General features: G+C 42.9%; 10 protein-coding genes and 3 pseudogenes across 16 annotated transcripts in view; 7 read left to right on the top strand and 6 right to left on the bottom strand.

Moving 5' to 3' along the window:
* Window positions 1-15,314: 15,314 nt before the first annotated feature.
* On the bottom strand, window positions 15,315-15,441 carry LOC133925667 (small nucleolar RNA Z247; annotated as a pseudogene).
* A 7,265-nt stretch (window positions 15,442-22,706) lies between these two features.
* Window positions 22,707-24,301, bottom strand: LOC133924326 (RING-H2 finger protein ATL5-like). Its single transcript, XM_062369806.1, has one exon. It carries the CDS (start codon window positions 24,103-24,105, stop codon window positions 22,897-22,899), a length of 1,209 nt encoding a protein of 402 aa, XP_062225790.1. The 5' UTR covers window positions 24,106-24,301; the 3' UTR covers window positions 22,707-22,896.
* Window positions 24,302-36,197: 11,896 nt separating this feature from the next.
* Window positions 36,198-38,459, top strand: LOC133923523 (uncharacterized). Its single transcript, XM_062368808.1, has 5 exons — window positions 36,198-36,496; window positions 36,865-36,936; window positions 37,042-37,109; window positions 37,190-37,383; window positions 38,088-38,459. The coding sequence occupies exons 1-5, from the start codon at window positions 36,315-36,317 to the stop codon at window positions 38,160-38,162; spliced, it is 591 nt and encodes a 196-aa protein (XP_062224792.1). The 5' UTR covers window positions 36,198-36,314; the 3' UTR covers window positions 38,163-38,459.
* A 10,465-nt stretch (window positions 38,460-48,924) lies between these two features.
* On the bottom strand, window positions 48,925-49,311 carry LOC133925506 (classical arabinogalactan protein 4-like). The gene has a single exon (XM_062371411.1). It carries the CDS (start codon window positions 49,309-49,311, stop codon window positions 48,925-48,927), a length of 387 nt encoding a protein of 128 aa, XP_062227395.1.
* Window positions 49,312-55,236: 5,925 nt separating this feature from the next.
* Window positions 55,237-57,721, top strand: LOC133924327 (histone H3.3). Of its 2 annotated transcripts, XM_062369809.1 has the most exons (5): window positions 55,237-55,388; window positions 56,715-56,815; window positions 56,971-57,047; window positions 57,137-57,227; window positions 57,306-57,721. In XM_062369809.1, the coding sequence occupies exons 2-5, from the start codon at window positions 56,744-56,746 to the stop codon at window positions 57,474-57,476; spliced, it is 411 nt and encodes a 136-aa protein (XP_062225793.1). In that variant the 5' UTR covers window positions 55,237-55,388; window positions 56,715-56,743; the 3' UTR covers window positions 57,477-57,721. The 2 variants fall into 2 exon arrangements, with proteins under 2 accessions (XP_062225793.1, XP_062225792.1); XM_062369808.1 differs by having other exon boundaries at window positions 57,137-57,721.
* A 13,951-nt stretch (window positions 57,722-71,672) lies between these two features.
* Window positions 71,673-74,004, bottom strand: LOC133924328 (uncharacterized). Of its 3 annotated transcripts, XM_062369811.1 has the most exons (3): window positions 73,613-74,004; window positions 73,320-73,452; window positions 71,673-73,214 (listed from the first exon to the last, which is right to left on the bottom strand). In XM_062369811.1, exons 1-3 carry the CDS (start codon window positions 73,630-73,632, stop codon window positions 71,745-71,747), a joined length of 1,623 nt encoding a protein of 540 aa, XP_062225795.1. In that variant the 5' UTR covers window positions 73,633-74,004; the 3' UTR covers window positions 71,673-71,744. The 3 variants fall into 3 exon arrangements, with proteins under 3 accessions (XP_062225795.1, XP_062225796.1, XP_062225794.1); XM_062369812.1 differs by having other exon boundaries at window positions 71,673-73,211; window positions 73,320-74,004; XM_062369810.1 differs by having other exon boundaries at window positions 73,320-74,004.
* Window positions 74,005-77,724: 3,720 nt separating this feature from the next.
* Window positions 77,725-82,461, top strand: LOC133924329 (uncharacterized). The gene is made up of 10 exons (XM_062369813.1): window positions 77,725-79,335; window positions 79,988-80,053; window positions 80,149-80,196; window positions 80,287-80,448; window positions 80,740-80,841; window positions 80,922-80,981; window positions 81,115-81,215; window positions 81,308-81,389; window positions 81,759-81,851; window positions 81,940-82,461. Exons 1-10 carry the CDS (start codon window positions 79,213-79,215, stop codon window positions 82,021-82,023), a joined length of 921 nt encoding a protein of 306 aa, XP_062225797.1. The 5' UTR covers window positions 77,725-79,212; the 3' UTR covers window positions 82,024-82,461.
* Window positions 82,462-83,113: 652 nt separating this feature from the next.
* LOC133923524 (7-deoxyloganetin glucosyltransferase-like) lies at window positions 83,114-84,839 on the top strand (annotated as a pseudogene).
* Window positions 84,840-92,515: 7,676 nt separating this feature from the next.
* Window positions 92,516-99,130, bottom strand: LOC133924330 (probable protein phosphatase 2C 41). The gene is made up of 6 exons (XM_062369814.1): window positions 98,967-99,130; window positions 98,621-98,839; window positions 97,854-98,096; window positions 97,499-97,775; window positions 93,075-93,229; window positions 92,516-92,974 (listed from the first exon to the last, which is right to left on the bottom strand). The coding sequence occupies exons 2-6, from the start codon at window positions 98,657-98,659 to the stop codon at window positions 92,834-92,836; spliced, it is 855 nt and encodes a 284-aa protein (XP_062225798.1). The 5' UTR covers window positions 98,660-98,839; window positions 98,967-99,130; the 3' UTR covers window positions 92,516-92,833.
* Window positions 99,131-103,342: 4,212 nt separating this feature from the next.
* Window positions 103,343-107,559, top strand: LOC133924331 (cryptochrome-1-like). 3 transcript variants are annotated; one of them, XM_062369815.1, is made up of 5 exons: window positions 103,343-104,024; window positions 104,685-104,903; window positions 105,233-105,939; window positions 106,041-106,855; window positions 107,205-107,559. In XM_062369815.1, exons 1-5 carry the CDS (start codon window positions 103,676-103,678, stop codon window positions 107,254-107,256), a joined length of 2,142 nt encoding a protein of 713 aa, XP_062225799.1. In that variant the 5' UTR covers window positions 103,343-103,675; the 3' UTR covers window positions 107,257-107,559. The 3 variants fall into 3 exon arrangements, with proteins under 3 accessions (XP_062225799.1, XP_062225801.1, XP_062225800.1); XM_062369817.1 differs by having other exon boundaries at window positions 103,344-104,024; window positions 106,041-106,889; XM_062369816.1 differs by having other exon boundaries at window positions 103,344-104,024; window positions 106,041-106,872.
* A 7,416-nt stretch (window positions 107,560-114,975) lies between these two features.
* Window positions 114,976-120,808, bottom strand: LOC133924333 (ubiquitin carboxyl-terminal hydrolase 4-like). Of its 2 annotated transcripts, XM_062369818.1 has the most exons (6): window positions 120,299-120,808; window positions 118,219-118,335; window positions 116,915-117,013; window positions 116,387-116,572; window positions 116,109-116,290; window positions 114,976-115,811 (listed from the first exon to the last, which is right to left on the bottom strand). In XM_062369818.1, exons 1-6 carry the CDS (start codon window positions 120,791-120,793, stop codon window positions 115,412-115,414), a joined length of 1,479 nt encoding a protein of 492 aa, XP_062225802.1. In that variant the 5' UTR covers window positions 120,794-120,808; the 3' UTR covers window positions 114,976-115,411. The 2 variants fall into 2 exon arrangements, with proteins under 2 accessions (XP_062225802.1, XP_062225803.1); XM_062369819.1 differs by lacking the exon at window positions 116,915-117,013.
* A 9,785-nt stretch (window positions 120,809-130,593) lies between these two features.
* LOC133925507 (sugar transport protein MST1-like) lies at window positions 130,594-131,979 on the top strand (annotated as a pseudogene).
* An 8,735-nt stretch (window positions 131,980-140,714) lies between these two features.
* Window positions 140,715-143,197, top strand: part of LOC133923525 (sugar transport protein MST1-like) — a 4,375-nt gene continuing 1,892 nt past the window's right edge. The window contains exon 1 of the mRNA XM_062368809.1: window positions 140,715-140,959. Within this exon, the coding sequence (XP_062224793.1) occupies window positions 140,821-140,959 (139 nt within the window). The 5' untranslated portion in view covers window positions 140,715-140,820. The remainder of the gene's footprint in view (window positions 140,960-143,197) is intronic.

Below are 143,197 nucleotides of genomic sequence, written 5' to 3' on the forward strand. Positions count from 1 at the left end.
GCACCAAACAAACGCGAAGTTCGTTGCAAGTACACCGCGACAGCGTGATCCTGTTAAGATCGTTGCAGCCAAACGCCTCCACTGATCTACAAGCAATGATTAATTGCCAGTGGAGCCAAACACCTCCGCCGAAGTACGTAAAGACACGTCACTGTGAAAAGGAACGGAGAAGTCCACGTCCACCATGTGGAGAACTCGGAACCAAGCGGCCTCCGCGATGCTGGACCAGCGATCAAGACAGCTGAGAGCAAGCGCCGTAGCTGTAATCCGACTGAGAACGTGCAATGACCGGCTACTTATTATATCTGCTTCCCTAAACGTCATTTTAAAAGAGTGTGTAGGTAGGAATAAGATCGGTGATTAGAGGGCTAAATAGGTGTTTTAACAAATTTCTCGTGGAATCAATGGTATTCTTCTATTTGGATTACTCAACGTACTTCAAAACTCAGGCGGAAGTAAAAATAGAGAGAAGTTTTAACAAGAGAAAAATCGAGACAACATGATTCCACGGATAGTATATGAATCATAGGTTATATTTAAGATCAATCCATATGTCTTAGCACTCGAAAGATCACAACTTGCAAATAAACAAGAAGAGATGAACACCGAGCAACGAAACTCTTCAAGTTAATTCTCTAGAGGCAAGGGAATTCAAGACTCCATCATATAAGCGTGTGTATGCAAATTTTATGCCTCTAGCAACAAGAAGAATGACCTCACAAGGTGCTGAAATTTCAGCCTAAAAACCAAAACGAAAATCAAAACTAGAAATCGAAAAACTTACAAACTTGCAAGAGAATCAATAAAGGAAAACTAGAAGAACGGGAATTCAAGCATATGCAAAAACACAAACTTCATTACTCAAAGAGGTTAGCCATATTTTAGACGGATTACAAAGATTTATCTCTCAAAACTCTTACCTATTATATAGGCTAAGCACTCATTCTTATCTCCTCTAAAATCTTAGCTCTAAGCTCTCAAATGGGTGGCACAAGGGGATCAAGTGGCTAGTTCAAACTCTCTCGTAGCTCTACCCCTCTATTTATAGGTCTAGTAAATTTGACTCCTAAGTTTACTAATTTTTTCCCAAAATACCTCTCTCTTTTAGTACACTCCTATCTACCACCAAGGGTATTTAGTCAATTTTCTTCTCCATTCATCGGACGACTGCGATGCCTTCATGACTTAGCTTCGTCTCAACGTAAGCTTTGCGATGGTACCATATACTCCTCCAATCCTCCTACGGTTTTGATGCCAAACCGCGAAACCGCCTGCACGCTTCTCAAAGCGTGACTCGTCGCCTTGCTTACACCTTAAACCAGCGTTTCATGTTGACACGTGTACTCCGTCATACAATCCTTACCGCTGACAAGTCTCTCCCGCTCCCGATCCCTCGAGCCGTCTTGTCACTTTCACAGGCATCCCCTTCGCTTGACTTTGTTAACATGCCGTCTCCATTCGCCTTCCATGCTTTGCTTGACATCCACGTGTTCAACTAAATTCACTCTTGACTCCGCCTAGCCTCCTTGATCGTCCGGCACCAAGCACTCCGCTTGGCCCCGATCGTCCTGTCATCAACCGCCAAGTTGCATCCATCACTTGCACACCATGATGCAAGCAAACACATTATCTACAACTCCAATTACAGTTAGTCCATAATCAGTATGCTCAAATAAAATCCCAAATCAATTCAAATCACATCAAAGCTCATGCAAAATCGAAGATCATCAAACCAAATAAATAACAATGTTAATCACTCATCACAAGTAAAACAAGATATATATTAACTTGGTTTCTCAGAGTGTTATGTTATCGGAGCATATTGTAAATTCACGGGAGAAGCTATAACATACCCGAGTGTTTCTTGCCTTCCCCAAACTTGTTATTTTCGTCCACCCGATATGAGCTGAGATCCACACGAAGGAAGGTTTTCTTCACCTTCAGTGAGGCTCCGTCGTGTAATACCCCGTAGTGCCTGTTGCCACCGGCGACTGTCGAGACGTGAGCTAGATACAATAGCTGCTTGTAGACAAGGTTGTCCCGAAATAGGGCCTTATGCCAAACTCTAAATTAGGTGTCGAAGCATTAAGTAAGGGGGATGTCGAAGTATTGAGTAGGTGGTGTCCTAGCTAACAAGCCTCACGAGGGATATGCGGACTAACGGGAGATATTTTTTGAACACTGACCCATCGTGTGATAAGGTCCAAGCTCGCACAACCAACGCAAGGCTTATGTGACCAGTTTCCTTGCGATATTATGAGATCCCGCGATATTATGAGCTATTATGAGCTTTGCTGGTCGCGGTGCCAGTCGTTACCTAACTCATCTAATCGCATTTATTGCTATCTACTGAAATATATTTCTTCTCCAGACACCCCCATCCAGTGAACAAATTCATGGCTGGCGCGGTTGGGCACCGCCCATCCCGTAGCATTAAATGCTACAAATGGGGCCTTGCAAGCCGACGCAACACTGCATGGCTGATGAGACAGGGTCTGCAAAACGACTAGTCAAGTTGTTGGTTTTGCAGGTAGACTCACGGGGCGCATGGACAGGACGGCTTCGCAGAAAATCTTACGGCACACAGTGATAGGATAGGTTGGGCGGCCAGGGGAGGTAGGTGTGGAGGCGTTTCACGGTTGGGACAGACACTTAAAGCTCTCAAAGCAAGTTAGGCTCACTCGGTTCTCTAGGATATGATCCAAGAGTAGAATATCTAGCTAGGCATGAGTTTGCTAATTAGGGTTCACTTGTAAGTTCTCCCTCTCTCTGGTATATAAAGAGAGGAGGACCCGGTTTGTAAAGGGATGATGGGTAACCAATTCACAAGCACTCATAACAAAATACACATGACGTAGGTTTGTTATCCTTCTGGAGACCTGAACCTAGATAACTCCAGTGTTCTTGAATTCAATACACACACCGATGAACACACACCTTAAGTGTTGTTCACGAGACCTTCGACCGGTACACCCCGGAATCATTGTCAGGGATTAACCCTCGACACTAGGGCCTAAACTTAAGTACCAAAATAAAATACTAACAATATATACTATAATGTATTACACATGTCTTCAAACTCTTAGTTGTTGCATAATTTTCACTTGAAAAACATCATTCTTTTAGTATTCTTTGAAATGAAATCTTCAATGATATATTTGTAATCAATCTTCTCCAGCATGTCACTCTCAAGTGCTATTATAGCCAATACATTAAGTCTTTCTTATGTCATTGTAGAATACAAGTAGGACTTTAGTAGCTTCAATTTAGAAAAGCTCTATTCTGCCGATGCAACGGTCATAGGAATGATTAATAGAACTCTATATGCAATAGTTGCATTGGGAAAACAATCATGTCGCTTGAAAAACTTTAGAATTTCAACACAACCCATATTTTCTTTTGGAATGAAATCTTGGAGAAAAATCAACTCGACATATAGTTCATTAGCATCAATACCAGATTGTCCATCTCTTCTAAGTGTAGCTTCAAGACGATCACAAGGAGATTTCCAGCTCTTATTATCCAATAGCTGCAATGTGTCAGAAGTAAATAAGAAATCAAAAGTATCTTGATAACCTTGATACTGTTCAAATCTCCTTATAAGCGAGAAAATAGCTTGATCAACAATAGGTATAAAATAGTTGATTCTAAATGATTCCTCTGCTAATTGTGTGTCAACATTTGTGTCATTTGGATTCTTATCAAAATGTCTCTTTCTTTTAATTTCCCGCTTTTTACAAAATGTAGTACCAATATCCTTCTCAAGTAAAATTTCTTTGGCTATCTCCAATGCATTTAAGAAACCAGTTTCCCTATACCTTTTGAAGAAACAAATCAGCCCCTGCACTTTCTCAATAACATCAATAAACATATCATTTGCTTGCAAGTGTTTGCTTACTAAATTAATAGTATATAATATTTCATACCAAATGACTATTGCCACTAAAAATTCATACTCTCCAAGTTCATTAGTTGCTAGAGATTTAGCTCACTCCTTGTTTTTGGATCATTATCACTATCGGATACTTGAAGTAGAGCCTCCTGAATCTCTGCACATTGAAATCTGATAGCTTTAGCACTTTCAACACGACTCTCCCAACTAGTAGATGATACTGACTTGAGAGTCAATCCTATTATGTTATCTTTCAGAATCTGCCATTTCTTGGTAGAATTAGCAAAACTTGTGTAGATACATTGGATGGTTCCAAAAAAAAGTCTTTAGCTTTACCACAATCTTAGCCATAAAACTATGGCAACCATAAGCAGAATAGAAAGCTCTAGGATTTACAACCAAAAATTTCTTTTGTACCCCTTGATGTTTTCCTTTCATATTTGACCCATTATCATAGCCTTGTCCTCTCACATCATCGATATCAAGATCAAGATGTTTTAGTTCATTCTCTAGCACGTCAAAAAGTCCTTACCCAGTTATATCATTTACGTCCAAAAATCCTAAGAAGAATTCTTCAATGCAAATATGACTTGAAGATGAATCCATATATCTTATAATTAAAGACATTTGTTCTTGGTAGCTTGCATCAGGGGTACAATCAAGTATGAAAGAGAAATACTTTGCTAGCTTTATTTTCTTGATAATTTCAGACTTAATAGTAGAAGCAAGCAATTGTATCAACTCATTTTAAATCCTAAGACCAAGATAAAAAACCTGAGTTTCATCATTTGTAATACGGCGAACATGCACTTGAATAACCGAGTCAAATTTAGCCAACATTTGTATCACGCCCAAGAAATTTCCATTGCTATCTTCATACAGTTTGCTATTAGTACCATGGAATGCTAGATTATGTTGGGCAAGAAATTTTACAATGGCAACAATTCTGAATAAAAGTTTTCTCCAGTGTTTTTCTTTCTTTCTCAAGTTGTCACTGAGCAAATTTATCACTAATTCGATCCTTTTGCAATCTATTATGCAAATCACACCAAGTGGCCATCTTCAAAACATGATTTGTATTTTTTCGTGCTCTCTAAGTCTGTTACCAAGATGTGCCTAATCATTAAGCCCCTTATTTGCCAACTGACCTTTTCGATATCCTTTTGTAAATAATTTGCAACCTAAGAAAAATACTCTATCGAGTTCTTTGGAATACACAAGCCAATCTCTATTGCACTCCTCTCCATTTGATAAAATTCTAGTATAGAATAGTGCAGAAAACCTTCTAGAAAATCTATCTTAGGGACCTTTCTAAATTGATAAGTCTCTTTTAGGACCATTTTTTGCTAAAATGTTAACTTGTTTAGGATCAAGGGCATCCCAATATCTTGGATCAAATATATCAGCTTGAAAAGTATCAACATTTATAGCAGGTGAACTAGTGTCGTTGATGTTATCACCATTATTAGTCACTTGAACATTTGTGATGTCAACAAGAACTTCTTCAACAATGTTTTCTGTCTCTATCTCACCATCATTAGGATCATTGGCAATATTAATATCAAGTGCAGGGCCCTGATCAAGTGCCCGATTATCGGATTGAACTTGTAATTCTTTTATAATAAACATATCCATGATTCTTTTCTGAGATTGAGTTAGATCCTCTATTCTTTGTTTCTTTTTACGCTTTTGATGACCGAAATCATATTTTCTAACCTGATTTGTAGAAGAAATGGCTTGCAAGTTGGAACAATAGATCAGCTGATGCACATGTATCTGATGCCACTGCTTTTCTTTTAAAATATCTTTCCCTAACCTTACCTATAAAATAATTGAGAATCTGACTAAGCGTTCATGCATGAAACGTCCTAGCAATCACCATTATCACTTGTAAGTATGCTTACTTGAGAATGAAGATTTGTGGTGGCTTACGTCATTCACAGGACACCAAAATTGAGAATTGGGATTGCAAGGATAAGTCCCAAAATTTTGAATTGAATGTCACACATAATAAGCTTGTGGCAAAATTTATGCTTGATATGAGATTCAGAGATAGATTGATATGATTTTAACATAGCAAATGCCAGGACTTTTGGATAGAAAGACAAGTAGATGAAATAGGAATTTAGAACTGATATATACAATATACAAAACCCTAAAACTATGCGTCTAAAATATGCTTACCTTGTAAAAGCTTGGCATCAATTTGGGGATGGGCTGCTGCGTGGTGATGCTTGCTGGCTGCTACGACGGAATCGACCAACCGACAAGGCTGCAAGGTGAGCGGTGGCCTGTGATCACCGAGCAGACGAACAACCAAACCTCCCGACCACAGCAATGCTTATCTTTTTTTGTTGGACTACAATACTGCTTTGTTTTCTTTATTAGGCCTTAGCTAACAATGCGTGCATGGTTGGACTAATTGGCCAGCAATATGCTATTTAGACCCAAGGAACAAGGAGAGGAGTGGACAAGCTGTTGATGCCTGGACCTTCAAGAGAATAAGCCCAATGGATAATATACCCAGGGTACTCGACCCAGCTTGGGGCCCCTAGGATTTGGGGGTCCTGTGCGGTCACACAGACCGCACATGCCCAGGGATGGCCCTGCTTGTGGATAGCAACCAGATCATGGTTGTTTGTGGAGAACAACCAAAACTGGAGATGGAACCACCAAGGAATCATGGGAGAGGAAGGAGAACTGGAAGGGATAAGCTGCAGTCCATTTCGTCCATGTCCACCTCGCTGCTCCCGGCCTCTCCTTTGTAGAGCTACTGATGCTCTCGCTTGGGCCATGGGCTCGGTCTTGGTGGCACAACGACCCATTGCACAACCCAACTGACATGGGTCATGCGTTACACTTTCTCCCTCATGAAATGTTGCTTGTCCCCAAGCAACAATATTGCTTCAGAGTCTACTCCTCTCTGCTCAATCTCTGCTTGCCATCTCTCTTGAAGAATTTGTGCATGTAGGTAGTCATCACCGGCCTCGTGTAATTTGAACTTAGGAATACCAGGATCCCATGGCTAGCTGATCGACAAGATAACCAAGAGAAACTCATTAGCGTTAGAAAGGTGTGATATCTTGCTGCATAAAATGCCTTTGTTCCACACACTGGCATTGAAATTATCAAGGATCAATTCTCCAAATGCCTTATTTGCCAAACAAAGTGAGCTCATCTCTTGGTTAATTGAATCCATAGCTACCAGAAACAGCACCAGCACTGCAGCACCCTCAAACAAGTGATTTCAACAAACCTCATCAGCATTCAGCTCAATCAGTAGCTTTGTCTTCTCGTCATTCATGTACTCTTCGTCGGAAGCTAACTATTGCAGTAAGTTGTACTGCATGTCAAGTTCAGATGGCATGTCCTAATCCCATTCAATCTCGTGAGGCAAATTATCGAACACCTCCTGTGCAGCGCCCTCTAATGCTACTGGAGACTTGAAAGCGAACTGCTCAGCCTTAGCTTGAATTAGCTTCTTGTTGCTCGGCAACTGGCTTCCTCTCATCCTCATATAAGTTCTCTCCACCCTAAGCTACTTGCTACAATAAACTACTGAGCGAGTCATGGCTACACAAAAATTGCTCATCCCACACCACATCCATCTGAGGCATTTCATCAAACACATTGTGGACAGCTCCTTGAGACACCACCAAAGCCATGGGCACCACCTGCTCACAAGCAACAACATCATTGATGTTAGATGGGACGCCCTCATCCCACACAACATCCTTGGAATGCCTTCCATTGCACAGCTCATCCAAACTGATTTATTTTCCTCAAATGACTTATCATACTTCTCCTCTGTTCCCTTTTGCCTCAATGCCAATAGTTCAATCCTTACCTGGCAATGGTCATGGGCGCCAAATTTCTCCTCCACAGCATCCATGAACTGGTTCTAGGAACCCAGCTCGTGTTGCATCTTGTACACCTGCAACCATTGGACTGCCTCGCCCTCCATGTGCATAGTTGCCGCAATCACCCATATGCACTAACTATTATTCAAATTGCGGAAATAATCAAGGCATTTAGCCTTCCAGATCTGTGGGAACTCACCTTGGAATCTAGGACATGAAAGTTTAGGAAGGCCACTGCAATCTGCACCTCCATTATCCTCATGACTGCGGCCCCCGTCGAACAATTAGTGGGCACCACCCATGTTGGTGGAAACAACTAGCCTGACCTACTCGGCTATAGCTTGCCTGGGGAACTCGGGGGCACTAGCTCCATTCCTCATTGTGGAACCAATGGAAGGCTCTCCTGTAGTCATACCCTTGCCGTCGACACCTACCCCAGCGTGATTCACGGCACTACCTACGCCGTTGTCCCACCCCTCTCGCCTCCAAGCAGAACACGACCAGCCCAACGCTGAGAACGCAAGCCATTAGCTCTAATTGCATCGCCTTTTCTTCCACCACCTCCAAGACGAATAGACCAGATGCACAGAGAAGAAGGCAAGGATCACGATCTCTGATAACCAATTGTAATACCCCCATAGTGCTTGTTGCCACTGACAACCACTGAGACGTGAGCTGGATGCAATAGCTACTTGTGGATAGCAACCAGACCGTGGTTGTTTGTGGAGAACAACCGGAACTAGAGATGGAATCACAAAGGAATCGTGGGAGAGGAAGGAGAACAGGAAGGGATAAGATTAAGTCCATTTTGTCCATGTTCGCCTCACTGCTCCTGGCCTCTCCTTTATAGAACTGTTGATGCTCTCGTTTTGGCCATGGGCTCAGTTTTGGTGGCACAATGGCCCATTGCATGACCCAGCTGACATGGGCCATGTGTTACACGTTGTAGCTAGTGTTATAGGTTGGAGGTTTAGGGTTAAGATTTAGAGGTTAGAGTTTGGGTGGTGGGTGCTAACGGCTAAAGAGTACTAGGCGGCGGTGTGGCAAGCCGATGGATTCTCCGTCGAAGCTACGGGCAACAAGAGAGCAGTGGGCAGGGTTGGTGATAGAGGCAACTCAACACGGTGAGTTAGTGTGGCGGTGGCGGGAGCCGCCAGAGATAGAGGAGGATGGCAAGAGCACGACAGAGGAGCTTGCCGGTGTTGAAAGTTTGAAGGATGATGGTGAGGAAGTGTAACACCCTGGTTTTTAGAATTTTCAACACTTTTTAAAATTTTCCAACATTAGTAAGTAGCTTCACCAGTAGAATAGGTTTGAAACCTATTTTCATAAATAATTAATCAATATAGGTTATTATTTTGTGTGCATTGCATGCTGAGTTTTGCTAGAAGCCAGGTAAATGCATTAGACTTCTTTTTCTTTCTCTTTGGTTTGAGTGAATAAGATTTTGAAAAGGTTTTTACAAAACTCAGTAGTAAATTAGTTAAGTATCTTAATAGTTGGAATTTAAAATCCTTGAATTCATCATTTCTTCAATCCTTGATCATACCTGATTCTTCTCTAGTTCAATTCAAATATTATCTAAATCCTTGTTTAAAGCCAATCTCTCCTCTTTGTCAAATTCTACCCAAATCTAAATTCAAATTCCTTATCTACTCTCATTCTTGTGTCAACCTCATTTTTCGTTTCTATCAAATTCACTCTAAGCTCAATTCAATTACAAACCCTATTCCAATTTCTCTGGAAAAGTTTTCTTTCTAAAACCCTATATATGCCTAAAGTACCTTTGGACCCGATCCTACCCAATACCAAGCCCTTGGCCGGCACACAAGTCGTCTAGAAGGCTCAACACAAAGAATGCACAAAATCTGTGGATATTTGCGGAGTAGTGAATAGACTCATCCTCCCATGCAGTTTCGGAGTTCACGATGGCCCCAACTGCAAATCTTAACAATACCAAAGTTGTAGGTCTCGTCAAGAGCTTCGATTTTAACCTATGGATGTCCCCTTTTGGATAATGCAGCTAGGAGTTATGGCTCCCGAAATCAGTGCTGCGTGGATAAGTCTCAATTTAAATAGTTTATCTTGTGACGAATTTTTGAAAATAAAAATAGAGTTTTCAGAAATTCCAATAAATACCAAAGTTGTAGGTATTTTCTAGTACTATAATTTAGAGTCCAAAAATGTCCAATTTGAAGTCCTAACAGTGGATATATCATCCTCGAAATATATAGCTACAAAAGAGGAAATCCTAACCAAGTCGAATTTGAATCTAAATAGTGTCGGGCTTGGACTTCACCTCAACCAGCTGCCGCTAGCCCTATAAATAGGTGTTGAACGTCCTCCCCTACCCCCTTTACATGCCTCCATACACTAGCCACCACAGCAGCCCTGCTCGTGCGTTGTCGTTCGCCGGTGTCGCTGCCTGTGATGCGCTACATCGTCGTCTCCGCGAATCCTCCTTCCTCGATCAACAAAGCAAGCTGAGGACCCCTCCTTATCCTTACTTACCCTTGTTTTACCATCATACTAGGTCCCTAGCCAAGCCCTAACCCTGGTCAAAGCCCGATCTACGTCGCCACGGTCATCACCGTCGCGGACAGCCACGCCATCACCGATTGGCATCGAAGTTCCCGGCTGACCAAAGGTCAAATCACCATGCCATTTCACTAGTGCATGACCCATGATTTTGACCATGTTCTGTGCACGCACCGAGATTGTTGTCGTGTTCCCATGAAGTCTTATACATGACCCTAGGAGCCTTTCACCGGTTGTGCAGCGACTTGATCATTACATGATTGCTAACCGTAGCATATTACAACTGCCATCCATCTCATCTCCACTGATCGTTCTTCCTCTCAGGGGATGATCTACTCAAACCCATGCTATAGCAGTGTGTTCCCAGGATATATGAACGTCTCTGTTCAAACGGTTTCTCAAATTTCATAGTCAATCTCTAGGAACGCGTGCATCTTTGACGCTGCATTTGGACGTAGCCATGATCGAAGCTGTGAGCATTTATCGTTGTTTTGCCGCTACCTCGGATGACCCCTTCCAAAACCAACCATACCTTTGAGTTAGTATTTCCATGTTCTACGCTATGTTTCCCTCGTTTCGCTGAAATACCATTGAAGCCCAACATTGATGTCAGTGGCCACATACCCGATCGCCATCTCTGACGAAACCTGAGCCGTCGTCGATATACAGGGTCATCGGCAATATCCTTAGCCCAGAAGTGCAACCTCCGACCTTTTTGAACCATCATAGGTGGTCAGGAATCTTAGCGTACCCCTTCTTAAACCCAAGATGGTGCTTGCATAGCATGCCAAATCAGCGCCACATCATCCTCCTTAGCCAGTCAGCGAAGTCTAGTCAGCCTTATACTTCTTGAATCTTGTGCAATGATGTTGTCAAGCCTGACACAATGATTGCGTGATAATGCCTATTCGCATAGGAAGATAACTCCAGTAAACTAGCCTTTCCTTTTTCAACCTAATCCATCTCCCAAAAGTTCGTTCTCTTTCATTCTAACTCTGATTTAGGTGATTCTTGCGTCTAAATTCTTCTAAAATTATGCTTATCCAACCATAGTATTTTTTAAGTGTTTTAATGATATTTGGTGTACTATTCTTAGCTAGTTTTGTTGTGTACTTTTTTGATGTGTTTCAAGAGCAGTTCGAAAACCTCTAGGACCAAGTCTTTTAAGAGTCTGAGCAGCAAGTTGGAAAAGGCAAGTGTACTTGAACATTCAGATCCTAGTTTTTCAAATACGTTCTTTATTTCAAACTTGCATACTATTAATTCTGAATCCTATTTATGTATAGTATCATGTTCCATATATTCCTTGTCGCCTAGTTGTCGGTAGTGGTTATATTAGGTAGCTTATACTTAGCTTTGCATAAGGGTATGGATGGGTAGTCAGTTAAACATGACTAATGAACTATGCAACTATAAGCTGAAAAATTTTAGTAATGGTATAGCAACTTGGAACCTTAGACCTTGAGCAAAGAGGTATTGATGATGATCATAGTTATGTTGTTGGCTTAGTGTTTGCTTAAGTAATCTAAGTAAGGACCGGTTCGTGAGGCGACAACCCAGGAAATATCGTACCAACCACGAGACCTGGTATGGGATAGGCTTGGCCTAGTAATTAGTGGATTCCAGTTTTTGTGCATGACAAACGGAAGAGTGGATGTGTGGAGACGGCTAAGGCCAGAACCATTTGGTTAGTGGTATAAGATGTGTAGTGGAAGGGAAGGGTGGAAACTTGCTGGAAACTACAAGGCGTAAAAGGGGGCTTCTAGATGACGTGAAAACCACTTTGACTACGGTGAAACCTAGTGAGCGTGCACATACTGGATGAAACTTTGTAATGGCTTTGTAGTGATCTCCGGGTGACACACTATAGACGTGTGTTAAGTGCTTGGTCAGCACGACAACAAGGAAATCACAACTCGTGGGGAAAGGTGAACAACCTCTGCAGAGTATAAAATCTTATATATCAGTCGTGCTCACGGTTATGAGAGATTTAGATCCTCATATGATTAGTTGGTTTGGTTGGATGGTTCTTGGTTACCTGTGGAGGGTATCAAGTTGGATGGTTTGAGAATCTGAAGTGGTTTTTGGGAAGTTGAGAAACATACGGAGATGTTTGTGGGAGTTGGAAGTCTAATGATGAATCATATAATTGAATAGGATGCTTTTATAACTCTTTGTTAGTATAGTTGGTATTTATGCAAATTTAACCTGTTATAGCTTGTTCTTTTATTTAAGGTTACATATCATGTATTTCTCACGCTTGTGAAGTACAATATGTACTCATACTTGCTATTTTCATCTAAATGTACATCAAACACTACTCAGACAATGAAGAAGAACTAGACTGCTTCGATGAAGATTGCTAGGCTGGTGGACCCCCGATCGATTGTCTGTGGAAGATGTGAGCTTCGCTGTATTTTGCTAGTGTGCTTTAGTTAAAGACTTTGAGGTCTTTCTATTTTTATTTAAGATAAACGTTATAATAATAACACTACGTGTGATGCACTGATGAAGTCGTTGTATGTATAAAATTTGATCCAAGCATACTTGTGGTTTATATCTAATTTTATTTCTTTATAAAATCGGTGTAACAGGAAGGGAGTAGGAGAAGGGAAGGAGAAGGCGGGGGAAAAGAAGGTTGGCCCTGGATGGTTGCATTTTTAATCAACGATCTAGAATTCAGGTGATTTTTAATCAACGAGCCCAAATTCATTCTCATCGTATGTGTGGTGTGCGACGTGCACTATCTCACCTACCAAAGCCATGTGTGGTGTGCAACGTGCACTATCTCACCTACCAAAGCCACAAATCAAATTCAGTTTGTTATTTGTGGTGCGAAGAAAATTATCTACGACACTTTGTGATGCGCTTATGCTTTTGCCAAAACTTGGCACAGTTGTCATAGATGGTTTGCCCCTGCAGCCGCACTTTTTCCATAGCCGCATCACATATCCAGCAACCACTAATTTTCACTTCTGAAACTAGCGTTTCAAAAACAAGGTATAATGACACTAGCATTTTCAAAACCAACCACATAAATATTGGTCTCGTGGACTATCAATGTTCTAAGCCTAACACTTGAGAGAGAGAGACAAAGAACTACAGGGGCAATTCAAGAAATAGAGTAGCCTATTCCTGAATGCCCATTTTCCCTATAAGGCCATCTCTAGCAGCACTTTTTTTTTTTTGGTGCTACAGTAATTTGCCAATAGTTCTCAACCGGCAATTGGCTTTTCAGTAGATGTGACATCAGCTTCTACAGGGATGCGACAAGGACTTAGATATGGGTGAGGGATGGCAAATTTGCGAACTGAATAGAGATCCCGTAATACTGTTCATAGATAATGACTACGGGTTCGAAGGAAGAAGAGTAATAGAAAGTAGAAAATATATTAGTTGCTGAAAAAAATATAATAGTTGCTGAAAAAAATATAAAGTACTATAATAGTGTTAGAGAAAATAATTTTTAAAACATCTATTAAAAATGGTCTAATATCCTACACCCGCTTTGAAGAAAGAAAATGCAATTACTTTAAAGTACACTTCTAAGTTGAGAAAAAGCTATGGGTGCCATCTTTTGATGGGATGGTAGAGTTGCGTGAGTTACATTTCACCCATCAGTATTTAAATCCAGATTCAATTCTTGTACCATATAATAGTAGGCAGTGAGAGCCGGCGACCTCGTAAACCGGTCAAGATCATTGCAGGTAAGGTAAAACACATCCACTGATTCACATGCCAAAAGTTGACAGGAATTCTGTTCCAAAGCCCAAACGATACATAGAGCCGCAGGCACATGCTGTTCAGGCATCTCAACTGACAGTAGTTGGCATCGCTAAGTCAATTAGGCCATTGACTTGGAAGACCTTGGCGAAGGCGGCGAAACTGCTGACGGGGAGCCCGATGCGGGCGCTGCTCCACTGCGCCGCCGCGGTGGCTTCTGCGTGCATCACGCCGTAAGCTCTCCGGCGAACCTGGGAACAAGCTGTAAATTTTGGGTATAAGATTAAGTAGATATTTTAAAGATTCGTCTTTATAATATTATTATATTATTATAGTATCATCTAATATTATTATAGTACTTTTTTATTTTTTTATCTTCAGAAACTATCTTATTTTCTACTTTCTATTACTTTTTATTTCTCTTTAACATCATAATCACCTTCTGTAAATAGTGATACGGACGCTCCATCCCTACAAATTTGCCATTCCTTGCTGCTACAGTGATTCACTCACGCATCACTATAACACCAAAAACGGCGTCGGCTGAAGCACGACACGGGCCAACAAAGTGGCATCCGCGATGCTACAGTGATACGACAGCAAACTTGCTGTCTCAGCTGGAGATGGCCAAACTCGAGCTGGCTAACATGAGCGAATCGTAGTGGAAGCCGAAGCTGAAGCGCCCGGAGTGCAAGGGAACACGTCAGCACGAAGGGCCCGAAGGACGAATCAACAAGACACTAACCAGCCTCCCTTATGTTGACTAGAGATGAGATTAGGCAGCGGAGAACACACATGGCTTGTGTGTTAGAGATAAAAATTACAATTAGAGATGCGAACAATAGCATGTCCAGTATAATTAATATTCATATATGTATCACTTGCCATTCTGATTTGATCCTTGCCGATATACTTGTCATGAACAGTAAACTTGTTAAGCTCACTGATGATATGGTGAGTAGCTTCGAAGTCAGTGTACCAGTTCGTATCCACACCATAGGAACTAGTAGCAGCTACTGCACTTCTTTCATCTGGAACAAAGTCTGGATCAAAGCGATTCCAACAATTCATCATTGTATGTCCTCTTTTATTGCACAGTTGACATCTAGGCCGTTGTTGATTGTTTTCATCATTGTTATTACTGCTGCTATATCTGTTTGAGTAGTTGTCGCGGGCATAACGATCCTGGCCACGGCCACGTCTACCCCTACCATGGGCAGAAGAACCACTTCGACCTCCACGTGATGATGTATTGGCCGAAGATTGTGATTGAGGGCCCCCTTGGAGCAAATACATCCTCGTCTCAAAACTCAATAATTGAGCATACAGTTCGTTGACTGTGATAGGTTCAACCCGTGCAACGATGGCCGACACAATAGGATTGAACTCGATGTCGATATACGAGACCATCTCTTCATCATCCAGAGATTTACCGACAAACACCATCTCATCTCCTAGCACCTTCATCTTCCCGACATATTCAGCAACAGACATGTTGCCCTTCTGTGTCATGGCTAGCGCAATGCGGGTATTGACTGATCACACACGCATTTGTGAGACGAACATGTCTTCAATCGCCTTTCATACCTGTGTTGAGGTCTTCATGGCCACAACTAGCGTCAGAACCTCGCACGAAAGAGTAGACATCAAGTAGCTGAGGACCTGGTGATCCCAGGCAATCCACCATGCATATTCCGGATTTGGCCTTTTGATGAAGTTTTCGCCCTTCTTGATCTCTATCTCCTTTGGGGAGCCTCTTTGGTACCATCCAGGAACCCCTCTAGCTGTGCTCCATGAACAGCTGGGAGAACATGGGCCTTCCATAGCGAGCAGTTGTTCTTTGCAAGCTTTTCTGTGATTGGATGTCTAAGGAGCGCCAGCAAAGCAACACCAGTGAAGGTAGATGAGCCAGCGAGAGTAGATGAAGAAGTTTCGACCGCCATTAGATGCATTTCAGAGGGGTGGCTCTAATACCATGAAAAAGTGCCTAACTTGTATAAGCGTATCTACCTGATCCGTAGAGGCTGTGGTCCGTGTGTTTATATTGGCCAAACAATACGGGCAAGATTACATCTGATGAGACTCGGTTAGTGATAGAGATGGAGTCCTAATACAACACATGTTTGATTCAATCTCTAATCTATCTCTAAGCTATCACACTGAGTCTCTAGTACAATCTTTATCTCTAACATGTGAAGAGAGTTCCTCAAACTACCAAAAAATGTTGTTTCTGTTCATCGTCTTGCCACTGATAGTAGAGCTTTCTTAGAATTTTATCCTACTTTTTTCCTCATCAAGGATCAGACAGCAAAGAGAGTTCTCCTTTGGGAACATGTGAAGGTGGCCTCTATCTCCTCTCCTCCACTCCAGTCAAGGAAGCAAGTTTTAGGTGTCGTCAAGCCTTCTTCATCAAGATGGCATAATCGTCTAGGACATCCATCATCTGTCATTGTCAAACATGTTATCAGTAAGAATAGTCTCACATGCTCTAGTGGGTTCAATAATGAGTCAGTCTGTGACGCTTACCAATAAGCTAAGAGTCATCAGTTGCCTTATCCAAGGTCGTCTAGTATTTCTGTGTACGCCATCTCATTCTTTCTTTCAGAAAGTTGGCATAACACATCTTGTTTCATGTCCCTATTCCCATCAACAAAACGAGTCTGCTAAACGTAAACATCGTCATATAGTTAAAGTTCATCTTTCCTTGCTCACTCATGCTTTCATGCCTTTAAAATTTTAGAATGAAGTGTTCCTTACTGCTACATATCTCATTAATCGCAAATCTAGTAAGGTCATTTATCAACTTACTCCCTTAGAAAAGTTGTTTTATCACAAACCTGATAATTCATCCATTCGTATTTCTAGATGTGTGTTGGCCTAATTTTCGTCCCTATAGTTTTAGAAAGCTCTAATTTCTATGTAAGCAGTGTGCTTTTCTTGGCTGTAGTAATATGCATGAAGGGCTCAACTACCTTGATATTGCCACAGGACGTTTCTATATTTCCCGTAATGTTGTTTTTTTATGAGAACATTTCCCGTTCTCTTAATTAAACTTTAATGCCGGCGCTCGTCTTCGCTCTGAAATTCTTCTGTTGCCACAAGATTCTGACCCCAGGGGTGCATCAATAGGTAGTCATCGATTAATACTCCTGTACATGTGCATACTAACCGTGACAATTTTGGAGACCGATCTGAGCAGATGGAGCAAGATTCTCATCTTTCTATGCAGCAGCCTCCTCACAGCACAAATCCTGATGGCGTTGGGCGGGATACAGGATACTGAAAGCACAGGCGCAGGAGGTGCAGGAGCGTCTGCTCCGGGTTCAGCGAGCCCGGTCTCTGGCCCAGGCGCGTCTCCCTTGGTTTCAGCGTCGTCGTCTCATCCAGGTGCTGCGCGTGGAGCTGTGCAGGACGGTGGGCAGACCTGCTGCTGGCGCCACACGGCAGGACGATGTGCAGGGCGCAGGCTGGCGCATTTACTGATCCTGAAATTGATGCTTTAACAGGTCACGGAGCTGTCGGCTCAGGTACAGGAGTTCATAATTCTGATGATCATTGGGGTGATTTTAGCTATGCTGCTCCTGTTTCTCAACTTCAACCTCTTACACGAGCAATAGAGGCATTCGTAAACCCAAAGTTTATACTGATGACACAATTAAATATGATCTATTGACTATAAGTGGCGAACCTCAAAACTTACCAGAAGCCTTTGAGTAATAACTCGTGGAAAAAAGCAATGGACATCAAATATATGGCTCTTCTTACAAATAAAACTTGGTATTTAGTATCACAGAAAAAGAGAGAAATATTATTAATTGTAAATAGATTTATAAAATAAAGCATAAGCATATGGCACTATAGATAGGTATAAGACCAGATTAGTAGTCAAAGGTTTTAAACAAATGTATAGTATTGATTATGAGGATAACTTCAATCATGTGGTGAAGTCAGCTACTATTAGACTTGTACTATCTATTACAGTATCTAGAGGATAGAGTTTTCGGTAATTAGATGTGTAGAACATGTTTCTTCATAGTATTCTAGAGGAGGATGTATTCATGTGGCAACCACAAGGTTATGAAGACAAATATGTGCCAAATTATATATGTAAGTTGGATAAAGTTTTATATGGAGTGAAGCAGGCTCCTAGGATGTGGTATTCCCGTTTAAGTGTGAAATTACAAGGACTATGATTTCATCCTTCTAAAGCTGACACTTCTTTGTTCTTCTACAATAAAAGTAATGTTACAATATTCTTACTTATATATGTGGATGATATAATTGTTGCTAGCTCTTCACATGTAGCAATTGAAGCTCTTCTTCGAGACCTCAAAGCAGTGTTTGCACTCAAGGATCTGGGTGATCTATACTATTTTTGGGGTATTGAAGTTAAAAAGGTATGTGACGACATTTTGTTAACTCAAGAGAAGTATGCAACAAACTTGTTGAAACGTGCCAGAATGGTAAACAGTAAACCAGTTGTTACACCACTTTCCACCACGAAAAAAAATTGATTGCTCATGAAGGAGAGATTTTAGGACCTGATGATGCAACACAGTATAGGAGCATTGTTGGTGCTCTATAATATTTAACACTGACTCGACCAGATATTGCATTTTCTGTTAATAAAGTATGTCAATATTTACATGCTCCGACTACTCTTCATTGGGCAGAAATTAAGAGAATTTTGAGTTATTTGTGACATACGTTGAATACAGGACTACAAATTAGTCGATCACCTTCTATGGTGGTCAATGCATTCTCTAATGCAGATTGGGCTAGTTGCTCTGATGATAGACGACCTACTGGTGGTTTTGCTGTATTTCTTGGGACTAATCTTATATCTTGGAGTGCTAGAAAACAAGCAACGGTGTCAAGGTCAAGTACAGAAGCAGAGTACAAAGCCTTGGATAATACAATAGCAGATATTATGTGGATACAAACTCTACTTGATGAATTAGAAGTTCAATGTCCTAAGGCTGCTAGACTTTGGTGTGATAATATTGGTACTATTTATATCTCAGCAAATCCGGTGTTTGATACAAGAACTAAGCATATTAAAGTGGATTATCATTTTATAAGGGAGCATGTAGCTCAGAAATTGTTAGGCATTCGGTTTGTACCAACAGAAGATCATGTAACAGACGGTTTTATTAAGTCTTTATCAGCTAGAGGTCTAGCAGAATTTAAACGCAATCTTAATTTAAAAAAGTTATGAATGAGAGGGAATATTAGAGATATAGATTATACAAGAGACTCAGTGTGATAGCTTAGAGATAGATTAGAGATTGAATCAAACATGTGTTGTATTAGCACTCTATCTCTACCACGAACCGAGTCTCATTAGATATAATCTTGTCTGTATTGTTCGGCCAATATAAACACGCAGACCGTGGCCTCTACGGAGGTAGATACGCTTATACAAGTTAGACACTTTTTCACTGTGCACACTGCAGATTCCTAATGCATGCGGTTATTGTTCTGTACTGGTCTGGCCGTGTGGGAGTGAATACTATAGGAGCAGTTCACGAATCCATTGTGCAATCTGATATGCTCGATACCAGTCAGGAAACTGGACAGGTTAGTTCTGGACTTCTGGTACCTGCCACATCGTTCATTATTCGCTCTGCAGTTCAGACGTTGTTGCCAGTTGCTTGCAGTACATTACTCCGCGCATAACATCTGACGTTGGGGCTCGGGCCAGAAACAAAAGAATGGAATTAAACCTGTGTCTGAATGCGACATTTGAACTGTTGATATAAAAAATACAGAGATCTTTTATCAGGATGTATCTTAATGGTCAGTTTTAGTAGTATCAGTTTTTTTCTCTGGTTCGGGCTGATTGTGTGATTAGTCGATGTCAGCACGACTACAACTCTTACGTTCGGGGGATTTTTCACGATGCATGTACTCGTCTGGCCAGTCAAATCTCATTTAATACTACTACTTATGCTATTTTTTCCCCAAGCGGTTCACTCCAGTGGAGGCGGCTTGTTTGACACATGGTTACCGTGTCCCGTCCCACAATTATTGTTGTGGGACGGGTCACAGACGCAACAGGGGGCGTGATAGGCACGCGTGGAAAACCGGCGGTGGGACAGGATAGGCTGAATGACCCAGACGCAACAAGCAGGAAGGCGGCCAATGGATGGGACAGGCATCACAGTGTTCTAGGGCAGACACAACACATGTGTATCCTATAATGATAGCCTATATTGATCATCTAGGAAGGCATGAGTCTATTTGTTAGGCCCATATGTAAGACTCCTACCTCTCTGGAATATAAAGGGAGATATCTTTTGAAAAGAGGACCTTTGAAGCAGAAGACATATGATGTAGGGCTATTACCCCATGAGGGGCCTGAACCTGGATATCTCAGGTATTCTTGAGCAACACACACATTCTGCAGGCCCACCCAGAACGCAGATCACGCACCCGCCGTCCGATACACCCCGAAATCATTGTCAGGGATTAACACTCGATATTTGAAGTGTCAGGTAGGGGGCACATTTTCGAGTTTTGGTAGGTGCTGTTAATTTATTTTGGGCTATCCATGTTCGAATCCCCGATGACCGATGAGTCCCGCTCCAAGGTTCCGAATCATAGCAAGGTGTTCTTCATTGGATACGACCCAAACGAACCCGATATGTTCCAGATTCAGGACATTAGATCAGGATCCGAAGGCTTCGGGATTCGACGAAGAGCAACAGAGGCATCTATGTTCCCGGCGCCGATGGGAGCTCACGTACCATAAGCCCTTGGGGAACCAGCCTCATCAACGGCAGCCACACTCGGAAGAGCGCTCACCGCGTCGGGACAGCCAACACCTAGCCTCGTAGCCCAAACCGAAACCATCGGCCAGATATGATCCGATCAGGAAAAAGAGTACCCAGAAACTAATGGGTGTGTTGTTTCTTCAAGTAGGTTCAACCCGAGGATGAACAGAAGGGTCTACACTTTGGACATCTGACATGAGTAACGACCACTTCCTGTTGGATACTAGTAAGAGAGGTAACCTACCAGGATCTCAGAAAGGTAGCTCTCTCCTCCCCCGGTGTTGACCACCTATCGATCAGAAGGGGAAATCCTTGTCCTACCTTGCAGCATTTCAAGGGGTCACGGCGTGGTACTGGTCGCTAAAAGAGGCACGCTTCCCCCGACCAAGAACGAACGAGCACAAGATCCTGCATTGTTATGTACACGGTTCAGTTTTTTTTTCAATTAATAATAGCATTGCGAAGTATGAGGGGCTCTTATCTGGAACGGGAGCAACACCCGCGCGGAGGGAGAAACGACTACTAACGATGAGGGACTCGTTACTGGGTGTGACCCTAGTGCAAAAGGGTTTTTTAGTGCTCGGACCAAATGATGGCGACATACCACTCCAAAATGAGAAAGCTAGAGCAACATGCCATTGACCAGGAAGTCACGCACGTCCCTCGCAAGGACTATTTCCTTAGCCGATGGGTTGGTCCGTCTGGCCTCTTCTTGCAAACTCGCCCCGGTCGGAGTCTTTGAAAAAAGATTCACATAATCACCCACTGCGGTCTTGGGCCAGCGTGGAAGGGCCGATGGATAGGACGGGCATCGCTGTGCTCCAAGGCAGGCACAACATATGCATATCCTGTAATGATATCCTATATTGATCATCTAGGCATGCATGGGTCTATTTGTTGAGCCCACATATAAGACTCTTACCTCTCTGGAATATAAAGGAGAGGATATCTTTTAAAAAGAGGACCTTTAAAGAAGAAGATATAGGATGTAGGGCTATTACCTCATAGGGGGTCTGAACCTGGATATCTCAAATGTTCTTGAGCAACACATATTCTGCAGGCACACTCAGAATGCAGATCACGCACCCGTCATCCGATATATCTCAGAATCATTGTTAGGGATTAACTCTCAATATAAACCATAAATTGATGCCTCTACTGTACTTTCAAGACAGGAATGCAAGTACTTTCAAGTACGTTTTCGATATACTACATCCGTTTTTTTTACATGTCACTAATTTTTACTGTAGCAATTTTAACTTTATGTTTTTCCTATAAAAAGTTTATAGATGCTTAAAACTTTCGTATCATTAGCTTTGTCGTGAAATGTACGTTATTAATATTGTATTCTTTTAAGTACTGATAAAATTTTTATAGAAAAAATAAAAGTCAAAATTGCTATAGTAAAAATTGATGACAAATAAACGAAACCGAGATAGTAAGAAAAGTGATGAAAATAAAAATTGGCCTACCGGCACCATCTGCACCGCAATGGCTTCTCGAATGATTGATCAGACCTGCCCGATCCACACTGGTTTAAGCCATCGGCTGAATGGTTTTCCCACATGTACATCCTCGTATATGTACTACCATTACTGTCAAATGTGTTTCGATGCGAACTTTCAAGATTCAAACCAATAACACGCTTTCTATTCATTGTGCTATCTTTGCACAAATTTCAAAGAACTATGCATATGGATGTGGAGAACTGGAGATGATCGCCTCGTGCCAATGCGTATCTGACAAAGATAGCCTAAAAAATAAGACGGAACCGATAGAATGCAGTTGCCGCTACCTATACAAGAAAAGCTCACATCTTTATACTTGTTTCTGGTTGATCTCCATACTTAATTTCGCTCTGAGCAGAACAAGACAGAATCAGACTATCATCAAGACGACTCCTGAATCCAAAATGCAGAGAAGAACAAGGCTGTACAGTTTATACACCTCGATTGCAAACTTTCATTTACTGGATTGGAGTTCCAGCTTCTAACCTCGGTTTTTGAGATCACAAGTTTAGAAAGTATAACATAGATCGCGACGTTGATCAACAACAGGAGTAACATTATTAGCAAAGAGCAAAATTCAGCTCGGGGTCTCAGCGCCATCACAATGGCAGCACCGAGCTCCGAGCACGGCAATGCCGCGAGAAGAATGACCTCGGGACACCGCCGGAAGCCGGCCTGTCGCTGCTGAGGTTGCTCCGATGGCCGGAACCGGATGCCTTTGCACAGGACGGACCAGTCCCCCGCTTTCGCCTGCCACTGATCTGCTCCTCTCCAGGAGCTGCCTCCGGCAACCGCTCCAAGGCGGCGACGTCTGCCGCGGTTGACACTATCGCTGCGTCCATGGAAGCTGCGCGCCGCACGTTACGCGGCAGCGGGCAGGGGAGCTGCGGTAGTTGTTCTGGCGGGCTGTTTTGCTCCTGTCGGCCCTCTTCTGCGGGTGAAGCTTCTTGGTCACTCTCCTCTTCTTCGTGCTCCGGGATTGCGTCGGTTGCGGCAGCCGATTGCTCGGCTACGGCGTCGGCGTTCGCAACTGGATCAGCTGGAGGGTTGGGGCTGGACTCGCCGCCTCCGGGGGCGGTTGTGACGGCTGGGTCGAGCACGTCGGAGCGGCAGAGCGGGCAGTTGACGTGGGCGCGGAGCCAGGTGTCGATGCAGGGGACGTGGAACGCGTGGCCGCACTTGGGCAACAAGCGCACGAGGTCGTCGTCCTGGAACTCGCCGAGGCAAACGGAGCAGTCGGTCGCGCCCAGGAGCCCCGCCCTGGCGCGGTACCGCGTCACGGCGATGGAATCGATCGCCGCCTCGTCGAGACCGACGGTCCGGATGTACCAGATGTGGTGCACCACTCCGCCTCCGCCGTTGCCGCCCTCGGGGTCGTTCCCGCCGTCATCCACGTTCGTCGCCGCGGCCGGGGCGAGGAGCGCCTGCCGCCTCCGCCGCACCTGCCGGCGCCGCACGGCGATCGAAACGCCGAGGAGGATCAGCGAGACAAAGGCGATCGCGGCGGCGGCGATGAGGACGTAGGTGACGAAGCGCCCGCGATGATCGTCGCCGCCGCCAGCGGCGGCTGGGGGCCCGTACCCGTGTGTCCCTCCCTGGTCCCTCCTGCCCGCGGTGGCGCCATGGACGGGAGAAGGCGACGGAGCGAAAACAGGAGGGCACGGTTGAAACGGCGAAGGAAGCAGCTGGGGGGCGGGGGCGGGGGGAGGCGACGGCGGCGACTGGCAGTCGTACGGGTACGAATCGTCGCAGTCCCCGGCGCCGCCCAGGCCGGGTTCCGGGTGGAGGATCCGTCGGTGGAGCCGCATCCCGGACCGGGGATCGCGTCAGATCGGCGGGCCGGGGCGCAACGGCGGCATCGGCCGCGGGCGCTGCTGCTGCTGGAGGCGGAGACGCGGGAGGGGGGAAAGTGGGAGGATGGTCGCGGAGACGCGTGCGGGTCTCGATTTCTTTACGTGAGTGCGTGCGTGGACCGGGACGGCACGGCGGTGCTGGTGCGTGCACTGGGGGAGGCGGGCACTTGGCTCGGGGCCTTGGTTGGTGGCCAAGTTGACTAAGCGCGTAGAAAAACTTTGCCCGCCCGGTGGCCAGTGGCCTGTCACTTCTGTGATGCAGTAACTTTTCTCGCGGGGAGAGGCGGGCAAAAGATTTTTAAGAAAATGCTGTTATTATGTGTAGGGTAGTGATTTCTTAAAAAAATAATTATAAAAAATATAATATAGGAGAAAAATTATCTATTCTTTATCCATCGATGTTTATATCGAGGGATGTTGCCTCGTATATATTGTATCAAAAACTCTAAGAGGTATAATAAATCTTCGAGAGACCGAGATATATTCTAAGATAGCCAAATCTTTATAGATCAAAACAGGTCATATTCTATTGTAAAACTACAGGTTTCGTAACACTCCTTATTTGGTACTTCTCGTGAAATGCATATGTCTTATCAAAATTTTCTAAAAATCTAGTAAAAAAATTAGGAGAAAGAGTACATAGCTCATAACATGGTGTCGGTGACACAGGAACCAGGGGTCCCCGAATCCCGAGGCTAGAACAGCAGAGTGCCACGTGGCGTCCTCCCGCAGGGGTTATCTCCCCGAGGGACGAGAAGACCAAGTCCCGGGAGAGGGTGTTCGGGGCCATGAACAGTGGTCCTCGAGTACCCGAGTTTCCCGATGAACCGAGAAGACCAAGTACCTAGAAGAGAGTGTTCGGAGCTGCGAACGGTGGCCTCCGAGCACTCAAGTCCCCCGACGACATGAAAAGCCAAGTACCGGGAAGAGGGTGCTCGGGGCTGCGAACAGTGGCCCCCAAGCACCCGAGTCCCCCGAGGATCCAAGGAAAGTCAGTTCCGGGAGAGAGTGCTCGGGACCGTGAACAGTGGCCCCCGAGCACTCGGTTCCCCGAGGATCTGAACAGTCAGTTCCGGGAGAGAGCACTCAGGGCCGTGAACAGTGGCCCCTGAGCACTCGGTTCCCCGAGGACCAAGAAAGGGCATATCCGGGAGAGAGTGCTAGGGCAGCGAACAGTGGCCCCCAAGCACTCGGTTCCCTGAGGGCCTGAGAAGTCCTTCGCCGGTGGCCCCCACAAAGGCCCAGCGGTGATGTGTCAGCTGGTGAGAGGCCCGACGCTACATTTAAGAGGGCGCGTGGCCTGTCACTTCCAACTGCAACCCCCACGCTCTCTGCCAGTCCTTGCCACGGCCTGGCAGGGAGGCGTGGGGACATTTAATGCACAGGTCCCATCGTGCGACATTAGGCACACCTCGGGATAACATCGCGAAGCCCAAGGCACCCCGCTTGCCGCCCTGCTGTGTCAGGCTTGCTCTGACCGGGCGGGCACGCCGGGCTGCTCGGTAGCTGCCCGGTGGGCCCTCCCCGCGGCGCCCGTTGAAGAACGGCATGATGACGAACAAGACCGGACGGGGCACGTTTTCAACCCTCCCCGTCACCTCGCGCAGCAGCCTATGATAGTTGCTTTCCATTTATGGCGCCTTGGAACTCACGCCATCCTTTCTAGGCACGCTACCGCTCCGGCAGGCACCCCGGAAAAAGACAAGTTGGACAACAACGAAGCCAGAAGCGTAGATCACCGAAGAACAAGGAGCACGAATCTCTAAACTAGAAAAATATTCTTGTAACTTAGCAGATCCTCAGGGAAACATTCTCACAGCATTTATAACATACACACAGGAATAGGGTGTTACGCTCAGTGCGACCCGAACCTGTCTAAAAATCCCCTAAGCATTTACTACTTCCTGCATCCGATCCTTCCATTCCGCATGTATCTCATTTACGCCCATTTATTTCACCCGCAAAACGGATTCAGAATCATCCCCCTGGCCGAATCTCAAAGGGGTCCCTCCGGATCTCCGCTTGAGGAGTTCACCCTCCGACACATGGTCACACGAATTACCTCATTAAAAATCTTAACATGAGAAACTTTAGAAAAACTCATCTAAGGAAAAAAGAGTACAATTCATCCAAATGTTTTATATAATCTTCATGATTAATTTTAAGTACTTAATCTTCTTGACTAAGATTTAATTCTTCATAATGGTATTATGTGAAAATTCTTCCCCTGAAATATACAACTCTCTAAGCCTCATCATTCCAATACCACGTACACATCTTTCAAAAGTAGATGCAGGGAGAGACTTGATGAATAAATCTATAAGATTTCCACATGACTTGATATGCATTACCTTTATTTCGTTCATCTTATGCAATTCATGAGTATAAATGTCGGAGGGTGAACTCCTGTCGCAGGGATCCTGGGGGACCCCTTTTTAGAGATTCGGCCGGGGGGATGATTCTGAATATGTTCGTCGGAGAAATAAATGGGTATGAATGCGATGGCCGGTGGTGTGGAGTGATCTAATGCGGAAAGGAGTAAATGCGCTGGTGTTTAGACAGATTCGGACCGCACGGGGGCGTAACACCCTACTCTTGTATGGATACTATATATGCCCTGAGAAAGTCCCTCAAAGATGTTGCTGGTTACAAGAATGTTTATCTATCTTAGAGCCTGGGGCTCTTTGTTCTTCGGCCTGTGATCTTCTCTTCTCTGCTTATGAGCAATTGCTTTCTCTTTCGAAGCTTGTCTTTTTTCCTCTCACACTTTCTCCTCTTGCTGCCGGCTGCTTTAAATACCCACCGGCAGCAGCGTGCTCTGAACGGGAGGGACAGCACGAGTTCCGAGACACCATAAATGGAAAAAGCGTCATCATTTCCTCTGGGCGAAGTGACCGGGGGTGAAAACTGCGTCCCACGCCCGGTCGTCCGTCACCATAAATGCACTGGCAACGGGCGCCGTGGAGAGGGCCCACCGGGCAGCCACAGAGCGGTTCGGCGTGCCCGCCCTGTCTTGTTCCCCTGCCACAGCAGCGCGGCAGACGGAACGCCTCGGCCCTTATGACGTTATCCCGAGACGGGCCGGATGGCACGGGATGGACCCGTACATTCAATGACCCCACGCCCTCCTGCCAGAATATGGCAGCAACTGACACCGAGCGTGGCGGGAGCAGTTGGAGGTGACAAGCCACGCACGCTCTTTAAATGCGGCCTTGGGCCTTTGACTGGCTGACACCTCATCAGTGGCCCCTCGGGGGCCACTGTCAGGGGGCTCTCTCGGTCGTCGGGGAACCAAGTGCTCGGGGGTCACTGTACACCTCCCCAAGCACTCTCTCCCGAGAATGCCCTTTCTTGTCCTCGGGAAACCGAGTGCTCGGGGGTACTGTTCACCTCCCCGAGCGCTCTCTCCCGGGCACACTTGTACGGTTCCTCGGGGGACCGAGTGCTCGGGGGCTGCTGCACGCAACCCCGAGCACTCTTTCCCGAAACTTCCTTCGGTGGGTCCTCGGGATACTCGGGTGCCCAGGGGGCCACCGCTAGCGGCCCCGGGCACGTTTCTCCCGGTACTTAGCTTTCCTGACCGTTGGGGGACTTGGGTGCTCGGGGGCCACCGTATACCTTCCCGAGCACTTTCTTCTCGACACTTAGACTTCTTAGATCATCGGGGAACTTGGGTGTTCGGGGACCACCGACCGTGGCCCTGACCGCCCTCTCCCGGGACTTAATCTTTTCTATCTTGCGGAGGAGACTCCGTGGGATGGTGCCACGTGGTGGACTGCTGGCCTGGCCTCGGGATTCGGGGACCCCCGGTTCCTGATACACCGACAATAAAAGAACTTAGTGTTGATATGCTTCGTTAAGTTATTTTTCACATATCCTGATTGCACTTGTGCAACATATGCAGTATTATCTTCATAGATAATAGTAAGGGTGTTAGTAGTGTTCAAACCACATGACTGCTGGATATGATTGATCACTCTTTTAAGTCATGTGCATTCTCGTATGGCTTCATATAGAGCTATTATTTCTGAGTGGTTCATCAAAATAGATATAAGACTTTACTTTGATGATTTTTAGGAAATTGCAGTTCCACCACATAAGAAAGTATGCGGATTCCCATGAATTTACATAGTTTATTGCTATTTGCTATTTCATCATAAGCTTCACTTTCAAGTGCTTCTTCATCTTGTTCTTCATAATTTCTTACTGTTGGAGCAATACCCTTTAGTTTACCAGCGTCAATTTTAGCGTGCGCATTTTCACTGGATTTTTCATGTGTAGGAAGGTTCAAATCTGATATGCCTACTTCCTGAGGTTCCATACCATCATCAGGTCTCGACTGGCTCTCCTTCTGCTACCTTTAGGGTACTTTTGTGATCGGCTATAGCAAACTCTCATTTCTCACCTTCGCCAAACGTCTCTGGATATTTGGAACTTGAGAAACCGAATTTCTTGTAATTTTATTATTTTACTTAGCTCCTAGGATAAGATGAGGGGTGCCTTCTTTTGGTACTTCCAGACTCTCCAGTGTATTACATGTAGGCACATGCAACTTAGTCATGCTCTTCAAATCACAAAATGATAAGGTTGATTGTTTGCTAATTTTTGCAAATCGATAATTTTTTGTACTTCACCATTTGCTTCACTAGTGCGAAGATCATGTGCCACAATTCTTTCAGTCTGCCATATAATTTCCCGATATTTTTCATCCAAGGGTATATTTCCTCCCCTTAATAACGAAAAATTATTTTCATAAAAAATGCAGTTAGCGAAGTGGGTCATATGCAGATTTTCAGTTGTTGGTTCTAAATATCAGATTATGCATATAGTCTTATAGCCGACATATATTCCAACTTTCCGCAAAGATCCCATAGCGGTTCGCTGTGGTGACGGTATCGGCACATAAATCATACATCCAAATTTACATAAATAGAAAATCTTCATAATTACCCTTTTCATTAGTTGCATAGGTGAATGAATGTTATAGGAGGATGGTCTATAATTAATGATGGATGCCGCATGTAAGACTCCATGTTTGCAACATGTAGAAGGCAAATTACAGTGCTGCAACAAAGGTCTAGCAATGAATTTTATTCTTTTTATCGGTACTTCAGCCAGTCCATTCTGAGTGTGAACGTGCGGTACAGAATATTTAACTTTAATTCCTATACCAGTGCAATAATCATCAAACGCTTTAGAAGTAAATTATCCAGCATTGTCCATTCTGATGAATTTCACATGATGTTCTAGAAAATTATTCCTGATTTGTATGATCTGTGATATCAACTTTACAAAGACGTGGTTGCGGATAAATAATAGACATATATACGACCACTTAGAGGATGCGTCTGTTAATACCATAAAGTACCGAAACGGGTCAGAAAGTAGCTAAATAGGACTACAAATATCCCCCTAGATTCTGTCCAGGAATGCAAAGATTTCATCTTGTACATTCAAGGTAGTCGGTCTTATTATTAATTTTCCGGTAGCACATGTGGGGCATACAAAATCTTTATGATTTGAGAAATTCTTCACATTTATGCCATGATCTTGTGAGTTAGTAATTATGTTCCTCATCATTTTAAGACTAGGATGACATAATCTATCATGTTATAAGGAGAATAATTATGCACTACGAAACACAGTATTCTCACTTTGCTATCACGCTCAGTGATATGTAGGTACTCCCTACCATCTTCTTTATCAGTTTCTATATGAAAACCATTAGTACGAATATCTTTAAAACTTAAGAGATTTCTTGTAGATTCAGGGTACAACAATACTTCTTAAATGTGCAAAGTAGTTCCTATAGGTAGTATGATTGTGGCTCTTCCATAACCTACTATGCATTTATTACTACCGGTAACAGTCATCACTTTTCTGAAGCTATTTCTAATAGACTAAAAATACATCTTTTCTCTTAAGATGGTTTTTATGGTTCCACTATCCACAATACAAATTTCCTTCATACGGGCGCCTCATATATTCTATAAATAAAACATTCAATCATTCATATGCAAGGAAGTAGAAACAAGACTACATGCTTCATTAACTATCAAAAAAAAAAATTTGTAGCTAGGTTTGCTTTTCTAGAGCTTACATTTATTCATTCAATCCTCCTAAATTCAGCAACTAAGTAAATAGCTAATTACTTTAGTTCTAGATAGAGTCTTAAAATATCCGGCCACTATCTTCAATTGCTTTCTTTTCCGTTTCATCCTTCATGGCATTTTCTATAGCAATGGAGGAGGGCAAAGTAGAGACCTCCGCATATTTCATTGGGAGGTCTTTCACTGCCAGTGTGGGAATATCATCAACTTTCATGTGAGATGCTTCCCTTTGAACTACTACTACTTTGTCCACTTCCATCCCCACTGCAATGGTGAGGTGTGCTTCTAGCTGCTCCTTTTTCTTTTTCCTGTATGTTTTCACAACATACTTTTGTGCTTTGTAGATTCAAGACTAATAGCCCCAAACACCGCACTTATAGCATATCTGGTTCTGCTCATCATATGGCTTGACTTCTTTCTTTGTCTTGCCATTATCATCACCAGGTTTGACTTTGTCTGCCACCACTTTTTTCCCCTCCCTTCCCCGGCTTCTTATTACGGTTCTTGCGCGCTTTGAAAGAGCTATAATTGACTTCTAAGCCACTGCTCTTCCCTTACGGTTGGGATAAGAAATTCTTGTTTATGACTTCGTTATGAATTTTATGGAGTTGCAACACGTCAATCAGTTTCAGTTTAGAATAGTTCTTATAATTCAATTGACGATGATTACGTACGGATTCTGTCGTATTCGGGTGAAAAATGGAGAGAGTCTTCTCAATTTTCTCCTCCTCTGTGATCTCTTTTCCACAAAGACATAGTAATGTACAAATACGGTGCAACACGAAGTTGTACTCTCTGACATGCTTGAGGTCACAGAAACAGAGCCGGAACCATTCTTGCTCTGCGAGAGGCTTGATGGTGTACTTAAGACGCTCAAAATGCTCTTACAGTGCGTCCCATAGTGCCTTAGCGCTGGTCATTGCTATGTACTCATCCTTCAAAATGGGAGAGAGATGGTGGCGAAGAAAATGAAGTATTTGATCATTATCATCCTTTGTGAGACCTATTGCACTACTTATTCCCAAACCAATTGCAGTGCGGAGCCTTTTCGCTCCCATTATAATTCTGACATCCGATGCCCAAGTAAGATAGTTGCGCCATCAACACTTAGCTTAGCGAATTTGTTCATGATGCCAGCCATCTATATATTTAATAGCGCAAATATTACTACCAGTAAGACGTCGCGCAACCTGATTTTTTAATTTTCTATTAAAACGAATATGTAAAAGTATCTTATCATTATATGCAGATATATGTCTGTGACCAATCTGGACAAGTTCCTTTGCTCCTAAGAAATAAAGCTGCAGAGATCTTATTTTGCCAATATCATTGCTGATGATGTATCTAAATGCTACAAGAGCCACCAATGCATGCTATTAGGAACCTATGATTCTTGTAATATAGTGAATGTTTATGCAGAAACCTGTATTGGGAAAACACTTTTGCAATTGATTATCCGAACAATCCAAAGTATCTACATGTTTTGGTCAGATATACAAGCCATTTATAGTAAGACATCGTGCAACCTGATTTTTTAATTTTCTATTAAAAAATATGTAAAACTATCTTATCATTAATGCAGATATATGTCTGTGACCAATCTGAACAAGTTCATTTGCTCATACGAAATAAAGCTGAAGAGGTCTTATTTTGCCAATATCATCGCTGATGATGTATCCGAATGCTACAAGAGCCACCAATGCATGCTATTAGAAACCTATGATTCTGGTAACTCGAGCACTTCTGGGATGATAGATGGCGCTGGCAACAAAGGGATGATAAAAAGGAGAAGAACCGAACAAAAGCCTAATTTCCATCTTATTTGGCTCATTATGATCAAATGTCTGCTGAACCAAGGCCACAACAGTCCGTTCTGCTGAATGTATGGATGTGTTTATGTGCTTGGCCGACTGTTAGCAAACTTGAGCCCTAGTGCCGCCCTTCTGTTGTTGACCTTAGGAGTAATGTCTGTCCATAGGCATTGATAAAAGGGGTTGAGATGTTCACCTACGGGCTATGATGCTTGCAGGATTGATGTTGCTTGAGGGTTTCTCTTGTTGATGCCCTACTGCTTTTCTGGTACTTGAGCTTGTGAGATGTTCGTAATTGCCTCTCAAATGTACAGATTTCTGAGACCCTTGCTGGATGATCTCTAGTGCTTGTGGGCTCTGTGGTTGCCCCTCTGATGTCTGTTACTCTGATGGTTTGAGTATTGGCCAATGATATGTTTGAGGCTCGCTGTTTGTTACTATTCTAGGATTGAGGCCAGTCGCTTGCTGGCATCGCACTTGTCGTGGTGCCGCTTGCCGGTCGGCCAGGGATGTTGCTGCGTTTTTGTTAGCGTTGAGAGTACCTTTCTATTGTGATGTGGTTTCGGCTAGTCTGCTGTTATTAGTTTTTGGCCCGATTCTGGTTGAGCTGAGACCCTCCTTCCTGGTCTAGTGTTGGGTTGCCCTCCCTCTTATCTTTGGGAGTTGATGGATTGTTGTATGTCCTGTTGCCCTGAAGTCCTGATACTTGTACAGTCGGTGATCAATGTTGGGATATACTGTTGTTTAGGCCACTTCTGGTTGGCTCTGTGGCTTGATAATTGATGAGCATTTGGCTATGGCATATTTCCTTTGTCGGGTGGTTGGCTGGTGACTGGTTGATGGCCAGCTTGATGAGCATCTGCTATCCTGTGGCTGGTTGTATGATGGGTGTGGGCATGATGTGTATGCGTCCTCTGTTTGGTGATGGCTATCTTATGCTAAGTTGTGATATTTGCCTTTGTGGCTATCTTATGCTGAGTTATGCTGGTGCCTTTGTGGCTTGTTGTTGCCTGCCCTCTGATGCATTGGTGATCACCTTGCCTGTGTGGCTAATTTGCCTTCGTGGCTGAGTTGCCTGTTGTCTGTGGGATAGTGCTGAGGTTAGAGGTCGTAGATAGGAGTTTAGAACATTGCGCAATTTCATCGGGCTCTCGCTAGGTTGTAGCTGGTGAACTGTCGTGTAGCTAGACTCTCTCTCCCTCTACTTTCTTATGTCACCTGAGGCCGAGGCCGATGATGAGGGATGTACATATTTTGAGGCCTAAGTGGCTGATGATGACCCAGGATATATAAACAGTCTATAAAGCTCATGCTAGACTGTTTGTCCCGTCTTTTCTTTTTAATGATTTTTCTAGCGCTTACTTTGATCTATTTTGATGTGTGTGACTATAGCCTTGCAGATTTAGAGACGACATCCATATGACAACTATCAGCACAGCTTAATCAGAGGTAACCCGGGAGACGAGCGTAATTAACCGGAGGCTTCGCGAAGCCACGGGAACCAGGATAGACGATCGTCAGAAGCAATCAGATAGCGTATGTATGTGTGTGTGAGCAAATTGTAATCTATGAAACTATACTTTATGATTTCGATAATGAATGAATAAAGTTATGTGTTTCAATTGTATTTGTCTCCTGTTCTTTCGTATACAGCAGTATACTGGTACGCCCGCAATTTATACATTGCAGTTATACAATACAGCAATTCGAATACACAACGATGTGTTTCGAACCCACGAAACAGAATCCGCGAAACAGTAAGAAATAAAGCTGCATAGATATTATTGGCCAATATCATTGCTGATGATGTATCTGAATGCTAGAAGAACCACCAATGCATGTTGTTAGAAACCTATGATTCTAATAATATAGTTAATGTTTATGCAGAAACCTGCATGGGGAAAACACTTCTGCAATTGATTGTCCGAACAATCCGAAGTATCTACATGTTCTTGGCCAGATATACAAGCCATTTATAGTAAGACGTCGTGCAACCTGATTTTTTAATTTTCTATTAAAACAAATATGTAAAACTATCTTATCATTATATGCAGATATATGTCTTTGACCAATCTGGACAAGTTCCTTTGCTCGTAAGAAATAAAGCTGCAGAGATCTTATTTGCCAATATCATTGCTGATGATGTATCTGAATGCTACAAGAGCCACCAATGCATGCTGTTAGAAACCTATGATTCTTGTAATATAGTGAATGTTTATGCAGAAACCTGTATTGGGAAAACACTTTTGCAATTGATTGTCCGAACAATCCGAAGTATCTACATGTTCTTGGCCAGATATACAAGCCATTTATAGTAAGACGTCGTGCAACCTGATTTTTTAATTTTCTATTAAAACAAATATGTAAAACTATCCTATCATTATATGCAGATACATGTCTGTGACCAATCTGGACAAGTTCCTTTGCTCGTAAGAAATAAAGCTGCAAAGATCTTATTTGCCAATATCATTACTGATGATCTATCTGAATGCTACAAGAGCCACCAATGCATGCTGTTAGAAACCTATGATTCTGGTAACACGAGCACTTCTGGGATGATAGATGGCGCTGGCAACAAAGGGATGACAAAAAGGAGAAGAACCGAACAAAAGCCTAATTTCCATCTTATTTGGCTCATTATGATCAAATGTCTGCTGAACCAAGGCAACAGTCCGTTCTGCTTTCAGGTTGAGGATGGACGTTTTGAGTTGGTTTCCTTGACAATGCCAATACCATGAGATGGCAGTTTTTTGCGCAATACATGGTTCGATTTGAACTGAATCGACTTCTTCTAGAAAAACACCGAAGGCCTTTTTTCAAGAAAAAGTAGTTGTAGACTTGTAGTTGCTTATTGTATCAATTGAATTCTTGTTGGTGTGCACAGTAACACCGTTAGGTTGACAGAGCCATCAGACTTGGAATATTCAGCGTGAACATGGAACATGCAGTCTGAAACCCATTTTCACAAATACAAAATGTGACATGCAGTGAGGAGCAACATAGAAGCAAGGGGTGATGCAGTACGATGATGGTAAAGACATGAACCTGGATCAATATTCAGAAACAGCAAGCAGTTTCTTTCAATGCTATACTGTCTACACAGAAAGCTTTTCTTTTCTTTCTTTTTTATCACCCCTCTGCAAAGAAAGGCTGTGCTGGTGATGTCATTGTTACTTCAATGACATCCTGCCCTATAGTTACCATGGTTAGCTGCAGCCTGCAGCTCTATCCTAAAAACTGAAAAGGCTTGTCCAGCACTGAGCAGGAGGTAGATTGTAGTGGTTGAAAAATTTGTTGACAACTTGACATTAAGGTTTTTACTCGATCGATGAGATGGTGATGACGTGTTGTATGTGCTAAATTAACTTGGTGATCCGATCCTCGTGCTAATAAGACGACAGAACTTACAAGCATTTTATTTATCTGCCTTGGGGTCTCTCACTGCTTTTCATTTGTTGGTAGGTATACAGTATACTTCGTCTTTCAACAACTTCCTAGCTTAGATTTCAGGCTTCTTACAGAAGCATGCTTTCTAAATAGTCATTTCCCTGCATCTGATATACTCCAGATATGCCTTTTCATTCACGTTGTTCCATTTCTTGCCGTTAACTTGCTTCAATCACTCGAATTCTATTTTCAGATTGTAGATTCTAAAAGCAGCATGAAGAAAAACAGAACGCGGTCATTCGGCTAATTGAAAACTTAACGCACTATCAGTCTAACCGAAGTATTATCTAGCTGAACAGTTTTTAGCTGCCAAAAGTTTTGTTCAACTACCCATTCCACGCGCCTATTTTTGTCATTTCGTGTTTTTTTTTTCACTCCTGACTTGCTCATATATTGTTCAGAATTGTTATCTTGCAACTTAGCATTTTCCTCTGAAAAATCCAGGTTTTCATGTGTTGTAATTTTGAATAAAAGAAAAGTTACTTTAAGGTATCTTATATGAAAAAGAGACACGGCGAGTTTCAAGCATAGTTAATGTAACGTTTTGTTCAACCTCCTTTCAAGGTCAACCTCTTGTTTACAACGTAACGTACCAGTCGAGGTTGCTATCTTCGTGCTGCGTAACCAATCGTCACGTTCTCCTTTTATACGCTAGTTTGTGCAGAGTGATATATTTTTACGCTAAGCACTAGGCAGAAGAAAGCAACACAAGCATATTGCGCCAAGCAACAAACTTGTCAGACGATCAGCAAAGAGTGGCTTCAACGCAGAAGAAACCTACAATCCTTTACATCCCATGGCCGCGCTCAAATCTTCTGTTACTTCCACAGGCTTGGCACTTCACACCTCTGAGGTTTCTCCTCGCCGCCGCGGGAACGCAGTGATATCCGCATCGGCTCATCACCGGCGAAGTCTTGTTGGCTTAACGATGAACTCTTCAGGCATGAACAAAGCCTTCCCGGTCAGAGGAACCACACAGTAAGTGCATATCTCTCTTCAAGCTTCTCGTTGATCCTAGGGTGCACTATCTAGCTTCTAGCACATATTTTTTTCCATCTTTACGTTTTAGTTGCTTGTATATTGATATTGGCATGTACAACAAGTTTTATGTCGTCGGTTGGAGATTATAACAATAGAAATCTTTGCGTAAAATTGATGGAAGTTTAGCAATTAAATTGCTTCAAACCTTGTAATAAGTATTGGTTATGTACATCTACAGGTGTAGAGATTGTGATATTTTAATTACTTGGATGAAATAGAACACCCTTTGTCTAAAAAAAGCAGCAAGTTTCATGCAGCTACTGTAAAACGGCTTTGTGTATAAAGTTTCACCTGTTTTGGTTCAGAATTCCTGCAGTTGGTCCTGGTCCTGCAAATCCGTCAGGAGGAAATCTCCCAATACCCAACATGCCTTCATGGTGAGTGAAGAACAGTTGCATGCGTTGCTTGTTCAGTGTTCGGATGTTTCTAAATTTGTTTGATCAGTTGCCTTTCTCGCGCTCGAAACCTGTCTGCTTTCTCAGGGCCAAATGGGTGGTTGGTGCCGTCATAGTTGCAATACCTATTTACAGGAGGATGAGGACATTGGAAGGTAAACTGGGCGTAAATTCAGAACACTCTTGTAATGATCTTTGCATGCATTGATTCTGATCGCAACTTTTGCGGTAATAGATAAGATAGAGAAGACGGCAGAGGTGGCCGTCGAGGTGGTCGACACGGTGGCAGAGGCGACCGAGAAGGTCGCCGGGGAGGTCGCCGACGCGTTCCCCGGGAATGAAAATATCAAGGAGATAGCCTCGAAGATTAAGACCGTCACAGATGCGATCGAGGAGGATGCTGACAAAGCCGAGGCCCTAATAGACAAGGTTAGAATAATTACGTAATCTATTGCTACCGAGTATTGGTCTTTAGTTAATCAAAAGTACGTTAGTCGTTCGATCACGTCAGCTGCTAATGTTGCTATTGCTCAATTTACTCATCGTACAGTCGTGCAAGGTATCACTGCCGTTCCTTTGCTATATTCGCTAGTTGTAGATACGTGCTGATCAGTAGAATCGTAGTCTTCCTCGCAATGTGGTAGGTGACGTGCTGATCAGTAGAATTGTAGTTCTCTAGCTTGCCACATGTTAGTAGTCCTCTTAGACTAAATACTACTATTTTGTAGGGTTTTAATTCGCAGCTTTATCATAGATCTGATATTTATATGTTAATATAAAATTATTTAAATATCTATTTTTAGTTTAAAATTAAATAAGATGATTCACTTAAACACATTAATATATCCCTAGCTTTAGCTCAACAAATTTTCAGAATTTGAGATATCATGCTCTAAGAATTGTTATAGCTGTACCTATATCAAACAAGTCTTTATAATATAAATATTTTTTGTCAACATTTACTTAAGTTGTGGTGAGATGAACAATTTCCTTGCTATAAAAAGAATGACTTACCACCAATATAAGGTGTAGCAAAGTGCGGCAGTCGACAAAGCAAGCCTTAGCACGCGTCGTTCTGAGATTATCATATATAAATAAAACGCTTAACTATTTCCCTCGATTACATTGAGCAGGTCGATGAGATAAAGAAAGAGATAGATTCAATAGTCGGTCCTATAATTGACAAAGCCGTGGAGGAGGAATCTTAGAGAAGCAGCCCAAGAAGAGGAGATATATAAAACAACAGGCAAAAGAAAAGAAGCAAACGCTAGTTGGAAACTGCAGAGGCAATAATGACGCGTTTCATGTCATTTGCCTTTTATCTCCTTGATATTTTCCCAGCCACGAGCTTGTACAGTTACTAACTTTCTGTGAACCACAAGAAAAGGTAAATTTGGTTGCTACTCGTGAGCTCGGCCAACAAGTAGTATTTTTCTGTACTACTTCTGTGCTGCCACAAAAAATGATACAGTAAGTTGGTAAAATGCTGTTCTTTGTCCAGCAAATGCACATTACTCTTGCATGCATGCCCCGAAGTTTGCATATAAACCATGGAGTAATAGTTACTATCTCTATTTTTATTTACTTATCATCAAAGCAATTTTTATCTTGTGTGTTTTCTATGAAAAAATTATAGATATTTAAAACTTTTATACCATTAGATTCGTTATGAAATGTATTTCATTACTATTTTATACTTTTAAGTATTCGTAAATTTATCATAGAAAAAATCGTAAAGTTAAAATTGCTACAGTAAAAAATTGGAGACAAGTAAAAAATAGATGTAGTACCACTTATTAGTACCAATTTACGTTGCACCAGAGGCCAAAGCTGCAGCTGGTGGCTCAGATATTGCATTTGCAACTAACGTGCAACACCCGATCATAAAACTATAGGACCGATAATGACGATTAAAAAGGAGTGAATATGTGTCTTATCAATTTTTTACAAAACGGGTGGTATTCTCCTTTTACTACCAAACGCACATCAAAAACCAATAGCGGAAGCAAAAACGGAGAGAATCAAGTTGCTAAGCAAATATCTAGAAAAATATCTGGCTCTTATAGATATATATGTTTCATTGGAACTCATCTCACGGATCATTACCATAAAAGATAACAACTTGAGAAAAGAAACCTTCGAAGCAAAAAAAAAAAGATCACCGGTAAAAGAAATTTTTTAAATTGATGATCTAAAGGCAAGAGAATTCAACATCAACTTATATATATATATATATATATATATATATATATATATATATATATATATATATATATATATATATATACACATATATATATACATGTGTGTGCGTGTGTGTGAATTTTATATCTTTAATAACAAGAAGAACAATTTTTTAAGATGAAAAAATTTCAGTTCAACAACTAAAACGGAAAAAAAAATTACAAACTTACGAGGAAACTGCAGAGGCAATAATGACGCGTTTCATGTCATTTGCCTTTTATCTCCCTTGATATTTTCCTAGCCATGAGCTTGTACAGTTACTAACTTTCTGTGAACCACAAGAAAAGGTAAATTTGATTGCAACTCGTGAGCTCGGCCAACAAATAGTATTTTTCTGTACTACTTCTGTGCTGCCAAAAAAAATGATACGGTAAGTTGGTAAAATGCTGTTCTTTGTCCAGCAAATGCACATTGCTCTTGCATGCATGCCCCGAACTTTGCATATAAACCATGGAGTAATACTTACTACCTCTATTTTTATTTACTTATTATTAATTTTTTACTATAGCAATTTTTGATCTTATATTTTTTCTATGAAAAATTTATAGATATTTAAAACTTTCATACCATTAGATTCATTATGAAATGTATTTCATTAGTATTTTATCTTTTAAGTATTCATAAACTTGTCGAAGAAAAAACGTAAGGTTAAAATTGCTTCAGTAAAAAACTGGTGACAAATAAAAAAATAGATATAGTACTACTTATTAGTACCAATTTATATTGCACTAGAGGCCAAAGCAGCAGCAGGTGGCTCAGATCCTGCATCTGCAGCTGGCGTGCGACATCTGACCATAAAACTATAGGATCAAGAATGACGACTAGAAGAGAGTGAATACGTGTCTTATCAATTTCTTACAAAACGGGTGGTCTTCTCCTTTTACCACCAAACGCACCTAAAAAACAATAGCGGAAGCAAAACCGGAGAGAATCAAGTTGCTAAGAAAATATCTAGAAAAACATATGACTCTTATAGATGTATATGAACCCTATGTTTCATTGAAACTCATCTCACGGGTTATTGTCACAAAAGATAGCAACTTGAGAAAAGAAACCTTCGAAGAAAAAAAGATCACCGGTAGAAGAAATTCTTCAAGTTGATGATCTAAAGGCAAAAGAATTCAAGATCAACTTGTATAGATATATATGTGAATTTTATACCTCTAGTAACAAGAAGAATAACTTTTCAAGGTAGAAAATTTTCAGCTCAATAACCGGAACAAAAACATAACTAAAAAAGAAAATTTGCAAACTTGCAAGGAAACCAATAGAGAAAAAGTAGAATGAGGTGAATATAAGCACAAGAGTAAACACAAATTTCATTGTTTGCAGAGATCAACCCTATTTTAGATGGATTACAAAGATTTGTTCATATCACTCTCACATAATATATAGGCTAAATATTCATCTTCCTCTCCTCTAAAACTCTAACACAACGCTCTCATATGAATAGCTCAAGGGGCTCAAATGACTAGTTCAAATGGCTCAACTAGTCCTCCACTCTATTTATATACCCCTCTCTTGTAGTATACTCCCACCGACCACCAACATTTTGGTCTATTTTCTCATCCATCCATCGGACGACCGAGCTGCCTTCATGACTTAGCTTCGCCTCGACGCAAACTTCATAATGACATCACGTGCACTTCCATCCTTCCCACGGTTTTGTGACCAAACCGCAAAATCCCTTGCACGCTTCTCAAAGCGTGACTCACTGCCACTTGCTTGACTTCAAGCAAGCCACCTGAGGTCGACACGTGCACTCTGTCTTGCAATCTTGACCGTCGGGCAAGTCTCTCCCACTCCCGATCCCTCGGGCCACCTTGTCACTTGCACCGGCATCCCATTCGCTTAACTTTGTCAACACACCATCTCTATCTATCTTTCATGCTTTGCTCGATCTCCACGTGTACAGCTAGGATCATTCTTGACTCCGCTCGACCTCCTCAATCGTCTGGCACCAAGCACCCTGTTTTGCCCTGATCGTCCCTTCGTCGGCTGCCAAGTTGTATCCATCACCTGCATGACATAAGACAAGCAAACACATATCTCCAACTCCATTACAGGTTAGTCAAAAGCAAAATCCTAAGTTGATCAGCACATCACAAACAAATCATGAATACCGGATGATCTGACGTACACATCTCCTAAGCACCGGACCATCCGGCGCGCTCAACCTCTCCAGACTTGTTCTACAACCTCTTTGCAAGAAATACTTTGGTGAAGCATTCGGCGTGTACTGCTCGAGCGTTGGACGATCTAGCGAATATAAGTCACCAAGAGTCGATTTTTAGTCTCTCTGCAAGAAATGCTCTAGCGTGTATACTGCCCAAGCGTCAGATCATCCGGCGGGTACACCAACTTTTGCTCCTAAGTTGGAAATGCTACGGTGTGAATCACATCTGAACGTCGGACCTTCCGGCGTGTTCAATTTCTAGAGCGCTAGACCATTCAGCGTGTATAATTTTCCTAAACTCAGAGACAAACACGCCAACTTTATTTTTCTGTGTAACTTTAATTAGTAATAATCATATTTTTAGTACATAGACAAGTTATGCAATCTCACAAATCGACAAACCAAAACAACAACCTTATCAATCACTCATCACATATAAACCAAGGCATATATTCACTTGGTTTCTCAATCTCCCCCTTGATGAATGAATTGATAACCCTCGAAGCAAAAAGATTTTGGATTGATGAATAACAGCAAGAAAAGCTCATCTAAGTGGAAAAAAAAATTCAAGAAAGACCAAACCATGTTACTTGGCATAAAAAAATATTACAAAAGCACTAAGAGAGGCAGAGGCAAGCTAAAAACCTCAAAAGTCCAACAAAAGCACAAATGCTCTCTCTTGATGAATGCACATTTTTCATTAAAATTTTCTCCCACTTTCATCATGCAAAATTCTTCTTTGTGAATTAGTGCATATTTTCTCCTATTTTGGCAATGCAAATATCAAGGACAAAAGCATCATGCAATGTATAAATATGCAATTCTAATAAGCTTTCACAAGTATACCACAAAGCATTTGCAAATGCTAGAAACATCAAAGGGCTATGAAAAGTAGCATGTGGAGCTCACAAGTGCACACAAGCTCAAAAAGATACAGTGTCACAACAATATGAAGCTATACAAGCTAAACTGAAAAATTATTGGCACATTTAAGTTCACATAGTCGAATCATATTAAAAGTGGCACCATATAAGCATCCACTCATACCGAGGCAATACAAGCATTAAGGGCTAGCTAATTTCAATCTCAAACTAGACAAACAAGCATTCATAATAGTAGGCTTTGTAAACACTCATATATGAAATCAAGACTTTGTTAGATCAAATGATTAAAAGGTTTGAACAATTAGGCATATTTCTTTGCAATTCATTTTATCCTAAAGTTGACTTTAGTAATCATGTGTTCACTTCTTTGGAAAATCACATGAAGCATCAAGATAACCGTATTGGATCAGATTTTAACATTAGAAACTTGATTTTTAAATATTATTCAAATTTGCACAAATTATCAAGTTTTCACATGATCAAGTCAAGAAGTGCCTTTGCGACATAAGGAACACATGTTCCTCCAAGGTTATATCATGAGTTAAACATTTATTAAAGACAGAAAATATAGTACAATATTCTACAATCCACTATCTTGAACCAAGAGATCTAGAACAAGATATTCATCAAATTAGCCTTAACATAAGCAACCAACTTGCTTGAAATGTTTCGTGTCAAATCATCAAGAGAAGCTTAAGAATAAAAATTTACTCCGCACAACTACTCAACTTAGTCTAAATTCAAGTATAGCAATAGATAAGATCGAAAACATACAAATCAAAGCTCGACTACTATAATTATCTTACAAGATAAAAATACAATGTAAAAATAATAAAAATAAAATAGAGTATGTACAAATATAACTTTCCCTTACACAATGCCATAGGGATGGCACACTCCAACCTCTCCCCTCAAAAGTCAAATCTTGTTAAATCTAGAGGCTTGGTGAAAATGTCGATAAGTTGGTGTTGGACATCAATGTATCTCAAGTTAATACCTTCTTATTGTGGTCTCACAGGAAGTGGAATCTCACATCTATGTGTTTGGTTCTGGGTTATTGACTAACCTTATGGCACTGGTGTTGTCACACAGAAGTGGCACACTCTTGAAATTTAACCCAAAACCCCTCAAGATAGCAACCATCTATAAAATCTAAGAACAACAGCTAGCAACAATAACATAGTCAGCTTCAGCAACTGACTGTGCAATACTAAAATATTTGCGAGAAGACTAACAAACAAGAGAGGTACCTAAGAAATGACAGGTACCAAAGATACTCTTCTTATCAATTCTGCAACCAGCAGAATCCACATCCGAAAAACCACGAAGCAAGAGAGAAGAAGATGCAGAAAACCAAAGATCATACTAAAGGGTATGTTTGAGATACTCAATATGCGCTTCACCGCTTGGCGGTGAGATGTCTTTGGTGATGCTTGGAAGCGGGCACATAAGCAGACGACGAAATGTATGTCGGGTCTTGTCGCCGTTAGGTACAGGAGGGAGTCAATCATGCTCTTGTACTCGCGCTAGTCTACCTACTTGCCATCTTTATCCGAATCAAGCACAATTGAGGTAGCAGTGTCACCAGTGGCTTCGTATCGCTCATGTCAAACTTCTTCAGCAAATCCTCGGTGTACTTGCTTGCTTTGTTTGATATGCAACACAAGGAAGAAGTTGAGCTCGCCTATCATCGACATCTCAAATTCTCTACTCATAGTATTTGCAAACTTGACCGTAAGTGCATGAGAAGAGCCACCAAAAATGGTATCATCCACGTATATTTGAACAAGAAGGAAATCATTGCCATGCTTAAAGGAAAACAAAATTTTATCCACCGACCCCATCACATATCTATGCTCCCTATCATACCAAGCCTTAGGCACCTGTTTAAGCTCATACAAATCTTTCTGAAGCTTGTAAACTCTATGTGAGTATTTAGGGTGCTCAAAACCTGAGGTTGCTTAATATAGACATCTTCCTTTATAGAACCATTTAGGAAAACACTCTTGACATCAATTTGGTACAACTTGAAACCTTCAGATGCCGCAAATATTAGAAGGCTCCTAATAACTTGTAATCTAACCACTGGAGCAAATGTCTCTTCAAAGTATATCCCCTCTATTTGAGTAAAATCTTGAACCACTAATCTAGTCTTGTTTCTCACTACAGACTCATCCTCTCCCTGTTGTTTTTAAAAACTCATTTTTTGCCTACAGTATGAACATTTCAAGGTGGCTCTACAAGGACCCAAACTTGGTTTTTCTAAAAAAAAAATTCAATTCTTCATGCATGACATTGAACCAATTTGAATCAGAAAGAGTGTATCTAACATTATGGGGCTCAAAAGAAGCAATAAATGCATAATCTGTGAAATAAGCATATCGTGGACCTTATTACCCTCTTTTCAAGGTCGTTGATCATCAGTTGTGAAGGATGTCTCCGCTGAATATGTCAAGGAGCCTCACGTCGTGAGATAATCTCCCCTTCAATTACCGCTGGTGCAGACTCAAAAGCAGCTAAAATAGAAGTAAAGGTTGCAGGACCCTCTACCGATGTTGAGAAAGTAGGAGCCAGGTTGAAAGCAGGTGTGATGGAAGGAAGTAGTAGATTATTCTCATCATCATCGAGAGCTGGAAGGTTGCCATCTTCGAATATGCTTTCGCCAATCTCTTTGTCACCTGCACACTTGAAAGTAGAACTAGTACACGTGGTTGATTCATCAAAAGTTACATCACGAGATTTCATGATGATGTTAGTGTCAAGATTATAAATCATGTAAGAATAACCATAGAGGTAATACCTCAAGAAAATTCTATTGAAAGAACACGACTCGAACTTTTTAAGATTGACACGCTTTACGATGAAGCATTGACAACCAAAAACTCTCAAATATGAAACCTCCAACTTCCTCACAAAACACAACTTATAAGAAGTCAAATTCAAAATCGAGTGCAAGAAAATCTGATTATAGATATAGCAAGATATGCTAATAGCCTCTACCCAAAACTTTCTATGAGTCATATGCTCATTGAGCATCGTCCTAACTATCGCCACCAAAGTGCGATTCTTCCTCTCAATCATGCTATTCTGTTAAGGAATGTATGTGCAAAAAATTGATGCTCAATGCTATGTTCAAGACAGAAAGCATCAAAGAGATAATTTTTGAACTCAGTATCATTATCACTGTGAATTGCTTTTAATGCACCAGGGAACTCTTTGAACAATCTTAAAGCCAAACTCCAAAAGTATGAAAACACTTCATCCTTACTCACAAGAAAGAACATTCAACAGTAGCGAGAGAAATCATCAACAATGATAAATGCATACCACTTTTCACCCGCTGAACGAATCCGGGAAAGACTAATAGTGTCCATATGGAGAAGTTCTCTCAGTCATTCAGTTATCACCAAATTAACTAGTGGGTGAGACGCGGTAACCATCTTGCCATACCGATAATGAGTACAAATAAGGTTCTTCTCAAACTTGAGCTTGGATAATTCTCGGATCGAGCATATGGTACTCAAACGAGAAAGCAAATTAAAACTCATATACTCTAGTATCCTATATCATATCCAAAGCTCAGAAGAGACTTGAGTAATTAAGCATCAAGAAGAATCAACAGACTCAGAAAAACTAACTCTAAAAACTCTCACAACTCTGCAAATCCGACAAATCAAATCGCCCGAACAACCAAGAACTCGAGAAGTAACATGTTTGAAACGTATTTCCAAGTTCTGTTACAGGATTCGAGCTTCACTCTATAGCCTGTTGATGTCATACAGGCAAACTTACTTATTTGTATCACAAAATTACTTTCATATAGGTAATCAATCACAATCTTAATTCTTATATCCGCTCATACTATCTTAGATTTAATCAACCAAATAGAAATTCAGTTTAATCTATCTAAACAAATACAAATAATTAAATATTATTATTTTAACCAATATAACTTAGTACAACCTACTTGTTCTGGAGCTATTTACAGCACCTAGCTCGATGAAACCTCGTTCTATAAACAAACACACCTCTGATGGCGCACAGCTCGCAAGCACACAGGTTTTCGAGAGTTTTTTAAGTAGCTCGCCGCAGAGGGCCGGGCAGGGCAAGCTCCTTGCTGCCGTCTGGATCGTGGTGGGCTCGTGGCCGGCCAGCTCACGGGGGACAGGACAGCTGGGGTCTGCGCAAAGAGCCGGAATAGCTACTGTGTACTGCGGTAGGGCCGTAGGGGTGATGAATCTGACTCGATCAGATGTCTATGGCCTATGGGTATATTTTCCGTGAGAAATTCTGCTATATTGATGAACCACACGAGGTCTGCGAAAATATCCGGTGGCCTTACAGAGCTAAATGAGTTGATGTGTTCAAACTGCTTCTGAAGCGTCACTGTTTTTTTATGCATGTTTGTATTTGTGTAGAAGCACTGAATCAGTCACACTGACCCAGCTAGTATATGTTAGGATCGAGCTTGTACATTGTATAAATTGTACTGAACACATTGCACACAATCTTACATGGTATCAGATTCCTACCGATGCTCTCTGCACTCTCCACTGCCTCCCTTCCATGGCTTCCGGCTCTTTTTCCTCCTCTGCTTCTTCTGCCAATCCCTTTGTTCCTCCACCAGCTGCTCCTCTCGCCGTGGCCAGCTCCTCTTTCAACTCATCAATATTCGTTCGCATGTGCCCATCACATTAGATCTAACTGAGTCTAACTATTCTTTCTGGAGCACTTCATTCATGGTGCCGTGTACGCGCAGTAGGAATTCCATAGCCTCTTCCAAGGATCCATTAGCGCCACGGAGTATTGCGGCTGCCTCAAGACTATCGCTACTCTTTGCGTGACGTTGGTGCTCCGGTGACGGATCAGTCGCTCGTGATCAACATGTTGCGCTTCCTGAAGTCCTGAACTCCAAGTTCAGTCACGCCATCTCCACGATCACTACGTAGGTGCCGCCAATGTCGTTTCTCCACGCTCTCTCTTACCTGCTTCAAGAAGAAAATCATCTCGCTCACTCTGCCAAGATGAGGCCTCCTCTGGCAACACCAGTGGCGTGTCTGTTCCATCTCCTGCACCACCAACGGCATGAGTTTCCGGCATCAATCCGTGGACTGGAGTTGTCTAGACCTATCCTCTGTTGCAGATGCGGTCGCCGAGTGCCGGGATTCTCGGCGCTCGTTCTAGTGCCGAGCCGCTACACATGCTGACGGCCTCTTTCGCGCCGGCCGCCGCGCCTTCGTCCGCCTTGCCGGCTCCTTTCGCGTCGTACCTGCATCTGTCGATGTCGCCTGCCCTCTTCTCCGCGCTGCACGATCTGCCGGGGCAGGCTCCCTACTCCAACAATGATTGGTTCCTCGACACGGGCGTCACTTCACACATGGCTTCTCATCCTTCTGCTTCTCGTATCGTCCTGGGAAACCATGATTCATCCTTTTGTTCAATTTAATTTGTATTGTCCTTGCTTTTTTTTTTTTGGCCTTGCTAAAATTTTGTTATCTTGATGAGTTAATAATTTAATAACTGATCCAACAAAATTTTGGTCGCGCTTTTCATTGAAGGAGGAATCCAAAGTCCTTGCCTTGTTTCTAATCACAATATATTTGATTTCGCGTAGAGGTAACAGTTCAGATCAGACTCCACGAGTTCTTAACTTATTAGCCTTTAAAACCGTTTGTTGGCTTGTTATTTCCGGGCATATGCCTGAAACTCTGTAATAATAAATTATTGACTGCACGTCTTAAGTTGATTCCGGAATCTATTACATATATTAAATGGCTAAGATTTGAAGCAATTATGAGGTTAAGGTACGGTAGCTATTGTTTCTTTAGGTCCACATATATATATATACTATGTAATTATATATATATATATATATATATATATATATCTATTACATATATTAAATGGCTAAGATTTGAAGCAATTATGAGGTTAAGGTACGGTAGCTATTGTTTTTTTAGGTCCACATGTATATATATACTATGTAATTATATATATATATATATATATATATATATATATATATATATATATATATGCACGCGCGTATACATACTTTTTATGAGATTCTAGAAAATGATGAAAGTAATAATAGTTATATTGATAAATCGATTAAAATAATCTAAAATACATAGGAAAATATCTAAAACTTAAAAACAATATAACAAATTTAGTTAGTTTCGTATTACTGTTGTCTACATATTAAAATTATATTTATATATAAAAGTACTACTGTTTTTTCATAATTAAATAAATGTGTTACATATTGATAAATTCATAAATAAATATAGAGATGTCTAAAATTGATGAATCTAATTTTCTTAGCCTTTTTTTTACCATGCTCTGCCAAAAAAAAAAGACACACCAATCCACCTAGTAAATATATTTCTTTTAAAAAAAGCATCTTTTATGAATCTGTTCTTAGCTGGTCACACAGGAAGCAGATAAACTAATTAGCCCAAAGAACCATGAAGGCCGGAGGACGAAACAAGATGCCAACAATTAATAAGAATGGAGAACTGGATAATTTAAATCAATGATCATAATTACAACAGTTCATACGAAGATACACCAGTGTGAGGATAGAAAAATGAAAAGAAAAACAAAACGGAGGCAAGAAACGACGAAATGGTCAAGAAACAGAAGAGACCAGGAGCAGCGGATCATCTAGAAGGCGTAGATGGCCGCGGCGACGGCGGCGGCGGCGAACGCGAAGGCGGGGCGGAGACCGGCGGCGCCGTTGGCCGGGGTGGACGGCTCGGCGGAGGGTGAGGGGGACCCCTCGGGGGTGGGCGCGGGAGGGGAGGAGACGGGGGCCTCGGGCGCCGGCGCGGACGCGGACGGCGTGGGAGCCGGGGTGGGCGCGACCTTGGGCGCGGGCGCGGGCGCCGTCGTGGGCGGGGCGACCGGCGCCCGGGCGGGGGGCGGCAATGCCGGCGGTGGGGTCGCCGGGGCCATGGGCGCGGCCGCGGGGGCCCCGCTGGGCGCCTGCGCCGTGGCGGCCACGGCGAGGAGGGCGAGGACGGAGAGGACGGCGAGGGGAGAAGCAGCCATTGCGTGGAAGGCTCTAGGTTCCTGGCTCGCTTCTCTCCTGCCTTGTGCTGCGCGCTCGAGGAGGGAGTGCGAGTGTGTGTGGGAGGACGTGCCGAGGCGTGGGTCTTATAAAGCTGCAACTTTTGCTTGAACCGAACTGTGCAGCCGCTGCGCCGTTGTGCAGTACAGCGCCGATGCAGCTGCCAGCATGATTGCCTCGCATGTCTCTCGCTCTATGATTGAGAGGTCTTCTCGGTAGGAATTGCGTGGCGACCGTGAATGATCGATCACGGTAATGCTGATGGATCAATGGCGAGCTTTGTAACGGTGAACGATCGATTCCTTGGCTTGAGAACAGAGTTGTCTTCACTTGAATGCGGTGGCTATAAGGTCGTGGGTCCGCATGTCAGCTAACCGTTGCTTTGCTCGCTGACACTACTCGGCAGGTGAAGCCTCTAAAATGTATGTTGGAATACCTTGGTGACGAAATGTCTGAAGCGATTGTTTTCAAATTGATGCTACTGTTCATTTAGATGATCCATCCCTTACTCTTCCAGCCTGTTGGTGCTGCACCCAGCATCAGTGATCATCTAGCTGAGACAGCAGTGTCAGGTTTTAGTAGACGTGGATTATATGAGGAGCTGTTGTATATTTCCTGCTGTAACATTTGATCTTGTAAATCTATGAGTACCGAGGAAGAGGAAGGATGTTCTTTTAGGATTTTATTAAGATGATGATGTGTCTTGAACTCAAAACAGCTTAGTAAAATAGTACTCGACTGACTATTAACATCCTACGATCTACATTTATCATGAACGCTCTCAGCCCGTAAAGAAACAAAAAAAGGAGAGAGCTTTCTGGTTCTCTGCTGTTCACAGCTCACCGAGTGTCGAGTGATTAGGGAATTGCATCGGGATCCATCCCATTATTATCAGTGCCGCCCACATGCCAGGATGGACCCCTGCGCCATGGGGCATGTGCGAGAGTTGTTGGACCGAGGTGGGGTTCGCGGAGATAGAGAATACTGTCATCTCAAAAGATGCTTTTCAAACCTCACCTGTCTCTGCAAACAGTGGAAAGAGAGGAAACGCCGAGACGGCTAGGGGAAGGGGGGAAAGGTTCAGATTCTCCTATCTTTTCTTCCCTGTCAACGAGAGATCTGTTGGGAAAAAAAATTGATTTAGGCATGAGACTAACCACCTCTCTGGAAATAACATCAGATGGCTCTAGTGAAAGCCAAGATGTGGTAATGTCAGCTTATATTTGGTTGGTAATAATGCGTAGACATGATGTGATCGCAACTTGTGATGAGATGCTGAGAACAGAGGAGGCAGTGAGATCCATTTTGGCTAGAACAGATGGGTTGGACAAGTTGTTGGTTATTCCTCACCCTAATAGTAATGGTCACCCAAAGCTTATAGAAATTGGTAGACTAACATCATGATGTAGCGACATTACAGAGTAGACCCGTATAAAATAGAACTGTATATGTAACTATTAAAAGTATTCGCTAATAGGAACATCAAAGTACTACTCAGTATGATAAACATGACTAAATAAATGTTGATCGTATCGAATGTATTGATCGGTAGCGAGAGACTAGAAGCTCCCATAATGTCGATGCAGAAGGTGACGACAAACAGGAAGCATAACGCGAGCACTTGATGGTGACGAAGAAGTAGATCACATGTAGTCGCACTCTTCCGGTACATGATCTCAATAACGACGGGTCCTGGATACCTGCCCTCCTGATTGTCGATGCACGCCAATGCAACGGGACAAAATACACTACTTATGGTGGTGTAGCCGGACAGAGTAGACTAGTTGTGGCTGCGCAGCAGAGCAAAAAGAGACAAAACATTAATTGCATATATCCTTGGTGGTGAAAGTCAATAGGTATATATAGAGAAACCCATGTGATTGAGATATGTCACGATTGAACTCGGTTATGCGCTGCAATTGGACACTTGATCGACATGATTTATTTTAAAGATAACCATGGACCGTTTTTCCATACAGCAAAAGAATAAAATTACAAAAAGGATGGCACACTTGTGCAAGCAATTGTACCTGATTTTCAACAGACCATTCGTGCAGGTATCGTGCACCCTCATTCGGCTCAGCAAAACATGCACCTCCGTGTTCTTGTGCTAATGGGACGAGTGACACAACTCCTTCTAAATTAGTCTTCCTCCAACTTTACTAATAATGTGAGACTAAACACACCACCTCCATCTTCTTAATGGATCTTTAAAATTTATTAAGAAGTATTCTTAAAATGAAATGGGCCTAGCCCGTATATATCCTAATAATCCCCCAGTCCATCCTCGATTACCAGTACTCCAGTAGGCTGTGGCATTACTTCAGTTTTCGGTTGCAAAACAGTGCTCATGTACGGAGTTCATCTTACATGTTCCGCGTATGACGGCAAAAATCTAAAATTAAACAATATATATATATATAGATGTATTTGCTGAAATAGACATGTATTTATTAATTTAATATCCGTATCCGGCACACGATATACCGAATATAGCACTGTTTCCCATATTCGGTACACCGTATGCTAAAAATAGACTATATTCGGCACACCGTGTACCAAAAACACTTTTTGGTACCGACATACAATAGACTGTGTGCCAAATACAGTCCATTATTAACATACGATGTACCGAATACGGGCAACAATACCGTATTCGGCACACCGTGTGTCAAAAATAGCTTTTTAGATACACAGTGTACCATGATATATAAAAATACATTTTTGATACACCGTGTGTCAAATACGAATGCTAAATTAATAAATAAAACTAAATATTATCTATTTTTCAGCAAATATACACAATATGTTGTTTAATTTTGAATTTTGCGTGTCACAAATGATTGGTAACTTATATGGTGGTGTTGGTTGTCCGGTGTCCTTTTTGGTGGTGTTGATTGTACTTAGACTGTTTTTGTTGAGAGCCGACCCACTCCAAGCATATATTAAGAGTACAGCTCTGCGTGGATCTGTCTGCCATTACCTTCCTGACAGCCGCCATTTGGCTGGACCAGGCCAATTGGCAAAACACAATTACACGACTAAAATAAGCTGCATGTCATCGTCAGCACACAGCAAAGGCAACTGATGCCACGACCAGTTCTTACCTAAACCGCACAGGAGAAGAATGTAAAAGCAGATACATCACAGTAAATGCAGTTCCAAGAAGGGCAGTTGCACCTGATGACAGCAGAGCAAAACAATGAGTGGATAACCTCAACTCTTCTTCCAGCTTCTGTCACTGTCACAGAAATAGAGGACTTCTCCGGTTTGGTTCGGTAGATATAGACTATTATATTTGTTCACTACACGAATCTATTCATTAATATTATAAAATCATCTTTATACGAGCAATCGATTGTAGATTTAACTCTTACATCTGCTTATATGACCTCATATTCGGTCAAACAAATAAAAATTTAGCTCAGTCTATCTAGATAAATATAAGCAAATAAGACCCTGATTGTTTTAACTTATTGCTAGTTTTGCTTCTCAAAAATCAAAAACTAAAACAAATAGATTGACTTATTGTTAGTTTTTGAAAAAAATGAAAAGTATATTTTTGATAAAATAAAATAAAAAATTGATAAGTTAGCTGTGAGTGATTTCTATAGCTTTTGATGTACTGAGAGCCTAAAAATTTCTCGTAAAAACCAACCATTAATAAAAACTAAAAGTCATAATCAGTTTTCAGCAAAAACCGATTTTCAAAAAAACTTATAAATTTTAACTTTGCTAAGCAGAACTAAACACTATCCTTTTCGATAAATATAATCACACTCAATCTACCTATACAGTGTATACTGGCAAAATTCGTGCGGGCGACCAACGGCACCGTCAGTTCTCAGTTCAGTGGCGCTACGAGCAGGACACCATGCCTGGGAGTATTTGTTGCTGCTCTGATACGCGTAAGGTCCTTTTGCATTCTGTCAAGGAGCCCTTCGAAATACGAACCGAAAAGAAAGAGTGCGTTGCGGCTTTTGTTTGGGCTGGACTCTGATTCGCGTCCTGGGCTCGGCGAGGCCAGGAATACTGAAATGCGAAGGCCTAGCAAGGCAGGCTAGGCAGCTCCGTGGCGATTTTTTTAATTTTCAAATTTAGTAATTTTTAGCATCTGTTTGAAAAAAAATAGTGTGAATAGGCGTTTGCCGGCTGACAGAAGAGCGATAAAAGCTATTCCAACGGGCGACATGTTTTAAAAAATAAACCTAGCGTTTTTCTAATGGATGATATGTTAAAAAATAAATATTATATCATATTATTCTCAACATTCAAAACACTATGTAAATAGTTATGAAAAATTCAAAAAACAATTATGGTGTAGAGTATACTACCATCTAGCTCTCACAAAAATTTTAACCCAAAATATCACTTGTACAATAAAAAACAAAAAACAAATTTCAACATGAATTTCAGGATAAAAAAAAACCTGTGTAGAGTCTGGGCCCCAACGATACCCGCAACGGAATTGTATTTTCCTTTTGGGAATGAATTGGGATTACCTTTTCAGTCGTACGGGGCAGCAGTGTCGCTCGCGATCCGTAGCTTCATGGCGTGGCCAAAAGTGTCCCCACATGTCAACACAACATCATCATCATGTACCTACGAAAAAAATCGACGCCGGACGGGTGCTGGAGCCACGCCAACGCACCGGCGTGCCCGTGTTTTGGCCGACGTTTTCGCGTCGCGCTCGCGCTTGGGTGCGAAAATAAATTAACGTGGGCGTATTTCCTTCGACGTCGTGTGGGCTCGTCAACACATGTGCTTTCAACCAAACGGTGGGTAAAGATGTGTTTGGTTGGAGATCAGGTTGTATGGGATGGGTTTATTCTTGTTTTTAGATGTAATAGTTTAATTTTCTGTTTGATTAGATGAACGAGAAGAGTTAATTTTGTTTGGTTGGTGGGATTAAAGTAGATAGGATGAGTCAGTTTTATGTTTGATTGATATATTATATAAGTTGAGTTGATGCATTTTTATAAATTAATACATCACATGAGAAGAAAATTAGTCAATTTTTTCAGATTTTTAGAAATTTATTTATGGCGTTAAAACGTACTAGAAGTTATAAAAGTAAGTTTCTTTTAGAGAATTTTAATTAAAATTTACTTATGTTTTTTTATCAAATCAATTAAAATGTATTACTAATGAGATCTAATTTGCTCATTAAAATATTTAAAATTTTAAACTACTCTTATTCTCTGAAATAAAATCGATAGTTAAAAGAAAAATTAGCCACAAGTACTATCCATCACGGAAAAGCACGGCTGCACGGATGAGGCAATTGGATGGTGTCGTCCGACTCATTTTCCAGGATTTGAAGCAAAAATGTATGATCCTATCCATCCTCGTCCGTGAACCAAAAAGTTGGATAGAACCATCTCATCCAACGCTTGTCTGTTGAACCAAACATTACCTAAATGGCTTGGGCACACTAACGAATGACTCAACGAGCATCGAACCTGAACCAAACAATCCTTAAACTAAAATTTACTTATACCAAAACTAGTATCGTACCAGTTAGTATTTGTTTTAAAATCAAATAAAAAAATTTGATCAGTCAAAATTAGAACAGGTATTTTAGATATTTAAATATTATCTAACTTTACTTTAGAAAAAATCTAACTAATTAATATTCTAAGATGTTATCAAATTTTAACTTTAAATTAAACGGAAGTCAAATTTACTAAAAGTATCCGAGCTAAATTCTCGCAAGCAAAAGAACCAAACAGCCCCGACGCCCGCCGTACCCTAATCCGATGTACAACTACAAATCCATTATCCCCGTTGTCCAGGTCCCAGCCAATAGGACCGCGAGTTTCGCCGACCGCGATCCACGCCACGGCTAAACCGATGCTATCCACCGTCCGGTCGTGCTGGCCCAAGCACAGAAGCAACCGATCTCCGCCGTCCGCTTCAACCAGAGACGTGGCCGTCGTCCTATATAGGGCGTACCCAACCGCCGCCGCCAGTAATCGCCCGTTTTAATCCTCAGGTTGGGGGAGCATCGCGGGTCGCAATCCCTCTCGGCCGATTTGGGATTTGGGAGGCGCTCGAGGTAATCACGCTCGCTCGATCTCTTTCGATTCCCATAGTCTGGTTCCTGTGGCGGACGCTTCGGTTGATGATTTGTGCCTAGTCTCGCCGTGCTGTGTTTGCTTTGGTGGCTACAAGGGCGCGCCGCAAGTTCGAATGCTAGGCGCGATTGGGGTTTGGTGATTAGAGTGATTGTTTGGAGGAATCTTTGGTTCTCATGCTTAATATCGTCTACGTGCGGTTACCTGTGCCTATTTGGTGCGGATTCTGCGTTTAGCGAGTATCACCGATCTATGTAGATGGGAATCGCATGTTTTCGTAGACATAAATGGTCTGCGGCTTGGCTTAGGCATCAAGAATTCACCGCAAATCTGTAACTTCATGTGCGCTGTAGTATTATCAATTTTCGAATAACTCGTGTGCATGATTTGTGAAAGTGGGTCCTCATTTAAAGAATTTTTGTAACTGAGATGTTTCTGAGTTGATACCATGACTGGACTTTGGATTCAATATACACTGATTCTCTGGATACTTAGGCATATGGATTGTGATAATGTTATTACGGTAGTGGGACTTTGAATGTTTTGTTGATAACTATTACTAGCCATCCTAGTCATCTAATCCTTCAATGAATTATTAGTAGGTGTACTAATCCTTCTACTGATGTTAGGTAATTTAAATGTGCTGTGTGTGTATCGCTGCATGAAAGATTGGTAGTGAGGTTGATGTGGTTATTTGAAAATCTGCTAATTGCTGTGCTCAAACCTAGGCATCACCATGTGTTAATGTGACACCATTTATATTTGCTATTTTCTCATTATTGATATATCACGTCTGGGGTGTCTCACATTAGCATGCTATGGATGAATCACTTTTTTAATGCTCAGTTTTTTGTGGAAAATCTGAAGGATGTATAGATTTTGTATTTGTGATGTTGGGGCATGATGTTTGATACTGTAATAAGAAACTGATTTTTTTAGTGGTCTATGTTGTCTGTCAATTTCGATTGAAAGATTTAGGTGCCTATCATATTTTGATTAGGAGATTATTGTATTTCCAATATTTGGCAGTTTATCATTCATAGTTGTAAAATATAAACATGTACTTGTTCAGCATGAGTCATGAGAGTTGAATATAGTTGAATATAGCATATAGATTGGAAGCATCATGAGAGTTGTAATGTAGAATTTCTCCCAAGTAGATAACTATATTGGTCCATCCTGCAATAATAATTCTAAATGGGTATTTGAACCTCTGCATGATCAATTAGTAATACAATTGATGTGTCAGGAACTCAGGAACAATCTAAAGTTTGGTTAACCATTGACTGATTACAATTTTTTTGCAGTATTCAGGTAAACCATAGTTTGGTGACTCATGGCTCGTACCAAGCAAACTGCTCGCAAGTCCACGGGTGGAAAGGCTCCTAGGAAACAACTAGCCACCAAGGTTTGTTGCTAATACTTTGTTCTTTCTTATGCCAGTACTTTTATTACTGTTTGGCAGTTATGTTGTAGTACAATGTTTTTATAAATATCCAACTTTGATGATCATGTCAGTTCTATTTGCATAGCAGTAACTTACTGGATTTTATTCTTTGATAGGCTGCTCGTAAGTCTGCACCCACAACTGGGGGAGTGAAGAAGCCACATCGTTACCGCCCTGGGACTGTTGCTCTTCGGTGCGTAAAATATTCTTTGATTTTTATTACAGTACACGTTTTAAGTGTTTCCAAATGACAGTTTCTGAATCTCATACCTGACTCTGCAGTGAAATCCGCAAGTACCAGAAGAGCACTGAGCTGCTCATAAGGAAGCTTCCATTCCAGAGGCTTGTTAGGGAAATTGCCCAGGATTTCAAGGTGAGATTTGTTTTCATACTGTTATTGTGCTCAAGTAAACTAGGAGGAGCCTTTTCTCAACCTTTTCTGTTTGTGCAGACTGATCTGCGTTTCCAGAGCCATGCGGTCCTTGCTCTGCAGGAGGCTGCGGAGGCGTACCTGGTGGGTCTCTTTGAGGACACAAACCTGTGCGCTATCCACGCCAAGCGCGTGACTATCATGCCCAAGGACATTCAACTGGCTAGGAGGATCCGAGGCGAGAGGGCTTAGGTTCTCTGCTTACTGGAGGTGGCTCTGGTGTTGGCTAGGAGGATCCGTGGCGAGAGGGCTTAGGTTCTCTGCTTACTGGGGGTGGCTCTGGTGTGCATCAGTTGATGTTCCTGCTTTTGTGGCGCTTAACATCGGTCGGTGTCGTGAGCACTGAGTAGTGCTAATGTTCATTCCTAGTGGTATGATGCTGGTTCTGCGCTCTTACTACGTTATAGTATTAAACCGTTTGCTAGTGTTGCCGTAAACTGCTGGTTTCATCCATCCGCCCGATGGTTGTGTCTGTCTGGGCCTTATCTGAACCTTGAATTGACTTGTCCAAATGGTAGATTGTTTCAGTGGTTTGCATTATCTTGGGCTGAGATGTGCATGTTGTGATCTGAAATCTGAAATCATTCGGGCGAGAGAATTGTGTGCTACCGGGGTGGTCGTGTACTTACCATTTTAGCGGCAACTGCCATATGAGTTCTCTGCAAAGCTGGCTTTGTTGCATGAATCTGATTTGAGTGGTCAGGCCTCATATGGGCGGCTTGTAAGTAGGACACTACATATTACCAATAAGATCGGCGAAGCTCAGGCCGGCGAACTTCTGGAGTGCTGAATACGATCGCGGTTAGCAGCGTGAAAAAGGCTGCTGCCGTGTTTAAAACGACACGAAAAGTGCCGTCTTTTGGCACGCGCCAAGACCAATATGTTTTTCAGCCATGCCTGAGCGGCCGGTCGTCATCCCAATTGCTCCCCACCATTCTCCCTTCATCGCTGACCGTGTCCTCCTGGGTGGTCCGCACTTTTGCTGTTCACCTTCCCTGCTCTGACTCGAGCCACTTTCCTTCTCTGACCGAAGTTTTCTGGCCTCCACCTGGACCACCGGCTAGCATCCTCGGGCACAAGTTCCCGCCAACCCAAATCTTCAAGTTCATTGCGCGTTTTCTATCGTGAACCACACCAAATATTCAGGGACGGCACGACCAATCTCCCCAGCTTCACGCGCGCATACTGACTTGTTCTATGCTTTGGTTCCAAGGGCGTCGGCGCTGCCAGTCTGCTGAAACCAGAATGTTTCCTGCCGCCGGCCGACAAGGAAGGCTTCTGCTCGTGCTGGCGCCAAAAACGCGCCGTGCCGCCGCATGGTCAAGTCATGTCCGACTAACCCGGCTGAGTTCAGCCTTCACGCTTCCATTAATCACATAAAACATGTGAAAAAACCCGTTCCAAGCCTGTTGATCTGCAACCTGTTTAGTTTCAGATGGAATCGAGTTTAATGCCACTGCTTACAGAGGCGTGCGCAGCTAAAAACAAAAGGAGAAAAAAAATTGTCACCCTCTGGAGTCATCAACATGTGGCTACAACATTTACTCATCAGCGAGTCCAATATCTTTAAATTGCTTTGACAACACCGTATCTAGCCTAGCGATTTTCAAGAAACGAAGTAAAGGTGTTCGGTAACGATGTGAGGCAGCAGCATGTTTTCACTCCGATTTTCCTGCACTCGTGATCATGATGGCATTGACTAGGAGCGCTTTTTCTGGCAACCCATTCACCGGGCATGGACTGGTAACTGAATGTACAATCGACTCCAGGAAAGGGCATAAGAATATCAGATCATGATAAGATCTCAGGTCTTCAGAACTTCTCGTGCAGGTACTACTCAGTGACATCCACAGCATTCTTGTCACAAATCCCATTGGCGATTAATTCTTTTTGTTTGCGAAAGAATGGTGACGACTGATGCAACTTTGTTTACAGGCGCCAATCACCTGCCGACCTGCTGGATGCCATATTTTTTCGATGGAACATTGGAGTAGAAGACGACGCCGAAAGTGTCTCATCTTTTACTTCTTGTTGTGTAAAGGGCTGAAGGCACAAGGCTTAACTCACTCGGTTTACGTCGAGAGCCATGCGCCGTGATTTGCTCGATAGTTATACTGCTTACTATTCAAGCAGAAGCGAGTGCCGATACTTTTTAAATTGTGGAAAGAATCGAAGAGACCTTTCTAGATGAATTGTTACGAAGACCTTGATAGCTGGTGTGCTTGCCTGATTAAAAGAAGCATGGAAAATGAGTGAAAAAGGAAGGCCGTTCGGATGTCCAGAAATGGAGAGCAGGGAAAAGCGGGCCGCGACGGTGGCTCCTTCGGCGCCCACTGCTTCTCCATCGGCGGGGTCCTCGTGTGACTAACGTAGGCTCCAAAGGACGCCTTCGCGTGCCCTAGTTGGGGTGGCAGGCCGCTCCACTCCTTCGTCAAGTTCCTCTCAGGAACTAACTCTAACGCCCACTTTGCTCCAATCGAAGGAGATTGGACCAAGATCTCACCCCCGTGGAGAGGGTGAGATACATCTGGTCGGGAGAGGTGACGAATCTGCTACCGGCAGTGGGACCTCGACTATGCACCCATTGTTGAGAGTGGAGGTTTCGTTGGTCAGGGTGGTCACAACTCGGGGGGGGGGGGGGGGCTCCTTGACGCAGGGAGCGTCATCACCAAACAAGGAGGTATCTAGATCCCGTCTACCTCCACACCCTATGTGCCCATCCTAAGCGGATATCCTTCGGCGGCTGAGGGAGAGCTCGCTGGCATCTCCGACGAAACCACGGCGGATGCTTCAGGAGGAACACGCTCATCTCGCGAAGGTAATCAAACACCACCTATTTAAGTATCCATTGATCTTTGAGAGCACGCAATGGGCGACATGTCTTCCGGATTGGATAATTCCATGGCACAGAGGCATGGGATTTGTGGTCCGAAGCTTTGGCCGGCGCCGCCACTCCCGGATGGATCTAGTTTGGGGGAAAATGACTTGAGGCAAGTGCCATTCGCTGGCCCAATAAGATAAGGCCCAACCCAGCCCACAAAAACTCTAATACCTACACGGTGTGAATATTCCCACCTAGATATTTTCTACCACTCGACTCGTCCAACGCCATGTTCGTGGATCTGGATCCCCAAAGCCACCACACATCTTGGGTTAGGGTTCCCGGTGACTCGTGTGAAGGTCAGGAGACTCGTCGCGATAGCGAGGAAGGTGAGGCTCATGGATCTTCCACTGCTATGGTGGGATTCGTTGCTCAAGCGTCAAGGGAAGAACCATGGTTCGCCGCCAAGATCAAGACCAAGGGAGGTCTTGGGGAAAGCGAAGGCTAAAGAAGACTTTGATGGACAAATATGATCTTCTTGGTGAGGATCTATACAGGGAGCGCAATCTACGATACAAGCTTCAACGGAACACTGGAGTGAGCAAGGGAGCTCCCTTTCTTCTGCGAGGGAGGACCACCACCCCATAGGCCATGGTGGCCAAGTGTGTGGGTTTGGTGAGCCTAGGTCCTAATCCGGCCAAGGAGACCATGGATCTGGGGCTAGGGAGTACATATTTGAAAGGGGGGGGGGAGTTTGGCGGACCACAGGGAAAAGAAGGTAGGCAAGAAGGGAGAATGATAGACTGATAGCAAGGAGGTCAACACCAATGGGCTCAGAATCACCACGCTTTCAAAGGTAAACAAGCTAAACCAACCAAGCCGGTAGAAAAGACCTGATGCTTTAGATGCCAACAAGATGGGCACCATCAAGCGGTTTGCACAAATGACCGAGTCTACTACAAATGTAAGCAGACTAGCCACATGACTGTGGATTGTGCAACCGACTTTGGCAAGAGTAGGAAAATCCAAATGTTTGGATTTGCAACAACAAATCTGGGTTTCTACTCCATCCACATTCCAATAGAGAAAACCCAGGTTTTCCAAACTATTGGTATGCTATCGGTCCTCACGAGTGAGGCTACAGTTGACAAAATTGAAGCTAAACTCAAACACCTCATTGATCCAAAATGGGATTGGAAAGTTAGAAAGCTGGATGAGAATGAATTCATGGTTTTGTTCCCCAACAAAGTGTCCTTAACAAACTTCACAAGATTTAACTCGGCGGAGTTGGCCTTACACAACATGAATGTTAAGATCAGTGCTCTTGGGAAGGACACGAATATCACTAATCTGCTAAAATCTACTTGGATAAAAAATTTGGGATCCCTTCCTATGCTAAAGATGTTGAGACTGTCAAGGAGATCACTGGGCTGGTGGCTGAACCCCTGGTGGTGGATGAGCTCAGCCTTCTCAAAAATGATCTTGCTAGAGTAAAGGTTCTATGTAGGGACTCACATAAGATCAGACACTTCACTGAGATTTTCTTTAATGGAGAAGACCACCTGATTAGATATGTCATGGAGGGATTCGATGATAAAACATCAATTGATGGCCCCTCCTATAAGCCAGATGACGATGATGACAGAGGGTTTGACGATGATGATTCCTTAAGTGACTTTGATGAGGACACAATTCATGGAGACTTGCTAAAGAAATATAGTGGAGACAAAGCCAAGAAACAGCCTACAAGGCCCCATAAACCAATTGAAAAGGGCAAGAAAGTGGATGTGGAAGCTACTATTTCACCAGCGGACTGCAAGGAAATGATTCATGTTGCTTCATTTGACCCAACAATTAGGTAATTGTCTATTTATAATGAAGTGGAGGTGGACAATGAGAACATGGGGTTCCTCACTCAAAAAGAACTCAACCAGCGGACAAGATCAGGCTGTCCCAAGGAGGGGCTTTTCCTACCTAAACATGTCCGCCTTGAGGAACTTGGCATTAAGGAACAAGGTCTTGGAATTGGGATCCACTCTACACAGGAGGGTGTGGTTCCTGAGGTTACGATCAAGGCTCACAATCCGGTGAGCCCCTACCTGTTGTGTGCTAGCTCATGGACTCCCCTATCTCCTCCTCCCCACAATACAATTGACCATCAATCTGGGGTTCAGGCTGGACAACCCCAGATGAGCTTTCATGACAATGAGGTCCCTGAAAATTTCTAGATTCCAGGGATCGGAAACCATAGAGGCAGAAGAGGAGAATTTTGACACTTTGTCCCAACTCAGCTCCAAAACTAAGGAAAGAGATAGCTCAAGACTTGCAAGAGGAGGAGGCTAGCTCTGGCTACTAGGGCAAGCTCTAGGATCCCCAGATATGGGCTTTCAATTCAAGCCAAGGCTATGAAGAGAGCACAATAGAAGAATACTCCTATAGGTACTTCCCTGACCCTGAACCAATTTACTATTTTGAACAATACCTCCAATGAATGTATTGCCAATGTGATTTTTGAGTTAGGTTTAGTAGCTGATAATATTGATAATCAAATTAATACCTTTAAAGCTAAGGAATTAGCTAAGACTAAGACTGCAGAGGCAGCATATAAAGCATTCCTTTAAAAATAAAATGAGAAGGAAGTAGAAAGGGAAGAGGACCTTGAACAGGGGATGACCATGGAGTTCATTGATAATTCTGTGAGAGGCTATGGTAAGCCAAAGTTAGGGAAAGGGGAAGTCACAAGGAGTGGCCCTAAGAAAAAAAGAAAGAAAGAGGCATACCAAAGAAAAAGTATAAATGAAGATTCTTATTTAGAATGCCAAGGGGTTAGGTAAGGCAATAAAGAGGAAGCAGATCAAGGACTACATTATGCATGAGAGGTTCTACATCATTGGTACCTAGAAAACTATGAAAAAAGGACTTCATAGCAAAACAACTTAGTGAAATTGCTGGTACATAGAAGTTTTCTTGGTGTGTGCTGTCCGCTTAGGGTTATTCTGGGGGGATTCTAGTGGGGGTCAAGGATGACCTTCTGGAACTGGAGCAGTGGGAGCTCCACCAATTTAGTGTTCAAATTACTATGAAGATGAGGAACACCAACTTCAAGTGGGAGCTCATCACAGTATATGGCCCTACATACCATAGAAATCTCAAGGAGTTTATCAGTGAATTGGAGGGCATTTGTAATAGGGTGTCACTGCCAATTCTTCTAGGAGGGGACGTTAACCTCATCAGAAAGTCCAATGATAAAAACAATGAAAACTCAGATAAGAACCTGATGGGCTTATTCAATGGTTGGAAAAATCTCACTTAAGAGAAATGAAGAAAGCTGGGCCCAAATACACTTGGACTAATAAACAGGTGATGCCAGTAATGGTGAACCTTGATATGTTTCTAATGTCCAGTGATTGGAAACATCACTTTCCTTTATGTCATGCATGGAGCCTGACTAGAATAGGCTTAGACCATACCCCAATCTGCTTGGCCTCAAGGGAGGCCGGGATTCAAAAGTGCAAATACTTCATCTTTGAAAGACAGTGGCTTCTTGTTGACAATTTCAAAGAACTTGTGTGTCAGAGATGGTTGGGAAAGAAAGGGAAAAGACCTGAAAATGACTACTCTATGGATAAATGACATGGCATCCTATGTGACACTAGGCATATTATGAGAGGTTGGCATAGGCAGAAGATTGGTGAACATAACAAACACAAGCATGACTTGTTGGCTCAGCTTGCTGCCATCGATGACAATGCAGAATCATAAGAGTTATCTATGGTGGATTGGGAGAATAGATACAAGCTAGAATAAAGTTTTGAGAAAATTATCTCCATGGAGGAGACCTTCTGGAAATAAAAATGTGAAAAAACTCTGGTGAAGGAGAGTGACAACAACACTAGATTCTTCCACATGTTGGTCAATGGAAGAAGGAGAAAGAACCTCATCCTGCCTATGGAGACTGATCATGGTCAGATCACTTCTCAAGACCAACTTAGGGATCACATATACGACTTCTACAAAAACCTCTTTGGAGTTGACTCAAGAGATGGCTTGATGTTAGCTGACTCTTTCTGGGACAACCATAGCAGGTTGCCACCTAAGACCATTGACATTGATCCAACCCTTCTCTGCCCAAGAGATTGAAAATGCCTTCAAGGACATGAAGGAAGACTATGCTCCTGGGCCCAATGGTTTCACTGCTATATTCTTTAAAGCTTTCTGGAACTGTGTTAAGGAGGACAACTTTGACATGCTCAATGACCTACATGCTGGGAGGCTAGATCTCAAAAGGCTCGATTATGGGGTAATAAGTCTGGTTCCTAAAATTAAAGAGGCTAACACTATTAAGCAGTCCAGACATGTCTGCCTCCTCAATGTGGATTTCAAAGGTTTCACCAAGGTTCTTAATAATAGGCTCACCCTAGTAGCTAAGGAGGTTATTGGCCCAAGCCAAACTGCTTTCATCAAGGGCATGAACATCCTGGAGGGTGTGGTGACTCTCCATGAGGCGATCCATAAGCTAAGAAGAACAAGAGAGTAAGGGCTGCTGGTGAAGATAGATTTTGAAAAAGCTTATGAAAAGGTAAAATAGAGTTACCTTGAAGGAGTCATGAAAGGGAAACGGTCCCCCATATGGATTGATTGGATTACGCACAATTTGTCAAGGGAGACATGAGTCTGTATTATTATTAATGGCTAAAGGGGCCATTTTTCAACACATACCAGGAGTTAAGGCAGGGTGATCCTCTCCCCCCTCTGCTCTTTAACATTGCAGCAGATGTTCTGAATGCTATGATGGATAAAGCTTTCTCCAAGGGTCTGCTTGAGGGAGTGGTTGAACATTTGATCCTAGGAGGAATCACCCATATCCAATATGCTAATGACACAATCCTGATGATTGATGGCTCTGACAGTTCCATTCTTAATCTTAAGATCATTCTTTACTGTTTTGAATGGCTATCTGGACTCAAGATAAAATTTCATAAAAATGAGGTCTTTGCCTTTGGAATGGAGCAGGAGGAACAGTAAAAAGTAGCCAACATGCTTAAGTGCAAACTGGGGATGCTTCCTCTGAAATATCTAGGTATTCCTGTCTCTAATCATCACTTAGGCATTGCTACATCCTCTGAGGTTCTATCAAAGATGGTCAAAAGGTTAGACCCATGGAGGGGAGAAAACCTAATATATGGGGGCAAGCTGACACTGACAAATTCATGCCTAACCAGTCTACTCATGTACACCATGGGGTTTTACCTCCTTCCCAAGGGGTACACAAGAAATGGACACTATTAGATCTCGGTTCTTTTAGAGGGGGGCTGAGGATGTGAACAAATATCAATTGGCTAAATGGGAAGCTATTTAGAGGCCCAAAGACTATTGTGGTCTTGACATTCTAAACATAATGGTTATGAAAGAATGTTTGCTTGTCAAATGGATTGGGAAGATCTGCTCTGGGTCTAAGGAAACTTGGTTCAAACTCCTAAAGGCCAAATACATGCTAAATGGAAACTTCTTCACCTCCAAACAGAGAGGCACTTCTCAATTTTGGCAGGGATTGCACAAGGTTAAACACATTTTCAATGGGAAGCTATCTATAAAGTGAATAAAGGTAACACGATACTCTTCTGGAAAGATGTGTGGTTGGGAGAGACTCCTCTAAAAGTCTAATTCCCTGGTCTTTTTGGCTTGTGTGCCTACCCAAATTCACCAGTCTCTGATTGTTGTGATAATAATGAGTGGAAAGTTCATTTTAACAGAAGTTTAACTGCAAATGATCCGCTCCAATGGGAAGAGCTGATGTACAAGCTGCATAATGTGCACTTGAATGACTCAGAAGATGAAGTGGCTTGGGCTCTAAATAAATCAAGGAGATTTACTGCTAAATACCTATATAGATTCCTGACTTATGAGGGGGTTCTCAGCAAGGGGGCTAAGAAAATCTGGTCAACCAAACTACCCCTCAGGATCAAGATCTTCTTGCGGTAGCTTCTACATAATAAGCTACCAGTGGGATCCTCCCTTAAGAAGAGGGGTTGGCAAGGGAACATACATTGCCGTCTGTGTGGTAAACCTGAGGGTGTCAACCATATATTCTTTGGGTGTGTGCTGGCATAATTTTCATGGAGTGTCCTGAGAGATGTCTTAGGCCGGAATAGTTTCCCTACCTCGATAGCTAACTTATGGGCAAGCTGGCAACCAAAGTTTTTTAACATCTCTCAAAACCTAAGGCTTTTCCTTTTTGCAGGTATTGCTTGAGCTCTCTAGAGGACAAAGAACACTATAGCGATGGAAAAGAAGTTCCCCAAAAGGCATGCTAAAGTTTCGACTCTCGCTATATCATTCGTGTAGAAATGGGGCATCCTTCTCCGTGATGACGATAAGCTGATGGTGGACAGTGCATCTTCTCAAGTCTGGGAGTGGTTGCGGGGCTTCAATCCAAATTCTGACTCAGTCACTGATATTTGCGACATTTGATTTGGTGTTTCCCGGACTCTTATGTAATATGATATTGTTTTACTGCCCTGTGTTTCTCGATGTTGTTGTATCTAGTGCGCTAGTAACCTCAGTCCTTTTTTGATTTTGTTCTAGTATCTGTTCTTTTCTTTCCTGATGGTTGTAAACTCTGTTTAATTGGCTTTCAATATAAGCCGAAGTAATCTCTGACAAAAAAGAGAGAGTGAAAAAACTACTCTATTTTTTGCCTGCTCACAATAATAGTAGCCTAATGGGTTCTAAAGAACCAAACATCCGCAATGCTAGGCACAGATTGGCCATGTCCATTCTGTTTTGAACCTTTTTATATCTATTTGTAAGCAGAATTTACATGGTGTTTTCGATCTTTTTGAGAGATCTTCTATTTGCAAAGCCACCACCAGCTTTGCTGCGGATTATATATCTTTTTGAGAGATGAACATCGGCGGAACTTCAAGGTTGCTTTCTGTACTGAAAGGAATGTTGGCGAGGTCTCAACTCTCAATGCCCGTGACTTAGAAATTCATATGATGGGATGTCTTCTGGTCCAAAGCAGTACAATTTTACTACATCAATGAATTGAGAGAAGTCAGGGAGAACAATGGAGATGAAAGGAACAACAACTCAATAGGTTGGACTAAGAGCAGCTCCAACCCACTCCCTTCTCCCCTCGCTACTCTATTTTTTTAGCGAACGCAGCGAATAACGGTCTCCAACCCACTCGCTACTTGCTTTGCTACCTTTAAGGGTTCGCTACTTCGTCATCCCCGCACGCCATCTCCAGCGAGCCTCCTCCGCTCGGTATCCTGGATTCCTGGATGGCAGCTGCGTTCGCGCCCCCGCCAGGACGGCAACTGCATTCACGCCTGGATTCCTGGACGCAAGTTGCTCCTCCTTCCCCTTCCCGGCTTCAATCCCCTGTAGCTCATCCCGTCCTGCAGGCCGCAGGCCTGAGCGTCGGCCATCGCCGCTGTAGCCGCTTCGCTGTAGCCGCAGGCCCAAGAAAGAGGAGAGGGGGCGGATGGAGAGAGGGGCCGGCGCCCTGTTGCCCTGACGGCTCCGCGAGGCGCAGAGGAGCCGGGTGGTGTGAGCACGGCCGGGCCTCCAACCCTCTCCTCTCTCTGCGCGTATTTGCGTGTGTATTTGTGTCGTATGTGGCATTGTCATAGAATCATTGAAGAAGTGATTAGGAATGGTTTTGCAGCTTTTGTATTAGTTTCCTCCCAGGATGATGACAATGAGTAGATGGTATAATTGGGGAATTTTAGCTGAGTTAACTTGTTTGGTGTTTGTCCTGCTACATGATGTGTAGTTAGAGCAAATTTAGCGCTAATTGTATAGAAATTGATAGCAGGTGGAGTAGATTGCGTGTTCATGTGATTTTCTGGTGACAATTGGCATTCTGTATCTTTATGAAATGGAAAAATCATTAGCACCTCCCACATTGCCACTAGTAAGCTTATAGGTGGTAAAACTAAAAGCTTATAGGTGGTAAAACTAACTACTACAGCCAGTGTTGGCTTTAACTACATCTTTGCAGCTCCAATTTTCATATTCGGTTTGAGAGTAATATAGTGCTCAAAATCGAAGTTCTGCTTGATTTGACAACCTGATTGATTTCGGCCTTGCTCGTTCTGTTGTTCATTAGAAAACAGCATGGATGATGTACATGGCAATGAACAATCTTGTAGTACTTATTGGTAGAGAATTCATGAGTACTTCCATCAGCACAAGGACTTCCACTCTGATTGTACTTGTAATTCTCTCATGTACCATTGGTCTGCGGTACAAGAAAGTGTGAACAAGTTCTGTGGCTGTTTTGCTCAGATTCAAAATAGAAGGCAAAGTGGGCTCACAGAGCAAGATAAGGTATACAAGTTTATTCTTTAATTTTGTTGTAACTTCATATCTTGTGTGCAAGTTTAATAAGATATATTCACTTGTGTAGGTGCAACAAGCATGTGAGTTGTACAAGTCCAAAGAAAAGAATGGAAAATCGTTTGGTTTGTTGCATTGTTGGAATGTCTTGCAGCACGAGCAAAAGTGGAAGGATAGGTGCTCTCAGAAAAAATAGAAGGCATGCTCCAATGCAAGTTCGGGACATTCTACTCCTGGAAGCAATGAGAGTTGTCATGATGCTGGAGCGGAGGGTCTTACTCCAGATTCCCCGGAGGAAGAACAAAGGTCACCTGGTAAGAAGCGGGAGAAAGAACGGCAACGTCGAGGTAAAAGTTCTGTCTCTCCAGGAGATAATCTTTACATGGAAGCGTTGGAAAATATGTGGGCTAGGAAGAAAGAAGCCGAAGCCTTGAAAGAGATTAACAAAAAGAGCGCAATGATGAGATACTTGCTATAGAGAAGAAAAGGCTTGAACTAGTAGAAAGAGATATAGAGTTACGAAAAAGGATTGAAGACGATAAAGTGATGAATATGGACCTCATTGGTATGAGTGAGCGACAAAAACAATACTATATGAGAATGCAAGATGAGATCATTGCTCGAAGGTTTGGCGCTGGCTCGAGTTGAGATGCTTTATCATGTGTGGACTATCATGATGTATTGTGTACTCTTTATTATGTTTGGACTATCATGATGTATTGTGTACTCTTTATTATGTCCTTGTCTACTCTTGTTGATCAATTGCTTGCCTGATACATGTGTTGGTGGTTCGGTGTCCTGTTGCCATTGTGCCCTTTTACCTGCTGTTATTGTGGATATGTGCTGATCTGAGGCCATGTGGCTTGCTTCTTCGGTTCTGTTGACTTGATGAGGGATGATGATTAGGTCTGTGCTGTGAAATTTTAGAACAATGAGCGTGTACTTAGCTTCAAACAGACTGGTAGATGGACATTATCGAGTACATGGTTAATACAATAACGATTACATGATTAATGCAATACCGAGTACATGCTACATATTAGTACAACAATACCGATTACATGTTTAATACAATACCGAGTACATGGTACCTATTATTACAACAATACATATTACATGATTAATTATACATATCTCCATGACGTTGCCACATGTGCTCGACTAGATCATCTTGAAGCTGTGAGTGAGTTTCCTTGTCTCTAATATTAATATGAGTTCGAATAAACTCACGAAGTTCACGCGTGCGAACTTGGGAAACTCTCACTTTTTCTCCAACCCCTTCGAAATTTAAGTCCTCTTCTTCACCCCGTTCATCTTCAATGATCATGTTATGCATGATAACACAAGCTGTCATGATTTGTCCAAGTGTGTGTTCATCTCAGAAACGAGGTGGTCCACGAATAATGGCAAAACAAGATTGTAGAACTCCGAAGGCTCGTTCCACATCCTTCCTAACTGCTTCTTGTGCCTTGGCAAAATATTTTCTCTTATTGCCTTGTGGAGATGGTATGGTCTTCACAAATGTAGCCCAATTAGGATATATGCCATCTGCAAGGTAATATCTCATTGTATAATTGTGATCATTTATGATATAATTCACTTCCGGAGCTTCCCCTTCGGCTAGCTTTGCAAATAGATGGGAACGGTGAAGAACATTAACGTCATTGTGAGACTCTGGTAAACCAAAGAAGGCATGTCAAATCCAAAGATCTTGTGGAGCAACAGCTTCTAAAATGATTGTGGGCTCATGCACATGGCCGGTATACATGCCTTGCCAAGCTGCAGAGCAGTTTTTCCACTTCCAATGCATGCAATCTAGACTCCCAAGCATTTCGGGAAAACCTCTTTGCTCTCCAATTGCAAGTAATCTAGCTGTATCATTCTCATTTGGAGATCTCAGGTACTCATCTCCGAATACTTCAATAATAGCTTTAACAAACCTTCTAAGACTCTCTAGAACAGTACTTTCTCCAATACAAACATACTGATTAGTTGCATCTGCTGGTACTCCATAAGCTATCATAATGAATGTTGCAGTAATCTTCTGCAAAGAAGATAACACAAGACATCCAACACTATCTCTTTTTTGAACAAAATATTCATCATGTTGTTCTACAGCTTGGACTATGTGGAGAAACTGAGGACAAGCCATTCTAAACCTGGACGACGAAAGAGAAATGAGCCATACTAAAGAGGACCAACAGAGAAGACGAATAAACAACAAAAAGACTAACTGCAAACCTGCGTCGAAAGAAAGTTAGGCCGTAGGTTGGATCATCTGAGAAATAGTCGTTGTATAGTCTCCAATGCCCGGCTTCTCTATTGCGATCAATATATTAACGTCCAGGCACAAAACCACCATGTTGTGGACCATTCATAAGCTGATATTGACAGTGTGCTTGGTGTAATGTAGCAAGAATGAGTTTGTCGTCATCATCCGATGATGACGACGACAATTCTAACAAAGATCGACGACTCATTTCGTGTAGAGAAGGAACTACAAGGCAAATGAATTGGTCTAGTAACCAGGTGAATGGTCTTGCTTATATAGAACCGTAAAATCTAGCCGTTGGAAATATAGTCGTTGGAAATATGGCCGTTGAATATAAAACGGTTAGAACTATTTGGCAGTTACACGATATTAATAAAATATAGGTGAGTGGAGAATATGGAGCTAAATTTAGGGAGTGGGTTGAAGCGCGTTGAGAAATAGGGAGGGAATCAGAATAGGAAACTCCTTATATAGAGAAAATAGAGTGACAAATTTAGAAAGTAGGTTAAAGATGCTCTAAGAGTACGTATCAGCAGAGATTATCTCTCACATGTGCTCCTTTCTTACATTGCATGCCAGGCAAACAATAATAACGCTGTGCAATTTTCCAAGCTATGTTACGTAGAAACTTCGGAGCAGATTCCAGTATTCACCCTTATCCTCGCAAAACGAAAAATATGCAGTCCTATGACATCAGAACTGACAAATGACGACCTTAGCGAAATTTGACTGGTTTTATGGTTATAAAATCTAAAATATCGGAAAGGTTACATAGAAACGTATCCAAAGTTGCCTTTTCTTCCAATCTTGTTATGTCACCTTCAAATTTAATGTTTTTTCAATCAGTATGTCAGCCATCTGACTATAAACTGTTGAACTTTCAGTAGATAAAGTGAAGATGCCAGCGGTTCTAGAAGCCATTGAAGTTTCAGCATAAAAGTAAGCAATCTGATTGAATAACCTTTCATTTCTCGTGTATTCTGATTAACAGAACAAAATTACAAATATTAGAGTGGAAAATTTAAGAGTGTACTGGTGCTAAATTCGTCTTGTATAAGCTTTTCCTCCTGAACAAATCACCAAACTTGCGAAATATCGGCCTCTTCTTCTTGTGCTTCATGGAATGCTCTATGTCATCGTAGTGGCTCTCGTCAAAGCGGTCGAATTCATCGTCGAAATCGTCCATGGTAGCATCTGCTGCGGACTTGAGATCAGCAACGTTACTCAGCGACGCGAACACCCGGTCCTTCGGGTTTAGGTTCCCCATCCGCGCGGACTGCGAGAAGCCGCTCTTGAACTTGCCCGGCTCACCGATCGAGTACCTCCGGCTGCCCGGTGTCCTTGGCTTCTCTGCCATCCATCGCCGCGAGGCCACCTCCGGTGTTCCGTTCTTGCTGGAGGCAACACCATTTGGCAGGTGCCGATCAAAGCCGTGGTCCGGCACGGGGGCGGTCCTTGTCGACGTGGGCGTGCTGCACGCAGTTGTTGTCACAGCGAAGAGGCTGTTGAGCTCCTTGAGGCTGCCCTGCGCCGCGGCTTCGCTGACCTTGATGCACTCGTACTCCTGGCGGAGGCTCTGCAGCGCGCTGTCCTTCTCGGCGACAACGTCGTTGAGCCGCTCGTTCTCGCCCCTGGCGAGCTCGAGTGACTCCTTGACGACGTGGGCCTCGGCCACGGCCTGCTTCAGGATGTCCCGCAGCCGCGCGTTCTCGTCGCGGATCACGCGCTGCGACTCCACCAGCTTGGTGTTCTCCTGCCGCGCCCGGTTCACCTCCTCCTCGGACGCGCGCACGCACTCGAGGAACACGCGTTCCTTGTCGCCCCACGAGGTCGCCGATTCCTCGGCCTCGAGCTTGCACCGGTCGTGCTCGTCGGACACGGCGCGCAGCCTAGCCTCGGCGGCAGCGAGCTCCCCGCGCAGCCGCTCAGCCTCGGCATTGGCGGCCTCCAGCTCGGCCTGCGCCTCGGAGAGCCAAATCTTGACATGCTTGGCCTCCATGGTCACGTCGGAGAGCGCGACGGAGAGGTCGTCCAGAGCCTTGCGGCTCCTCTCCTCGCCCTGCATCGCCGTCCGGAGCTCGCTGCGCAGGACCCTAATCTCCTCGTCCGCACCGCCAAACACGAGGTCCTTGACGCTCCTCTGCTCCATGCCGCCGCGCCGGGACGCCGCCCCGGCCTCGAGGCTCTTGTTGGCCTGCTGCAGAGCGGCGATCTCCAGCTTGGCCTCCTCGAGCGAGATCTTGGTCTGCTCCAGCTGCTTCGTCTGGTATATCAGCGACTCGAGCATCTTGCGCTCCGACTGCTTGGACTTCTCCACCTCCCGCTCCAAAAGCCGCGCCTTCTCCGCGCCACCCTTCTCGCCATCCCTCCTCAGTTCCTCGAGCTCCTTCACCGCCCGCGCCTTCTCCTTCTGCTCCCTCCAGAGCTCCTCCTCCAACTGCGCCACCCGCTGCTGCATCGCGCCGCCAACGCCGACGCCGCGACGTCTCTGCTGGAAAACAAACCAAGAACCACCGTTAGAAACAACTTACCCCTGATCACACCAAAGCCGTCAGCTTTGGGTGTAACATAACGTGATCACAGCAAAAGCCAGTACCTCCGGGGACGGCGACGCCTTGGAGGAGCCGCCGGCGGATGACCGGCTGCGCTGGAGACGAGGGGACGGCTTGTGCTCTTTGGAAACGGACGAGGCGGCGGCGGCCCTTAGCCCGGCCTCGAAGGACCCGGATCTGCGCGGCGAATCCCAGCTCATGAAATCGAATCACCGGACGAAATAATCAAACAATAAAAGAGCACAGCGAGAGGAGTAGAGAGATCCCCGAGCCGGGCCGGAAAAGAAGGATCTATAAGGAAGGCGCGTGCGTGCGTGGGCGGCCAGCCAGGTCTCACCTCGGCCTGGAGGACAGCATCTCAGGCACGCGGGGGGCGGCGCGAACTCCGAGGCGGGGCCAGGAAAAAGAAAACGGTTTCCCGCGGCGAGCCGGCGACAGGTGTGTCAGGGGAACCGAATTAGAAGGCCCGGCGCAACATGGCGCAATTAATACCAGGCGACCGCGGAGGAGGGGAAAGAGGAAGACGATGAGCGACGGCCAGTGGGGTTAAGAGAAGCGAAGGAACGCCGTGGGAGGAACGGAGCCGGCTTGGAGTTGTTTACTTGTATACATGGTGCGCGTCGTCGCGGGCGAGAGCCGCAAATGGCGGGTCGTGGACTCGTGGGGCGGGAGGATGGCGAGGGGGTCGTGCGCGTTTGGAGCCTGGCGCCGAGGCGGGTGCGTGCGACGCGAGAGGGGGGGTCAAGGGCGGAAGTTTTCTCGCGTTTTTTATGCTCGGGTTTAAAGATGGTAGTACGCCGGGTGGGTTGGAACTCTGTGGTGGGTTGGGACTCTGTGGATTCAGACCCGGTAGAGGTAGGGGTGAAGTAGGGTGTAGAAATCGTCCCACAGACTCAGGTCCGAGGCTGAGACGTAATTTGCACCTGCGTGTCTCGAATGGAGACTAAGTGGCCGACAAAGTCAAAGGCTCACAAGGGTTGTTAGCAAAGAAATTAATGAGCGACCGGCCCGCTCTATCCATAGGAACCTGTACCATCCTAAAATCTTGGTTCTAGTTTTTTTAATAATTAGTTGTTGTTAATATGAGACTACAGGTTTAATTTTTAAGAAATCGAGTTTTTAAAAAAAATTAGAGTATAAATTGGATTTTTTTAGAATTCATCGTGTGTTCAATCTGTGATGGTTGATTTGTTTGGTGTTAATGTATTTATGAGATTTTCTTTCTTCTATTTTTTTGAGCTTTTTTATGCATTAAAAATCATGTTTTTTTTATGTATAGCACCTTATTTTGAATTCTAAGAAAAAATGGCTTAACCAAAGTTATAAAAATTTAACTTTGATATTTTTTGGTAAAAATTTTAGAGCACTTTAGATATGTTTCAAAAATTAAATTTTCTTTAGCTAAAAATTGATACGTACTTTATAGAACTTCCTAGCCCGTTTTCTTACTTTTGGCCAGGCTCAAATCAACCAACTGCCGAGGCACGGGAATCTTCAGTCGCCGTCCTTCTCTCCATACGGCTCTTCTGCTCGCTGTCAGCCAAAGGACAACAACCATGCCGCCTCCTATACGTTGTCCTCATCCTCATCCATCTCTCGGCAACCAATCAAGTACACAAGTACACAAGTAGATAGCAGCACTGCCAGCACACACTCTTTCCCTCTCTTGCTCTCTCTTCCACTCGCGCACACAAGCAACAGCAGCAAGTCAAGCTCGCCCACTGCCTTTCTCAGCCTTTCTGCCGCCGAACTGCTGCAGGGAGCACCTCCTGGAGCCCCTCCGTCGTCCCAGAAGTTCCTCGTCAGCTCCCTCGCCCGCGAGCTCACGCGCGTTCGCATAACCTGTTTCAGTTCCGACCGAAGGACGATGCGCGTCGCCGCCACGATTCTTCCTCCTCCGGTGAGCCTGTCGATTCCTCCTGGTCATGACTTCTTCACTGCCTTGTACCCCTCCTTGACTGATCCTCGCCGTGAATCTGTAGCTGCCGCGCCGCCGTGGCCGTTTTTGCCTCCGCCGGTCACTAGCGCCACCCGCAGCTGCATGCGCCGTTGTGGCCGTTTTTGCCTCCGCCGGCCACCAGTGCCACCACCGAAGCACCTCATCGACGACCTGCTGCTCCACAGCTTCTCCAAGCCAACCTGCACCGTGGAGAGCCTCCCTGTGCACTGTTGTATCTTGTGCGCGCGCTGTTTTGGCCATCCGCACCGGCACTCTGGGTCTCCGGCACGCCGCCCCTCGTTGTTGGCCATCCGCACCGGCGCCGCCACCTCCGGAGAGAGAGAGAGAGAGAGAGAGAGAGAGAGAGAGAGAGAGAGAGAGAGATGATGGGGCGACAGCGACCGGCGATCGGCGTCAAGCCGAGGCGGTGGGCTCCGGTTCGAATCCGATGAAGGGCGGCGTTGGTTCTTTGTGGTTCAAAATGGATCCAGGGAGAGAGAATCGATGGGATAAAATGTAAAAATAGACAATATATTTCAGCATATTTACAAAAATAGATAATATATCGATGTATTTGTAAATCTAGTATTGTATTCGGTATCTTAAAATCCGAAAACCGGACCCACTGATTTCAACTACTGAGATACTAAATACAATACTATTTATCATATTTGACATCTCAAATACCGAAAATGCTCACGCGCTCTAGAGAAAGCTAGCAAGCTACAGTAGAAGAAAGAAAGTAGTCTACAAATTTATGTTTTTTTATTTAACTCACGATTTTATTTAGAGTATAAAAATAGTCTAAAAATTCTAAACGTTTTCATGAGCAAAATAGAGGTCACTAGTAATCTATTTTAATTGGTTTGATCAAAAAGCATGAGTCAATATTTAATTAAAATTCTCTAAATAAGCCAACTTTTATAAATTCTAGCAATTTTTAATGCCTCAAATAAATTCTCAAAAATCTAGGAAAAATCACTAATATTCTTCTAATGTGATGTACTAATTTATAAAAATGTTTCCAATCCTACATTATTTGGTGAAAAAATGAGTTCCTTTATAATGATCCATTTATATGCATTTTTATCAATTCATGTGATTCTCTTTTTAATTCAATTTGAATAAAAATAAACGCATACATTCTCTTTTAATTCATTTCATGTGACATTCTCTTTTTAATTCATTTCATTTTATGTACTAATATTTTATCATTTCAAGTCCACCCAGCACATTTGACGATGAGATGTGCTAATATCCCCTCTGTTTCACATTCTCATTTATATGCATTCTTATCATTTCATGTGATATTCTCTTTTTAATTCAATTTGAATAAAAATAAACGCATACATTCTCTTTTAATTCATTTCATGTGATATTCTCTTTTATCATTTCAAGCTCATCCAGCACATTTAATGATGAGATGTGCTAATATTCTTTTCATGTGATGCAGTCAACATGAACATATTGAGATTGTTTTTTCATGCACCTTTGTTGTTTGCACTAAGGAAGCAAAATGTGCCCAACCAAACCTTGTCACTCCTCGGTAGATCGAAACACCTTCGTAAGTGCGTAACATACTCTTGCCTTGTCATGCTTTTTATCTCCTCAGCCGTGTATCTTCACACCACTCCGGCCATGACAACAAGGGCGGTCATCCTCCACAAAAGAGAATATCACATGAAATGAATTAAAAGAGAATGTATGCGTTTATTTTTATTCAAATTGAATTAAAAAGAGAATATCATATGAAATGATAAGAATGCATGTAAATGGATCATTACAAAGGAACTTATTTTTTCACCAAATAACATAGGGTTGGAAACATTTTTATAAATTAGTACATCACATTAGAAGAATATTAGTGATTTTTTTCTAGATTTTTTAGAATTTATTTGAGGCATTAAAAATTGCTAGAATTTATAAAAGTTGGATTATTTGGAGAATTTTAATTAAATATTGGCTCATGCTTTTTGGATCAAACCAATTAAAACGGATTGCTAGTGACCTCTATTTTGCTCATGAAAACTCTTAGAATTTTTAGACTATTTTTGTACTCTCAAATAAAATTATGAGTTAAATAAAAAACGTAAATTTCTAGACTACTTTCTTCCTTCTACCGTAGCTTGCTAGATTTCTCTAGAGCGCGCACAACACGGCACCTCAGTTGTCGAATACAGAGCGTTTTCGATATTTGAAATACCGAATATGGTGAACAGTACCGTATTTGGCATCTTAGGTGCCGAAATCAGTGGGTCTGACGTATTTTCGGAGTTTGAGTACCGAAATTGAGTTTTTGGATTTTGAGGTGCCGAATACAGGTGCTAGATTTGCAAAAACATCGGTCTATTATCTATTTTTGCAAATACGCCGGCGTATGTTATCTATTTTTGTATTTTTTCCAGATCGAGACATAGAGGGGGATGTGGATCTGATGAAGCTCTAGTTTTTGCGACAATTCGAGCCTGCCGGGTTTTGGGTCTTCGCCGGGGACATTTTTCAACCCGATTAGTGATTCGGATGCCGATGGGGTTTTAATTTTTAGTTTCGTGATGGTTAGGCTTTAACTTAACCCACACCCGATACAACCCATTGCCATCCCTAACTTTGAATCCCATGCCGGGATTCGTCCCGGTTTAGCATGCGCACGCAGGCATGCTCATGATTCGTAGTGGAACTTGCGAACGGCAATTCAAGACAGCCTTGTCGTGCAGGAAAGGGAAGGGCGCCGATTAGGCAAAGGCAAACTGCACTGGGATGGAGTAGTACCGTGGTAGTTAGGCATGCAGCGCCGGCCTCATGCGCAAGGCGTGCGCTCCTTCGATCGGGTGCCGGAATTCATCTCCCAAACCACAGACGTCAGGCGTCCGAAAAGGTTCGGCTCATACACATTGTGTGATCGCGGACCTGGAATCGAGCTTTACAAATTTACAACACATTGCCCAATATCGATGTCTCCAGAAATTTCACACACACTCTACTTTTAAATGCGTCTAGGGTCCTACTAGACTCACTCTATTGGCTATGAGAAGTGCTAAATAGTTCCAGTTTGTTTTAGAGAGAGCTGCTTAAGAAATAATTAAGTGTTTATGTGTTGTAACAAAAACATAAATATTAAACGTGGTAAGTATAAACTCAAGTACGAACACTGGACACTCTACTTTTAAATGTGTCCAGGGTCCTACTAGGCTCACTCTATTGGCTATGAGAGGTGCTAAATAGTTGCAGGTTTGTTTCAGAGAGAGCTGCATAGGGAGTATCTCTAAGTGCTAAGTCCGTACATTTCTAAGTGCGAAGTCTGTATCTGGTCTCGGACGTAGAATGTCGGTTAAGCCGAAAAAGAGAAGAAAACGGAAAGGATTACTGGTTTTAACTCCTTCCTGGAGGCCCATCCAACCCAAGCCTAATTGGAGAAAATGACTAAAGCCTCAAGTTTAACTGTACTGAACTAGACTCCCATTATTCTCTGGTGTACAATGAGAAAAAAAGATAAATTTTATTATACATAGTCTATTTGAAAAAAAAAATTATAGTGCTAGATCATAGTATCGTCCAAACCATAAAAAATTCAGAAATTTTCATAACTATTTCGACAGTGTTTGAAATTTTAAGAGCAATGGAACACAACATTTTTTTATTTTACAGGTGACAGGTGCCTGTTGATTTTTAAACCTGTCGTACTTTCAGCTGGCTACAATGGCCTAGTTTTTTCAAACGGATGTCTGTTTTTACAATTTTTTATTTTTGAAATATAAAAAATAAAAAATTCCTCTCTCTCTTAAAAAAGCTGAGCTTTTTTTTTGAAATTTGAAACCCAATATAACAAAGCCCACGTCGAGGCCCAAGCCCAACCTCTGCCTCCTCTCCTTTTATTTCTCCTCTTTTTCTCCATTTCTCCGTGAATTCGCCGTTCGCTCGCACAAACCTGAGAAACTCGAAGCGGAACGGAATCAAACCGAGCGCGAGAGGCGGAGTCGCGGAGAGTGCGAGCGGGAGCAATGGAGGCGCTGCTGGAGCTGGAGAAGGTGCAGAGGGTGCTCTCCCTCATGAGTTCCCGCGGCCTCTCCGGCTACGGCGGCGGCGGCGCCGACCGCTTCCTCGCCCAGTTCCTCCTATTTATGGTACGGGTTTTCTCTCCCCTCTACCTCCGCCACGAATCCAATCGACTCGGGCGTGTAAACGTTGTGTGCCCATGCGCCTGTCTCTCGCCTCTGATCCTTACGTTGGGCCGATCGAATTGATGAATGATGAGGTTGTTTATGTTGTGCTGACATGCTGTTGGTTGGTGATGCGCGCTCTCGCCGAGTCTGATGTTTTTCCGCAAGCGACATCTGTACTTGTGCTCCTGTTCTCGAATTGGAGTTTCAGTAAGCGAGGTGGAGTGAAAGTGCACCACCAGTACAGGCATGATCCGTCTAGATTTCTAAATTGGCTGCAACTGGAAACTTAATTTTCCCGGTCGACTGATTTGCCCCATTGTTCATGCGTAGTGCTTTGCATAGTTTGTTCATTTTCTGTGGCTTATTGTTAGCTGACCTTTTTAGAACTATTATAGTTAAGTTTGATAATGCGTTGCTGTTACTTCATTACCTTGCTGTTATGATCAGAATCATCCCACTAGTTTGCTTACTTTTATTTATTTTCCATTTCTCCTCTGAATGCAGTATCTCCTGCTGAAATTTCAAGTATTTCTGTGCTTGTTGAAATGGAATACTAATGCATCTAAAACTTCTCTCAAAATGCTTTCAATGGTCAGACATTTCTTTTGTGTAGGTGCAACCATTTGATTCACTTAGCATGGAGAAGAAGTTCCTACTTATCTCTGAGCTATTAAGAAAGGTAATCTTAGTGACCCATTGCCACTTCCTGATTTATTATCTTTACATTCATGTATTTGCTATGCAGCAACTGTAACGGAGACTTTTTTTTATTAGGCTACTCCTGATACTCTGGAAGAAGTGCAGCATCTTACAATCTGGAAGGTACTAGTTCTGAAGTAATGATGATCTCCCCTTTATCTTATGAGTTTATCTAGAAAATTTCTTGTTGATTGGCCCTGGAAATGATAAGAGATTCGGACCCTTTCAAATGCAGCTGATCAAGATATACCTTCTGGAGCTTCACTCCAGCCAAATAAGAAGTTCAAGATGCATGCCGAGAAATTAACTATTCAGGCTGTGCCTGTGGTTGGTTTTGATGCGATGACAAGAGCTAACTCTACGCTTGAAGATTTTGCATGTATTGTTTGGTAATTGGTACCCCCCAAAAGCCTTAACTGCAACACTGTCGTACTGTCATACTGTCTTTTATTTGAGGTCCTGCAATTTTGCATGTGCATTAGGTTCATGTCAGAACAAGGCAAATTAACATATAATGTATTTTGCTGTTTCTTTATCAGTCTTATAAAGAAACTGTGTCATGTGATGTTGTGTCTTCGTTCTTTTTTTATTGGTTATGAATTTATCCTGGGAAAGTCCAGAAAATAATGTTTTCCTAAAGCTATTTTTTCTTCTCGAAAAATCCAGTGCAGGTCGTACTTTATGTTTCATGGTTTGGACGTTAACAATGCACAAACAATTTTCAAGTATCTACCTGTTCTTTCTTTCACAGAGAGCTACATATATCAGGTTTTTCTCCTGAAATGTGCTACAAACATTCTTGTGATGGTTTCCATTTCATTGAACAAACTCAATATTTCTTGTTCCAGTTAGATGCTTCAAATGAAGACTGTTTGCATCTAGTCCCAGACACCAGCACTTCTGCAAAAGTAAGGCTTGGATATTTGATTTGGTTATCTAATGGAATATGATATAGAAATATAGAATGCAACTTGTGCTGAATCTGATCTACATAGGTCTTGAATTATATTGTGTGCATTGACCACCTTATTGACCATACAGGTGTTGGAAAGGAAAATAGAAGCTTTCGATGGAACATCCTTGTCTCAAATGATTGACCCCCTTGACAATCTTCTTCAGCGTGAAGGATTAATGTCAGATAGGTTGGAACCTTCTCCTCTATGTACATGTACATATGCAAAATATTCACCAATATTTGAGTGAATTTACTGACTTTATTTTCTCTTGTTTTAAGGTTGCGAACTGAACTCAAATCAGGCATTCAGTACTGGTCTTTAGAGAGGAAGCTTTGCCAAGCATTACTAAGAAATGAAAAGGTATGTAGAGACATTTCTTTTGCTGCATGCTGTTTGCACTTTGCAGTATTTTTTTAAAAAAAATATTATCCCAATAATATCGATTTATAGTTTGTTAGATCATCTGTTGAGTTTAATCAGATATGTTGATCCATCAATATTTTTTTCTTGGCAAAGTTGTACACTTTTGATACTTTAAAGAGCAGACAACAGATGAGTAACACAGTCTCTTATCGTGCAAACTAAAACTGAATCCATTAATAACCCAATTTTAATTTTTGTATTTCAAATTTATTGAAACTGAACAATTTGTTTTTTTCATAAAAAGTAGTCCTCCCCCCCCCCCCCCCTCCTGGCAAACTCAAATATAGTGCTCAACATTTTCTGTAGATCCCAATTGAAGATGTGATGAAAGCAATTCATCTCAAATCATTTGATTATCGAGTTCTTAATCTGTTGATGTATCAGCTTACTGGTCAGCAGGTATGTATGTCTTTTTGTTTCACCTACTAAATTCGGCTCCTACTTCTGTTGTTAAAACTCGGGATCTTTTTCTTTGTTTTTTTTTAAGGTGAATGAATTGCTCACGCATTATAAAAACCTCCCACGCACCATTGATTCTTGGTGCAAATACGAGCTGGTGGTACGTCGATAGCCACGCCCATATTGCATTTCGTGCGGGTACCTGTCGTGACGATGATAGTTGATCTGATGACTGTTGGCCTGTTGCATGCTGCACGAGGCCACAAAATTGAGGCCTGGACGCCTGGGCTTGCCGTTCGCTCAACGCAAGTTTGGCGGAGGCCAATTTGCAACCTCCACATATTCTCTCATGTACCTGCGTGGAGCAGTTTATGAATAAAAGCTGCAGCGCCGATCTCGTTTTTGTTTTTACGATGTAGGATGGACACGCTACAGCCTAAAGGCCAAAATGGTGCTCTCCTTGCAACTGGTATATATCACCGGCAAGAAACCGGATATTTTGTCCCTACTTCGGATATTTTACCGAGCGCCTGTTTGGGAAAAAAAGATTGCCAAGCTATATAGATTCATTCATATCGTGTGCCACATGAATACAACCTTTTACACATAATCCTATCCTCCATGCAAGATCCTCTCCTCCATAGAAGATACTCCAAAGTGGAAATGCGTATGCACACACAAATCGATGTATAATTGGAGAAGTGAGGCAACCAAATAGAACATAAGAAGTAGATTGGAGGAGGTAAAATGTGAAAGGTACTAAATATTACATGAAAGCAAATTGTATATGTTAACACTTTAATATGTATCTGACTCTAAAATTTTTCCATTTTATACTATCTATCTACTACTAAAAAATATTTTTCTTCACAATTATTACAGTAGAAGATATGCTTCCAATATTCAAGAATAAAATTTGCATTTTCATTTATGTACCATAAATATGTAATTGTAATTGCTATCTACTTTACAAATCCTAAATCTTGACCATACAGTTAATTTTTTTCACGAATTTGTACTAATCATGATCTTCTGAAGTTGCTAGCCCGTACAGGTACATGGGTTGATGGACTTGTTATTCTAACCCCATTGCATTAATCGCGCACTGATCAGACATTACATATTGCTATCAAAATTCAAACAGCCGCGTTCCAAAAAAAAATAGAAATACCGTGTTTAGACTATGCCAACAGTGACGGACCGTGTGCCAGCCCATTAAATCCAACCCATTTGTCCAGCTCTAATAAGAGAGATGCCAGGCATGCCACTAGCTCTATAAATATCAGCTTCCATTAACCATATTCACATAAGACACTGTACAGTGTACACAACCGTCACAGGCACACTTGCACGCGCAAAACTGCACAGTCGCTGATCGACATGGGCTCTCTCGCTGCCGACGCCGACAAGCCGCACGCAGTGTTCGTGCCGTTCCCGGCGCAGGGCCACGTCACGCCGATGCTCAAGCTGGCCAAGATCCTCTACTCCCGGGGCTTCCACGTCACCTTCGTCAACTCGGAGTTCAACCACCGCCGCCTCCTGCGCTCCCGCGGCTCCGGCACCATTGACGGTCTTCCAGGCTTCCGCTTCGCCACCATCCCGGACGGCCTGCCCCCGTCCGACACTGACGCCACCCAGGACGTGCCGTCGCTCTGCCGCTCCACCATGGAGACCTGCCTCCCGCCTTTCAGGAGCCCCCTTGCGGACCTCAACGCCTCCCCGGACGTGCCGCCGGTCACGTGCGTCGTCGGCGACGACGTCATGAGTTTCACCCTGGAAGCCGCCAGGGAGATCGGCGTGCCGTGCGCGCTGTTCTGGACGGCCAGCGCCTACGGATACATGTGATACCGCTATTCCCGCACCCTCATCGACAGGGGCATATTCCCGCTCAAAGGTTGGCAAATCAACACCACCGCATTCACGCGCGTTAGTTAGTGCTACTGTAGGCAAGTGCTCACGTTTGCTAGGTGAGGATGCAGACGCGGAGCAGCTGACGAACGGGTTCTTGGACACGCCGGTGGACGGGGCGCCGGGGCTGAGCAAGCACATGCGGCTCAAGGACTTCCCGAGTTTTATCCGCTCGACGGATCCCGACGAGTACATGGTCCACTTTGCGCTTAAGGTGACGGGGCGCGAACGCCGTCATCCTCAACACCTTCGACAAGCTCGAGCCGGCGGCGCTCGAGGCGATGCGCGCCATGATCCCGCCCTCCGCGTCCATCAACACCATCGGCCCGCTCGCCTTCCTCTCCGAGCAGGTCGTTACCCTCGGTGGCCCGCTCGACGCACTGGGCTCCAACCTGTGGAAAGAGGACGTCTCCTGCTTCGGCTGGCTCGACGGCAGGAAGCCCGGATCCGTGGTGTTCGTGAACTACGGCAGCGTCACGGTGATGACCAACGTGGAAGTGTTGGAGTAATCGAGTTCGCGTGGGGGCTGGCCAACAGCGGCCACGACTTCTTGTGGATCATCCGGCCGGACCTCGTGAACGGCGACGCTGCCGTGCTGCCGCTGGAGTTCGTGGAGGCGATCGAGGGGCGTAGCCTGTTGGCGAGCTGGTGCCCGCAGGAGGCGGTGCTGCGGCATGAGGCGGTGGGCGTGTTCCTGACGCACTCCGGGTGGAACTCGACGATTGAGAGCCTCTGCGGCGGGGTGCCGATGCTGTGCTGGCCCTTCTTCGCGGAGCAGCAGACCAACTGCCGGTACAAGTGCGTGGAGTGGGGCGTGGGCATGGAGATCGGCCAGGACGTGCGCCGGGAGTCCGTGGAGAAGATACGGGAGGCCATGGGCCGGGAGAAGGGAAAGGAGATGCGGCGCCGCACGGTGGAGTGGAGGGACACCGCCATTCGCTCGACGCGGCTCGGCGGTCGCTCGTACGCCAACCTCGAGAAGCTGGTCACCGACGTGCTCCTCTCGGGTCGCAAGAGTTGTTAGCTCATTTCTGTGTTTGTGTGGTATTGTGTTGTCGAGGTCAGTACTGGAATACGTAAGGGCGAATTTAGAAAATATTATCGTAAAGGTTATCTAAATTGAAAAATATTATCATTAGCATTTTTATAACTTGTGGTTTAGGATCCACATCATCCTCACAGCTAATAATATTTTTTAATATAAATATCTTTGTAATGATATCTATCTAATATTTTCAGAATAATTAAAGTTAGAGACAAGTTGATGAATACGTATACCTCCAACTCCAGTGTTATTCATTGCAGTGCATATTATTCGCTGTTTGTAGTACACCTTTATGCAATGGTGAAGCTAGAGTAAAACGGAGGGATGCAAGATTTTAACATAACTATAACGATATGTATAATTTAAAACAAAATTATCTAAATAATAATGCAATTGATAATTTTTAACATCGATAATTCAACATAAGTAATAACAATGCATAAAGAGAATAATAAAATGATAAAAGGGTTTACTAAAATGAATAAATCTACTAATAAGATTAATTAATTAATATCTTTATCACTTAAAAATACATAGTGTTTCCATACTAAATAGAATATCCTGCCACCCCACCTCAGAAGTCTTACATGTGGTCCCTCTGCTTCCTTATGCGTCCCCTCCCGTCCCCACCTCTCCACACGCCCCAATCCCAAAATCCTACTCCCGATCTACTAGCCTCCTCGACGGATCCACCGTCGCGCCACCATCCCTGTTCTTCACACCCCGTGCTGCACTGGAGACAACCCGTCTCCACCGGACGCCTCCTCGCTCTCCTGCTGCCTCCTCACATCGGACAGGAAACCACCTGCCCTTCTTCCATCGCTCCACCGTGACATTGATCGCCCGACCGAGGCGTCGCTCGCCCGACCCCACCTCACTGCACTGCGCCACCGTCGACCGCCCAAACAATCTCAATCCATGTCGCCATCGCTTTAGCCTGCCGCCTCCATCTCTCGCGCATCCGTAGACACCAACCGCCAACCGCATCGGTCTCCAAAACGTCCTCACTATCGTGGAAGCCAAGCTCGGGTGTTGTCTTCCCCTACTCCGGCTGTAGACTAAGCCCTGGTGGACTGAGCCGTCTTTGTTGATCCCCTTGGCGAGCTCAGAGTCCAGCACTGCATCCTTGCCAAGCCATCGACCGACGGCCGCCACCGCCGTTGCCCTCTCACGCTCTTGGCGAGCTCTGGAAGACGTCTCGCACCGCCGAGATCGGCTGTCGCCCTCGCGGTATATCGCTGTCCTGGGAGGTAAGCTCTCAAATGCTTCCTCTTCGCTCCCTTCTTATCTCATAGACGGGATCAACCTTATCATCAAGGTTTTAGGCACGAGCTTTAGGTGAGTGCGATTCTTCGTGACCTTAGCCGCCCTGATCTCCCCCTCCTCGGCCCGACCCTACTCGCCGCCGCAATCCTCTTCGTCCCTCTGAGACCACACCGCCGTCCTACCCCGCTGTTGTGAGGCCCGACTTGAACTGGTAGTGGGTCAATTAGTTTCATCCAGGTCCGAGGTTGCAACTTTTGGGGGCATTTTCATGTGCTTGAAATTTTTTGGTTTGTATCAATGGGGGATTTAGTAGGTCTGATCGGAAGATCCTGGAGGGTTCAACTGAGGAAGGAGTGGATATCTGGATGCTTCATCTCTGAGATCGATAAGGAAGACATATTTAGGAGTAAGACAATGATTTAACGTTTAATTTATTCATCTTGATCATTGTACATTTGCATTTAAAAAGCAGGAAGTTGATACACACGATGAGATTCATAGCTAACAGTTCTGGATGGTCTACTCTAAACTGTAGACTTCAATAACAGATCAATAATGATATATTCTCTACTCTCACCAACCATTCACACTACCACACAGCCCATCAAGATTAGCATATCCTAGAAGCTTAGAATCGTGAAGTAAGTGAAATTTAAAGTCCAAATATGCAGCAAAACTTGTCTGGAAGGATACGTGATCTTCGGAGACATGTCATGATTGGAGTTGTCAGCACTGTTCTTAAATGCGGTTGACGATAGAGATTTCTGTAGTTTCACAAAACATAGTGGGACGGTTAAGCTTCTGCAGGCGGTGTTACTGATTATATGGGATGAAGTCTCCATGACTAAGATGCAGACGGTGGAGTCCTTTGATAACAGTACGCGCGATATAATGCGCCGGCTAGATGTCTTGTTCAGTGGAAAGATGGTTATGTTTGGTGGTGACTTTAGACAGTTCCTCCTTGTTGTTCAAAAGGGGTCAAGGTCTCAGATAGTTGATTCAGCTGCATAGCTATGGGAACATATGTGACACATAAGGCTCATGCGTAACATGAGGGCTCAGAGTGATCCATGATTTACGAAATACCTGTTGCGCATCGATAATGGCACCAAGGAGACTGATGGTGATGGCAACATATGACTTTCTGATGATATATACGTGACGTATACAAGAAATGACGCAAACCTTGATAAACTTATAGATAGCGTATTTCTGATGCTCGACGCTAACCTAGCTAATCCAAACTATATCACGTCGAGAGCTATCCTGTCTACACGAAATGAGTGCGTGGATACAATTAATATGAAGATGATTGGTGGGGGATGAGATGGTGTATCATAGTTTTGATCGCGCTGAAGATAACCCCCACGACTACTACCCTCAGGAATTCCTTAACTCTCTGACCCCAAAGTTGCCTTCACATGTACTAAAGCTTCAAGTTAATTGTCCAATCATACTGCTCAGAAATATTGACCCCACTAATGGACTTTGCAACAGGATAAGACTTGTGGTCTGGGGGATTCTGAAGAAATGTTATTGACACAGGGATCGTGCTTGAAAAGCATACTGGGAAGATGGTTTTTCTACCTCGGATCCCCCTATGACCCTCTGACGATGAAATATTTCCTTTCTGATTCAAGCGGAAACAGTTTCCCATCAAGCTCAACTTCGCAATGACGGTCAATGAGGCACAAGGACAAACCATCCTGAATATCGACGTGTACCTCCCCCAGCCAGTGTTCTCTCAGGGCTAGCTGTACGTCACGCTGTCTAGAGCCACTACCATAAAAAACATCAAGATCCTCGTAACCCCAGATGACAATAATAAAAGAACAAGCGCCCAAAGCAGAGTTAGATTTGCACTAAGAATATCATCTACAGAGAGGTCCTTACCCCTTAGTCGAGGTGTTATTGCTTATTTATCGATTTCAGTGCAGTTTTAGTTATTGCATCATTATCGATTTTAGAACTTATACAATAAATGTTTTCATGGTCTAATTTTTTTTCATGAGATCCTATGGTTATTTTATACATTATTCAAGTTTCTTAGTGGCCTGTTTTATTTCTTCTTGGTTGCTATTCATCAATCTTTATCTAAGTTGTAATATTGCTTTTGCATAGTCAAGTCGATCGAAGTCTTCGAGGTGGCGTCTAATAGTGACATCTCTGTGCAATCTGATACACGGTGTAATATAACTTGTATTTCAACATGTAACTTTTTTTTATATATTGATATGGATTGTGGTATATAAGTCTACACGATAATCTTATAATTGCAATGGAGCGGGTAAGATGATTTGCCCATGCTCTCGTGGTGCGAAGGAGGAATGTGCTCTAAGCATAGGGGTGGATGCAAAATAAAAAAGTACTTGGATAGTCCTCTAGCATTTGTTCAACATTTTGTTTTCAGTAGAGAGATTATTTCGAAAACAATGCCTACTTCGTTTCATTCGGATGAAAAAATATCAATGTAATATTATCGTTTATCTCTTAGATAATATATTGTTTTAAGAGTTGTGTTCTGGTGCTCCCTTTTTGTAAAATTTGAGAATCTTAAAGCAAAACTAGTTCATGTGGCTACAGGCAACACTTTTGATTTCCGTTGCAATATAGCTTTCCATCGTAGCTCGTATGGCACTTAGTTAACTATATTATCACATGTAAATTTTTAGCTCCTTTTGTAATGCAGGAGCATTCAACTAGTAGTAATTAATAAAAGATGGTCAGTATCGGCAAAATATATTATCTGACCTCAAGATCCTCGACGACTAAAAAAGAGAACAAATGATTCAGCTTTTTTAATTAAAAAAAGAATGACTCAATGAAAATAAATATAATACACTATTACATTACATTTTAATCATCTTATCTACATCCACTCATTTTCATGAAACAACGAACCACAACCTAGTTGTTAACTTTTCTTGTCTCTTCTTTCTCCACATAACAAATAAGGCTATGACTCAAGTAGTCATCGCCAAGCCGAGCCACTTCTTCTTTTTGCAATCAATCCAGTGTGTAAACTCTCTGATCATCAGACCTTCCGGTGTGTTGATATCCTGCTTTGACATCTTCTGTAAAACACTATGGTGTGTTGGCTTCTTCATCACCAGATCACCCAATGTGTTGAAATTTTGTCTTCCCTTATTTGCAGCTTCTGTTAAATGCTCTGGTATACCTACTCTTCTAACACCGGATCATCCGTATATTTAACTTCACTTTCCTTTGAAGATCAGCCCTTCTGTTAAATACTCTGGTGTGCTTCTGCTCTCATCACTAGATCATCCGGTGAGTATAACATACCCAGAAGAAATACTCTTATGTGTACAAAGTCCTGAGCACCAGACCATCCAGTGAGGTTATTTTTCCCAGGACTTGTCCAATTCAATCCATACTTTGTCCCGGCTTTAGTGGCTTCTTCATGTATTGTATTCATGAGATCTACTAACATATATTCTTGACAAATATGTTAGTCTAAATGACTATATTTTCATTAATCAACAAAATCATAATCATAGCTCAGTAGAGTCATTTTCGCTACACCAACCCCTGTCGAAGCAAATTACCCCTAACTCATCATGACATCGGATAGATAGGTATGCTCTGCTCTGCTTATCATGTACATCTTGTACCATCACCGAAAGCTGTCATGCTTACCGTCAGACCATCATACGGTATTAAATGCTACATAATGGGTCACTACAAGTCCACACCCCCCATGACCATGCTTCCCCAAAAGCAAGTGTTTGGGAAAGAGAAAAACACTCAAGTATGCAGTATTAAATGAGTCTTGACTGGTTATATGAGTACCTACTTTTACAACCAGCAAGAACCGGTCGCAAGATCTCACTGCATGACTAGGGAGAGCGCGAGCTTCCCTCTAGTCGCACGTTATGGCCATAGTCTTAACAATACCTATCGCACACTAATACTTCACGGTGCTAGGCGCGCCACTTGAGGCGCTCTCTTACCTATTACACCGATATGTATAATCTCATAGAGAAACATGTTTGATTGTCTACATCTACTGCTCCAATCTAGCCCAACGAATGCAAATATACTTCTTTAGGTATCCACTCACATAGACGGACCCACTGTCAGTGTCATAAAATCATCTTCATACGTACAATTAATCATAATCTTAATTTTTACATCTTCACATATAATCTTAGATTCAATCAAATAAATATAAATCTATCGTAACATTCAACTAAATATTATTCTTTCCTACCGGTATAACGCTCGGTTAGACAGCTCTACGGAACCATACCGTTAGCGGATATTGGGCCGAACAGGATCGTGGTTATTTCCCGTGATTCGATTTTAGGGTGGGCCGAATCCGCTCATTACAATTCTTGGGATAGGCCGAACTGGGTCACGATTATTCGCCGCGATCCAGTTTCAGGATGGGTCAAATAGGATCGCCATTATTTTCCACAAACTGGGCCGAGATTATTCTCCACGAACCGATTCTGGTTGGCTAAACTGGGTTGCCATTGGTAGGCCAGAATCATCTGAATTTGGGTTTTATGATCAGGATTGGCCATGGGTCTTGACTACGATCACTACCGTTCATCTATGATTCAACGTTGCCGATGTGTTTCAAACAGGCACTACTTTCCTCCATCCGCAAATACGTACCTCCGCAGGTATGGTTCTGCAATTTTGCCGGTCTCGTCTCGTCGCCTCACAGAGTCACAGGCGTCGTCTCCGCTGCCGGCGAGGGTCCCTGGGCTCGACCACCGCGGCCTCCCAGACAACGATCGAGTCCTTGGACGCGTACCATGGAGTCGATGTTCCTGCTTCCTTGTTCTATTCATCGTTTGGGGCTATCGGGAATTCGTTAGTGAGATGTGCGCAAAAGGTCAGGCTTGCATCGAAATTCAACATGGTTGCAAGTGTTACACAGCTGTTACGCGTCTATTTTGTTTAGGTGTTCCCTTCGTGATCACGCACCAGGCGCACCACACACCTTATTTTGGTGTTTGTTTCTATAATCCGGATATGGAAGGATATAGTGTGCCTGATTTATATATTTGTACATGCATGCCATAATTAATATCATTACATAATTATCTAAATATTCCATATTTTCATAGTATCAAACACGATTGCACCTACAACTACACCTTTCTGCTAACCCTAACTCTAGCATATTGCCACCTCCCTCCTCCCACTCCTCCCCCTTGGCTACCATTGTTGGCGACGACGACACCATCCGACATGAGCAGGAGGCATTGCCGCCGCACACCGAGAGGAGGAAGCCACCGTCACTACCCAACACGAGGCCCTCTGAGGCGGTTGTCATCGTCTCCTTGCACGCACAGGCTATTGACGTCCTCAAAATCTGTCCTCGTCATCCTCAACCTCGCCTCTCCCTCCTACTCCTAGTGGTGCGGTATCTTCCTTACCGCCCTCAACAATATGCCTTTTCACTGACTCTACGGACTAGGTACGAATGGATTATCACATTCTCCCATGACTCTACAGCTCCATCTCCGTCGAGCTCCTTGAGATAATGATGACTCACACCTTTACTATGCGACTCGTGTGGATGGCCCTTGAGTAGCAGTTCATCGGTAATAACGAGACGCCACTGAACACGTCAAGATTGACTTCCAGTTGTCCGGAAATGAGTTATCCTAAGTGGTGTTCGCGTTTTTCTTTGACGAAGCTCAAACTGTTAAGACGTGTTAGACAGTTGCCCATCTTTTTTGTTTTGCTGTTTCCTCCATGGATCACGTCCCGGCCGCACCGTCTATCTTCTTTTGATGTTTGTTTCTATAAACCGGATACTGGAGGATACGCCTGTGCGTGACATATATATTTGTACTTGCGTGCCATAATTAATCACATTATGTGACTACCCGAATATCTCACGCTCAATAAGATTTAATAGAACCCCAAGTTATCTAAAACGCAACTCGGCTATGGTTCAACGAGCGAAACATACCAACAGTGGAGGGGGATTCACACCAGATATACTCATGGCCTCACACGAGACTTGCCACTCGCGAGAGGTGGTGTGGACGGCAGGAGCATGGGACGAGGCATAGGAATTAGAGGTGGGAGTATTGAGTTGGACTTTTACACCCAGTCTCTTTGTTTGGCATGTGATGAGAATTAAGAAAGTGAATGAGATTTTCTTTTCACTGTTTGGTGAGCGAATGAGAAATTATATGAAATTGATTTAGTTCACAAGATATGTTAACATAAATTAAGATTACGATGAATGGTAGGAAAAAAATAACTCCTACCTAATTGCCACCCTCCGAAAGACTCCACCTGTAAACTCTCACTCACTCCAACCAAACTCATCCACGTTAACTCCCATTCCCTTGAACCAAACTCACCCTAAGAGCCAAGGAAAGGCTTCGTAAAACATTATGCTTATATAACATTGGGTTAGTGGTTCTAGAAAAAAAAAAACTTCGGCATCTTGCAATTGTTTCAGGTACCCGTCCAAATGACTATTTAGTCTACTCTCACAAATTCACAATGTAGCACGGTTAACTTCCAATATCTGCAACCATTATTTACAGATGATAACTCTTGGGCCCTCACACTTGTACCTTCGAATCGCCAAACAAATAATCCTAGCATATTTATATATAAACTTACAATGGAGCCGACAAATCATTTACAACCAACATTCCAGTAATTATTCTTTAGATTACCACTGTTGTCATCAGGTAGCCTAAGGTTTGCTGTTTAACTCGTTGTGTTGTCCGTGACAATCCTCCGTGAGTCGCCAGTAAGAAATTTAAACCTTGAACCGAACAACAATGCATGATATGTCATCTTTACTCTCTCTCTTTAGCGCTTCAGCAGTTAATTGCTTGGCCGCTGCGTGTGGATCCTTAAACCTTTTGGCCAAATCAACGACTTCCTGATTGTTCATCACCTGGTCGACAAAAAGAAAATATTAAGAATATAGCCATGGATATGCTTCCGATCAGCTATATCCTGGCCATTTGGCCAAATTTAGAAATAACAAGCCACACCTTCCAAAGGCCATCACTCGCAAGAACGAGTAGCTCGGCAGTGTGATCTATGTCTTCGACTTTTATGTCGGGCTCTGATCTCAAAAGTGATTTTAGATTCTTGTCTCCAAAAGCTCTGGAGACAGCCAACTGACCACATACTCGGGGAACATCTCCTGAAATTTACAGCGTTAGATTCAATAGGCTGTAAACAGGAAATGTTAAATTGCATAGTTTGCTAATTTTATTATGGCACACATAGTTCTGCTTAATTGCTTATCTAGGCATAGCATATTAAAGGGTAAGAATTGCACATGAAAGAAGAAATACTAATATGATTTTCCTGCAGCTACGATTATACTGGAAGCTTCAGTTTTTTTCCAGGTGAAGTGAATCTATAGTTTCCACCGAAAGGTGATCACGGAAATATGTATGAACTTGTGAACAGATCTTCAAGTTAGCGCACTGCAATGGGTTCAGCGATTATCCCCAAATATTAATGCTGTTTCAGTAGCCAATGAGTTGAGCGCACATAGAAGCTGAATAGACCAAAACAACTTACTAGTCGCTGATAATATAAGGTAGAGGCAATTTGCTAGGTACCATCGTAAAAATCACAAAAGTTGAAAAATATCATCGGTGTGAGGAAGACATGTGCTTGGGCCCATATGTCATCCTCCTAGCTGATGGTATTTTCCAATATGTGCACTTTTGCGATGGTATACACCTAATTTTGCCTATAAAGGAAAAATTTGCTGAGTAACATCACAAAAATCACAAAAGTTAGAAAATATCATCGGTGTGAGGATGACATCTGGACCCTAAGCCCATATATCATCCTCACAGTAGATGGTATTTTCCAATATGAGCGCTTTTGCAATGGTATCTACCTAATTTTGCCAAAAAAGAATGGAGGTAATATTAGCTAATCTTAAGGTGTTTTAACTGTAGTAAGGTTTAAGGCAATTACTTGTATTCTTAAACCAAAAATATTGGTCAAATTTCCCTAAACAGGAATACTGTTCAAAAAGCTGAAAGGTTCCTAGATTATTTTCTCACTATTAATTTTTTTAGGAGGGCATAGTTCACCATTCTCCATCCCTATGTGTTCATTTTTTGGGTAAATTGCACCCTTGAAATGTTATCTTGGAGGTAATGGTATAATACAAGCCAAGAACATCCTATTGTTTCTTGTGCCATGTTCTTTCTGCAGATACTCATTTTTTATAGCCTTCTACTTCTCTGCTTGTTTCTATCACATATTTGTCTGTGCAATAATTCTAAGTTTCAGTATTACCTTATTTTTGAGATGTACCTAGCAAATTGCACTCTTATAGGCAATATTATGTGGATACCATCACAAAAGCGCTCATATTAGAAAATACCATCGGATATGAGAATGACATATGGGCCTAGGGTCCACATATCATCATCACACTGATGGTATTTTTCAACTTTTGTGATTTTTACAATAGTACCTAGCAAATTGTCCCTTCTTTTTTAGATGTCATTTTAGCTTCTAGCACAAACAACAAGGTGACAATCAGTACTCCCACCTTTGACATGTCTACCCTTTTGATTACTACCATCTTCAATTAATAGCACCCAAACCACCCAATCCTCCATGCTCATTCAATTCAATTCCAACTTCCAATATTTTTTAATAGGGGCTCTTTAGGAAAACTCCACCTATAAAGCCTAAAACGACATATATTTGAGAACAAAACCAAGTTTCTAAAATGATATCTATTTGAGAATGGATGGAGTATATGTTAGTGCTAAAATTGTATTGTCAAGTTCAAATGATTCCTTGCGGTAACTGCACAAGACTTCTTTTTGAACCAGTGAGCAACTGCATACATTGAGCAATGCTATGTTACATATAAACTGCTGAAATATGGTAGTGATGGTGAAGGTTTATCTAGCCCTTAAGTGTAGCTTTGGTAATTAATGACAATATCTTTAGACTAACAATTGTATTGAGAATTGTTAGTATGTTGTTTCATAGGTGATGCATAGAGGATTGAGTATAGATTCATTGAGGAATGCCATGTAATCAAGAGAAATGCATCAAGATAAATGAGCTTTAGGTGATGCTCATGAGATAAAGGAAGAAATTTACAATAAGCATAAAAGCTAAGTTACTTGTGAAGATCAAGTAACTAAATGTATGAGATGTCAATTAAGTTTTATAAGCTAACGTATATGCTATGTGCTTGAAAGTGAGTGGGGTTAGGTTATATATGAAGATTGACAATAAGAGTGAAGGCCAGGTTACTTGTGAAGATCAAGTGGCTTAATGTATAAAATTGTCAATTAGGTTTTATAGATTAACGCATGGGTTTTGTGTTTGAGAGTAAGTTTTGGTTAGGTTCCATAAGAAGGCATGAATTGAATTGAGATATTTAATATGCTAAAATTAGAAGAAGTAAGATCAAGACAAACTTAGTGGATAACTTTCGTACTTGATGCTTACGGTGCGTACCTAAGTGGTTAAGATGATGAAAAGACAGAAGTCATCTATGCTTGGTGCATGAGAAGCAATCAAATGTGCTTCATCAAGCTTGCCGAGATCAAGTAAAGATCAAAGTAGGAAACGAGGATGATCATCATCATCAAGATGAAGAGAAGTGACGACAAGCCTTGAAGAGCTATGAGAAGCATCGGGGCTTCGATGATGTGTTCGTTAAGTCTGACGGGATTGCTCAAGACAAAGGTATAACTAGAATATGTTTTCCAATTTTGCCGGTCTCAAAAAGTTTGGTGGGAGACCGGGTTATAGGATCGATAACCGTACTATCAAGAGAGGTTACCGGTTTTGCTCGATTGTTGTGTCGAATGCTCAAACCATATTTAGTGCAGGATAAATTTGCGTTAAGAGTTTGTTTTAGGAATATGGAATATCTAAAAGGGTGTTTTAGATTTAACCCTTTGTGTTGTCAGTCTTAATGGCGAAAAGTGGTTGTAGCCAAGCCTTAGTGGTGTTTAGCATGTTCCATATGGTTTCTAATTTAATCTTAGGGGATTAAGCTTTGAAAAATTATCGGAGGTGTCCGAATCAGTCTTCGGAGTGTTCCTAACTTTAATCCAATGTGATTGAGATCATGAATTTAGTAGGGATGTGTATCCCTCTAAATAAGTTTTCCGTGGAGTCCAAGATCGCCGAAATCGGACTTCGGGATAAAAAATTATCGTTGTTTTCAGAGTCAGCTGTGCTGATCTCGAAAGTTCTGGTTTTAGACCCGAAGTACCGAGTTAGTCAGAAGTTCCAGGTTCAACCCAAAAGGAAGCTCTCTGTTTTGGTTTTCTCATGGAACCGGAAGTTCCAAGTTAGGTTATCCTTTGAATAGAAGAACAGCTGTAACGGTAACTTTTCGACCTCCAACTTAGGACCTGGAAGTTCCGGGTTAGATCAGAATGTCTATAATGGCTAGTTTTTCATAGTGAGATATAAATACCTCTTTGGCTCCTTGTGTGGGGGCAGAGCTTTGGAAGTGGTTTTGCTGCTTTTGTGGTGTTTGTGAGAGGTGTTAGAACTTAGTGTTCCACATATGAGTGCTCTCCTCCCCTCTCTATCAAGAATTTGTGAAAACCAAGCCTTTGTGGCTTAGTGAGAATGGACTGAGGTGTGTGGAGCTTAGTTTGCTCGCACATGTCGCATTAGTTGCGTGTGTTTGAGCACTCGGTGTTGATCGTGCGCGAGTTCAGGAGTTTGTTGCTCTTGGATATCTTACTAGATTTGAATAATCTTTGTCACACCTTAGGATTATAACTTTCACACTTATTTAGGGTGATTGTGCACTAGTTGAAGCTAACATATTTATGTTTTTCAATTGTAAAAAATATGTTAGTTTATTTCCGCTGCAAGTTTAGACCAAATATTAAAAATGGTCGAAGTTTTGTTAAAACGCCTATTCAACCCCCCCCCCTCCACCCAAGGCAACATCATTGTCCTTTTAGATGGTCTGACTTCTAAAATTCCACTTCCCATAATGACATAACACAATGGTTGTTTCAAAATATCAGAATTCAAGAACTACAACTGGTTATATTATTTACATATGCAATGCATCATTAAGCCATTACCAGCATCATCTTGCTACAACATATACGCTTTTGTTAAATATATCTTGCCACACGAACCATCTCAATAATATGCTAACCACATAGTGTTGTACGATCAACACTTCCACATAATTAGTGATTAAGATTAAAAATATAGTAATCATGTCACCGAACTTGACTAGTAGACACCTTTTTCATTTTCTCATGCCTAAAAACTTTTCACTAAGATTCCATCAAAAAATATTTCACTATGATTGTGTATTTGAGATGTTCAGATGCTCTGCAGCAAGACCAGTGAACCAAATATAAAAAATGACTAGACACACCAACCATTTAAATCAAGGTAACATGTTTAAAGAATATAAGAATTGAGGGCGCACCTGGCATGTTTGAAACAAAGCCACCCCTATTTATAATTACACTACGCTCAACATTTGGATCATGGTCTATTGACATCTGTATGGCTTCACCACCTTTCAAAAGAACAGCTCTTGAATCCCCAACATTAGCTACCCACAACTTCCTGCCGTTTACAAGAATGGCAGTTACAGCAGTGGAACCACCTTGTCCCAAATCTGGAGTATGTGACAGAATAGCTTGGTCTGTTTTTTCATAAGCTGTTGTGATCGCTCTATCTGTATGTGTCCAAAACTCTTCCTAAAATAGCATGATAAGAATAAGATCACCACAGTGCTGGTGAATGAATCCTTATTGAAATGAAAGCTAAAAACTTACTTCATTCAAAATATTTGAAAACAAATTCTTCTGTAAGTACGCAGGAACGGTATCTCCTAGATGACCATCATAAATAGCAAAAAGACCAAGCTCATTTCCTTTCACTTCAACAAGATCAGCGACATGATAGTCCTCCATTGGATGATTCGTCATCCCTCTTACAAGGTTATAGCCATAGCAGACCTTGACTTGACCCTGACAGCTTTTCCCTTTACCAGATGCCGTTGACGCATGCCCCGTCAACTGTATACAAGTAGCACAATTAACAAGAGTGAAATGGCTGAAGTGCTAAAATGATATAGATTGCAGTTGTTAGAGCACCTAACTTAGTTAGAAACCTCGTAAATAGTGATAGTTCATGAACCGTATTACTTTTGAGAGTGCTTCCAGCTGGAGCTTAGAGCAGGTATGGTGAAGAATTGGTGAAACTCGTGTCGTTAGTATCTAAGGATAATGACGGTATTTTATGTCAATGAAATCAATGGTAGTCACTAATAATTACCACCGAAGCATACTGCGTAGCAACATCAGCACATTCTTTCGACTAATTCAGCTATAATATGGCAGGATAAAAAAAAAAACTTAATCTTTTTAGGACGATAAAGTAAAGCTGAATTTGAAGCAGGAAATATCACTATCTGCTCTAACTGCCATCCTAATACATAACTAATTGGCAAAAAGGTACAGAAAAATCCCATACACACGAGTTTACGACGCAAAAAATGACGAAATACGTGCCTGCAGAAACTGATCAAAAGTGGACTTACCTCGGAGCGACCGGCGCCAAAACAGCAAAACCTTGCCATACCTTCGAAATTCTCTCTCAGTTCCGAACCAGGAACGAAACTGAAAAGAAAAAAAAAACAGAAAGGGGAGAAATTCAGAAACCCACACCGCCACCAAGACCTCTCCCACGACACCACGAGGGTCCACTTCGGTCACGGACGCCGTTCCAAAACCGCGCACTTTTCATGGAATCTTGTAAACTGCAATAAAAAAAATCGAAAGAAATTTTCGATAAAGCAGATCCAGAAGCGAAACCAGAAGGAGAATTCAACAGCAGGAGCGGAAAATATTTCTGGGAAAAAATCGCAGGGTAACAGATCAACTTACCAATCGATCCAGCGCGCCTAGAACCCAGAGATTCGTAGGGGAAGGGGAGGAGTTCAAAGCCTGGAGCTTTGGGCGGTCGAGGAAGTGAAGAAGCTGGGCTTCTCCTTGAGGCTTCGTAGTAATTTTCCTTTTTCGTCGGGTTTGCGCGTCGGGACGAAGAAGTCTATGGGACAGGCCTTTCAAGGGTCAACACTCAACAGGAAGCAGGCGGCTGGCCCACACATTGTGTAGACTCGGTTCATAAACCGATCCATGCCGATGGAGACAGAACCCAAATCTCGAGGCGCCAACGACGGTTGTGAGAGCCCTAGCCCTGTGAACCGCGTCTGTGCAGATGAGGCGGCTCGGAGACCACAGGGGAGAAGAAATGGTCATACCCGCACGCGACGGGCCCGAGAGAGGAGCTTCTGCGTGGGTGACTGAACAGTGGGCCCAAAACTGTGGGTCCCGAATGTCGTATGACTGTGTAACGTGGGGATGAGTGGGTGTAGCCTTGTGCGGGAATAGAAGACTTCGGGGGCGGGGGGAGCAAAGCGGGCGCGCCGGTTTGACTCGTGTGTCTACGGGGCGAAACGGGTGCTGGTCTCACGGGAACCGGTCTATGGATTGGTGATAAGGGTGCGACGGGGACAGGCTGAGGCAGCTGGGAGCCTTGGTGATGGACGGTGGTGATGGCTTCGGTTCTTGTGGACCGGGTTTTGATGAAAGAGGCGACGACTGGTGAGTTGGACTGAGGCGCTCCCCGATTAATTGTTTGGGTAGCACTGTGGTAGGGTGCTGCGAGGGCATGCAGCCCCGTTTGGTTTGGCAATACGGATGACAATGGGACCCGTTAGGCGTTAGCAGATAATAACTACTCTATTAGGGTGGTGTGGGTTTGGTATCCTTTCTTCTTCCATGGATCGTTAATGGATGCTTTATTCACCCATCGAGTAGAAGTTACCAGCCTGTGCATGGGTCCCACGAAACATGACAGGTGGGATCATCGTAGTGTAGCAAATAAAAAAGAGGGGGGAGAATCAACAGAAACCCTAAGCCCAATGTAATTCCGTCTCCACTCAGCTCCCACCCTCGCTGCACCTTATGCTGCCAAGTGCCAAACCACCACCACACCCACACGTTCTCATGCCTTAGCTGTGGATTCAAAGAAAATACTCTAGGCTGGTCTATGATGCGTCACACCTACAGATTTAGATGTGGACGTCATGTCATCACCAACGACACCCAATTCGTATGACACATGGTGACACGTCACTCTGTTCTTTTTATCGACGCAAGTACGTGACTGTCTAGACTAACCATGGAGACCATGTGAAAGACCACTGTTGCCATCTATACCTAGTCACCGCCTCCAAAAACAGGTGTGGGTTACTAATTGGGTACCCATTACCCATGTGGGTGTGGTTATATGAAAATATAAGACCCAAGGTGGGTGATGGGTCAGGCAACGAGGCATTTTACTCCTTGTGGGGTTAAGTTTCCGTATCCCTACCATGTCTTGTATCCATTGTCCCTAGTTTGGTTACAACGTATCCATACGTCACTGAATGCATACAACCCCATTTGGTTTGGCCCTTTTTAGAGTTTTGGAGGAAAAATACAATAATTACTCATCTCTAGTCATAAAAGAGTGTTGATTCCGTTTGCATGCAGACATCATATTTAAATTTTGATTACCAATATCTTTTAATACCTCTTATACCAAATATAAGTTTATTTAGACTGACCCTATTACCCATCAAGTATTGCTAGAATTAAGGTGGACTCTTACTGTATTGACTATAATGCATTGAAGAAGGGGTAGATAGACACGTAAGAAATGGGAAAAAAAGGTGCATTAGAGTAGTGATTGACTTATATTCAATATATTTGGGAGAATGTATGTAAGGATCTGAGCGAGTAAATGTTTCAATTGGACTTTTAAAAGTGATGTAATTAAATTTGTCTTGAGAAATAGTTTCATAATATTATAATTTTGCTATATTTTGAATGGAAATCTTTTATTTTGAGCATTGCTCGTGTCTCGCTTGGTACGGAGGATTAACCTAACAGTTCTTCTAGAAAACTTTGGTTTGTTGTATTTTTGGATAATTCGATGAAACAAAACATGTACTCTAAGCCAAAGGAAAGTTTCACATGGTTAAAATCAGAAAGAAGCCAGCTGCGGTGATTGAACAGAAATAGGGAAAATGGACCTTTTTCCAGAAAAAAAAAAGAAACATGAGGGGAAAAAGGGGGGCCCAAATCAACAAGGATGGCAACCAAAAAGCAAGGAAAATCTTAAGAATGCTTCTCCAGCTAACAAACTTTACATAGGCCGAAAAGAGGTCGGGAAAGGGGTCGGTGGGAGAAAAACGAGCCCAGTATGAACTAGCCCAAGCCCAAGGGCACAACAGACCATTCGCAGGCTACATGGGCTGTCACACTGCTGAATCAATAATACACACTTGCATGCCTACAGAATGACAACTCTTCCTCAATTCGATTCGATTGTTTCATAGGTTTGAGCTCATCATCCCTGAGGCCCAACGCAGGAGGGTAGAATTGATTATATATCTTAAAATCGATCAAACTTTAATGATATATCTGAAGTTGATCGTCATTTAATTATATATCTTACAGATTAGTCGGTATGAGAATGTGGTCCAGAGCAGGGGGGCAAACACGATTGGGGCACGTCAGCTGGCTGCAGATGAGGACCACGTCTCCATCGGCGCGCGCGCGAATGGCGACCGCCGAGTGCCGACGCCGACCCCATCAAAGGCAGCCAGGCCCGGAGCCGTAGGGGCAACGCAGGAAACGGGGCGGGGCGCTCGCCAGGCGCTAAGCATTGCGCGTGGACCACGGACACCGAGCCGCGTCTCTCTCCCCGTCACGGAGTGGAAATCGCGCGCGGCCGAGGCGGTCGCACTCGCACTCGCCGCGAGCGACTTTATGCGTCCACCCACGCGAAAGCCCAACGCGGGCGGCGACAGAGACCGCCGGAATGGAATGGCATCCGCGGCCGCACGCCCCCCCTCCCCCACCCATGGAATGGCTCAAACGCACCGCACCGTATGCGCGGGCGCGGGATGCCTCTCGGCCGGCTCCCGACCTCTTTTTTCTCCGCCGCACCGTGCGTGGTCCGGACCTCATGGGCCACGGCTGATGGCTCTCGGCTCCTGCGCCGTCCGCCAGCTCGTATCGCACACGCATCGACCCATGCCAAACAGTGTTTTGCTCCAAATTAATTTGTCCTAGACTTTCTGCTCCAGTATTACTCGCTTCTCCAAGCGATATCGTGTAGTCTACAGGAAAGCAATCCATTTGTGTGTAGAACTGAACCGGATATGATTTTGTTCGAGTGGTGGCTGATCGTGCAACGAATTCGGGGGGATTGGCAGGGGCCCCGCTCGACCCGTCCTCTCCCTGTTTCGGAGCAGGGTCAGCAACAGTGCTCCCGTGCTTTTCCCAACTTGAGGTGACAGAGCTGTTGCGTCTGACGTGACATGATCATGTGCTAAGGTAGATACGCTCTCTTACACCTACACAGGAATATATTCGTCGTTAGGACCTAGGATGTCGCTGCAAAAAAGCAGCAGCCATGCGTCCTGCCGGCTGCTTCCGTGTGTCAAAGTTTCTAACCTTTTTTATACAAGTATATGCCTCTAGCCGAAGAACGCCAACGGAGGTTAGAGAGCGGCTGATTTAAAGATTGTTTCATCGTGGAATTCAGAAGAGATCATAGAGAGGGAGACCAATCTAATAGAGGAGATGGAGCAGCGAAGTAGTGGAGGCTTCGATTATGAAAGGTGGCAGAGGCTTCGATTATGAAAGGCGGAGGACAGCAGGTGGGTCAGTAGCAGGGCGAGAAAAATAAAGATATTGAGCTAACCTGGCAATGAGTTGTGGCAGGAGCGCTATCAGAGTTAGGTAGAGGGGGGCGGGAGGCAGAGGAGAGGAGTAAGCATGACGTAAGTCGACACGCGATTGAAGATGGATGTGAGGATGGGTGGTGGAGAAAAAAAATAGGGAATTGATAAATAGTATCATCCTAATAACTTAAAGTGAAATAAAAAAACTCATGTTATAATCCGTTGTTAGAAGATATGGCTCTTAAGTTGGTACAAGAAAATGTTTGAACCAGACGAGCAACTTTTTAATATATAAGTTGTTGTATAATTTACTTTGATCATTAATACATAAATAATTACAAAAATGCTTGTTTTCGTGTGGGGGATGACGCTCCAGAACGCACGCCGTTGGTGGTGACTTTTTTAAAATTTATATAATACAAATGGAATGAATATTATAGGATCGAGGGAGGAAGAGGGACATTAAAAAAAGGCCAGGACCAGGAGGATAAACGGACAAGGAGAAAAGTTAGATAAAATCCAACCAACCAATCCCGATATCCACAGCCTCTTTCTCCATTGGACCAGAACTGTCCCAACCAAAACCAGAAACACCTACTGCAAGAACACCAACACCAAACAAAAATATAATAAAATTGAAGCACCAGAAAATACAACAAAAGGATAAAAATATTACCACACCACCAGGAGCGCCGTGCGCGCAGTCCTCCATTGTTCTTGGGAATCTCGAGAGGAAGAAAGCAGTGGGTCGTCTCTGAACTCCCGGCCAGTTCTTGGCTTCATGGTTTCTTGACGTCCTCGTGGTCCAGGAACTCGGGGGGTTTCTTAGACCGGTAGTTCTTGGATTGGCCAGCCATGTCGGTCTCGTCCTCGTCCATGTTCGGTGGGGACGCCGGGATGAGGAGCGTGGTGTGGTTCCGGAGGGACCTCAGGGTGGAGGATAACCCGGCGCTGGCTGCGGCAGCGCGCGCCGGCGGGGAGGTGGTTCCAGCGTACGTGTGGTCGCCGGAGGAGGAAGGGCCGTACTTCCCAGGGCGCGTGTCCCGGTGGTGGATCAGCCAGAGCCTGAAGCACCTGGACGCCTCACTCCGCCGGCTCGGAGCAGGCAAGCTCGTCACCCGGAGGTCGGCCGACGCCGGCGTCGCGCTGCTTCAGCTCGTCCGCGACACCGGCGCCACGCACCTCTACTTCAACCATCTCTACGGTTTGATTCTTATCGGTGGCTTATGTTTGTGTTAGTCAGTTTTTTCACCAAAAAAGAGCCTTTTTTTAGATTGTTATTGCTGGTATCCAGGATTTTTCCTTCTTGGTAAGTTCATGCTTCAAACTAATCCAGAAACAAAGCAAGTTAACTTTAGTATTCATCTGATTTGCTCCAAGTTGAACCAGATCTATCACTTTACCTAAAGTATATCATTCAGGTAGTAGTCTACTTGATATAGTAATATTAGTGTATCTTAGCCTTAGCATACCCCACCCCCCCCCCCCCAATCCACATGTCAACTGCTTCCCCATTTAGCAACTCTGAACCCTGGTCTTGAGTCTTGACAAACCTCCACATGTCAAGTGAAGCCATTCACTGTATAGTAACATGAACTTTCTCTACCAAGTAATATCCAGCAGTTTTTCATCTCCCTCCTTAATTCCCAAAAGTTCGTTGCTTCCCCAACTAACCAGTCCAATGAGGTAATAGCCGTATGTCCAATTCCAGATTGAGCAATAAATATTTAGGTACTTGCACTTTGCATAGTACTCCAGTTTCTACTCCATTAATTGCTTGTCCTGGAGCTAAGGGCTCACGCTTTAAGCCTCCAAGATCACCTCATCTAACTCAACAATCACTGTGCCATGGCCATCGTTTCAGACCCGATCTCACTGGTCAGGGACCACCGTCTGAAGGAGATGCTAACGGTGGAGGGCATCATCGTGCAATCTTTCAATGCGGACCTGCTGTATGAGCCGTGGGAAGTCGTTGACGAGGAAGACAAACCATTCACCATGTTCGCGCCGTTCTGGAACAGGTGCCTCAGCATGCCGTATGATCCCCCCGCTCCACTTCTGCCCCCAAAGATGATCAATTCAGGTGCTTGAAGAACTATGAATTCGAATGTTTTTGCTTGTACAGAATAATTTACCAATATGTTGTTCTTGACTTGCTATGCATCAAGCACTGACAATTTTGCAACTCGAAGTCTACACATTGAAAAGAAGATTACGCACAATTAAATGCCCTAATATCTGTGTTTGCTTGTTCTGAACAGTGTGTCAAGAACCAGCAATTTACTGGTTACTAATAGTCATTAGTGCGATTTGGCTAATCATTTAAACCATATTTTAATTCTCGCAAGCATTATGTGACAAGTTGATGACGGAATGAGTTCTTTAGTTGGTTGACTGATAAATTTTCAACAGGTGACTTATCAATGTGCCCGTCAGATGACCTGATCTTTGAGGATGAGTCGGAAAGGGGAAGCAATGCTCTTCTGGCACGAGCATGGTCACCGGGGTGGCAGAATGCAGACAAGGCGCTAACAGCCTTCCTGAACGGTCCTTTGGCTGACTATTCGGTGAACCGCAAGAAGGCAGATAGTGCAAGCACATCCTTACTTTCACCTCACCTGCATTTCGGTGAGCTTAGTGTGCGCAAGGTCTTCCACCTAGTTCGTATGAAGCAGCTTGTGTGGAGCAACGAGGGCAACCATGCTGCCGAGGAGAGCTGCACCCTGTTCCTCCGTTCCATTGGCCTGCGGGAATACTCACGGTATCTGACCTTCAACCATCCGTGCAGCCATGAGAGGCCTCTCCTGGCGCACCTCAGGTTCTTCCCATGGGTGATCGATGAGTGCTACTTCAAGACTTGGCGCCAGGGAAGGACTGGGTACCCTCTTGTTGATGCTGGCATGAGGGAGCTGTGGGCGACAGGGTGGTTGCATGACAGGATACGGGTGGTGGTGTCAAGCTTTTTTGTCAAGGTCCTTCAACTACCGTGGCTCTGGGGTATGAAGTACTTTTGGGACACTTTACTAGATGCTGATCTTGAGAGCGATGCACTGGGCTGGCAGTACATCACCGGCTCTCTTCCTGATGGCCGAGAGCTCGACCGCATTGACAACCCTCAGGTGCGTGCAACTGTTAAATTCTGAATAAAATGAGGCAATTCAGTGATGACCAGTACTGAATACTGATGCATTGTCATGTCAATCCAATTCTTCAATGCCAGTTTGAAGGCTACAAGTTCGACCCGCATGGGGAGTACGTCCGACGGTGGATTCCTGAGCTTGCAAGGCTGCCGACAGAATGGATACACCACCCATGGGATGCACCTGTTTCCGTGCTGCAAGCTGCAGGAATCGAGTTGGGCTCCAACTACCCTCTCCCCATAGTTGAGCTAGACGCAGCCAAAGCCAGGCTTCAAGAAGCCCTGTCAGAAATGTGGCAGCTGGAGGCAGAATCAAGGGCCACAATGAACAATGGAATGGAGGAAGGCCTCGGCGACTCCTCAGAGGTCCCACCGATTGAGTTTCCACAAGAACTACAGATGGAAGTCGATCGGCAGCCAGGCCAGGCAACGGCCAATGTGCTGATGACTGCTCGGAGACGCGAGGATCAGATGGTACCTACCATGACGGCTTCACTGAACAGATCTGAAACAGAGATGTCTGCCAATCTGGGGAACAGCGAGGACAATAGGGCAGAGGTTCCGTCCCGTGCACATTTCGAACCTCGAGTTGAGATGGAAGAAACGATCCAGAATACTGAAGGTAATGCAGCTAGAATCAATGGCGTTCACCGGCACAATATCTTTCAGCAATCTCAGCACCGTAGGCGAGACTTTCTTGCGCCATCTGCATCAGAGGCTTCGAGTAGCTGGACCGGGAGAGAAGGCGGTGTGGTCCCAGTTTGGTCGCCTCCTGCAGCATCAGGCCATTCAGAAACTTTTCCTGCTGATGAAGCTGACATTTCTAGTAGGAGTTATTTGGATAGGCATCCACAGTCACACCGATTGATGAACTGGAGTCAGCTACCACAGTCATTGTGAGTTTGGATGCACGGTAACCCATTTTTCTCAGTAAGTTGCATTGTTGTTGCACTTACATTGCAGTTTTGCAATTCTTCATGATAGTATGCAATATCAGTGTATTACTTAACGTTAACAAAGTGTCTAAAAGGGGTGCTGTGTGTATCATGCAGCATAAGGCTACAATAATGTAAATAAACCCAGTTACATGATCAACGCGAATCTCATATTTAGTGTAAAGAAAAAAAAAGCACTCTAAATTAGAAAAGCTAACTACTGCATTGGTGCTAGTATATGATTATATAAAATTTGAAGACCTAAAGCAGTTGAGATACGGTCTAATATTTGATGAATTGTGAACTGCAGGACAACAGGCTGGGAAATGGAAAATTGCGTGCAGCCAAACCTAATTGGTTAGGGTTTTCTCAAGATGGAATTCATATGTAAATTGTCCACTCAGTTGCTCATCTATAGTCTGATGGGTATGCGAATCAGACAGGTTTTTCCTGAATGCAATAACAGTTGTGTAAATTCTAATCCTCTAGAACTTATGTGATATTGGGTGGTTGGCAAAAAAAATCATTATTATTGATCAGACATTGAAGGTTTTCCTTGTCTTGTGCTTATATTTTTTGTAGAGGAGTGTTGATGTCTATAGCTGTACATTCCCCTTGTGTTTCTCTGTTGACCATTGGCAATCTTTATGCACTCTTATCAGTCTCATGCTTGCATTACTGTGTTGGGCTGAGGAATCACGGTTGTGTTGCCGAAATTGTGGAGTGAACTGCTTGCGTTGGGGATTGGGTGGCATTGTTCGTTCACATCACATGATCATTACGTTAAGAACTCTCTCAAGAAACACTGCATCATGCGGCATGAATACAGTAAAGAGATCTCGATGTATTGTTGGCTTTGGAGTTAGGACCACTGTCAGACTAGAACTTCCCGACGGCACACCATGTTACTGCATCCAAATAGAGGATTGAACGGAGCCGACTCGTAGGCCCCATAGACGCAGAGGACAGCCACAACTTTTCGTAAAAATGATGGCCTGCTTTGCATTTCTACTCGACTTGACAAGGCTTACAGGAAACCTGAGGTAACCTGCAAACTGACCATCAAGTAACTAGTTCACTTTCTGAAATTTTGGTTTGGATCTTGGTGTTTGTTAGGGCATCACATGATGACACCATGATTACTTGAACACATCAGCTTGATTGTGGCTTTGATGAAAAGGCGCAAGAAACAAAAGTACGATGCTGATTGACTTCGTGCTAACAGTATGATGATAAAGTATAGGAGGTGGCCTCACCTGAGCCTGGGGTGCCCATCGACGCAACGGAGAGGCCAAACGTCACAGGCGCAGCAGTCGCGGCCATCAGAGCGATGTTTCTATGGAGCGGAATATTGTCCGAGAGGTCAGAGCTGCCGCAAAGATTTCAGCCGGCGATTAACAGTGTCAATGATACAGCTTGTTTTGTTGATTGCTCTTGGCAGCATGAGGATCGATCCACGTAGTAATCATACCGATGCAAACGAACAAGGGGTGATCCTATAACAGATATGTCGATGACCAGATTTAGTATTTATAATGGTTATTACAATAATGACTAGTTTAATGGGCGACCAGTGATCAATACATACATTGATTTAAACATGGCTAAATGGGCTATTCGGACCGGCCCGGCCCATCTCGACTCGGGCCGTGCCGTGCCTACAGTGTCGTGCCTCGGACCGGCCTAGTAGACACGGCCTATTTGGACATCTTTACACTGATTAATAGTGCTCCGACCACTGTAAACAGTGTTTCAACCGTGATGAACAGTGACCGAACTACGATGAACATTATTCCGACCACAGTGAATAGTACTCGGTTAGATGGACATTAACTCCGACCAGTAAACAATACTTTATGACTACGACCAGTGACTATGATCAGTGGTCACGACCAATGAGGCGATCAGTGACCACGATTTGTTTCAACAGTTGGTCTTCGAACAGGTGGAAAAGTTAGTCGGATTCAAGTACATGGATACATCAAGCATGTAGTTGAATCCAAGAAGGTCGAGCTACAATAAAAAAAAAATACTCGGATAGATATATGAGAGTTTACATGATCGATTAGGAAATATATGTTAGTTATAGAAAGTTTAGAGATTAAAAGGTATAGTCAAATCATATTTGTAAGTCTTATTCGGTTTGAATTAGAAGTCATGATCTCTTACGGCTAAGACCTGTCACCTTTTAAATATGAAAACATCATAGCCGATTGAAATAATCAACCAATCGATCAAACGCAATCTACCTTTCGTTTTTCTCTTTTGCCTAGCTCATGTAGTCCCATCCCTCCTTCCTCTGTTGCCACTCGTTCTTGATCTCGACGATGAAGGACAAGCCGCCGGCTAATAGTGCCCTGATAAAGATCCATCGCCGCAGTGCCAGACTGGGCTTTCTAGGTGCTGCTTGTTGAGTTATTTATTCTTTACCGATTTGCTCGTAAATCGATCGCTCGTTGCCACGAAATCGCAATAGTCACTGTTGTTGTACGTCCTATGCGTGCCACTGTGGGTTGCACACGAGGTGCTCGAGTGTTGGCGCGAGGATTCATATTTTTGTGCTAACACATTTTGGCGACTCTGATGAGGAATCGATTTCTTCAGCCATGACGCAATATGGACTCGAGACTAACTCCTACAACTTCATTACGCCATCCATCTACATCAAACCCGAGGTACAATTTGCAACTATGTTAAATAGATCTGTTAATGTTGTTATGACTGTGTTCTCTAGTCATGTAAGTATTGTGCAAAGACTATATGGTAGTAATAGTGTGTAATATTCCATGTTAAATAATGCAAGTACTCTAAATTTTAATGTTAGTAGTATGCAGCAAGAATTTGTACTCCTAATTCATTGGCAGTATTTGCATTACTTAGTGTATTACAAACTAGCATGCCGATGAACAATCATTACAGCCGAATGGATATGATAGGTTCGGCCAATCATTATGAGTCATCACATGCTAATAATTTTAGTAGTGCATAACAAGAAATTGGACCTCTTGATTCATCGACAAGGATTTCATCGTTTATGCTTACATAACAAGGTATGCCGATTAATAAGATGTATGGCCGCAGTAATATTGATCATTCGGCCAATTATATTGAATCATAATATGCTACATCATATGTCACTAGAACGGAGAATACATCCTTTACTTTTTCAGCACCATATGCAACACCTAATGCGTATAATTCGGCTCCATACACCACTGATGATTATGACCGAATAGATGAGAATTCAACAAATATGCATGTACCTCCATACAATATTGTAGCACATAGTGTATCTCCCACACTACCCCAAAGTTTATGTATTCCTTGCAATTCATTGCCGGAAACTTATTTTAGTGTTCCCCAACAAGATATATCATATGTTTAGCCCACAATGTCATATTCTTATGATACTCTGAAGCTATATATTTTCAGCCCAGAACAACAAATTGATTCCACATCTACTGGCTCACAGCCGAGCAACATATAGGGTCTAAAAGTATCGGGGGGCGACCTGGCATGAACAAGGATGAAACATGTAGGATATGTGAACCATTTTTAGGGTTTGAAGGTAGGAAACAATTAATTGATTCAGTGTGGAACATTGTGAGTTCCTATAATTCAAATGTGGAGTCAAGGTTGGTTTTAGAAAGAAAAAAAAGCTATCTGTAATTGAAAGAAAAGAACAAAAGCCGGCTACTGTTGAATTGTCAGCTATGCTTAAGATAAAGGAAGCTATGGTGCTACTATCTATATTTCATGCTAAAATAATTGATGATCAAGATCAAAATAAAGTTGTTTCATTCATTCCCATAATTGATATAAATAGTGGCAACAGATCTACGCTTAATGAATTATCTGAAGAAGATAATAGTGCGATTGAAGCAAAATTGCAAGTACAACGAAAGGAGCTGCTTTCGTGCCATCAGAAGACAAAGTAATGTGTCATTAAGATAAAAGAGTTCCCATTCATTGATACCCTACTAAAAGAGGTACGATTTGAAACTACGTTATCTGCTCTCAATCTGATTTTATAGTTTCGATAGATGTTAATGAAAAAATTGATAGTATGTTGCAAGAGAAATTTGAAATAGAGGTTGAGAATGCAATATCTGTATATAAGAGACCGCATTCTGATTATGATAATATGGTCCCATACCCATGAAGTTTTTAAGTGCTAGAGCTTGCAAAATTCACATGTAAGGATAGTAGAACTGCTGTAGAACTTGTTGGCCAAATTATTGCGCCATATGAGAAGGCTGGCGATAGCAATACATTTAAGTTAGAATTATTTCCATCATCATATTTGCTAGGCATTATATTTATATGGATTATTTTAATTGTTCTAAACTTGGTCTACACTTGGTCACAAGTGGGGTTTAAGTTTTGTGATTATTTCGGATTTAGAGATACAAGGCCAAGGTCGAAAGAATTTGATGAAACCGATATTAATATAGTAGAAAATAATTCTAAGATATCAGGCAGATAAGTACGAGTAAACGTGTAGCCGAATGGGTAGATGTCAAATCTAAATCATTTGTTTGTTTAGCTTTGAAATCATCTCCATAAAAGAATCGGCGAAGAAAGAAAAGATATACATTTGATTTTACCGAGTGTGATAAAAATTTTGATATCTTATTGAAAGAAAAGCATATTAGATTACTTGGCCATCATGTCGTACTATCACATGAAAAATTAGGACAATGTACTTATTGCAAATAGCATAATTTGTTTACTCATAGTACTAATGATTGTAATATGTTTCGCCGGCAAATACAATCAGATATTAATAAAAGGTTGATTGAAATTTGTAGACTGTCCAAGGACAGGAGGCGTAATTTAGATGAAAAGTTTTCCAATGAGAATGTGGTTAGTAGTGAGAACAAGAAAGTGTTAATTTGGTCGGAAAAGGCTGATGCAACCAAAGAGAAAAAAGTAGTGTTGGCTAGCAAGCATATTGATCATAGAGTTAAAAAGGCTAGCAAATTTTTAGGGATAAAGAAGGATATGGTTTGGGTCCTAAAAACAGTAAACAAGATGAGATTAAGAATAATGTTCAAGCATAAACTGCTAGAGCTACAAAATGCAAATTCAAATGTAACATTCAAACAACTTCCGGCTAAGTATGAGAATGAAAAGGCTGGCCAAAAGGTTACTGGTCGGCTAATTAATTTCGGGCGACCGAGAAAGCACGAGCTCGATGGTCGGGATTGGCAATGGGAAGACTTTCATGTAGTAGCGTTGTATCCTCCTCTCGGACCGCCAATGCCAATGTCGTTTTCTCCTGTTGGTTTTTCTCCGTACTCATCATGGGGCTGGTATGGTCCGTGGATACCTCCTCCAACACATTTTGGACCGTCTTACCCAAAGTATGAAGCTCCAAGAAGGTCAGTATCTGAAAGACAATCACATGCTAAGGATAAACGTTTTGATCAAGGGAATCGGTCCGGAGATCAAAGGAAGAGAAAAGGGATCAAACAACTTTATCATATGAAAAGGGATGATAACAAGGATACAAGTTCATATTTGCCTTCAAGAGATAAGAAGCTGACTATTGTACCCAAGGAGCTGATGAGTGTGAATTCACTTGAAGGAGCTATACCGATAATTGATAAACATGCACATGCTTCATGTGATCAAGCCAAACATACATCTAGTTCAGGCTCTAGTATTAGTATGCGGCAAGGAAAAGCGGCACATAGAAGAAGAATTATTGATATCAGGGTTAGCAAAAAGGAAAGGTCCAGCAGCTCAATGGTAAATGATACGGCTAAATGCGTGTGTTCTAGTTCAAGTTCAAAGTAAGAAAGTGTGAAGGCAGTTGATGTGACTAATCGAAAGCATGGCCTTGATGTGGTTAATTACAAGAAGAAGATGTGGGTTCCTAAAAGTAGCACATAAGTTCAGACTAAGGGTAGTATTGAAGCATCCATTGCTAGAACTACACAGGAGACAAATTTGAAGGCGAAGTGATCTAGGAAACAATTGCAAAATCACAGGTTTGCACGTGATCATTAAAACCATTAGTAGCCACATCATCTATGTTCATTAACTGTTCCACCGATGTCCTCATCGTGATAACTATGCCCATATATGTTTGGTTATTCTTCATGGTTTTGGCGTGATTCTTGGATGCTGTTTTATAAATCTTTACAATTTAGTCAGGCATTGCCAAGGCAAGGTGCATATGATCGATTGTTATGACCATATTAGAAACATACATAGCCGGCACGTCATTTATCATCGTCCTAAGTGATGATTGAAAATAGATAATAAGTTGTTCATGATTATTGCACATAAAAGCGTTTTTGGGTACGCAAGCTTTAAAAAAAACGAGGAGGCATGTGTTGATGACAAGATTTGATATTTATAGTGATCATCGCAGCAATATCTGTCTTAATAGGCGACCAACGATAAATACATCCACCGATAAACAATGTTTTGACCACTATGAATAGTGTTTTAACCACGATAAACAGTACTCCAACCATAGTGAACAATACTTAGCTAGATGGATAGTACTTCTGACCAGATAAACAGTAACTTCGACCAGTGAATAATACTTCATGCCTACGACCAGTGACTATCATCAGTGGTCACGACTAGTGAGGTGATCAGTGACCACAGTTTGTTTCAGCAGTTGATCTCTAGACAGGTGGAAGAGCTAGTTGAATTCAAGTACATGGATACGTCAAGCATGTAATCGAATCTAAGAAGGCCAAACTGCAATAAAAGATACTCGGGTAGATATATGAGAGTTTACGTGGTCGATTAGGAAATGTACGTTAGTTATAGAAAGTTTAGAGATCAAAAGACATAGTCAAATCATATCTGTAAGTCTTGTTCGGTTTGAATTATGAGTTATGATCTCTTACAGCTGAGATTTGCCGCCATTTAAATATGAGAGAGTCATGACCGATTGAAATAATCAACCAATCAATTAAACACAGTCTACCTTTTATTTTTATCTCTTTTGTCTAGCTCTTGTAGTCCCGTCCCTCCTTTCTTCTCCTGTTGCTTCTCGTTCTTGATTTCGACAATCAAGGATAAACCATCGGCTGACCGTGCCCTAACGATGACTCTCCCGAATGTAATTTGCTGACAAAGATCTGTTGCTATAGTGCTAGACTGAACTTCTTAGGTGCTGCTCGCCGAGTTAGTTATCATTTACCTGCTTACTCGATCGATCATTCGTTACCACGAAAACGTAACAGTTATCACTGTTATTGTACACCCATACATGCCATTATAGATTGCATACAAGATGCTTGTATATTGGCGCGAGGATGTATATTTTTATACCAACAAGATAGCTGTATCCTCTATGGATGATTCGATCGATGTGTATCATCACGCGGTGACCCTGTCACAAGCCCACGCCCGGGTTGATCGTGCACGGAGCCGGACCAATGTATGGACCTGAACCTCGTTGCGTCTGCACTGCGGCCATGGGGACGCGAGACGAACTAACCGGAGTTGAGTTGGGCCACGATACCACCTCTCCTGTGCGGCAGTGAGCAGGTTACCCTCAGAAGACCAGATGCGATACGAATACGATCATACGAGACCACGTTGATCTTATCGTTCACAGGCACAGCTCCGCGTCGAGTCGCGGGTCGGGAATCCCCTAAACCAAACCAAACCAGCGAGAATGCGCCTAAAGCAAGCATCGGGGCCGGCGCGGGAACAGGCCGTCGCCGTGACCCGTGAGCCCATGACATCGTGAGATGGGCGTGAGGTGACAGTATCAGCTCGCCGGACATGGCAAGCCCCGCGCACTTTCCCTTTTTTATTTCTTTCTGTCCTCGTGTTTTCTGTTCCCATCGACAGTATTCCCTTGCTCCTAGCGAGCATCTTTTATAGTGCTGATCAGTTCTACTCAACCCGGGAATTCTTTCTCAAGCCAACCAGTGTAACCCCACACGAGATTGAAAATAAAACCAATGAATTCAAAGAACATTTCTTCGCATAACCACACACTCACACCTCCCCCAAGACGATGAATAAAAAAGAAGGAATTGTTGGGCTGCTACATATGAGAAGCATTTCCCTCTGAGGGCACAAGATTGGAGCGACAAATACAGTAACATGAATCCACATCACGCTTAACTGACAACTTCCCCAAAAATCATATGTGTAACATGATTCTAACGAGTATACGGTTCCCATGCAGTTCCCAGAGTAGTACATCAGAACTTGCATGGACATCCTAAGTTCAGAACTAGAATCAATATACAGTGTGCTCAATAGCAATGTTCAATTCTTTAACAAATATGTTAGTCCTGAGCGAGAAAACTGGTCAGGCGTACTGAACAATTTACCCCTTATTTCATCACTGGGAGCAAGATTCCATTATCCCCTGTACACTGAAACCACCCAAAATCTGGCGTCCTCACTTCATACAACCTCTTCGATTGACAATTTTCCATGGAGGTAATGAAATAGCTGTGTAGGTACAAGAGTAAACTTGCATGCTCCAACGGAAAGAAAAAAAGAACTGGGAAGGCCAAGAAAACCAATCTAACTCTTCCCACCAAGTCCCTCGTAAAACAAGATATATCCATGATCTGTGTTGCCTGAGTATTCGTGTGAAGAACCGAAGAATGTTTGCAGGGTCTGCTCTTCAACCATCTCGACATTTTCATCATCGAAGAACAACCAGTGGTTGTGGCTTTTAACAAGGCTTACATAATGTCCATGGTTGGGGCCACTTCCAACATGGACCACGACAGCAAAGAGGGAGTACTCGGTGTCTACATCATCAGATGTATTACTGAGCTTCAGCTCCATGGGGAATACAACCCTATATGAAAGCTTCTTATACCGGCTAAGCTGCTCAATGTACTTAAAGCGCTTTAGGTGGATCACCAATATGTGTGGAGCCTTCTTGATCTTCATTCTCTTCTGTGCTTCTTGCAAACTGGAATGGGACCAAATATTGGAGTTCAGCAGTAACAAAGAACTTGTAACAAAGTCAAGATGATGGTCCTTTCCATATGGTACCTACAACTTGTAGTTTTGTCAAAATCTACAGCATAACATGGGTTGTCACGGGAACAAATGTCACTCAGGGGTCAGGGCTTTATGCTGTTGCGCAGATATACCAACACAAGGTGCCCACCAAGTAAGATGGAGATGACCAGTAAAACCCATAGCTCAAAGCAATGCTGACAATGACGAGAAGAAAAAGACAACAAGGGAAATATGGTATAGTTACCTGCAGCATTTGTCACAAAAGAATTTGTCCTCAGCATTTAAAGTTTCCGTAGAGCAGAAATTTTTCAGGCAGCTTGTGATAGAACTATTTTGTTCAATGTCAACACTAAGATCAAGAAATGTTTCATCCCTTGCAGTTACTGTCTCGCATCTTAAGCATCTTGTTTCATTGGTCAATATGCCCTGCAAAGTTTGTATGCATATAAAGATGACGGTGAATTAAATCTAGAAGAAACAAGAAAGATAAAATATAAGGCATTTTTCAATGAGTTCAGTCACCTGAAAATTCTTATGGACCAGGGTAACCGGTGGCTCTTTTCTAACTCCATTGGCTAAAGGTTGAACTGGACCATTTGGAGCTTTTTCAGGAGATGATGATTGGGGGGAGTCCTTCGCGGTACTTGACTCTTTTTCCAGAATATCAACAAGTTCATTCAGCAGAAAATTTAAGAACTCGTGTGCATCCTACAGAGCAACCATGGCATATGTTAGTCAAGAGAAGTACAAGTTCTTTTTTTCAACACTTCCCAATTTCAGTGTCAAAGATTAGTTCCATCCCTGAAGCGACTGCTTTTGAAGCTAGCATAATAATTAAACCATTCCACATTAGCATTTAAATGTGGACACGTGAGAAGACATGTAATACTACACTACAATACTGAGACCGCAATCGCTCATATCCATTACTTACTGTTAAATTAAATTTTGCTATGGAGTTCGTTTTTAGATTGTGCCAATCCAACAACATGAGGCTACCATACTACAGCAGATCAGATGAAATACACTGCTATAATATGTGCAGGTTACCTGGTGCATGTAACTACGAAACAACTCATTCTGTTTCTTCACTCTCTGAACAAAACGTTTTGGAGCAATAACACCAGTCTTTTTCTTTGCTTGGCTTATCTACATGATATACAAGAGTTTTAGTTAATTCATTACTAATGACAATATACTGTGGAAGTTTTACATAACATACAAAAGACTATGCAGTAACAACAAAACACATGGATGAAATGAAACAATGAATTAATAGCCAAGATATGAAGGCAGATTTCTTATTTACTTTACAACTTTACACGACATCAGGATCATATTATATGCCAGTTAATTAACAGTGGAACAATACTCATCACCCTAAGCAAATTGCCCAACAATTAAGTGCAAAGCGAAAAGCAGCAACATAAATGTGTTGATAACCACTATGCATTCTATGCAGAGCCCACATTAAGTATGGCTGACTGTGAGATTCATTATTCAACCCTCCAGCGACAATGCTATCCAAGCATGTCACAGATTCATGCATCCATGGGTAGTGGTAGTGGGGATGTTGCATGCAATTCAACACATAGCATATGTAGCTATAGCAAAATCACCACCAACAGGGAATTTCATTTCTTAAAATACAAAATCTAAAAGAAGATGATTTAGCATAATGTAGCTTTACAGTTTTCATCATTATTATCTCACTTTAACTATGAAACAAAAGTACAAAATCCCCAACAGTATAAATGCATCAACAGCAGCATAAGAAGCTTGGAATCCCTCATAAAGACCTAAATATTCTGATTAAACCTCTATTGACAGTGTTATCGAAAGCAAGTCATACACATACAGCCAGGGCACTCAGCGTGTTAGCACTTCAATGCAACTCATACAAGTTAGTCTACAAGAATGTAGCATATATCCTATCAGAAAAAAAGAGTAATTAATTGGAGATTTGAAACTCTTAAAATGTCAAAACCAAAATATGCATCTGCCAATAACGGGAAAAAAAAACAAGTAGGGGCACATTGAACATGAGAAGAAATTATTTATTTTATGTGCAGTGCTAATCAGGTAAGCTCTACATAACTATCAAGTCAATTGGAAGGAAGACAGAAATTCGTCAGCAGGTAGTACCATACCACATGAAACCCAGATAAAGCACTACAGTTTTCAGTAAACTTATGGAATCATCATTTTAGCCTCCAGTGGAAGTGTTACCCAAGCAAGCAAATACAATCAGAAAAGACAAAATTTGAAACTCCATGCTGATTTTCCAATAAAACAACATTCTAAAACCAGAGTTACATATCATTTTGTGAAAATCTATCATATCCCCACCTTACCTGCATAAAAAGGTCAGCCAAACAAGTCAAAAGATTTTCCTCCGTTTCTCCAGGATTTTTGTTATTTGAATAATATTCCAGTAACTGCTCCCTGAATGGAATGCAAAAGTAAAGTGCCTGAAACAAAAGTAACACTGTAAGGTTCATGTAGATAATGCACTTGACAGAAACAATAACATGCTAACTGCAATATTTTGCACGGGATTAGCAAATGAAAAGTAAATACAGCTAGCAATATATAGCCTAGACATTACTACACCAAAGGATTTTACTCGATGGAGAAAGTATTGACCATTAGACAAATTTATGTTACTCCTGGATGGATCTGCTTTGTCTTGGAGAATCTAAAGATAATGCTTAGTAAAAATATAATGTCTAAGCTTCCTGAACATTCACAATAGACATCAAAACAACATATCTGATCTCTATTTTATGCTGAACAGGGTTATGATGACCATTTCTCCCATTGATGAAAATTTGACGTGATGTATTCTAGAACACAATGGTAGTGTGCAGTATTTGAAAAGGTTAGTGCACCACATGGGTGAACAACAGGATTGGCGGTTATTGATTTTCTCCATATAGTGACAGCAAATAATGAATCTCTGCAACTCTGAAGGAACACCTCTTAAGCAATGGTGATAACTCCATGATAAAGCTTGTTAGTAACGAATGCCTGCAACTCCACAAACCTAGCTAGTTGATACGATGTACTATCAAAATACAACAGAACAAAACCTCGTTGGTTCATAGTGTCTTCCACTGCTTGCTCCAGACAGCTAGCAATCTGCTACAATTTATCCTATCAAAACACAACAGGGCCTCACTAATTGATTGCATCTCACACTGCTTACTTGCAAGTCATCAACATCAAAATTTTGCATCAAAGACAATGAGCTGAATCAAATAATGGAAACATTCAAGAGTGGACAAATAATTGAAACATTCAAGAGTGGACAAAGACAACAAGCTGGTGTATGTACTAACAGGAACCTAAATTAAATAATGGAAACATTCAAGAGTGGACAAAGACAATGAGCTGAGGATGTAGCAGACTACCTAAGTACCTAATGTTTGCATTCAGAAAAGGAAAACTAGAAATTACTAGTTATCTAATAAACCCCAACATTTTCCACTGGTTTTCAGGCCACTGAAACTGCAAAATTTACAATTAAATGACTAAAGTAGCTGTCATGTTGCTGGACTAGATCTTCAAAGCTTTCTTCAGGCATGAAATGATGAAAACCTGTTGCTGGTGGCTTGGGTTCATGTAAAAGGAAATCTAGACCAGAGGCAGATGGATTAATCAAGGCAAATGGATGACAGTAAGTCGGAAGTCATACATTCACACAAAGTGGAGGCATTCCGACTCAGAAACAGATATATGTAGGCATCATGTAGACAACTCGAATTGGCAAGAGATTGGCACGGAGAGGATGAATCTTCGCAGATAAACACAGGTAAGATAAACACCTCTAGTCCAATATTTTTGTTACATGCAACAACCAGATTAAAATGTTCAATTCAGTTGATTTTAGAGCTATCATACACATGGGCGCTCCTGAGATGCAAGAAGCTTGTGCTTACATCCCAAATGATAGTATTATGCTACTGGTTATAATCTGTAAACATGCTAGAATAATGGCAGGGATCTCTACATTCTTATATATCTCATTAGAAAATGAAAGTAATGATGTGAGTATAGAGCTAAGTAGCTAACATACCCAAATATCCACATGTCTGATAACTCAGAACAGTTTTTGTCACCACATTATCAAAGGATTCCATCCATATCAGCAAATATGGTACATTGCATTCGCACAACCTCGAATCCAGTGAGCAACTACTAGACCAAAACAATCATTAGCGTATCTACGTCAAGCGCAAGCAAGCAAAGGGATCCCGAAGGCTATTAAACACACCGCCTAAAGGAAGCAAGGGAGGCACCAAACAAAACCATTTCAGAATCAATACCGCACATCGCCACATAGCAAGCTACCGCAGTTACCAGTATCAGACCAAGCATACAGGGAGCAGAAAATCTAATAAGCTACTGGTGCCAGAGACAGGATATAGAGACCTGAAGGACACTGTTGCAGTAGCAGGTGTTGCCGAAGTTCTCGAGGCCAAAGTAGCGCTCGCCTTCCGGGAACTGGTCGCCGAGGGCCTTCTCGAGCTTGGAGCCGCTTGCTCCCATGACCATCCACCGGTCCCACCACCCGGAGGCGGCGCCGGTGAGGTACCGGATCCCTGACCCGAGCCCTGAGCGGCTCCTCTCGGCCGCCGACGAGGCCTCCACCGTGGGCGATCGCACTGGATTTGCCGTCCTAGGGTTTGGTGGCTCCCCGCGCACGCGCGCAGCGGAGGGAGAAGGAGGGGGAAGGCCGATGCGAAACCCTAGGGTTTCGATCCGGGAGGGCTGGCTGTGCGGTGAAGAGGAAGGAATTGCTGCTGCTGCTCCGTTCGCTGGGGATTTTTCGCCTTTTTCTGGGGTGAAAGGTGGACTCGCTTGATTTAGATCGGCCTCGCCTTGGTCACTGGGTGCTTCTTGCTGTTTCTGTTCGTTGGGAAGCATTTCACTGGACCTGTGGGGCCCGGGCCTATCTGCATTTCTTTACTCTTCTCCTACCGCAGATCTGAGCAATCGTGGCTAGGCTGAGTTGGAATTCATCGTCACGCCGACTAATGCAGCTTAAGCATCTCCAACAGTTATAACCGGCTGCTATCTTTAATTTCTTTTAATATATTTTTAATATTAATATATATCTCATCGTTCTTAATTTTTTATAGCTCACAATATTTAGAGTTATCTTTTAATTTCTCTTTATAAAAAACTAGCTCTTCAAGATTCCTCTCTACATCAGCAAAATAAAAGTTAACAACTAATTTTTATCTCCACCTACTCATTTTCTCTTTCTTCATATCTATAATAATAAAATTATCAATATCTATAACTATAGAAGTTATCCTTACTTCAAGCTATAGGTATTAGTTCTAGTTAGAAAAAACTTTCACTTACTTTTTCAAGTGAAGTGACGTCAAGTGACATTATTGGTGGTAGCTTACGAGCAAGCAGAAATTATAATTAAAACTAAGAGGCGGGAAATGTCTTCGACCAGCTTTTTGCAGAAGCTAAAGTTCTGAATTACGTGAGAACCACTCTTGACTAGGATGTTATAGCGAAGCTGGTTGTATTCTCTACTACTAAGATTTAAATATCAGATTTATTTTTTACGTGTCTTATTAAAATAGAGTTTTTCTTCTAGTGATAGGTGATGTATTTATCGATAGCGAAATGTTTATGGTGATTTCGTTGATCTTTAAATTTTGTATCTCTTATCTTTAGTAGATGATGTGTGAGTGTGTACGCGTGATAATGTGAGTGTGTATCTACAAGTTGTACTGGTGTTTATAAAAAAACTTCTGAATTGTGCAAAGTAAAACTATGCAAAAAGACCTATAACCACTTGAGATAAAATAGTATATTTAATGTTTTATATAATGATTTTTTAAAGAAGTCAGGAACTTATAACATGTTTATTATTAACTGGCAGTGTAGTGTAATATTTTACTAAACCACATACAACACGTCTTACGTACTCTTTAAATTTTTATTCTTTTTGGCATGTGACATATTCAGGAAAAATCAGTATGTACAACATTAGAAATCCATGATTTTTTCAATTTTTTCCTGATTTTTCTGATATTTTTTATTTTCCTAATTTTACTGAATTTTCTAATTTTTTCTGATTTTTCTATTTTTCTAATTTTAAATTTTTTGGCACGTCGCGCAGGCGCCCGGGTGGCACGTCACATCTGCACCAAAGGGGACGCGAAGGGTTATGACTATAGGATGTATGACTTAACAATATTAATGACTCAAATCTCCGGTTTAAGATTTTGTGAAACTAAATAATGCAACTTAACAAGCTTGAGGACCTATGTTGCATTTTACTTAGTAATTTATTATCTGGGCTTACAGTACCTACTATGTGACGAAGAGGGTATTCATACACTTGTATTTGCTGTGATGGACTCGTAACAACATTCGCAGCCAAGGATTTTAATTTTGTTTTACAATTTTTTTCACTGATTAAAAGATCAAATTTCACGAAATTTTGCTAAATTTTCGGTCATTTTTTTGTCATGTACTTATGAGTCCCATATGCTAGTAAAAGAAAATTCTAGAATTAGATATTTTGTTCCTCTCCAAAATTCACCAAATTTTACTGAAATTTCGGCAAAATTTCAATCCTTGTTCGCAGCCCTCCAATTTCAATATTGTGTAGAGCACAATAGGCAGAAAAATATATGCATCACGCCAAGCCAGCACCATCAGCCCGTCAATCGCCCAGCCTCACAACTTCGCCCGCCAACCTTTCTGCTTCGCCCTGGGCGATCGGATCTTGGGCTTCCTCCACCACCATCGCTCGTCACCACCTGATGATCTTGCTACGATGTCCATGCTATCCCTTGACATCCGATCCAAAGTCAGCATCTACCGCAATCTCGTCGGTTGTCGTCCCAGTACTGATGTCTACCAACAAAACCTTTCCTTCTGGGATTTTTAGAAAGCGTTGTCTTCTAGATCCTAGGGTTTGGAAGCCTTTCATGTGTGATTCCTTAATATCACATCACAGCAAGCGTATTCGCAACTGATCAACCTCCATGGCTTCGATTGGAAGCGGAAGTTCTCAGGAAGGATCAGGAACACCAGTAGGTGGGTGGCGACACTGTTGCCAATGTTGCAGACTTGTTGGGTAGACTGAACCTGACGTCAAAGGAAACGAAAGTCGATGCGTTCAACGATGATGAAGTGGAGGATGTTGAGGTCGTGGCTGAGTGGGCTTTGATTGGTAAGGTCCTTTTGCTGTATGCCCTGCACATCACCACGGTCATGAGTGTGATGAAGCCTTCCTTGGGTAATCCCTTTGGTCTAAAGGGTCAATCGGCGGGGAGAAGCCCGAGAACCTCCTCATTGTGGAGTTTGGTAGCGCCTTTGACAAAAGCAAAGCTCTAGATGGCTCACCTTGGATGGTCGGTAAACATGCGGTAGTGCTACGAGAATATAATGAGAAATTGCGCCCTACATATCACAATGTGTGATTCCTTAATATCACATCATAACAAGCTTATTCGCAACTGATCAGCCTTCATGGCTTCGATTGGAAGCGGAAGTTCTCCTTCCGGGAAGAATCAGGAACGCCAGTAGGTGGGGTGGCGACATTGATGCAAATGTTGCAGACTTATTGGGTAGACTGAACCTGACGTCGGAGGAAGCGGAAGTCACTGCATTCAATGATGATGAAGTGGAGGATGTTGAGGTCATGGCTGAGTGGGCTTTGATTGGTAAGGTCCTTTTGCCGTCCGCCCTGCACATCACCACGATCATGGGTGCGATGAAGCCTTCCTTGGGTAATCCCTTTGGTCTAAAGAGTCAATCAGTGGAGAGAAGCCCGAGAATCTCTTCACTGTGGAGTTTGGTAGCGCCTTTGACAAAAGCAGAGCTCTAGATGGCTCACCTTGGATGGTCAGTAAACATGTGGTAGTGTTAAAAGAATATAATGAGAAATTGCGCCCTACATATCACAATGTGTGATTCCTTAATATCACATCACAGCAAGCGTATTCGCAACTGATCAACCTTCATGGCTTCGATTGGAAGCGGAAGTTCTCCTTCCGGGAAGAATCAGGAACGCCAGTAGGTGGGGTGGCGACACTGATGCCAATGTTGCAGACTTGTTGGGTAGACTGAACCTGACGTCCAAGGAAGCGAAAGTCGCCGCATTCAACGGTGCTGAAGTGGAGGATGTTGAGGTCATGGCTGAGTGGGCTTTGATTGGTAAGGTCCTTTTGCCGTCCGCCCTACACATCACCACGATCATGGGTGCGATGAAGCCTTCCTTGGGTAATCCCTTTGGTCTAAAGAGTCAATCGGTGGAGAGAAGCCCGAGAATCTCTTCATTGTGGAGTTTGGTAGCGCATTTGACAAAAGCAGAGCTCTAGATGGCTCACCTTGGATGGTCAGTAAACATGTGGTAGTGTTAAAAGAATATAATGAGAAATTGCGCCCTACATATCACAATGTGTGATTCCTTAATATCACATCACAGCAAGTGTATTCGCAACTGATCAACCTTCATGGCTTCGATTGGAAGCAGAAGTTCTCCTTCCGGGAAGAATCAGGAACGCCAGTAGGTGGGTGGCGACACTGATGCCAATGTTGCAGACTTGTTGGGTAGACTGAACCTGACGTCGGAGGAAGCGAAAGTCGTCACGTTCAACGGTGCTGAAGTGGAGGATGTTGAGGTCGTGGCTGAGTGGGCTTTGATTGGTAAGGTCCTTTTGCCGTCCGCCCTGCACATCACCACGATCATGGGTGCGATGATGCCTTCCTTGGGTAATCTCTTTGGTCTAAAGGGTCAATCGGTGGGGAGAAGCCCGAGAATCTCTTCATTGTGGAGTTTGGTAGCGCCTTTGACAAAAGCAGAGCTCTAGATGGCTCACCTTGGATGGTCGATAAACATGCAGTAGAGCTACAAGAATATATGAGAAATTGCGCCCTACATATGTATGTTTTGATAGGATGGCTATTTGGGTGAGGATTCTGAATTTGCCCTTTGGCTGGATGAATGCAAAGAGGGGTTGCAGGATAGCATATTTGATCGTATCGATGATCAAGCTTCATGTGGATGCAGATGGGAAAGTAGGTGGTTCCTTCCTGAGAGTCTGGTGGCGATCGAGATTGGCAAACCGCTGCAGCGGGGAGTCCTTCTGAAGACAGAGCAGAATGGTAATTCATAGTGGTATAATTTACAATATGAGAAATTCCCGTGCTACTATTTTCTTGTGGATTGATGGGTCATACGGAGCTGGAGTGCCCTACTATGGACCCGTGAAATGCGATTGGTAAATTACCATATGATATTAAGCTCCATGCGCCAAAGGAGAAGAAGAAGAAGCTTCAGAGTTTTGGCCAGGCTGCTGCGGAGTCATTTGGCAGTGGCTCGTCCTAGGCGTGGGTTTTCTACTCAATCTGGGGATAATGCTAGATCATTTGGTAGTAGTTCCACAGATAATGTTTTGAGGGATGAGGTTATACCTCCTCCAAAGGATGCTGGCGGGCCCAAGGAAAAGTCGATGGAGATGCGATAATCTATTCAGATTTTTTAGGCAAAGGAGAAGGTCCGAATTCATTTAGTGTCTTGTAAAAGGAAAACATGGAAGGGCCCGATGAAGGTTTCCATAGGCACGCCTGACCTAAATCTTCTAGTGATGGATAACTCGAGGTTAGTCCCAAGTGGTCTTGTGATTTCTAGACCTCAGTGGGTATGTAATAGTTCTGAAGATGATGGTGATCTTGATCTACAGAAGAAACAAAAGGTAGTGGTTACATACCAAAATGTAGGATTGGTGGCAACTGCAGGTAGCAATCCCCATCGGGCACAATGAAAATTTTATGTTTGAACTGCTGGGGTTTGGGTCAACCTGAGGTAGTTCAAGAACTGAGTATCTTGGTGAAGCTACACTATCTTATGGTGTTTTTTTTTGTTAGAGACGAGGTTGTACAATGATCAGGTTGATATTCTAATGGTTTTCCTAATGGTTTGGGAGTTGGCAGTCTGAGAATAGGTGGTGGATTGGTGCTTTTGTGGAACAATGATGATGATGTGAATTTACAATCTCTTGACAAAATGCACATTGACATTAGGGTGGCAGTGGCTGAATCTGGTGTGAAAGAGTGGAGATTTACAGGGTTATACGGCGAGTCCAGGAGAGAGTTAAGGTATAGGAGTTGGGACCTTATGAAACTTATTGGAACACACAATGTTCTTCTGTGGTTGTGCGTTGATGACTTCAATGAAGTCTTAGAAGCTAATGAACAGTTTGGTGGGGTTGGAAGAATGGATAGACAAATGGAGGGGTTTCGTGAGGTGGTGGCATGGTGCGACTTCGATAACCTTGGTTTCATTGGTATACCTTATACTTGGTACAACAAACAAGAGTGGGACAAAAAAATCAAGGTTAAATTCGATAGAGGTTTTGCTAACAATGCTTTTCATAAATTTTTTTTTTTTTGATGTCAAGGTGTGGCATGTGCAACCCACGAAGTAGGATCATTGTTGTCTAGTTTTAGTGTAAATGGTCTACTAGAGGTAGTATCCACGGAGGTAAACTGTGGAGGACAGATGATTTTTACATGGATTTTGTCAAGAACTCATGGGGGTTAGGGGAGGAAGTCACTGATATGGTGCAACTGAAATCCTCATTGAGTCGCATGCAAGGGGCTCTGAAGGATTGGGATCAGATCACTTTTGGGTCGGTCAGAAAGAACTTGGTGAGGTTGCGCAAGGAGTTGGAGCATGAATGGTGCCATTCTATTGGGATTGGGTCGTCTCAATAGGAACAAATTTTGATGACCCGCATCTCTGACCTTCTGACCTGGGAGGAAATTATAGAAAAACTTGGCTAAAAGATGGAGATCTAGGGATGTTTTACAATATGTTCAAGCTTGGGTTTCAGAGGGATGAACCAGTTTTTGTGTAGACAATATACAGCTAAGGAATTGTCCAAAGCTCTTGTCATGATGGTTGCGAACAAGTCACCTGGCTTGGATGGCTTTACTGTTGGTTTCTTCCAAACGCATTGAAGCTATTGGGGCCAAGTGTTACTAGGGTGGTATTGCATTTCTTGAATGTTGGTGCTCTACTGGAGGATATTAACAAAACAATCATTGTTATAATTTCAAAGGTTAAAGCTCCACAATAGTTAAAGCAATTCTGTCCCATCTCACTGTATAATGTTATTCATAAGCTCTACTCAAAAGTTATTGGTAATTGCTGGAGAACTTTTCTTGATGAGATTATTGCAGAAGAACAAAGCGCTTTTGTGCTAGATAGGCTGATTACTAATAATGTCTTAATGACATATGAATGTACCCACTATCTAAAGAGGAATAAAAGAAAAAATGGGGCATGTGTTACTAAGCTGGACATGGCCAAAGCTTATGATATAGTGAAATGGGATTGTTGTCAAGGAATTGTATGCTCCTTGGATCTCCCATCTTCTCTTTGCAGATGATTGTATTGTTATTTTAGAAGCGTCACAGAGTGGGGCTGACAGATTACAACACATACCATATACATATAGCAGAGGCTCCGGTCAACTTGCAAACAAGGAGAAATTGGCAGTTTTCTTTAGTAGAATTGCTCTGGTGTGATGAAAAAAATAGTGTTTGCCAGATCAGATGTTCATACTGAGGCTCTTATGGATAAATACTTGGGGTTACCAACGTCTTTAGGTAGATCAACAAAGGAGGCCTTCGGGTATATGCCAACTCGGGTGAAGGGTCTAATTGGGGGATGGAGTGGCAAAGACTTGAGTTGTGCAGGTCGGGAAACGCTATTGAAATCAGTAGCTCAAGCCGTTCCCACTTATCTATGAGTTGCTTCAAATTGCCAACTAATACTTGCAAGAGTTAACTAGCTCAATCTCAAACTACTAGTGGGTTAGCTCGGTTGACAATAGACATATTCACTGGTAGCGATGGGAATATCTAACGAGGCCTAAATGCAAAGGCGGTATGGGTTTTTGTGACCCCTGTTTATGCAATCTTGCTATGCTAAAAAAAAACAAGGTTTACGATTACTCACTAAGCCAGATTCTCTATGTGCCAGAGTCTTCAAAGGAAGGTCTTACCCAAACACTGATTTCCTCTCGTCTACGTGCAAGAAACATGCAAGTCACACTTAGCGAGCGATTTTATCGGGAAGGGAGGTTCTAAAAGTGGTTTAATTAGGAGGATTGGTGATGGGAATACAACCAGTATTTGGGAAGATCGATGGATTCCAAACCATTTTACATGTCGGCCAATAACACCAGCTGATGGAAAGCCAGTGCACTTGGTGGCTGACCTTCGCACTGTCATCGGTCAATGGAATGAACCTCTGATTCGTGATGTCTTCTATATGACCGATGTAGATGCTATCATGCATATTCTGTTGGGTGATGGTGCTGAAGATTTCTTATCTTCGCCGTTGGAGCAATATGGATCATATTATGTCAAATCGGCATATCAGTTGCTTGCTGATGAACTATTACAGATTGAAATGGAATTGCTGCTTGGCTACTCAACAGAAATGGATTGGAAGGGGTTTTGGAAACTTGATGTTCCACCTAAAGTTAAAGTTTTCTGGTGGTGAGTGCTCCATGATTTCTTCTCAGCAAATTCTGAAAAGAAGACATATAGATTGGCATGCTCACTATGAGGCATGTGGCGTTACGGAAGAGAGTATCAAACATGTATTAATTGGCTGCTTTGTGGCTAGAATGTTTGGATTGAGTAAAGTGCATGACCATTCCTTAAACTTTTGATTGTGTCACTTAGGTCTTTGTACTCACAAATTACAGAATTAGCCACCTAAATTCGATTTTAGGTGTCACCAGTGGTCTAAATGGGCCCCGACTCGCTCCACGCATCGACATGCCCGTCCACTGTGGATCCATAGTGGCCAGGACCCAACAAGTATGCAAAAACCCCTGACTCCCCCTTCCTCCCCCAACCTGATTCTCTCATTCTTCCCCAACCTGTCTCTTCGCTTTCCTCATCACTGAGGCGGAGATGGAGGTGGTCGACCAGGCAGGCTATGATCGATGGTGATCTCAGGCAGTCGAGGCTAAGGTAGGTCGCATGAAGTGAAACTGGCCAAGTCCTCACTCATGACTGTGCACAATGGTGGTGAGATTGCAGTAGGAAGGCGAACCTACACCTGTATATGGTGAGTCAACTAATTAAAGCACAATCCTTGTATCTTGGATGGTTTAGGTAATCGTTTGGTACTGTTAGATCATGGTTTTGGTAGAATTTTTTGCAATTTTGGCATCTAGGGTTCCTGATTTGGGTGAAGTTGTAGGGTTTTTTGATGTTAGGATAGGGGTTCTATACGATTTTGCCACCTCTGAGTTCCTGATTTGGGTGAAGTTGTAGGATTTTTTATGTTGACGAGTTCTTTGTTGAGGTTCATCATGGGGGATTCTTTGTTGGTTTTGGCCACCTCCAAACGTATGTGGTTGGAAAGCTTAACTAGTTTGATCACGTTGAGTCAAATACTTGGTCTCCTCTATGGATTGATGATTTCATTGAGCAACTAGGCTACACAAATACTCCTAGTTTGAAGGTCTATTGGTTGTTACCAGGGAAGGATCTTGCAGATGGATTGAGAGTCATTGCTAGTGATTCAGGCACCAGTGTCATGGCATCAATGGTTGATAGGTTCAAGAATTTGATTCTGTACATTGATCATGATGATAACATTGCATGCCTTAACTAGGATGACATTGCAGCCAATCCAATAGTAGAGATACCTAAGTTTTTCAGCCCCAAGAAGGCAAATGTAGAATTTGACTTCCCGTTGCAATGCACGAGCACCTAACTAGTATGCCTTAAATGCTAGAGTCATATTCTGATACAACTTCAGAACATGAGCCTATAAATATGAGTCATGTACCAACATAATAAAAATGAATTTTACTATTATTTGTTGACAAATTTCTTGCTTCTAAATCTGTCTAATTTGTGGCCCATAGATGTGCTTTGAAATCTATGTTAAGCTTTGATGAATTGTGATGGATTTTTTTATGATTTTCTCCATTTGTTCCCCTAATCTATTCAATTGATTGGTGATTCGTTCATTTTCACACTCACCAGTGAGATGCTTGCTCTAACAAGCAAAACAGAACAACAACAAGGTCTTGCAACACCACGAGGTACCTACACAAAGATCATAAAACACAGCAATGACAAAATCAGATTAGACTAAATAGTACTGATTCGGTCCCTCAAGGATGTTGCTGGTTATAAGAATGTTTGTCTATCTTAGAGTCTGAGGCTCCTTGTTCTTCGGTCTGCATGTATCTGCTGGCCTTGGGTGCTCTCGACCTTCTCTTTTCTTTGCTGCTTCAAAAACTCTTCAAAAGCCTCTAAAACTTGTCTTTGCCCGTGCTGCCGGCTACTTTAAATACCCGCCGGTAGTAGCGTGCCCCGAATGGGAGAGGAGGCACGAGTTCCGAGACACCATAAATGGAAAGGGTGTCATCATAGCCTCTGTGCGAAGTGACCGGGGTGGAAAATGCGTCCCATGTCCGATCATCCGTCACCATAAATGCACTAGCAACGGGCGCCGTGGAGATGGCCCACCGGGCAGCCGCAGAGCGGCCCGGCGTGCCTGCCCTGTCTTGTTCTCCTGCCACAGCAGCGCAGCAGACGGAACGCCTCGGCCCTTACGACGTTGCCGGTTTATATGTTTCGCGGCGCTCTGCTCGTGCAACGGCCATGATGAATTGATGATCGCCCTTGCACGCATGGTTACTCGATGATTTCGCAATAATGCACTCGTCATCCCATGATTGACACACGGCAGGCCGTTCCTCTCTTTCTCGCTGAGATGGCCCCTTCGCAGTGGCGCGGCGCCCTCACGGCAGGCTTCCGGTTCTTCCTCGCGCTCGGCGTACTCATCGCCAACCTCACCAACTACGCCACGGCGCGTGTCTCCTGGGTCTGGCGCCTCTCACTGGGACTCGCAGGGCGCGCCGGCCGTCGTCATCTTGATCGGCGCGCTCTTTCTCACCGACACCCTCAGCTCGGATCGGACGGACTTATCCCAGAACGAGGTCTGTTAGCTACAGTAACATTAGAGCTAAAGTAAAAAAATATCTATAATTTACTAAATCAACAAAAATAAGTGGGTCCGCCCCTGACGCCCAGCAGTCACGTCATGAGCGGGCGGGTCGACCACGCCCGAGCCGCGCTCCTCCGGGTGCGCTGGCCCGGAGCGGACGTGGACGCCGAGCTCAAGGACATTGTAAGGGCCGTGGAGGTTGCGCGCCAGAGGAAGGACGGCGCGTTCCGCCGGATGGCGATGAGGCGCGAGTACCGCCCCAACCTGGTGCTCGCCGTGGCCGTGCCCATGTTCTTCCAGCTCACCGGCGTCATCGTGCTCGCCTTCTTCGCGCCGCTGGTGTTCCGCACCGTCGGCTTCGGCAGCAACGCCGCACTGATGGGCACCGTCATACTCGGCGCGGTGAACCTGGGCTCCCTCTTGCTCTCCACCCTCGTCATCGACCGGTACGGCCGCAAGGTGCTCTTCATGGTGGGCGGCATCCAAATGATCATTTGCCAGGTACGTCCAATACTTCACCTGGATCAACGTGCCCTTCTTGATTTTCTCCTAACACTGTTGATTCTTGAAGGTTGCGATTGCTTGGATCATGGAAGCAAAAATCGGCAAGAGCGGCGAGGAGGCAACGGCGAGGCCGTACGCGGTGGCGGTGCTGGTGTTCACGTGCCTACACACCGCCGGGTTCGGGTGGTCGTGGGGGCCGCTGGGGTGGGTGGTGCCGAGTGAGATATTCCCGGTGGACATCCGGTCGGCGGGGCAGGCCATGAACGTGTCCATTGGCCTCCGCCTCACCTTCGTGCAGACGCAGTCGTTCCTCACCATGCTCTGCCGCTTCAACTACGCCACCTTCGCCTTCTACGCCGCCTGGGTCGCTGTAATCACCGTCTTCCTCGCGCTCTTCCTGCCGGAGACCGAGGGCATCCCGATCGAGTCCATGGGCACGGTCTGGGTGAAACACTGGCACTGGAAGCGGTTCGTCCATGACCAAGGAAAGAGCGCTGAGGGCCCGAGGCACTCACCTGAGATATTAAGGTGTGGTTGTTTGGTTGTTTCATGGAAAATGCACCGCCAAAATGTCTTATAGACGAGGTGGCTTATCCACACTGAAGAAAAATATGTAATTAATAACTATATATTTACTATAAATCGGGTACATCCAATTATGCTCTTTCAACTGCATAAACTAATTAACCAACTTAACTTAATGCCTCGTAATCCAATAATAACCCAACTTGCTTAAGAGAAACGCAACCTAGCAAGGTGTACCCAGTATCATGCTACACAATGGTTTCCTTGCTGGAAACTGAAATATCATGCCACACGTTGGCTGAGATTAAAGTGGCGCCACAGTTAACCCCCTTAATTACTGATCCATCATTCCATGATCCCGCGACCAAAGTTGAGCAGAAGTATCCTAATCAGATCAGTTTCCCGGCGACTCCTAGTACTTATCACCCAAAGTGCCAAAGAGATAAAAAAAGGAACTTGCATGTATGCCGCGACAAGCTGTCAACTTTGGCAAACACCACCCTGCAAGCTAAGCTCTTACACCAGGAACAGAGGTTTTGCCAGCAAACCATCGATGCAGTTCCCCCCCTTTGTGCGAGCAATTCAGCGCTGGTAATGTACAGCCGCAGGCTAGTGAATCACCAATCCGGAAGCCTCGGCTGGCTGGTGAAGCGAGCGTCGCCGAGCCCCGAGGCGGAACCGGGAGTCCCGTTCACCCCCTCCGACGCTGCTCCCAAGGGGAAGGAAGGTGGGGGGCGTGGTTGACAGGGCCTTGTGTTCAGGTGATTCAGCGATCTTCAGTTTTTTTTTTTTACTCTTCACTGCTGAATACAGCTGTAGTATCTGAACATGAACACGCGCGCACTCACCCTTCACACACGCATCCACTCCACGCACACCTAACGAACGCACATACTAGCCCTACAACTACAGCGATCTTCAGTTACGTAAAAGAAAACGAGTTCAGTTTCGTCAGACAAGCTCCTTCTTCAGTCGAGGCCGAAGCGGTATGCGGAGATGTGAGCCGTCCGATTCGGATCCTGCGGCGGAAGACAAAGACGAATTACCGCGGGAGAACAACTGTTACTTTTCGTGTCGTTTTCGTTAAGACTGCTGTAACAGACAGTTAAATTTCCGTTAAGCTGCTGATATTTGGAACCGGATGATTATAACCAGAGTAGGTGGGACGGAAAAAGCAAGAAGAGTCATTGCCTAGTCTATTCTCTTGTAGCTTAGGGGCTTTAGTGATGAATAAACTCGCTTTGTCATGTGTGTCTATTCATCATCGCCACGATTCTCCATCAAATCCACAATATTCCACCTGTCCCTTTGTCAGTGAATTCTCTGCACCGTGAGATACTGACAGTGGTGCACCGACGAAGTGCAGAGAGGAAGCAGCGGATGATGGCAAGTCGCAGCCGAGACTGGTGGAAGTGGGCCGGATTTTAACAGGCCCCACATAGACGTTTTTCAAGAATTTTTATTTTTATTTTTATATTATTTAAATAATTTTTAAAAATATATGTGTTTGTTTTGAAATATTACAAATATAGACTCATGTTGCTCGTTGGAATGCCGATAGGAACCTTTGACGTGGCCTTCCAGTATGGACGAGCGACAGGTTGATATTTTGTTAGATTTTTTAAATATAAAATGATTAACAAAAATATTATTAAGTAACTGATGAATAAAAATGTAATTGCACTTAATTTTATAGAAGCGTCGGCCTTTTCAAACATAACCTTTTGCAGATGTTAGTTTTTTCAGACATAGATTTCCTAGATGTAGCCTTTTCAGATAACTTGAACACTCCAGACAAAAGAATCAATTTGTTTCAACTATTTTTTTTAGACTTAGTTCATGAACTATCAAGGATTTTGAGTATTAATAGGAGTGCATGAAATCGCATCAAGCTCTCATACTCCCCCTAAAATGGCCTCTGATCCACTCCCAAAGAAATATATGCTAGTTCCTACGCCTGCTAGGGTGAAAGTGCCGAAGTGTTTGTGTGGAGAACTTTGTAGGTTGAAGAAATCTAACGACTTCTCAAACACCTTCGAAAGGAGGTTTTTCATGTGTCCTAATTACTAGTATGACCCATCAAAGGGTAGCCTCCCTGGTGGTTACCGTCAGGTAAACTCTTGTGGCCAAACTACATTACAACTATCTGTCATTTAGCACTGACCTTTCTTATCTTTGTTGGTAGTCTCCGCCACCTCTCTAGAGTTTATACAGTGGATGGATACTAAGCAGTCGCAAGTAGATATGAGCCTCCTACGCAACAAGCATCGAATGGCATGGAGATGATTGAACAAACGAAAGTGGATGAAGGGAGGGAAGCTAAGCGCAAACACATGCAGGAGGAGCAAAGGAAGCTGAGAGAGGAGTAGGCCTGCCAGGACAAGGAGGCACGTGTGGCGGAGAGAGAGAGGAAGCGCAAAAAAGGCATGTCAGGCATGAGAAGCTGGACCAAATGCTGCGAGGAATGGAAAGTATACACGTTGAACTCAGTAGAGTAGCGGTTGTAATCGGGTTATTTATATTCCCTAATGCATGTTAGGTTTAGATGTCATACATGGCTTGGTTAGTAGGAAAGTGTACAATACATGCCATCACATATGTTCGCTGTTTGAGAAAGTTACGATTGATATGTGGAACCTGTAGCACATTGAGGTATTGTACCATGAAAAAAATAGAAAGAGAATCATAAATGAATAAGAGGAAATGTAGAATTACATAGTAGGGTAGTAACGTAGCATAATGGCATGTTCATAATATATGATGCATGCAATGTAGTCCATCAACTAGTCCCTAAATGTGTCCCGACTTGGGAATGATCCCCTTATGCTCAAAACTTTGTGGCTACATGCAGTCCAATGCTCTAACGTGGTGCGCTGAGTACGTGAGCGGGTTGGGTGGGACGACGGTCCATGAAGACTAGCCGATGGTAGCTGGTGTCATGTAGTCCTCCTAGGTCGACTGCGTGCCTGCGGGAGGAGTACCACAATGCTAGGAGGGCCTATCTCATACTGCGTACCACCGGAGCCAAGGAAGGTGTCAAAGTTAGCAAAAGTTCCCACCATGCTCTCCCTGATGACTTGCTCCAGATACTCCGTCCATAATGTCTTCGTAATCTACAAAGTTTGCAAGTGATTTATGGAGCAAAACATGTTAGCACAAATGCGAAAGTAATGGAGTTCATTATGTATTTTCACATAGGTAAATTAAAGACGATCTCTCTAAAAAATTTATCTTCACCAACAATAGATTCTAGTAGGGATTTACCACTTTTCTCTCATTCTCCTCTCATCTCCTCTCCTCTCTTATCTTCTTTTCTCCTTTCCCTCTCTCTGTCTTTTTAGTGCTAGCCCACGATGAAAATGAGCTATCGAGCAGCCTTGTGCGATCTTTTATACTGCAACCTATCACCTGTTGAAAGGGTGATAGACCACCTGTCGCCCTTTCAACGGGCAGCATAAGTCTAGTTTTGCAATATTTCAAAATGGATGTATATATTTATAATTTTTTTATTTTAAAAAATAAATAATAAGAAAACATCGACGTTTTTCAAATGTGAGCTTCTATTCCAAGTAGACCAGGCCGTGGATCCTGTTACTGGCAATCGGCCCGACCAAAAGATCTCGAAGAGAATAGAGAAGTGCAAGGCTATGAGTCGGACTACGAGCACAACTTCCGCATGTTTCGGCACCAACTTGCAGTGGCCTTCGCCGCGGTCCAGGTCCGAATGCATGGAGTACTGGCCTCACCAAGGTAACGAGCCCGGTTTTCTTCGGTACAACTGTAATGCTGGGCACCTAGGCCGTGATGACTCATGACATATGTTTTCGAGAGTTTTTATATATTTTTATTATTAATACTTAAATAAAAAGACTTCTGATGATAATATTTGCACAAATAAGCGTCTACCGCCCTTTAAAAGGGCTGCAGCCCTTTCAGAGAATGGTAAGGATGACAACGTGGCACTGAAGGTCCTTACTGCTCTCTGAGAGTGCGGTTAGTCCTTACCGCCCTCTTACTGGGTGGGTAGGCCCCACCCTCGAGCGCTCGCCTTGCAGCGCCCCTTACCACCCTCTAAAAGGGCGGTTAGCCCTTGCCGCCCTCCTAGGGGGCGGTTAGCCCCACCGCTTGGATTTTTTTAATTTAACTTTTGTATACGCAATTTGAAAAATAGTGCACATTCATTCGGTGGAAAATGTTGTGCAAAAATGGTCAAAACGGCATCACAGAGTAGTTATTTTTTGGAAATTTTTGATCGATGTAAATTTGTTGATATTTGTTTATTTATTTGATGTAAAATTGCATGAGTAATTCTTTTAGTGACGCAATATTGGGAGGATACAAAATCTAATTTTTCGAACAATTATAGTTGTGAAGCACTATTAGCATAAAACTCGGTACGGATGTTACATACGCTGACAAACATTACATGGGACATGGGGTTTGTTGTTGCTATACGAATGGACCCTAACCATAAAGATATGATGACAACAAACATTGACATGTACGATACACCTAAAGACTAACCTAATAACATGTCGCTGCTAATCCCAACGTGCCTTGGTGAATGAAAATATGTCGGGTTATAGTAGATGCTCTCTACTAATTGCATGTAGGATATTTGCCCTTTGTCAAGGCATCAAGTTCACCCGCCTTAGCATGACGAGCGCTCTCCCACTTCCTTACACTCTTTGTTTCGCGTGCTTGAGCTGCAATGAGCTCCTTTGCTGCCTTCCTCATGCGCTCCTCCTCCTGCCGCTTCAGCCGTAGTTCCTCCTACTCTTGACGTTTGTACGCTTCCCTCCTCCACCTCATGCTCATGTCGACCCACCACTTCTGATCTTCATTTTGCTCCATATCAAACCATTTCATGAAGTCATAGATAGATAGAGGAGACTGGACAAATAAAATAAGATCTGAGATTAGTAAAATAGTACATAAAATCGTATGAAAAGTGCCACATGAGTGATCTATATCGCTATACCAATGGGTACTCATACGGTCCATGTTGAGGCTTATCGTATTAGTAGTTGGCACACATGAAGAAGCGTAGGCCATAGGAGTAGGAGATATCCTGGGACTTGCAAAGCCTACAAGAGTCACCACAGAAGCATATCGACGGTTCGACCTCTTGGGGATGAAAATCCCCCAATATTTTTTTGGTGGGCTTGGTGAAGCTGATGAAGAAATTGTAGTTGAGAGAGCTGAGGAATGAGTGGTCTATCCATGGATGAGGGTGGGATTATTTATGACGGCCAGGGGCTAATGCCTGTATTGAGTGCATGGGCTTGGATGGGAGCTGGAGCATAGGATTCCCTGTGAAAGATAGAAAAGTTGTGGCATTGATTCTAGGCAGAGATTCCCTATGTCAGAATAGAGTTGTTATTTAATTTATAATTAAAGCTCTACCGTGTGATCACTTCATATCTACAGTCCGCGTCAGGACAGGGGTTGTCATTTCATGGTTAAAACTGAGTTGTATGGTCACTTCATGTCTAAAGCCAGACTCATAACAGAGGTGTTGTCATTTTAAGCTTAAAGCTCTGTTGTGCCTGGATAGTACGTTTAAATAATAAACTTACCATCACATTGATTAGACATAAAATTTACAAATAGTTCATAATATAGTATGTTAATATAACACAGTAACCATATACTCATCGAACTGAACTAATGAAATGAAAATGTAAACAAAAGAAATACTCGTGGCTGGTATTTGCATAGTTCTTAGTTAATAGATGTTGAAACCCAGATCATCTTAAGATGGTGGAGGAAAGTAGCGACGCAAATTAGCGTAAGAATGCCAGTTGTGCTAGTCAATGCTATCAGGGTAAGATGGTTATCGTTTCCAAGGTGGTGATGCGAAGTTGTAAGGATGGGTACCAGTAAATCCACCATCATTTTTAGGTCATCATAGCACATCCTATTTCCTTGTCGGTTGTACGTCATCTCGATGTGGTGCGTAAACATCCTCTTACAGTGTTCTTTGAATCTTCTCTTGTATTGCTGCTGGAACGTCGAGGTATTGGGGGCATGAAATCATCATCCGCATCGTTCTCATCAATTTCTGGGTGAGTAGTAGAGGGCACCCCTGTACCCCTTAGGTTCGTTGAATGTTGTTGTCTTCTACACGAACCGGACATCAAACTCCCACAGAAGAGTATATACGTCACCAAGAAATTTGTGATTTCTTCATTGATTAACTGTGTCTTCTGGGAATGCCTAACGCAAAAGAGGAGCATTTGAATCAATGAAAAAAAGATAAGTAGTATGACCAAATAGAAAATGACGAACTTGAATATGGGATGCATACTGGCTAGACAATATCACTATTGTTCTTTGCCTCCTAGAGAAACCTAGTATAGAAGGATGGTCAATTAGTTCGCACACTCTGAGATACGTTTGACGCTGCTCGTGCAAGAGGGCTCTAAGATTCTCGGTAGTTACATGTTGGAGCAGAACGGTTAATGTAGAACAGAAGGGTCTTGCATGCAATTTGATCATGATTTGAATTAGGTTGTTCTCCTTAAAGGGATCATCCTTCCCTTCATACACAACATGCAAGGAGACATTAAGTGCTATACGTTTGGTATACCACCACCGTTGTGCAAGTGCGGGATTGTATGTGAAATGAAGATATCCTATGAGCTCAAAACCTATGGGAGGAGATTCTTCAGGTGCTCAAACATTGATCCTTCATCTGTGTGTCATGGGGTATTTAATTTATGTCATATTTCACATGATTTATCAACTTTTGTTCCGGATAGTAACTAAATCATGCGTGTAGTCGTCCATTAGGCTTTGTGACTTCATAATATGGATTGACTTCAACATCAAAGCCGAGAAAGAGGAATGGGTCAACCTGTTGAAGAAATGCAACTAGCGTGCGGTCACGTGGGATTAAGAAATGCAGTAGTGACATTGTACGTAGTACATAAAAAGTAGACACGTCCGAATATGTAAGACTTGTTCACGAATCGAAGATGCATCATGAAACAAACATGTAAGTTCCAAAAGCAAAAGTAAAATCCTACCGCTGTCTCCCTCACTGCTGTCGGTCGTTCCCACCGTCATGGTCTCGTAGCCACTACTACTGGTTCGCCCTCACGTGGCCCCTAGAGTAGGTCAGGATGTCCAGTGGACCAACCTATCTAGTAGGCCTCGTAGCGATCACAGGTCTCAAGGCCTCCTCTTGGGTCTGCTATGTCAGTAGTGGAGCACTGGGCAACTGGGATCGTGTGACGACGTCGTAGTCTGGTGTGACCCCGAAGAAGTCCCTCACGAGGTCGAACGGGGGGTCTGGTCTAGGCTCAGCCTCCTGACTCGGGTATGACAATTGCGATGGTGCCACTGTCGTCCATGTATAATCGAGGGGCCTGCGAACGGATAAATTTATTAGATACGGTAAATATGGAAATGAATGTATTAGTATAAAATGCAATATTATACATGTATGGTATGCAGGTACAACAGTAGACGACTAGGCATGAGTGCCGAAGTAGGGTGAGAATGTTGGAGGTTCGAACAGTGGACGTGCGAACGGTCAATATCTGTTACATGAACATATACATACAGTTATGTGAACAACATATAACATACATGTATACAAAATTATATGAACATATTACAACATATAGGTACACAATCAAATACAAATGTAAGGTCCAAATAAAATGTACATATATAAGGCGAAAACCTTACAAATATAATATTGAGATACACTAAACACATTCATACTTGACCGTCGTCATGACCTCATCTACACATCAGGTGTATTTTTCGGACAGTACTTGTATGTGTGACCTGTTTCATCGCATTTGATGTATCGCTTCACCCTTGGACCTACCTCGGATTCATTCATATCGTCTCGAATCTGCCGAGTTAATCGACATCCCGGTGTGTACTTTATCCTCTCAAAGTTTGGCATACAGAGAGAGCGGTAAGGGGTGGTGCTGCCATCATGGTATCCTTACGATCCTCTGAAAGAGTTGCAGCCATTTTAAATAGCGGTGGGCATCTATTTATATAAATATTATCATCAGATGTCTATTTATTTAAATATTAATGATAGAAAAAATATATATAAAAACTCTGTTTTCAATAGCACGGTTGCACGGGAAAAAAATGTTCCCCTCTCAAAAAGTAGGAGGACAGGAAGTAAGAAAATTTTGCTATAACATTGAATCTGAATATCAATGAGAATAAAGATTTGTTATTTACATGAAAACTGTTGGTGAATTGATTAAACTCAATATGATAAGAGAACCAAATGTATGAAGTCCGAACCTGGATGACATAATTTTAACAAGCAAATAGTTGCAGTTCACTTAATAAGTCCACATAGCATGCCAGGCCCTTAGGGAATCGTAGACACATGGGCATGATGGAACATGTGTACACTATTATATTCCTCTCATTTCTCCTCCATTATATTGCTTACTATGTTGGTGACATAATTGCCGAATAAAACCCATTGGGACCATTAATAGAATATGATTTTATGGACCAAATTTATTAAAACACATTGCTTATTATTTTGCCGAATAAAACGCATGGATTGATGTGCACCTACTTTATTAAAGCAGAATGCGTTTGCACCCTTCGAAGACTTTCCCACAAATTCGATGCTATGAAATGATTGCAGAAAAAAAAGGTCGCATAAGGAAAAATCTGTGATTTTTTAGGACTTCGTTTCCTCCGCTTATTCATCCGATAAATATAATCTTCTGTGTATCCAGTCAAAAACCATACTTTATATAGCTGGTGCGCCCCCCCCCCCCCCGGCCCCTTCCCTCTCGTTCCTGTTCTCTCCAACCCAACAAGCTGAAGCCTGCAGGCCCGAAGCAAAACCTGCAAGCCCGACCCCCGGCCGGCGACGAGCACACGAGAGCAGTAACAGATGGCGGAAGGAGGATTCGCCGCGGCAGAGGGCGGCCGGGTGCGGGACTACAGCGGCGGCGTGACGTTCTCCGTCGTGGTCACCTGCCTCATGGCCGCCTCATGCGGCCTCATCTTCGGCTACGACATTGGCATCTCAGGTCCGTACCTACTTCCAGCATGGTTCCAAATTTCACGTGCTCCGTAGCAGTATTAGTATACTGTAGAAACTAGAAACTAGTTCAAGGTCCTGCTTTACCTCTTGCGTTTGTCCCATGGCAGTAGCCACCAGTACCGGAGCTTCAACAAAAATTAAAAGGGGACGGTTCAAAAGATTCATCAGTAAACTTATATAAAAAACTAATTTATTACTTGATAAATACATATTTACTGTGCATTACTAAGTATTTTTTTAATGACAAGAAGGGGCCAAGGCCTCCTTGGTCTCCATTAAGCTCAGCCAGTGGTAGCCAGCAAGCGAGTTCATTTTTCTTTTTATTTGGAAACCAGCAGGAGAATTCATGATTCCCACGAAAAAGGTAATATAACTGACTCTGGTTTCGCGGATGCGTTACGTTCTTCAATCCAGAATCCTTCTAGCTTTGCCTTTTCAAATTTGTAAACCTCTTCTCCCACCAAATAATCTTCTTAGTTCAGCGGCAGCCTTGCATATTTTTGTCACCAACTGTCGAATTGTCAACTACTAGCAAAATTGACCGTGCATATGCACAGCTAGATTTAGAATTACTATGGTTCATTAATTGAAAGACTCCTGTACCATTGTAGGAGAAATCTTGGTTGCTCCTAATTTATTTAATTTGGTATAAAATTGTCATGATAAATGATAAATAAACACCAATACAATTATTTGCTTTAGATTACCTAGTGTCGACACATTACTTATTCTTAGGCAATTGTACAAGCTACATCGATAAATATCATTACTTGGAAAGATCCTATTCATATCAAATATGATCTACCATCAATCTATGAGTTGAGGAGGGCCTTAGCATGAGCAGCACATGGGGGCAGAGAGCAGGATTCACGCGGCGGGCCACAGAGTGAGCGGTGCATGGGGTGGAGGGCGGGATTCGCGCAGAGGGCCTTAGCGCGAGCGGCAAAATGGCGGAATGGAGTTTTTGCACTCAGCGTGGCAAGGCTACAAGCGGCATGCTGGGGCAGTTGTTTTTTCATGCGAATCTTCTCTAGTTTTATTTGGGCAATTTTGTAGGGCGATCATTTTTTAGCGATGTTGGTGGCAGCGAAAGATGGGGGTGATGCATGACCACACTCATTAGTAAAGATAAAGCAATCCTCATTCATGCAAACCAGCCGTCCAAATTTCTCTAATTTCTTGCGCATGCATATTTATACGCTATAAATTATTTCTTTTCATGTAGTGATTGATTCATCCATGTTCACATTTTTCTTCTGGATTTCCTCTTTTTGCCGCAATGTGCATGCATCAACAACATTAGACATTAATTCCTTCTCTCGTCTTTTGCATGCATGCAACACCATTTAATGGACCATTTTCTTTGTGATATGCATGTCATAATTATTGGTTCCACAATTTATAGGTTTTGGGTAGAGAATTAATTATGCTGCGTAAATGTTGGGCTCAAACTATCGATTTTCAGTCCTAACATTAAGATATGTGGACGTTAAAGATTGTTTAGATCTATCATAACTTATTTATTTTATATGAGTATAGATATAGATATGCATGCATCAACAATATTAGACATCAATTCTTTTTCTCGTCTTTTGTGTGCATGCAACACTACTATGTCATTTAATGGACCATTTTTTATATGCATGCAATAATTATTGATTCCACAATTTTTGGGTTTGAGAGGAGATAATTAATTAAGCTCTGTAAATGTGACTCTAACTATCGATTTTTTTAAAAAAAAAACTATAGCAGTATAGATAAGCGTATGCGAGCAAGCTTGTCTTTCAACTCGCTTTGAATGAGCATGACGCATACCCTACGTGGGATAATTTTGCCGTATTGCATTTTTCCAAAACAGTATAATAATTTCATTATATGCTTGGAGATATGCATGAGATCACCTTGCATGTGTGCTTCATATATCCTTTAGCTTTTGTTATTCAAGTCATGCTTCTTACACGTGGGCGGATCCAGCGTGTAAGGAGAAGGGTACAGGCTCCCGCTCAATTTCTTATTTTTAGTGGATTTAGCTCTCTTTTTTTTTGTAATTGCAAAGTCACCATCACTTATATGTCCTCGCTCAATTTTTGACTGGGTCCGCCCCTGGTAGCTTGCAAATAATGTTTTTCAGATTAAAGATCTTTAAAATAGACGAGACTTCTAAATAACACCGTCACGAAAAGGGTATGTTGCATCTGGTTTTTAAAATGCATCCCTGGCGCAT

This window comes from Phragmites australis, chromosome 7 (assembly GCF_958298935.1).
Source record: "Phragmites australis chromosome 7, lpPhrAust1.1, whole genome shotgun sequence".
Lineage (NCBI taxonomy): Eukaryota > Viridiplantae > Streptophyta > Magnoliopsida > Poales > Poaceae > Phragmites > Phragmites australis.

Coding starts and splice junctions, on each gene's coding strand:
- LOC133924327 (XM_062369808.1), top strand. CDS start 56,744: ATGGCTCGTACCAAGCAAACTGCTCGCAAGTCCACGGGTGGAAAGGCT. Junction 56,816..56,970: donor GGAAACAACTAGCCACCAAG/GTTTGTTGCTAA, acceptor ATTCTTTGATAG/GCTGCTCGTAAGTCTGCACC. Junction 57,048..57,136: donor CCTGGGACTGTTGCTCTTCG/GTGCGTAAAATA, acceptor CTGACTCTGCAG/TGAAATCCGCAAGTACCAGA.
- LOC133925506 (XM_062371411.1), bottom strand. CDS start 49,311: ATGGCTGCTTCTCCCCTCGCCGTCCTCTCCGTCCTCGCCCTCCTCGCC.
- LOC133924326 (XM_062369806.1), bottom strand. CDS start 24,105: ATGCGGCTCCACCGACGGATCCTCCACCCGGAACCCGGCCTGGGCGGC.
- LOC133924330 (XM_062369814.1), bottom strand. CDS start 98,659: ATGGCAAGGTTTTGCTGTTTTGGCGCCGGTCGCTCCGAG. Junction 98,097..98,620: donor TTGGCGCCGGTCGCTCCGAG/GTAAGTCCACTT, acceptor ACTTGTATACAG/TTGACGGGGCATGCGTCAAC. Junction 92,975..93,074: donor CGAGTGATGGCCTTTGGAAG/GTGTGGCTTGTT, acceptor TTTGTCGACCAG/GTGATGAACAATCAGGAAGT.
- LOC133924333 (XM_062369818.1), bottom strand. CDS start 120,793: ATGCTTCCCAACGAACAGAAACAGCAAGAAGCACCCAGTGACCAAGGC. Junction 118,336..120,298: donor ACTGCAACAGTGTCCTTCAG/GTCTCTATATCC, acceptor CTTTTGTTTCAG/GCACTTTACTTTTGCATTCC. Junction 117,014..118,218: donor TGGCTGACCTTTTTATGCAG/GTAAGGTGGGGA, acceptor TATATCATGTAG/ATAAGCCAAGCAAAGAAAAA.
- LOC133924328 (XM_062369810.1), bottom strand. CDS start 73,475: ATGAGCTGGGATTCGCCGCGCAGATCCGGGTCCTTCGAGGCCGGGCTA. Junction 73,215..73,319: donor AGGCGTCGCCGTCCCCGGAG/GTACTGGCTTTT, acceptor TTTGTTTTCCAG/CAGAGACGTCGCGGCGTCGG.
- LOC133924331 (XM_062369815.1), top strand. CDS start 103,676: ATGTCGGTCTCGTCCTCGTCCATGTTCGGTGGGGACGCCGGGATGAGG. Junction 104,025..104,684: donor CTACTTCAACCATCTCTACG/GTTTGATTCTTA, acceptor CCATCGTTTCAG/ACCCGATCTCACTGGTCAGG. Junction 105,940..106,040: donor ACCGCATTGACAACCCTCAG/GTGCGTGCAACT, acceptor CTTCAATGCCAG/TTTGAAGGCTACAAGTTCGA.
- LOC133923523 (XM_062368808.1), top strand. CDS start 36,315: ATGGCCGCGCTCAAATCTTCTGTTACTTCCACAGGCTTGGCACTTCAC. Junction 36,937..37,041: donor ATACCCAACATGCCTTCATG/GTGAGTGAAGAA, acceptor CTGCTTTCTCAG/GGCCAAATGGGTGGTTGGTG. Junction 37,384..38,087: donor CCGAGGCCCTAATAGACAAG/GTTAGAATAATT, acceptor TACATTGAGCAG/GTCGATGAGATAAAGAAAGA.
- LOC133924329 (XM_062369813.1), top strand. CDS start 79,213: ATGGAGGCGCTGCTGGAGCTGGAGAAGGTGCAGAGGGTGCTCTCCCTC. Junction 79,336..79,987: donor CCCAGTTCCTCCTATTTATG/GTACGGGTTTTC, acceptor TCTTTTGTGTAG/GTGCAACCATTTGATTCACT. Junction 81,216..81,307: donor GAAGGATTAATGTCAGATAG/GTTGGAACCTTC, acceptor TCTTGTTTTAAG/GTTGCGAACTGAACTCAAAT.